Consider the following 144,179-nt stretch of genomic DNA (forward strand, 5'->3'; position numbering starts at 1 on the left):
AAACTTCTGACTTCAACTGTGTGTGTGTGTGTGTGTGTGTATATGTTATATATGTACTGTGTATATATATATATATATATATATATATATATATATATATGTACTGTATATATATATATATATATATATATATATATATATATATATATATATATACGTATATATATATATATATCAGTTGAAGTCAGAAGTTTACATACACTTTACATACAGGTTGAAGTCATTAAAACTCATTTTTTAACTACTCCACAGATTTAATATTAGCAAACTATAGTTTTGGCAAGTCGTTTAGGACATCTACTTCATGCATTTTTCCAACAACTGTTTACAGACAGATTGTTTCACTTTTAATTGACTATATTACAATTCCTGTAGGTCATAAGTTTACAGACACTAACTTAACTATGCCTTTATGCAGCTTGGAAAATTCCAGAAAATGATGTCAAGCCTTTTTGACAATTGGCTTCTGATAGGAGGTGTACTGAATTTGACGTGTACCTGTGGATGTATTTTAAGGCCTATCTTCAAACTCAGTGCCTCTTTGTTTGAAATTATGGGAAAATAAAAAAAATCAGCCCCCAAAAAAGAAAAAAATTGGACCTCCACAAGTCTAGTTCATCCTTGGGAGCAATTTCCAAACATCTGAAGGTACCACGTTCATCTGTGCAAACAATAGTATGCAAGTATAAACACCATAGGACCACACAGCCATCATACTGCTCAGGAAGGAGACGCATTCTGCTCCAAAACCACCATAAAAAAGTGTGGCACCATAATATATATATATATATAATTACTTGATTTGACTTTTATGTTACAATATTTTCTCTACTTTGGCAATAAAATCTAAATGTTCTCTGTTTGCACTGTCAATCAAACAAGTGATACCCAGTGCTGAAGCATTTTACCAATCAGAAATTAGCATAATTAATTCTGATTCAAAGTAATGGCCAGCATCGTCCAATCAATGTCAACCATGTTAATATAAAATTATACATTAAATCCATTCTGTATATACTGATTACCATTGTCCCATGTCTGCCAAACATGTTGAGTGGTGCAAACACCATCTGCAGCATGAAACGTAACTTTTGGTCAGATTTTAGGAGTGCATGCATTTGGCTGCACAGGAAAGATGATCCCTTGTTTCCTAATTAGTGAATGACTTAACATGTAGTGTGTTGTCTGACTGCACTCGTCACAGAACAGTTTAAAAGGCACCTTATGTTCATCCTAACTCCTTATACAGCCTCTGAAAGCAACATTTTCCTACTTTTGGATGCACCCATTGATTCTCAATGGTGATAACACACAGTGGATAGACCTAAAGGACTTATATGGTTAGTCTGACGAAATGTCCTCGTACAAGGTCATTGTCTTTAACAGTGATGAAACTAGAGATTTTATTCTTTTGGCACAGACAGGTTTCAGTGTAAAAACTGAATAAGGTATCTTACCAGACAGTAGTTTTTTTGGCGATTCTCTCAAAGACAAAACCTCACTGAAATCAGAGCCATGCTGTTTAGTCTCATGACTCTCTGTGGCAACATTTTAAACTATTTAGTGACAGCCTAGAGTGTCCTAAACTAAGATCAGTCAGTTTTAATGAATTTAAGTTATGCGTAGCGTATAGCAAATCCAAATCACAATGTCCTCGCATGAGGACGCAGGGTCTCACAATAAAAAACGTAACGGAAATACAGTACATTTACAGTGACAATCTTTTTAGTTGCAATATTATTATCATCATAATCATTTTATTTACAATACTTTTATTGTTTGATTACTGCAGTATGTGACCATATCAGAACAGACCTACCAGTTAAGTACCACTGGCATAAAGTATGGCCGTAGTCCAGTAATCGTCAGCAATTTTGCCAGAGCATTCATTTTATAGTGACCCTCTTTGCACTCTCAGCATTTTGATTGATGTGTCGCACTTATATGGTACATGAGAAAAGACACTGTCACTGGTGAGAGAATGCAGGCGGTGTGGATGGGAATTTTTCCAGTCATCCTGACCCTCTCGAGAGTAGCTAGGAAGATCAGGGAATGCATGTTCTTTCATATTCTGTACACTTTGTTTGACACACTTCCCATGAGGATGCCATGCTGGGGCAAGTAGGTAGTTGGGCATCAAGTCACGTCAATGTCTTTGGGAAAAAATGATGAAATGTTTTCATCTTCCTTTCTTGTGTCTCTGGGCGTAATTGAGTCAGACTGCTTAGAAACACAATATAACTTATTTCCATGTACCTAAAACATAATTTAGCTGTAGTTGTGTCTTATAGTTCATGTCACATTAGCAGGCTAATGTCATTCGCATCACTTGTTTTTTTAGGAATGGGAGGAATCGTAACACAAAATATGGCCGTTGTAGTCCCACTTTATAGTTAAAAGAGCCTATTTGATAGAGGAATTGCATCGCTCACAAGAGATTATTATTATATTTTTGTTTCTCCCCCTCACAGGGGAATTGATCATTAACAATAACTTATAAACCTTTAAATACGGGCCGACAGATTAACAATGTTGATCAATGTTATGTGCTTCAGACTGCGCTATTTCAAGATATTAAATAGCATATTTAATAGCAGAATTCATTAGGAATACATTATCAATATTGCTTAGGGAGGAAATATACAAATCAGAGAAATGCCGCCATCAGAGCGCACCAAAAGAGCTCAGCAGCGACCACCCACTTTCGTTTTTAATTTAATTGCGCCATTCACAATGCTTTATGGGATTGTAGTTCATTCCCACATTAAAGACAGTAAGTAAACAGTCTTGCACCTTTGTGATTCACCTTGGAGCTGGTTGGCTTGGGTCATGACTTATATTAAGGATTTTATGAAAATCACTCTTGGTTCCAGAAGTAATTTATGAAAATACTTCTGGAACCAAGAGTGATAAAAAATAAAATAAAAAAGTGAACCGGTACTGTAGTGCTCTATATGGCAGTTGTAGAATTGAGCATCTTGCCTTACATTTGAAAGAACCAATCATGTGTTTGTTTACTCTAGAATTGTACATTAACTAGATTAGCCTGAATAACTATTTTGTGTGCGTGCCTGTGATCAGTTAAAAAGCACAATTTATTAAATCATTGTTGTCAGATTTTATTCCTGATTTGATATATGCTATGGGGATGTAATCTTTAGCAACAGTTTTGGAGATTTTTGTCTTTCCCCATTCAAGTAGGAGTTGTACTTGCATGACTGAAAATAGCTGCCCAGAGATGTTAATAAAATAGCCGCCAAATTAGCTGACTTGCCTTAAAGGGACTTTGTAAGAGCACAGTGGTAAGACCATAATACCGCTGTTTCACATGAAAGAGCCTTTAAAGACCCAATGAAATGGCTTTAAAAGTAGAGTTTTATTTCCTGTGTTGACATTCCTATAGAAACAGGAAGTTGGGGTGGACAAATCAAGTTTGTCCTTTTTTTTTTTTTTTTAACAGCCAATAGCTTTTAGTTTATATTACAGCCATTAGACATGAAATACTACTTGCTATTGCTAGTCCGTTCCAGGTACTGTATGCGGAAGAGACATTTTCCTTACTAGAGGTTGTCAATATTGTTGGGTATGTTTTCCCAGAAGAGAAAGAAAGTACATTTTAAATGGAAAGTTGTGCGGTAAGATTGTTGTGTCAACTTTTAGGAGTACACTACATTATAACCTCAAGGCTATTAAACATGAACTAAAAGCCACAAAAACTCCAATTCTGATTTCATGGAGTCTTTAAAAACTCTCCTCGAACTCTCTCCTCCGCCTGCGTTGGCACATTGATGGCCAAAAAGGCATGTGTGCGTTGACGTCATGGTTTGACCATACTCTGCGAACTCATCAGTGCCAATTAGTTCTGCTCTGACTGGAAGCATAGATAGCAGTTATTCCCTCCCTCGCTGGAAACTGACAATCTAGATGAGGCAGGTTGATAAGGATTCGACACCGAAACCAAATGTAAAAAAAGATGTATTAACATATATCAGATACAGGGGGCAAGTTGACACAAAAGCTATATTTTGTACTAAGGTTTAGTCAAAAGTCCAAAAACACAAATGTATGTTTTCTCTAGCAGGATTTATGTGTGATGGTTCAAAACACCTAGTTCAAACCAGTCTTAAATTGGATTATTTCCACATTAATTTATTTGTAAATTCTGTACTTCAAACTGAATTTCTAATATCATATTTAAAAATATATATATTATATATATATATATATATATATATATATATATATACAGGGTTGGGGAGTAACGGAATACATGTAACAGGATTATGTATTTATAATACAAATTATTAGTTACTGTATTCCACTACAGTTACAATTTAAATTGTTGGTAATTAGAATACAGTTACATTCAAAAAGTATTTTGATTACTGAAGAGATTACTTTTATTTTATTGTCATTTGTTTCATTTAATATTTAGTCCTTTCAGATGGAAAACATTTATACATATAAATGATGCGATCCAAAGAGCATATGAAAAGCGGTGAAACACTTTCTTATGATGTGTTACATTCATACGAGCAGTATAATGTATAGGTGTTTAAATCATAATTTTCATAATCATTATAGGCCACATACACACTGCAGTCAGGATTGGGGAGTAACAAAATGCATGTAATGGCGTTACGTATTTAAAATACAAAATATGAGTATTTGTATTCCACTAGAGTTACAATTTAATTCATTGGTAATCAGAATACAGTTACTTACAAAAAGTGTTTTGGTAACTGAAGAGATTACTTTGCATTTTATTGTCAGTTGTTTCATTTTATATTTAGTCTATTCAGTTGGAAAACATTTATGCTTTTAAATGAAGCAATCTGAGGAGCGTTTGAACAGCGGAGAAATGCTTTTATGATGCGTTACATTCATACGACCGGACAGAGGGCACTCTCACACTGTTATGAGCGAAAACGTGGATCCAGATATCTTATACTTCTGAGATAACAACCTTCGTGGTTCTATCATTGAAAAGAGCGTAACGGCTGTAACGGTCAACTAGCATTTATAGTACACTGCACACATAGTTCACTCCAAAAGGATTGTTTAGTGTAAAACATGTTGAAGATTAGCGGACATGCGGTTAATTCATAAATAAATTATGAGCTGTTTCCTCACAAAAGTGGTTTATTCAGCTTTGTGAACATCTCCTCCATAGACATCCATTCAAAAAGAACGGCCTCTTGTCCCATCACCAGTGTACCGCCATAGAATGTCTATGGAACGGCAGCGTTACGCTAATCTGTGCTAACCTTGCAGGCTTCCCTGTTAGAAGGGCTTTGGTGGATCTGACGGCATTGAGGATCTATAGCAAAAAAACAACAACAACAAAAAAAACTATTTAGAAACAATCTGACAGATGAAATATAAATCCAATAAATACATGATTACACAGCTATATAGTTTGTAAATGTTTTTATGAGGTTTGGGTATTTTTTCAAGAATAAAGGATGCTTAAATGTAAAATAGCTTACTAACCAATGTAGCCTGTATCAACATTTAGAAAGCTACACATAATAGATTTTCTGCTTCATTTTATGAAAATAATCCACAAACAATCAGAAGATGTTGTTGTGCACACTCTGTGGTGTTTTGAAGTAAGTCTGGAGCATCAGAAATAAACTGTCATGTGAACATTTAGCATTATGTCAAGGTAAATGGCATTTCTAGCCATTAGATGCACCTGTTACTTGTCACAATTATATTTTATAATGAATTCTGTCAATAAAATCCACATTAGATTTTTTTTTTCTTTTTCCTTGTAAGACCCTTTTATATTAGTGCAAAGATGTACTGCCAAAATATTACTCTTAATAAGATTTTTTGTATATTTTTTCCCCCTGTAAAAAATAATAATAATAATAATAATAATAATAAATCTAATAAATCCTTAAAGGAATGGTTCACTCAAAAATGAAAATTCTCTCATTATTCACTTACCCTGATACCATCCCAGATGGTATGACTGTCTTTCTTTAGCAGAACACAAATAAAGATTTTTTGAAAATTCTTGAAGCTCTGTAGATCCTTATACTGTAATGTAAAATAAATGGGTGCCACCAGGCTGCTTGCTGTTTGACGGTCCAAAAGGCATATTAGGCAGCATAAAAGTACTCCAGTCAATCAGTTAATGTCTTCTGAAGCAAATCAATAGGTTGGTGTAAGAAACAAATTGATAATTAAAACTTTATTTACTTTTTAAAAATTTGCTTCCTGCCAGCAGTCGACGCATAAGTGACGTAAGCGCTATGGAGCGTTCTCGCGAGAATTCAGAAGCGTACACTTTGTATACAATAACGAACGTCATGTGAGAGTTAGTTCATTTCAAACAGCATCCCGGCGCTTGCCGTAAGCAATGATTTAAAGTTAAAAACATTGTAATTATTGATTCACTGTAAAAAAATATAAATAAATAAATAAATAAATTAAGCCAGCACAACAATAAATTAGTACCAATTTCCCCTGGTTTTTTCTTGTTTACTCAACTTTTTTAAATAACAGTTATACTGACTGAACAAAACACATTACAAAAATTATTTAGTTGAGGTAACTTAAGATTTTTAGTTTTCTTGAGAGGTGCAAATATACCATAACAAAACTTTTTAAGTTGAGCCAATTCAGATTTCTTTTTGTTTAGAGAAACATTTCTGAAGTTGAGTGAACAAAAAAATGCTATTGGAAATTGGTACCAGGTGTTGGGCCTCATGTATTCAGATAGAAGACAAAGGCAGGTCTAACACAGTCATAAAAACCTAACTCAAGCCCCCACGTACAAGGTCATAAATCTTACTGATAAAAATCGTGCCAAAATCAAACAAAGGGAGTCCAAAACAGACTACAATTCCCATGAAGCCTTGCTCACTAAAGGATCGAACTCTCAACTCATATTGGATGAGGCACACAACAGAACGTCCCTCAAACCATGACATCACCAGGAGTAGAAATACCTCTGAAATGCTTCCGGGATTTACTTCCAGCAACTTTGTTCATCGTGTATAGACGTAGCTCATCGCTGCTCTCAGGTGCAACCTCGTGGCACAAGGAAGTAACGTCCGACTTGAAACTATGGCCATACATTCTCCATCTCGCTGGACAAATTGAGATTACTCTGTGTTCAACTGAACACTCTGACGGATCCGAAGGAGACCGCCGAGCAATCTGCATCTTCATCCGTTTGCCTGCAGAAGTGAAAAGATTAAAGATTTCTTTTCCATCTTCAATCAAGTCGACATTTCTGAGTTCTCCACCAGCCCGCCGAGAATCAGCAGCCGTGCCCGCCAACAGAGCGAGGAAACGGCATCCAGTCATCACCCGAGCCTCAAGGAACCGGGTCGGAGTTAAAGGACGGATGAACACACATTCTACGTCCTCATACGATTCAAGTAAGAGGTTTATGTCTGGGCAGAGATAGAATATTATAGTGTGTTATTCTTGTGTTTCAAGGTTTTTGCTTGTACAGTTTACGGACCGCCATGTCTGCTCATTATTAATACTCAGGGTATTAATTATCATGAATTTGTTTTGTTGTATTGTGGTCCAACCAAATTGGACTGTTGTGCATTTTTGCCATCGCGGGTGAGACCGGCAAACTGAGTTTATCCATTAAAGCGGGATTAAACGTGGGATTTTTACGAGCCGTCCACCACGTCTCTGAGCGATAAACTAACAGCTGCTTTCTCTCCCACGATCGTGAAATCGGCTTTAGGGCCGTCACCTTATTCTCTCTCTCTCACTAACCACACACACGCGCGACCTCTCACAAAACATTCTGGCACACATTTTTGGCTCGTAGATAGCTTCGTGCTAAAGCGTACAAGCGAATACACGTGGTAACTGGTAGACGCCATTGACTGGTTTCTCTCCGCCCACATTCACGGCCATATTCCCTGGCCAGAAGTCTCGCGTGACATACTCTCCACGAGAGTCACGTCCGCCATTTTGCACGCGTCCCTACTTACACACCACACACACACACACACACACACACACTCGCTCTCACACACACACCCTCATGTGTTATAGGATTATTTTGATTTCCATATCTAATCATATCACTGTTTAGTTTGTAGTTGGAAGTTGGAAGTTTATTGATTGCATTGTATTAATTATTAATTGATATTACTGCATAAATAAACTTTGTTTATATTACAAAGAGAAGCGTTTTGGTTTGTTTTGCATATGCCTGTGTCATGCTGACGGGATGTCAGTGCTTGGATTCAAGCCTTCATTCATTGTTTTTTTCCAGAAAATCGATATTCTTCGGATGTCGATTTTCCTAAGAAAACAATCTAATATTGAGACTGTTATTCTATCTGGTTATTAGTCCCTGATTCCAGGGTGGTGCCCCATCAATGTTAATCCTTATTAATATTCTATGATTTTTGATAATTGATAATTATCTTTGATGATTGTTGAATTTGAATGATCAATAAGCTAGTGTTAATTTTAATTAATGTTTCATCGATGTTAACAATTAATGATTATCTTTGATAATTGTTGATTTAAAGGATTAGAAAAGCTAACATTGATTCTCATCAATGTTCTATTGATTTTAATAATTGATAATTGTCTTTGATAATTATTAATTATTGCTAATAACCAAACCTGCTCCTAAACATAGTGCACTACATTTACTGGAGCCCCATATGAGGTTTTAATGAGTTAGATTCAATTAATTAATTTAAATATTAATTAATAACTAAAGAAATACATTCTCAAACAACTTATTCAAAAGAATAACTCAGTCTAAAGTATTCATAAGTTTAGGAACCATACCTGCTCATCAAGTTTGTCCCGGATAAGTTTCATCGCATCTACAGTACAAGGTCTATACTCTTTGCATGATACATTTTGATGAGGGTGTTGCTATGTTCATTAAGAGATGTCATAAAGGCTGTTTTGATGTCCACACATGTAATTCTTTTGAACTCAGCACAGGCCTGAGGTAGTGAAAGAGAAATTAATTAAGTCTATAAACTTACAAGCCTATAAACATTCAGGACAAATCATATATAGATGATTCATGTAGCTTACTTGCTCCTCCAAAAAGAGGCCAGGTCACCTTTCTTTGATGACAGAGACCAAGGGCTGCTCATTGACAATTAATTTTCTCCTGAGAGAGAATGAATTTGTGTGTTTGTGTGTGTGTGTGTGGGGGGGGGTTGTCGTCGGTGTGTGTGTGTGTGTGTTCAGTATAGAATTGTTCAGCCGTGACGTAAATTTGTAGGCAAACCCGGAAGTTTAATTCACCGTGGGTTCCCTCTGGGTTTTTATAATGGGATTTTTGAACTAGTGCATGAATGAATGAATGAATGTTACATTTATATAGTGCTTTTTCAGACACTACACTCAAAGCAGTTTACACAGTGAACAGGGGACTCTCCTAAACCACCAGCAGTGTGCAGCATCCACCTGGATGATGCGACGGCAGCCATACTGTGCCAGTACTCTCACCACACACTAGCTATTGGTGGAGAGGAGAGAGTAGAGTTATAGAGCCAATTTATGGATGGGGATTATTAGGAGGTCATGATTGAGAAGGGCCAATGGGGGGAATTTGGCCAGAACACCGGGGTTACACCCCTTCTCTTTTACGAGAAGTGCCCTGGGATATTTAATGACCACGGAGAGTCAGGATCTTGGTTTAATGTCTCATCCGAAGGACGGATGTGTAAAATGTGTAAACTACTGTAAGGTCTGTGGTAAACATTACTTGATGAGACGTGGACGTTTTTATTTTAGAACATAAATTACACACTGTCATACCTTAAACATGAATTTTGAAGCTACCGTATGATTTTTTTAAAAAAGTGTGTAACTCAATACGACTTCAACATTCATGTTTGAGGTATGACGGTGTGAAATTTATTTTGTAAAACAAAACGTCAATGTATAGTCAAGTAATGTTTACCACAGACCTTATTTTACTCATAAGTTCAAAAATTATAAAAACCCAGAGGAAAATCCAGAGGAAACCCATGGTGAATTCTCTTGTCTTTTTTGGCCTACAAGCTGAACAGCTCTATTGTCAAATCCATGTTCCTTTTCTTGACTTCAAGTTCAATCTGGTCCCTTTCATGCTGCAGTGCAGCAGCATCCACACCAACAGGATGGTCTGGAACAAAACTGATTGTGTTAAAAGTGCAGACACACTCAGGGTACAGACACGGCAACGGTACATGCCAGCCTGGGTGCCAGAGCTTGAGCCTGTTGTGTCTCAGCAGCTGATTTTCACTGGGGCAGCTGTATTTACAGTACCTGCAGTACACTGAATGAAAAATGCTCTCAAGGTAGATCTTTATGAGAAAATACACAAATGTGAATGGTCAGGTTAATCAAAGGCCAAAAATTAATGAACAATAAAACAGACAATGACTTTAATTCCAAAATTCCCCTATATTATCATTGATCCTTATCTCCTCAGCCCTTTCAATAAAGCAATCCAACAATGGTTGGGTAATTCATCAAAATTCAAAATTTTATATCCACTAAAGTTTTAACTAATTAACATTTAATACTTGGCCATCAGTAGGCCACACTGTTGACCAACTGCTCTTATACAGCACTTTTTTTCGAGATCCCAATTATTATCATAAAAAGGACAAAGAAAGCATTTTTAAAACAGCTAACACATAAATTCAAGGAGTACAAAGAAAGCACTCAGTACAGTATACATATAGCGACATATAGCGCTCTCCAGCCCCTGTATCAGGACGATTCGTCTCAGCTACGCGATCCAGTTTGCCAGACACCCACCCAGGTTCAGTGGCATCTTCTCCACTTCAGGTCTCTTCGCGAACTGGTGTTCTTCCCATGGGGAAGACCCACAGAGCTGCGTGGTCGGGTCTGTGCTGTCTTTCCTACAGGAAGGGCTGGAGAGACGGCTGTCTCTCTCTACCCTGACAGTGTATGTGGCTGCTGTAGCAGCGTATCACGATACACTGGATGGGAGACCCTCATGACAGCACGACTTGATCACCAAGTTCCTCAAGGAACACCCCAACACTGACCCCCCTCACCATTCTAAACAGCACTGTGGCAGCAGTTGAGTCATTCAGGTTCCTGGGCACTACCATCTCACAGGACCTGAAGTGGGAGACCCACATTGAGGTTGTACTTCCTTTGCCAGCTGAGGAGGTTGAATCCTCCTAGACTGCGCCTGATTCCCTCTTGGGATCACTCTGTGGTCCTACCTGCCCTACAGAGAGCCCCCTTCGAGCCCCTGGAGCAGGCCGAGCTCAGCACTTTGTCACTGAAGCTGGCCCTCCTGGTGGCACTCATTTCCATCAGGAGGGTGGGGGACCTACAGGCGCACTCTGTCACCAGCGAATGCCTGGAGTCTGGGCCGGCATACCCTCATGTGATCTTGAGACCCCGGCCCGGTTACGTGCCCAAAGTTCCCACCATTCCCTTTCAGGACCAGGTGGTGAACCTGCAAGTGCTCCCTTCAGAGGAGGAAGACCCGGCCTTGTCATTGCTATGTCCAGTTCGCGCCCTGCGCATCTATCTGGACTGCACGCAGAGTTTCAGATGCTTGGAGCAGCTCTTTGTCTGCTTTGGAGGACAGCAGAAGGAAAAGTGGTCTCCAAACAGAGGCTGGCCCATTGGATTGTGGGTGCCATTCCTTGGCTTACCAGTCACAAGACCTGTTATGCCCCTTGGGAGTCCGGGTGCACTCCACTAGAGGTGTTGCGTCCTCCTGGGCACTGGCAAGACATATGCAGTGCTGCGGGTTGGGCTACACTCAATACCTTTGCGAGGTTTTACAACCTACGCATAGAACCGGTTTCGTCCCGAGTGTTATGGGGTAAGAGCAGGTAGGCCAGGCAGCCGGTTGGGTGTACCGCTTGCATTTACGCCTTTCCCCTTTCTTAAGGTGATTATGTGCGTTATTTTGTCCACAACAGTTCCCCGTAACTGGTGAACCCTGGACGCCTCTTTAAGTTTTAAGCACTGTTCGGTGACAAACTCGGCGGAGGTGTGACGCCACCAGGCCCAGTACTCAAGGTATGCCCCTATTCAGGTGAGCCCGTGAACCCATGTGACGCATTTCCACTGTTCGGATTCCCCTCGGGTGAACCCTGTGTTTCCCCTCATCAGAGCTTTGCTCTGCTTTGGCCACTATTGTTGTGTACCCTCTCCATAGATAGGGTCCTCCCGGAGGTATCATTCCATTTGTGAACTTCCCCGTTGGTAAGTCCATGTGAGGTATTCTCCACATGTTAACCTCCCTCCGGTAGGATGTGGTCTCCATAGTGCCCTCCCTCCTGGAGAGGGAAGAGCACTTCCCAGCGTTATTCCAGAAGGTGCTCGGTGGGAAATTGCTTAACAGCAAATATCAGGAAAGGCCACAGCCTGTAGCCTCCTTGGGTAAGTGCCTCCTCCCCCCTTAATGGGACTAGGGAGACGCCTTACCTAAACTTGCTGGAAGGTCACGACGTGGTCGAGTGCTCGCTGCGAGGCACACAGAAGCTTGCCCGTGTCCACTCTTCCATATCTCGTGACACGGTTCAGCACTTGCGGCTGACATGGTCGGGACTCTCTATCGGCTCCTCAGCATAAATCTGAATGAGTGGTGCATGCCATCTCCTTTTATACCCGTATGTCCGGGGCGGAGAGTGGCATGCAAATTCCACTCGCCAGTTCTCATTGGCCTTTTCTATTTTAAGCAAAGGTGATTGGGGCTCTCAAGATCGAACCCCTAGTATCACTACATCGACACAACGTCTCATTCCCTCCATCAGGGAACAGAGGTTACATTAGTAACCTAGATGTTAGGTTGAATAAATGTATTAAAAGTAGTTGTACTGACTTTTTCATGGATTTTTGCTCAACCAACACAACAAAAACAGTCATTTAAACTTTTTTCAAGTTGGGTTTTTACAGTATTTGTTTCTTACACCAAACTATATATTTGCTTCAGAATACATTAACTGATTGACTGGAGTCCTGTGGATTACTTTTATGCTGCTTAATATGCCTTTTGGACCATCAAACAGCCAGCAGCCTGATGGCACCCATTTACTTTACATTATTAGGACCTACAGAGCTTCAATATTTTTCTATAAATCCTAATTTGTGTTCTGCTAAAGAAAGACAGTCAAACACATCTGGGATGGCAAATAAGTGAATAATGAGAGAATTAAAATTTTTGGGTGAACTATTCCTTTAAAATATATTTACCTGAGAATCTACACTGCATTAGATATTTAGGCTTTTTCAGAGCATGTATTTTTATATAAGTGTTTTACTGTACTGGCAGATTGTTGTCACGTTTTTCCACTTATTTGTAGTCAGAAACAATTGAAAAAATCTGCCATGGCAGAAGAAGTAATCCAAAGTATTTAGATTACAATACTGAGGAGAAGTAATCTAATGGAATAGGTTAACAATTACATTTTACAGTATGTTTTCTGTAATCTGTAGTGGAATAAATTTTAAAAGTATTCCTCCTAACCTTGACTGCAGTTAAATTCCATGTCAGTTCAGCTTTTAGTGCTTAATCCTGTTCTGTACACACAGAGTTTGATAAAATACGGGAGTGACAACCACATTTTCAGAAATTCCACGCAGTATGTACGGCACCAAACTGAACAAGTTGTTAATGACATGATTATTGGCATCTGTGAGATGTGTCGGTCTTCTCCTGGTGTAAATCACACTTACAGAGGTGTGTGTCTTCATTCATTCATATATTCCAGTCTTTTTCTCTCTGCTGTAGTTTCTCTCATCAGCCCTACAGTCTCGGGGTTACCCGTTCATTACAGTTAAACAACAGCCGCTTAGACACGCATACATAAAACAGCGATTCTGTCGATGGCAGCTAACTAAACACTGTCAGATGATAATACATCTCTAGTGGATAATCTCTTTGCTCAAAAACAGCGAACAGAAAGCAGGTTAAGCTAGTGGCATCATGTTTCAAAGGCGGGTTGGTTGACATCGTCATGGTAACCAAGTTGTAAAATTGGCTATAACCAAGGGCGTAGATTTGGCTTGAACACTGGGGGGTTACAGTGTGAAGAATTTACATGTTTCCATTGATCATTGTATAAATATTGGGGGGATTGTACTTGATTGTTTTGATTATCGGGGGGGTACCTCTCCCCCATCCCTCCTGGAATCTACGCTCCTGGCTATAATTTGCTTATCGAGCAAACAGGTCTGTGGATGATGCAGTCAACATGGGATTGCATCATATCCTGCAACATATGGACAGACCAGGGACATATGCAAGGATCCTTTTTGAGGACTTCAGCTCGGCTTTCAACACCATCATCCCAGCTATACTTCAGAATAAATTACACCAACTCTCTGTTCCCACATCTATCTGTCAGTGGATTACCAGCTTTCTGACGGACAGGCAGCAGCTTGTGAGACAGGGGAAACTCACTACCAGCACCTGTACAATCAGCACTGGTGCCCCCCAGGGATGTGTGCTCTCCCCACTACTCTTCTCCCTCTACACCAATGACTGCATCACCAAGGACCCCTCTGTCAAGCTCCTGAAGTTTGCAGATGACACCACTGTCATCGGCCTCATCCGAGATGACGATGAGTCTGCATACAGAAGGGAGGTTAAACAGCTGGCTGTCTGGTGCAGTCAAAACAACCTCGAGCTGAACACGCTCAAAACGGTGGAGATGATTGTGGACTTTAGGAGGAACACCCCAACACTGACCCCCCTCACCATTCTAAACAGCACTGTGGCAGCAGTGGAGTCATTCAGGTTCCTGGGCACTACCATCTCACAGGACCTGAAGTGGGAGACCCACATTGAGGTTGTACTTCCTTTGCCAGCTGAGGAAATTCAACCTGCTACAGGCGCTGCTGATACAGTTCTACTCAGCAGTCATTGAGTCTGTCCTCTGCACTTCAATAACTGTCTGGTTTGGTTCAGCTACGAAATCAGACATCAGAAGTCTACAAAGGACAGTTCGGACTGCTTAGAGGATTATTGGTTGTCCCCTGCCCCCCCTTCAAGAACTATACACTTCCAGAGTGAGGAAAAAGGCTGGAAAAATCACTCTGGACCCCACTCACCCTGTCCACTACATTTTTGAACTGTAGCCTTCTGGCCATCGCTTCAGAGCTCTGAGCACCAGAACCGTCAGGCACAGGAACAGTTTTTTCCCTCAGGCTATCCATCTCATGAACAGTTAAATTGCCCCATTGAGCAATAACTATGTGCAATACACAGTTTAGTCTTTTTTATATTTATCCAACACATCCAACCTCTTCTGCCATTTCATTCCTCTGAGAAGAAAAAAAAAAAATACATTTGCACTGTACATAACAGATTTGTATTTACACTGTACATAACAGATTGTATTAGATTTGCACTACCCATGTGTATGTGTGTATGTATGTATGTGTGTGTCTGTACGTATGAGTATAATTATTTTTTATTTATTTTTTATTATTATCTATGTCTTGCTGCTGTTTTTGTATTGTTTTTGTATTGTTGTACACTGGAAGCTCCTGTCACCAAGACAAATTCCTTGTATGTGTAAGCATACTTGGCAATAAAGCTCATTCTGATTCTGATAACTTTACACAGAAAAAGTTAGTAAGCAATTTGATCAAACTAAAATCATTTTTACATGCATATCCTTTATGTCTTGTGGCCATACTTTTGAAACAGTGAGTATTTTAATGTTAAAAAATTGGCCCCCATTCTTCTCATGCTTTTTTTAAAGAAATTCATTTTTGTGGTAATCAATATTTTGCCACAGACACTGTCAGTTGAGCTTAACTTGTAGTGATCCCAGAATATTCCTTCAATTGCAGGTTCTATTGTGACAACTTAACCCATATAGTGTGACAACATGCCCCGCTAAGATAAAAATAATTCAATATTGTTAAATTATCATTTTTCCTGGGTAATAACGGTGGAAATATTGAATAGCTTTTTTTTTCTTTTTTTTTTTTGTAGTCAAGAGTTTATAGTACTGCATGTGCCTATACATAAACTGACTTTCAAACACAAACCTACCCTGATAAATAATCACTAAAGAAAAATGTGTGACAACTAGCCCCAGTCTACCCTATATTGTATAAATAATCACTATTGGAAAAAAAAAAAAAAAAAAAAAAAATCCATCCATAAACAAATGTATTTAATGCGCCCTGTTCTGACCTTTCCAGATGGAATCAGACGACTTATTGTACAGAAACAAGTGACAAATGGTTGTTAATCCCAGGCTGGGTGAAATAGCCTTTAATCAGATTTATGGTAGTCCTGTAATTTTAACATCAAGCCACACACTAAATATACAGTGGGACAATTGTGTAATTGCCACATATTTACATGCTCAGATGAAGATTATTAAAGGTGGAATGATTAACTGCTCTTGCTAACATATTAAAGTATTATCTTTATATTTTGCATCTGGCTGGGTAATAAAAGCTTATTGACAGCCAGGTGTAAACACCGCCTGAATCCCCATGGATCTCCACTGAGTGAGCAGAGGCTTGGATGTAAAGGAGTTCAGCGTAGAGTAATTGTTGCTTGGCATTCGGAAATGTCAAAATGATTGCATTTACAAATTCGGTCAGGTACCGAGAGATTGCATTTTATCATCATACAAATGAACAGCCTGTGATATTTTCATGCAATGCTCAGCTTCAGACTGGAATACTGAGTCAGACATGTGCAGGTTAGTTTCTGGTTAATCAATGAGACTGCCCTTCCATGAATGATAAGAGAAAACAGACAAACAAGAAGGGAAAGCAAGAGTGAAAAGGAGAGATTGACAGATTCAGACTGCCATCTGTTAAGTACTAAGCAGGGTTGTGCAAAACTATACTGTATATTTTCAAAATAATCTGAAAGATTAGTTGATTACTCTCTCAGTCTCTCAAAGTCGATGGGCATTTGTGTGGAGGTGGTGGAAAGGGCCCATTTGCAGCATCCGTTTGCATTACATAACAAACTTAAATTTTAAGCATGTTCAGGTGCGATCAAATAACGTGGTAGCTTAACTGATGGAATATCGCGCCTGCAATGGAAAGGACCGGGGTATGAGTCCTGAAGAGCTAGCGAGTTGACACTTGAGTAAAAGTGTCATAGAAGTAAAACAAAATGATGTGGTTGCTTCAGCAATTGTGTTTTTCATGAAATATTTGCTTTTTATTACACTATTGGTTAGGTTTAAGGTTTAGGGTAGGTAGGTTTTGTTGATTTAAAACTCGATAAGCATTAAAGGAATAGTTCACCAAAAAATGAAAATTCTCTCATTATTTACTCACCTTTATTACTCACCCATATGCCATCCCAGATGTGTATGACTTTCTTTCATCTACTGAACTCAAGTGAAGATTTATAGAACAATTTCTCAGCTCTGTAGATCCATACAATGCAAGTGAATGGTGCCAAAATTTTGAAGCTAAAAAAAACACATAAATCAGCATAAAAGTAATCCATATGACTCCAGTGATTAAATCAGTGCCTTCAGAAGTGATATTGTAGGTGTGGGTGAGAAACAGATCACTTTCACATTCTTTTTCTTGTGCTTTTGGTGATTCACAATCTTTATGCTTATTGCCCCCTACTGGGCAGGGAGAAGAATTTCAAGCAAAAAAAGAGAAATGTTGATTTGTTTCTCACCCACACCTATCATATCAATTCTGGAGACATAGATTAAAACACTGGAGTCATAAGGATTACTTTTATGATGTCTTTATGTTCTTTTTGGAGCGTCAAAATTTTGGCACCCATTCACTTACATTGTATGGACCGACAGAGCTGAAATATTCTTCTAAAAATCATAATTTGTGTTCTGCAGAACAAAGAATGTCATACACAACTGGGATGACATAAAGGTGAGTAAATGATGAGAGAATTTTCATTTTTGGGTGAACTATACCTTTAGCCTTAAAAACTTCATCTGTTCAGGAGAAAATTTAAATAGCTTTTAGCGCCAGAGCAAGGAAATAACAATAATGACATTTTGATGAAAGATAACAAAGACAAAAATAAAATAAAATAATCTTTGAAATAATGTGCTAATAGGGTCACAGACAGATACTGTATTACACAAATAATCTAAACAACTAAATATTTTTAACCATGTCAAAACTATCATAGTCCTCATAAAATAATAATAATAATAATAAACAAAAACAAAAGGAGACCACAGAATAATGCATTGCAACTGGAATATTGCTCACCGCAGGTGATTTGAAATCTGACACTTGTTACATAAGCAGTGCTTTAAGGGGATTAATCTAGAGACACAAATACTACCATGCTTATGGTATAATAGCATGCTAAAAACCCTTTTGCATCAAGTTGCATCTCCAGATTCATCACCTTTAAAGTACTGGCACTTTTTATTTATAAAAAATCATTGTGGATCTCACTTATCGACTAGTCAGTCATCTTGACCCATCCCAACTACAAAGGTCATGCTGTTCCACATGTAGAGTTACAGTAACTGTTTTAAGTACTTTAATTTGGCAAGAAAAGTGTGTGGAAACAATTATTCTACAATCAATTGTTAACACTTGATGAATGAACACAGTCTGACATATGAAAATTTAAATAGGATTGCAAGGGGTTCTGCTTGAAACGAATTAACGTAGTGTGGGTTATACTGTACTTAAAGACCATTTCTCTTTGCCACATCCCCTAATTACAAGCCCAGGTCGGCGTCATAAACAAAGCGCAACGGGTAATTGTGCCACTCACGGCCCAAGATGACATAAAAGTGAATTGTGCACACACTGCAGTCTGTACATAAGCTTTATTAGCCATAAAGCAGTGGGTCACATAATGTTTGAGGTTGCAGCAACTTATCATGTAACAAACACCTCTCCCAAACCACAAACTCTTGGCTCAGATGGATGCAGTTAAACGGACCCAAGAACATAAATCACAAATGAGTTCACTTTAAACTTGTCATTGGCTTCGAGATTAAATATTATAGGCATTTTGAGAACATGAACAGATACTTGGAAATTCATAACTAATCAAAAATATATAGTAACAGAATGTTATACAATTAAAAATATATATATTGTCAATATTGTAACACATAAGATGGATGGATGGATGGATGTAATGATTATTGGTTTGGATTGATGGGTGTTTGGATGGTTAAATTAATGGGTTGTTAGGAGGTTTGGATAGATACTGTAACAATTTTTACACTTCATTAATAAAATATGAATGGTGCTTGCCTGTTCAACAGTCGCTGCTACGATGCCAGGGTGTTGTGGATTTTTGCCAGGGTGTTGCTCTGTGGTTGCTGAGGTATTCTGGATGGTTTCTGAAGTGTTGTCAGTGGTTGCTGGGTAGTTGCTGGCCAAGTCAAAAGAACTCACCCCAAAGTCTCTAGGATATTTTAGTCTCTAGACATGGCTCTATGGTAGGGTTTGCCATCTGTCCTGTTTTAGTGGGGATGTCCCATATTTTGGCTGAAATGAGGACGTCCCATACGGTACACATATTATCCCATATTTAGGTGGCGAAACATTTGAGAGGGAACCCCCTATCCCTACCCTTACAGAGACACGTCCCATATTGAAGCGTTGAAAATACTGAAGCGTTCCGCATTAAAGTGGTGAAAAATTGGCAACCTTAATTGATGGTGAACATCGCTAGTTGGATTGCTTAGTAAAGCTATGCCTCAACTCTCCTCAATAACCTGCATGATTTGAGGTATCATTCATGTCCACAAAAGATGTAGAACAAAGTTTAAAACATAGGGTTAGGGGTTTCTTCAAATCCCTCACACTATAAGCTATAGTAATAGTGATGCTTAACTTAGGAAACACCACTAACTAAATTTAATGGAAAGCCTGAGGAAAATTGCTAGTCATGTCAAAGACTACAAACAATAAATAAGTAATTTAATTTTGAAACAGTATAACTTCACTGAATGTGTTATTTCAAAAACTCCATTTGACAAAATGGCAGAAGAGCTGGCAGCTCCCTCATGCCCACCGCTATGGCAAATCACACTCTCTTCAGGCAGTTCCTCCCATGCCAGCTGCCGCAACGCAAAGGGATAGAGAGAAATGTACCTTTCCTTGCATGGGTAGTCCTGTCGGAAAACAATTCTCTCCAAATTACCTGGCCGGGCGAGTGAATGAGGAGTGACTGATGACGAGTCATGTGACAGTTTGCCCTTCACACAGGCCGAGGAGACGTAATGACTTTGAGTTTTTCAGAGAGACAGTACATGGAAAGGAATGTGTGAGTGTGAAAGATACCGAAGAAGTGAGCATGAGAGAGATGGAATAGGTGCGAGAGAAAAGACGAGTGAGTGAGAGACTGAGAAAAGATGATAAAGTGTAAAAAAAAAATTGAGAGAAATGACAATGGCTTTGGCATTGAGAGTTGCAACTCTGTCAGAGCTGAGCACACTGTCAGTGTCTTATGGCTCTTTCACCTAGCAATTTCTCGCAAATCTCCTGTCATAAAGGTTTTTTTTTTTTTGTTTGTTTTTTTTTTTTTTTTTTTGTCTTGTTTTCTAGTAAAATATCTAAACTTCCTTAAAACAAGATTCATTTTCTTGCGAAGCATCATTGTGTATAATAATGAGACTTGTTTTCAGAGAATACATCAAATCATTTAAAAAAAGAAGAAAATATGTTAAGCTCATTCGACAGCATTTGTGGCTTGTGGCAAAATATTAATTACCACAAAAATCTATTATGACTTCTTTCTCCTTTTCTTAAAAAAAAAAAAGCAAAAAAATTTGGATTACATGGAGCCACTCAAATTGGAAGTGAATGCCCTTATAAAAAATCTATAGTTGCGGCAAACTTCGCCACTCATTATTTTCACATGCAAATGAGCTTTGCGGCAGACTCTTCATTGTAGCCAAAGGTTTGCTGCAGGTTCACCACTACTACTGGCAAATTTGCTGCAAGTTAGCAAGAACACTAGATTTTTTGTAAGGGTCAATACATAAAAGTGAAAATACTCACTTTCTCAAAAGTATAGCCACAAGATGTAAACAATATGTGTCAACAGTGTGTTGTGTGTGTGTGTGTGTGTGTGTGTGTGTGTATGTGTGTGTGTGTGTGTGTGCGTAAAGTTATATCCAATTTTACAACATTTTTTTTTTTTAAAGAAAAGGAGGGACAAGTATTTTATTTATTTATTTATTTATTTATTTATTTGTGATAATAAACATTTTGCCACAAAATGCTGTCAAGTGAGCTTAACTTGTATTGAACCCGGAATCTTCCTTGACAAATTTACTGTTGAAACAGAAAGTTTGGATGGGACACATCAAAGGGCCTCCAATTTTTATTTCATGAGCTCTTTAAAACAACAACAAATAATAATAATAATAATAATAATAATAATAATAATTACAAAACAATTTGCCAATGGGGAAAGAAACATACACTTAATTATGTTGGCTTGTCATTCAACAGGCATGGCGTAGGGTTTTTACCAATACCTAGCCCTTTCTTTATGATTAATTCATTGATTTTTATTTTTTTTTTAATTATTATTATTGCCCAATATGACCATTTAATTCGAACCAAAATGAACGCACATCAAGTCATAATTATGATTTCCAAACTCCTTGTCATGTGTATTTTGTAGATTCATGTCTTTTATTTTGAAAAGTTTAGTTCCTGTTCCCTTGTCATGTGATTTCATGTTTTCCCTCCATGTTCATTGTTTATTGTTTAATTATCTTGTTATCAGTTCTGTTTGTTCATTGGTTTATGTTCCCCCATGTCTTGTATTTAAGCCCTCATGTTTTCCATCGTCTTTTGTCAAGTATTGAATGTGAATGTTAATGTAAGGTTGGTTCATGTCAAGTCTTGACTATAAGCAAGTCATAGTCAAGTTCATGTTTATGTTTCACGTTTGTAGTTAGGGTTATAGGTTATCACGTTTGTAAATAAACCGCACTTGGGTTCTCTACACTTCGTCATCGTCTTCATCATTGCCAGCGGCACGTTACACTCCTTAGTAAGAATTTCCCAGGAGGAATTGAAGGCGACAATGTGCAGCTGAACACTTTTGTTATGCTCTGCAGTCCATGTGTCTAATTACGTTAGTGTTTGTATGATATCAAAACCACTTCGATTTCAGTCCTAAAATCCATCTGGCAGCCCAGCCCACAATACACCCCAAAACGAATATACATGCATCAATCACTGACAAATGAACATCCCATTATGCCTTACCTGGAAAAACATTTCAGAAATAGCTCCCTAATTATTCTCCTGCAAATGACCCCATAATGGCTCATGTTTTCATCAGCGAAATGGCAGAATTGGCCTTGGAGGATTTCATTCGAAAAACTAAATGTCAAGCCATCCATTATCAGTCAGAATTTTGAGTATGAATTTTTTATTTGCTACGAGCATATGGTGAAAACTGGCACTCCATATCATGACAAGTGAATCAATAAAGTCATAAAATATGACGTGGAATGAGTTTTTTTTTCTTCTAATTGTGCTATGAAGAGGAAGTAGAATTTGCTCAGAAATTTTCAGAAATGTTTAATTGCTAAATGACACTATCTCCAAGGTTACAATATAATAAATATACTGTATAGTAAATATCGTTGAAACATTTCTATTCAATGTATGAAAAATTTGACCAAATCAAAAAATTTGACCAATGTCACACCAATCTCACAAGAAACATCTAGCACAGAACAAATTCAGATATTTGCAAATATACAGTACAAGTAGTTTGAGAGTGTAGGGAGACTTGATTTTGTCATTCGCAGTACATCAATGCAGAGCTCTTTTGCCATGGTTTGTTTGCTGCAATTTTCTGATTGGTGGATGTTCCTCCCTCAGGATTATGTAGTTCTTCACCAGGAATTCCACTATTAGAAACGATTTTTAACTAATTAAGTTGAAATAACATGAACGGATGGCTTCAACAGAAGCATATACCATTGATTAACGTACAACCTTTGAGCTCATATTAAGTATTTCTTTAAAGGTTTACAAGTTATCATTAAAAATCGATCCGCCTAAGGAGAAAATAAATGGGATTTTTTAACTTCCGGAAACATATACTGTTGTGCTCTATTGTCAGTAGTCTAGAAATGCAAAACAAGTTTAATTTTTATTAATGTAATATGAAAAACAATAATTGAAATCAAGTACATTTGTTTAGCACAGCTGTAGTAATACAATATGGAAGTGTTTGTTGTACTCAATATAATTAAAGCTGGACGGACTTAAAATTGATTGTTATTTCCAATATTTGTATGTAACAAGAATTTTTACACTTACTAGACTTTTGCGCCATTCGCTTAGCAATATGCTAACATCACACTCTGTAGGAATCCATTTCTTTTCTAATCAGACACTTTTGAGAATCCATCTCTATAATAATGTTGTCTTGAGGCACGGTCACACATACCTTCTCACGGCAAAATTCTGCAAGCCAAGATGGTATGGGCAGACGTTGAACGTGCGTGAAACCAGCAAAAATATAACTGTCAAACAGCTTTTTTTATTAAATGCTGCACTATAAACTCAGTAAGACTTAAGTTAAAAAGAGTTAAGTTAAAAACTCACTGCTAAAATTATATCCTTATCCTCCATTTTGTCTGACAGGTCAGCATTTGCTTGGTAATGTCTTTCGTCTACAGCACAAAATGAGTAGCTTGTTTAAGGATAATCAGGAGCATCATATATATATATATATACTGTATATGATGCTATCTGATGCTCCGCTTCGCTTCAGGTTCCTGATCACCCTGTCGGGGTTTTTTTTTGTGATAACAACCAAATGACTGTATTATCCCGCTTATTACACGGCCCTACTAACCAAATAAATAAATACATGGACATGAAACATTGATGTGCACTGAAATTATGTAATTTGAGATCAAAGAAATTGCTGAACCGCTGAAATCAACCTCCGGTTTGTGTCGGAGTTCTGTTGATGTTTATTTTGTGAAAATGACCGCCTGACTCCTCATTATTCAGCCTATTACAAGACTGCTTGGAAAATAAATAAATGCACATGAAACATTGATTTGAGTTTAAATAATTTTATTAGCTTACTTTTAGAGATCGCACAGTGAGCCGAGAAGCAGGAGAGACAGCTCGCAGAACACATATGAGCGGTCTGATACGTCTAAATGTGCGGTTGTAACAGAGCAATATCTGGCTGCTGGGTGGTGCCATTGACCAATCAGAACTGAGTATTCCAGAGAGCCGTGTATTAAATATTTATATACCTTGTTGATTATTTCCGTGGCACTTTCCATCCATTTTCTCAGATCCTACTTATGGTAATTTCTCACTAAATCACCAATATGCTAAAATGCCAAAAAGTCTGTATTTATACTATACTAAAGAGCTCATTAGTGTGGAAATAACATTTAGAGAGCTTTATGAGAGAGTGACAAGAGGACATAAGGATTTATGTGACCTGGTAATGAAAAAGATTGCTGAAGTGTCATCCAGCCCGCAACAGCAATGATCCAATAATATGCGTCAAGTGGCCCCGCCGAGAAAGCTGCCGTTAATAGCAATGATCACACTGAAGGGCCATCATAGAGTTATCAGCCCTACATTAATTCTCATCATCACTGACAAGATTTACCGTACCATTCCAACCAGTGAGTGAGGCTTTTATGAAATCCACAACAGAGGCTGTAGCTGATTTGTACATAAAAAAAAAAAAACATTACGAGGATAGCTGGATTAGCTAGCCTATTTCGATTTGTAGTACATTGAAATGGAACTGTTTTTATGATCTTTTAATTGGCTCCATTTTAGTTTCTGATCTTAATAATGACACTGGATATTTTTTTAAAAAGGAATAATTCACCCAAAAATGTTAATGATTTATTTATAAATTATCATTATTTTCTCACCATCATGTTGTTCCATACCCATATATATATCCTTTTTGAAGCTTGACAGTCATATTCACTATGAAACCACAAAATTCTCCTTTTGTGTTCCATAGAAAAAAACAGAAAGAATTTGGAAATTGATTTAAATAATAAAAATGCTGTTAATCAAATGTTTTACTTTATTTCATCAATTTATTAATTGCTAATTGTGACATGCTGATGAATTATTCAGATCAATAAAGATTAATAGCATATATCAATATTTACTGATAAAGTCCACCAAACAAATATAATTCAATATAAATAATACAAAATAATTCAAATAATATTCATATTGAAATGTGTGGCATAATGGTGGAAGATGACTAAATAGACTACACAAAAAGTGGTTTTAAATTCAAGCTGAGATTTTGTTTTATCAAAAACAATAGAAAACCCAAAACAGTGATAAATCCAAAACGACCCATTACAACTTGAGTATTACCATATCACTGAACATAAGCCTATAGTTGACAGCGATCCATTTTGCAGTTAAGTTCATCAATCTGTCCTGTTCTCACAGGATGAGTTCTTGCATTGCATCTGCGCTATTTTTAAATATATTATCATATGAGTCAGATGGATTTTTCACTTGTTTCACTCGTCATTAACGCTGAGTTTGTAGGATGTTGTGTCAAGTTAAAAGCAGTTCAAACTATGAAAGTCATGTCTCAAGGTCCCTGTTTTCTGTTGTGCTTCGTCCAGTTGTCAAGAACGTGTCCTGTGTGACAAGTTCTCATGGACCCTTTTCACAGATTGTGATGATACATTTCCACCTTATTTAGCAGTGTACATCTAGCTAAGTTTATATATATTTGCATTTCTTAAAGGTGTAGTATGTAAGATTCAGAAAGCCTTGTTATTAATGACACCTGTGGCCATTGCTCGTATTCACGCTCGTGCACACACTCCAGAGGAATGCGAGCGAGCGAGCCAAAACAATCACATAACGTACAAAGAGACTGAACGTGATTCACCAGCATCATGCTGACAGATGAGGTAGCATAATTAACATTACACAGTTATGATTGTTTTAATACAAACTTTGAGACTAAACTAAAACTACTTATCAGCTAACATAGCATAATGATACACACATACAGCTATATACTACCGACCTATACTAGACAGTTTACTGTTGCACTGCACTGTTATGTTGCACTATTGTATGTTTTGTATATGTTGTACTACTATCAAGAAACAAGCATATTTGCTTAAATTTATCCTGTATACCTGACTTTTAGTATAAAGAGAAGATCGTTGAAATTATTTGAAAGAGGACTCGACTGGTGGTGGTGGGGTGGTGGAGGTTGCCGTGTGAGCACAACTGAAACAGCAATGTGATAGAATGTGAGCAGACTTATAAAGCAATGGCTTACATGTGATTGGCTAGGAGTTACCTAGCTAATGGTGCGATGATGTACAGCTGCTAGTCTTCCCGCTAGGACTACACTGCGCTTACATTTCTATCAGGAAGACTTGCAGACTTTAATGAAATTCAAAATGACATTTATTTGATGAATATAAAACAGAAAATGTAATGTCTCTCTTTGGCATAAGCCCCATCTGGCAGTCCGAAGAAGTTGTACTCGGAACCGTTATACCCTGCCGGAGATAGGAGGCAGGGGTGAGGAGCCTACCCCAAAAGAGAGAGAAAGTAGAATACTACCCCCAAAAGAGAAGATTCAGTCAGGTACAAACCAGGTCTTGTGTTAAGCATTCATTCTGGAGAAGAGGGGGAAAAGAGAGAGATGTGAACACCTAGATTTGACATGGTGCGTGATATCTCTGGCATGGTTGTGCAATACCTTTGCAATAGGAAAAGCCATGCATTTTTTCCTCCTTGATTTTGTCCTTGTCCTGTGTGGGTTTATTTTTAATTCTTTTTAGTTTAATTTTATCCTTGTCCTTGAGTGCGATTTTGGGCTCTCCGTTGAGGAGCTCCTGGTTGTGCAGAATCTTTGCCAAAGACGAACAATGTGGTAATGAGGCCCTATGTTAGGCCAGCGTTGTTGTGCAGTATCATTGTTGAAAGATAAACAACATTTGATTATGAAAACCCTCCGACGAGGGAAGAGTTGTTAGGATATCTTTGCCAAAAGGTGAACAGCGTAGCGTAAAGCCATACGATAATGGCGATGCTGCATGCAATCCCTTTGTTTAAAGAAAACAACATTTGATTATGAACCCTCTGGCGAGTGCGGACATTGTTTGATGGTTATCTTTGCCGAAAGTTGAGCAACATGCGTAAAGCCATACGATAATTGTGACATTACGTGCAATACCCTTCGTTGAAAGATATCCCATGAGGCTCGAGCCCTCCAACAAGGGCAGCCATTGTTTAATGGTTATCTTTGCCAAGGTGAACAGCATACATAAAGCCAAAAGATAATGGCGATGTTGTCGTGCAATAACCTGTTGAAAGATATCCCGTGATAATGTGAGCTTTCCGGTGAGGGCGAGCTGGCTTGTGCAATACCTATGCAAAGGAAACCATGCATGAGATTATGGAAGACCTGGCGAGGAGGGTAGACAGCTATGTGTTATCCTTGTGAAACGATGGACATGCTTGAATTGAATCATTGTGTAGGAAAAGATGTGATGAGAAAGAGCCACCAACCACCACCAAATAGGTATGAAAATGTATGGCTGATGGAGAGTTGAGCTTGTTTGATGATTTGGGTTAGGTCGACTATATTTCAGATAGGGTGAGGAAGACCAGCGGCCGAGCATGTTGACATTGGACTCCGGTATACCTCGAAGAGCGGCAATAGTAGCTGCTCAGATGTGAAAAGAGTACCCCGAGAAGACATGAGGGGAGAGACCACAAAGTTTTAGGATAGCGGTGAGGTGGTTTCTGAACCAGTAGTGCAACAAGGGGGCTAGGGATGGAGTGATGAATAGGGGAGGAAATTTCAGATGTCTAGTGTGAAAGCAAAAAGGAAATGAACATACACACTGGGAGATCAGAATGGAAAATAGAGGAGTACTGTGTGATTGGCAGAAGGAGGAATAGTAAGCCCAGGTGGAGTGTAGGAAGTGAGTGTGGACTGGGCAAGTCCTTTCTGCATGAGAGTTGGAGCGGAATTTAAATGGGGTAGTAAGGAAGGGCTTAATCCAGCAGGAGGTCTGAAAGGGGAAGGCAGGGAAAAACCCAAGAATGTGTCTGGCTGAGATAATAAAGTTGCAGGAAATGCTCTGCCATGTCAAACGTCTCATAAGGGAGATGAGGCTAGAGGAGGACTGGCCTTAATTGAATATAGTGACGACTGCGGAATTGTCGCAAAACTACGATGCATTTGCATGTCCAAAGGGAACCCCGTGTAATGCTGCCCATGTCAATGGGATAAATTTCAAAGAGAGCAGAAGAGGGAGCATAGGAAACTATTGAATAATTAATCTGACCATTTCCCTGTGAACCATGATCCTATAAAATATCCCCCGAATCCTACGGAGGGAGCCGTGTCTGTGAAAAGGGACATGTTGTCCGGAGATTCGTTTTTTTTTTTTTTTTTTGTGAAAATGAAATGCCATTCCAGTGATTTAATAGCCGTGACCAGAAGAGGAGGTCTGAGCGGCAGCCGTCATCGATTGATATGATGTAGGAGAGGTTGTCTACGGAATGGGCTAGTGTGAGGAGGCGGGAAACTAAGGAGCGGCCTTGAGGAATGATGTGCATTGCAAAATTGAGGTGGCCTAATAGGACAGATTGCGTTATGATACCCAAACTGACCGGAGGACGATGTGCCAATAGACCTGATCCTGTCGAGTTTATCTTTAGGCAGGGAAGCTTGCATGTTTAAAGAATCGAGTGTGATGCTGAGAAATTCGAGAGATGTGGCAGGGCCTGATTCTCCACTTGAGAGGGGAACACCCAACTTGTGAAAAAGCTCGATAGAACGTCCAAAAATAGGGGTGGGGCATCGGGGTGATCGATGAGCAGGAAATCATTGAGCAGGTATAGTACAAAGGGGAGCTTAATGTGATTGAGAAGGATCCAGTATAGGCCTTTCGATAGAGAATTAACATGTGAGGGCTACTTCTGCACCCGAAAGTGAGTCGGAGAGCAAAGTAACATTTTGACTGCCATGGAAATTTAGAGGGGCCAGTTGGCGGGGTGAATGGGCATGATTTTGAAAGCAACTTTGGTAAGGATATATATATAAAACCAGCAGACCATGACATGCAGCTCCAGTGGACTGAATTTCGGTATCTGTTGCGAGAACACCCATCCGGCACTGTGGTGTCCAGAGGAATGAATCCTACTGCCTGCTGCTGATGAGAGCTGCCATGAATATATATATATATATAGAGGTCAGAACATGTCTATTATGATTCTGAGAGGGCGCGATCCCACTGAGAATCCGGAAATTTGCAGACGTGTGTTGCGGTGAGGAGCTGCTGATCCTGGATAAAGGTAAGAAGCAGTGAATAAGTCCATGTCCATAGCTGGATGTTAGCTAGTGGAGAGGGAAATGGACTCGACATCAGACAGTGCTATAGAATGATGTTGCTGTGTTAGCACAACTGAAACAGCAATGTGATAGAATGTGAGCAGACTTATAAAGCAATGGCTTACATGCGATTGGCTAGGAGTTACCTAGCTAATGGTGCAATGATGTACAGCTGCTAGACTTCCCACTAGAACTACGCTGTGTATAGTTATTTTTCTTATTATTATTAGGGGTTCAAGCGCTTAGTGCTGAAACCCTATTGCAATTGTTACGATTTTTATTATTAGGGGTTCACGCACTTAGCGCTGAAACCGAAGGTGCAGGAACCCTATTGTATTTGTTTCGATTTTCTTATTATTTTTCTTATTATTATCAGGGGTTCAATCGCTTAGCACAGAAACCCTATTGTAATTGTTAAGAATTTTATTATTAGGGGTTCAAGCGCTTAGTGCTGAAACCCTATTGTAATTATAAAGATTTTTATTATTATTATTCCACCATAAAACTGATCGGGCAGAGCAAACCGTAAGGCCTAAAGACTTGAAACTTGGTCAGATGGTAGTAGTATTGTTCGCTACTCAGAAACACGGACTCGGCCAAATTGGTCAATGGGGGTGCTACAGTGATCAAAAACTGCTACAGCAAAACTGCTCATAACTCCTAGAACTTTTGTCGTAGACTCAAGTGATTTATACCATTGGAATCCTTGGCTCAAACCAAACAAAACGTATATTTCCGATTTCATTTCTGCCTATAAAAATGTTCCACCATCTTGGATTTTTCATAAAACCTACTTTTGCAAACTAGTCCTAGGTTTTTCGTCCGATTGGGACAAAACCAGTTCTAAACAATTATATGGAGTCTCAATATCAAAAGTTATCAAAAAAAGTTTGAACTTTCGACTCGAGCTAGCTACGGTAGGCAGAAACATCAGAAGTAGGAGTGGCCAATTTTACATAAATGGCTATAATTCTTGAAGGAAATTAGATATCTTCACCAAACTTGGCATGCTTATGTAAGGCATCAGTCTTTGGTTGCCTAGAAAAGTTGGTGTGGTTTTGCCACATGGTGGCGCAATAATACCAAAAAAAATGAATTGGCTCTAACTATAAAACCGTTAATCCTATTGACTTCCAAATTTGCGTACATTGTCTTTGTCTCAGCTGCCATCATTGTATATATGGACATTCACATATGTTGAAAAACATGGCCGCCATCGGCCAATCAAATTTCAGCAGCAGTTACGCAAGGTTAACAATGACCGTTCGGAACGAAACTTGGTGGACCTATTTGACTCTTGGTCTGAGAGGGTTGTGCAAAGTTGTGGCGCTATCACAATTTTTGTAGGTGTTAATGGTTGTATATAATGCAGTGTTGTGAAAAAAACACAAGTAATATATATCACCTGATAGCTCTTCTCATTCTAAACAACTTTGCCTCAAGAAGCATTGGTGTCTGTCATACAGTTCGGTAAATATTTCAGATAATGTTAAAAACCTACTTTTGCGAACTAGTCCTAGGTTTTTCGTCTGATCGGAAGCAAACCAGTGCAGAAATATACTCTGGAGACTGTTTATCAATAATTATAAAGAAAAGTTGACATTTCGACTCACGGTCGCTAAGGTGTGCCAAAATGTTCGAAAAGGGCAGGACATTTTTACTAAAATAGCCCGAAAGAAACTAGATATTTTCACCAAACTCTGTACACATGTGTATGAGCTCAATCTGAGGTGACAGTAAAAAAAATTGCAAGAGTTTGGCTACTTGGTGATGCTATAACAGGAAAAAAAAAACATGAAAACAGCACTAACTATGCAACTGTTAGTCTGATTGAGTTGAAAATCGGCATGCAGTGTCTTTGTCCAAGGTGACATGACTGTCTATAAGGACATTGGTGTATCTCAAAAAACATGGCCGCCATCGGCAATGCAATTTGTGCACCTATTAGACAAGGTTAACGGAGGCCATCAGCACAAAACTCGGTGGGCCTGATCGACTCCTGGCCCTAGAGGTCTGTGAGAAATGTGAAAGAAATCGGACACCCTTTACCCTTTGGTAGCTACAACAGTGTCATTTGAAAATGGGCAGGGTCAAGTGTACAAATAAGCCCATAATTCCTAAACAAAAACTCAGAACTTCACGACATTAGCTGAGCACATGCAGCATATGATTCTAAACAAGCATGAACACTTTTATGGAGATCGGACCATAGGTGGCGCTATGAGCTTTAAAAAGCTTTAAAAACCATGTATTTCCTTAGTAAATTGCCTGTATTGGCTGTAAATGGTCTATTCCATCTATGATCTATGTGGTTACATGCTTGCTATATAAAACATAATACCTTTTTACGCATATGCTTAAAGGCCTTAAACCGCTTGAACCCTGTTAATTGCTGCTCGCAGCTATATTTATTATTATTAGGTGTTCAAGCGCTTAGTGCTGATACCCTATTATAATTGTTAAGATTTTTAGGGGTTCAAGCGCTTAGCGCTGAAACCCTATTGTAATTGTTACGATTTTTATTATTATTATTATTATTATTATTATTATTATTATTATTATTCTGCCATAAAACTGATCGGGCAGAGCAAACCATAAGGCCTAGAGACTTGAAACTTGGTCAGATGGTAGTAGTATTGCTCGCTACTCAGAAACACGGACTCGGCCAAATTGGCCAATAGGGGGTGCTACAGCGATCAAAAACGCGAAACTGCTCATAACTCCTAGACCGTTTGTCGTAGACTCACGCCTGTTCGACTCCTGGCTCTAGAGGTCTGTGAGAAATTTGAAAGAAATCGGTCAATGGACGGCGCTAACGAGTTTTACGCCTCTATAATCACGTGGTGTTTCACACATACACACAATGGCTGTGTCTCAATTCAAAGGCTGCATCCTTCGAAGGACTCGGACTTCAAAGGCCACACCTTCAAAGGCCGCAAAGGTCAGACTGAGCATTGTTAATTGGGACAGTCTAGCCTACGGAGGACTGTTCTTGTCGCAACTGTGACAGCTGCCGAGTAACTGTAACATTTGTACTGGATTTTTTGAAAGTTATATTAAACTGTCTGAAAACAAAACAGGGTTCACAAACTATCTAAATATTTTCATCATGGTCCATTTCTGTATATAATAAAGAGTATAAACTATATATAATCGCATCTTAATAAGATATAAATCAACATTTGAACCACTTTAAAGTTTTTTGTTTTTTTTTTACATTTATATCATTAGATATTTGAGTAAGTTGAAACCCAATATTTACATTTAAAAGTGTAATTCGGCAATTTCTCTCTCTCAAAAAAAAAAATCCTGTCGTCACTGGCACACAATGAATTCTGGGGTATGCAAGGCCGCGAAGGATCCATCTGTTGTATCCTTCACTTCATGGGAAACGAAGAACGCATTTGGGGGCCACATTTGAAGGAGCCTTTGAATTGGGACAGCCTGTGTTGCACAGCAGTGACTCAATCGGCCTTCAAATGCGACCTTTGAAGGAAGCAGCCTCTGAATTGGGACGCAGCTATAATTCATAGCATTTGTTAGATCTCCTCATACTGAACAACTTTGCCTCAAAAACCACTGCTGTCAATCAAATTGTTCATTAAATATTTATGATTATGTAAAAAAACCTACTTTTGTGAACTAGTCCTAGGTTTTTCACTCAACCTCAATAAAACCAATACAGTACAATTCTCTGGACTCTCTAGGTCAATAATTATTTTTAAAAAAAAGTCGAACTTTACCCTTTGGTTAGCAATAATAGTGTCATTTAGAAAATGGGCATGGTCAAGTGTACAAATAAGCCCATAATTCCTAAACAAAAACTCAGAACATCACGAAATTAGGTGAGCTTTTTACGCATGTGCTTAAAGGCCTTAAACCGAATGAACCCTGTTAATTGCTGCTCGCAGCTATATTTATTATTGTTTTTTCTGCCCTAAAAGTGTCTGGGCGTCAGAGACCGTAAGTCGTAGAGATTCCAAACTTGGCAGGATGGTTCCAAATCCTTCCCCCACTCAGGCGTACAGACACACATCCTTCAGACACTAGCTGGCGCTATAGCAAACAAAACAACCAAAAATCACATTTTGGGCCATAAATCTTGAACCGTAAGGGCTAAAAACAAAATTATTTTCCCCTCAGATTCCTTGCGTCATGCTGAAGAGTTTTATTTCCTGTCAAAATTTTGCTCCGCCCCTTCATTTTCCCGATATTTTGGATTGTTTGAAAAAAAATTAAAATGAGCTAATCCTAGGCCGTTTGCCCGATCGGAACCAAACCAGTGCATAATGATTCAGCAGAGTCCCAATATGAAAAATTATCACAGGAATTTTGAAATTCTGATTTATCGTCAAACGGTACGCCAAAACATTCATAGTGGGCATGTCCATTTTACTAAAACGGTTATACATTTTCAATGGATTGAGATATTATCACCAAATTTGGTAAATGTATGTATGGGCTCATGCTGAGGTCACACAAAATATATTGCACACCTTTGCCTCTTGTTGGCACTATAATAATTATAAAATTAAAAATGGCTCTAACTATGGAACTGTTGGTCTGATCGACTTGAAATTTTGCATGCCCTGTCTTTGTCCAAGGTGCCATCAAGGTGTATGAGCACAGTCGCATATCTTTAAAAACATGTCCGCCAGCAGCCAGTAAAATGTAAGCAGCTAATAACATCAAATCTGAATGGCCGGCTATTACGAAATTTGAGATATTCATGCACAGTGTCAAAATGAGGCAAAATGAGGTGGCACTATAACAAAAATATTTAAGTTTTTGCTAATTACTCCGCATCTGAGCACATTAAAATCAAAATGCTTTTTACCTCTAAATCCTTGCGTCAAGTCCTACAAAATGTATATCTTAGTTTTATTTCATTTTATAAAATGTTTCTGCCATTCTAATTGACTGAAAACCCTACTTTTTCGAACTCCTCCTAGGGCATTAATCAGATCTTCACCAAATGTGTCCCAGGTAAGCGCTAGACCATGCAGGCAAAGAGTTATCAAAATAATTTTGATCCATTAAATCGTCTAGAAGATACAATCCGATATATTTGACTAGTGTGGACCATTATGATTAGTATCCCTATATCTTGTGTGCACAAATGCCAAACTTCACAAAACTGTGTAAATATGGAAAACAGGACATTCTGAGGAATCATACTAAATTTCATGGATTTATGATGAACTGGGGGCTAACAGCAAATTTTAAATAATCAGCCATTTATCTGACCAATGAAAGCTGTAATACTATTTTTTTTGTCCACCAGAGGGAGCCACAAGATAAGAAATCCTTTTAAGTCAAAGGCTTTCATGAGTGTATGGATGCATATAAATTTATTTGAAGAAACGTGGTACAATGACAATGTCTTCTGACTTTTATAATATTAGTTTGCAAATAGATCTGTGATTTCCAAAATGATTAAAGATAATCAAATATCACCTTAATTTTCACATATCCTAAAAATATTGAAAACATATATGTCAAGTTGCCAGACATGATTAACTGTCACATTGCTTTAGGGATATGTTTACATATGTCTGGAATTATAGTATGTGTTTATTTTTCCATTATCCCCGTTTCTGTCTCACATCATTTCTATATGGCTGTTTCCAAAAACTGTAAAATGCTGCCTTAAAACCAGCCAAAAAGTGCCCATAGGCATACTATGGCAAGGCTCTTGCCCATGGAAAACAATTGTTTCCTACTATGACAAGACAACGAAATTTGTGGGATCAGATTGCCCATTCAGAATGTCATAGAGACATAGGTGCAGGCTCATTTCACTCGGGCTACCAATCAGTCTTTAAGTATCATCTTGGAAATGGCCCTAGCATCCACCCCCATAGACTTCCATTCAAAATGGCTCAGAAGGGTATCTTCAGAACAGAATTTTGTAGACACTTGGCGATTGGATCTTTTGAGTCAGGTTAGTAATCAGCAAATAAGATTCTCTCTGGTCACTGGCTAGCCATGCCCTTGCAACCATTTAGAGCACCCTAGCAACCAGCCCTTTTGACTTCCATTCAAAAAGGCTGAGAGTGATATCTTTGGATCAGAATGTCCTAGAGAAATGACAGTTTGCTTGTTTTAATTGGGTGAGCAATCAGACTTCATGTATCCACTTGAAAGACTACTTAGCCACGCCCTAGCAACCATTTATAGCACCCTAGCAACCAAACCCCATTGACTTCCATTCAAAAAGGCTGAGAGTGATATCTTTGGATCACAATGTCCTAGAGAAATGACAGTTAGCTTGTTTTACTTGGGTGAGCACTCAGACTTCAGGTATCATCATAGAAACTGCTTAGCCATGCCCTAGAAACCATTTAGAGCACCCTAGTAACCAAACCCCATTGACTTCCATTCAAAATGCTTATATGGGAAACTCAGGATCAGAATGTCATAGAGACTTCTGGTTCCATCATTGGACTCAGGGTAGCAAGGAGCCTTTTGAGTATCACCTTGGTAACTGCCTAGCAACCAGGTGGGGTTACCCAAGCAACCAAGTAACAAATCACATATCTCTGCACCAGAACATCATAGAGACTTCCGACTTCATTCATTTGACTCGGGGTGGTAAGGAGCCTATTGAATATCACCTTGGTAACTGCCTAGCAACCATATGGGTTTATCCTAGCAACAAAGTAACAAAGTATGTATATCTGCACCAGAACATCATACAGACTTCCGGTTTCGTAATTTGTCTCAGGGTAGCAAGGAGCCTTTTCAGTATCACCTTGGTAACTGCCTAGCAACCAGGTGGGGTTACCCTAGCAACCAAGTAACAAATCACATATCTCTGCACCAGAACAGTGTAGAGACTTCCAGCTTCGTTAATTTGACTCAGGATAGCAAGGAGCCTTTTGAGTATCACCTTCAAACTGCCTAGCAACAAGATGGGGTTACCCTATCAACCATGTAACAAATCACACATCTCTGCACCAGAACATCGTAGAGACTTCCTGTTTCGTTCATTTGTCTCAGGGTAGCAAGGAGCCTTTTGATTATCACTTTGGTAACTGCCTAGCAACCAGATGGGGTTACCCTAGCAACCAAGAAACAAATCACATTTTTCCCCAATTTTCAACAAATTTAGTTTTTGGCAGGATCTATTCCGTCAATTTGTATTATTATTCACTGGATCATTTCTGTCAATTCTGATTATTTTGGTTATTTCTTCACATGTGCTTGGACCCCGATGATTGCCGCTTGAGGCTATATTTAACACGTGTATTTTGTCTTACAGTACTGGCAGAGTTTTTATAGTCAAAACAAGTGAAAAAATGTATCAGTGCTGAAAAGTAATCCAAAGTATTTAGAATAAGTTACTGACCTTGAGTAATCTAACGAAATACGTTAGAAATTACATTTTACAGCATATATTCTGTAATATGTAGTGGAATACATTTAGAAAGTAACCCTCCCAACCCTGCTGACAGGCAATGTCTGTATCTAAATTGCAGGACTTTCTTTTTGTGTGTATTATATTTGGAGTCCCACAAAAACCCTAGACCAACTCCTTCCCCTTAACCTAACCTACAAAAATGAACCATGGTTTTACTTTTTCAAATTATACTGTAACAGACATAGTTTATATATGACTAAAACCATGGTTAACTTTCATTAGGGTTTAACCCTAACACTAATCAATTAGTTATACAATTTAGAAACAACTGGTGTTGAACCGCGGGAGAAGGCCATCACTCCTTGCACCTCAGACCAGAAAGGGAGCACATGCAACCGGCACACCCCACCCCTTACTCAGAACAAACCCTTTCCTGATCCCACCGACCGTCGCCATTATAAGGATATCAAACTGCAATACTGCTTATAATAAATAAAAATTAGCATAAAGGAAATATTAAGAGTGGAGACATGAAATAGGATTGGCATAAGAATGGGACAATGGTCGGATTCAAAGTCTGAAAATAGTCACTCCGTATTTCTTTATATAATTAATTACACTAAATTAATGTGTTAAATCTTCAGTCCTGGTAAATTATGACAGATAATTTCCATTTTGGGTGAACAATTCCTTTATATTTTTCATTTTGGCTTTTCTGTACTCGTATACCCCATTAAACTACTACAGGCAGATTTCAATAACTCGCCTTACACACATGGAAGCACAAAGAAGTACAGGGAGCTTTGCCACAAATTTCCATTTGCTTCTGAAGATTAAAAATTATTCCATGCTAGCATGTAGAAAATGCACATCTGCAGTCAGATAACAATCCCTTATGGCTATCTAATGGGCCTGAAATTACAGCTTCCACTCAACAAGTACAAAGTAATGAGTCTAGCTAGCTAGCCAACAAGAGAGAAAGTGTGTGTGTGTGGAATGGTGGTGGTGGTGGGGGGGGGGTATCGAGAGAGGCCAGATCTCATCATGCATAATAGATTGTGCCAACAGCCTGCATGGAGCTCTTGAGGGCCAGTGCTTCATCATGCCTGGAACGGCAACAAAAGAGGAGACCTGGGTTACTGAGGACAAATCTGAATGAGCTTTCAATGTATTTGAGAGAGTGGAAGTGTGGAGTAACAATCACATCTGATGTTCTCTGGTCTTTTATCTTCAAGTTCATCTTTGCTGACCCTTTTTTGCTGCGGTATAATAACAAAGTCAGATCTCTTTGGTAAATAATGTTCTTAACTCATTGATGCATTGATCACAAATTTTTAATTACATCATGCCATCATTGATGTTACCTGGCGTGACGTATCCATAATTGTTTTCATCTCATGACAAGTCGTAATAATAGATTCAGATGGCAAAATCATACAAGTTGGCTTGTTCATACGATTTTTACTCCCATAGAGAAAATAAACAGACCAATGAAAGATAGTATTACAAATTTTCCAAAGTTTAACCACTAAACCAAACCTAAACCTAACCATAACCCCTTATTTAAACCCTAAACCTAACCATTATTTTTAATAGGAAAAATTGTTGTTGTGTACTATGGAAAAAAAGAGAAACATCGGGTTTTGAACGAGATGAGGGAAGCGAATTACTGGTTATTGTCATGCATCAGTCATTTTAATTACATTAAATAACTTAATTTGTTCACAGACATGACAAGTGTTTGATAGGAGGCTTGCTAAAATGTGAAAATGTGTTGATTGGTTGGTCTCTATCGGGAAAATAAGTTGTACCTTTTCATAGGAGTTGTCATGCGACTATGCTGGAATTGGCATATTTGGGTGAACTATTCTTTTATCAAGTACCGCTGAGAATACGGCCTCAAAGAAGTCCTTGTTAAGGTTGTCGTTTTGTACTTGTAATTGACGAGATGACATAAACGGAGGATCATGGCTCCTCAGATGCTGAAAAATTGCTTGCCATTTTTCATTTTTGATAGAAAAGCCCTTAAGTCAGGGCAGCGACAACTGAAGCAATTCCTTGTGATTAAAGAGTCATCAGTCATCTTTTGGATTCACATATCAAAGGAATGAATGAGAGAGAATATCACTCTAAACCTGTTAATTCTGTTTTCAAGTATCACTGGTGTTCTCCTCTTATATGTTGAGGGCCTGAACAGAGACCAAACAGCCTCGACTTAAATCAACGCATATGGGTTTGATACACACTTCTGCTCTAAATTGACAACAGTCTTGGGTAATTTTTGTCTACGTGGTCCTTGAGATGAACTCTTCCAGCAAAGTTCATGTCTGATTAGAATTTACATACATTTGCTTCATGAATATTTTCAGCTAATAATGATGTGTCCCTGTAGGTCTAACAATTCTTTACTTCACCAGTACCAATAAATCTGAAAAATGGACCAAGCGTCAGCAAAGTACAGTTTACAGTAAATACATATTTGAGGCCTACTTTTTTTTTTTTTTTACAATGTTTAATTATTATATGATGAACTGAATGGACACAAAAAATATGTAGTGGTACCATGATATCTGATGATAATAACATGATATTTTATATATATATATAATGTCACTGAAAGATTACCATATTCTTATATACCATGGTATTACAAGGTACTCTAATGTATTACCATGGAACATGATATATATATATATATAACATGGTAATGCCAAAATACTTTGATATATATACTGTATATATATACTATGATATATATGTACTGCATGATTATTTAAGGTACTTCCAAGAATGCCATAGTATTACCATGGTACATGCCCACAAACATGGTAACAATATGGCAATGCTAAAAATATGGTGAAAACACGGTATTTTGATATATATCACAGTACTGAATGATTACCATATACATATACCATTGTATATAAATGGATCTGCAAGGTAATCGCAAGAATACCATGGTATTACCATGGTACATGTCAAAAATCATGGTTATTTCACATACGTTGATATATATCATGGTACTGAATGATTTCCAAAGGTACTTCCAAGAATACAATGACAATACTATGGTCCATGTCCACAAACATGGTAATACCATGGTATTTTGATATAAATCAATTTACAGAATGATTACCATATCCATATACCTTGTAAATACATTGATCTCCAAGGGATTTACAAGATTACCACAGTTATTACCATGGTACATTTATTTAAAAAAAATAAAATAACACTGTACTTTGAAATATATCATGGTATTGAATAATTCTCAAAAGCATTCCATAGTGCATGTCCACAAACCTGGTGGTAGCCCTATTGTATTTTGATATCATACTGTAGTACTGAATAATTATTACATGATACCCTGGTGGTTTGTTGTAGCGTGTATGTAAAGGTTCTAAGAGTTGGAGGCAAGAAGGAAACGGGAGCCAGCATCGCAGTCCACGTGAGTGTCTTTTTATTCTCAGGGCTTTAACTCAAAATATGCTTTCCAGCAAGACTTTCAGTTTACACACATCAGCTTCAATGATAACAGACAACATAAACTCAAAAGGTGCTCAAGTATAAATGGCTTTTCAGCGTTCAGCTCCAGTCTGGGTATGTGCGCGTCTCGGACTCTCTCTTTCGGTCTGGTGTTCCGCCGGTCTTTTAAAGCCCGTCTCTGCCGAAACTGAAATGAGACACAGGTGTTTAGAGTCAGTAATCACCAGGTGATGGCTCTTACCGCTTCCTCTCTCCCCACTGACAGACACATGACCACATTCCCATCCCCACAGTGTAAAAAGGTGGCAGACCATTTCCTTCAAAACAAATACATCTATTTAAAAAAAAAACAACACACCTCATAGTAATTTCTTATTAAATTATTGCACATCTAACATGTTGACAAGCCAGTCCAGAGTTAGAATAAAAGTCTCAGAGGCTGCAGACAACACGGGTTACCATATTAAAGTACTTTTTTTTCACTCCTCCTACATTATATACAGTATGTATTGCAGATGCGCCTAATACAGATCCCATACAGAGACCCAGCGGAATTCCAATCCAGATTTCCAGCATGCTGCGAGCAGATCTTGGGAATAAATCCTGCCAGGGTCGCCACGTTGAGTTCTAGATGTTCCACTTGATGTTCACAACCGCATGCGTTGCAGTGCTGCATCAAACGCATATGAGATGATGAACTGCCATTGTCTACTGTGTGGCGCCTGAATATTCTAGAAAGAAACAGAACAACAGGGGGGAAAACAAAGACACATTGTTTATGTATTTGTTTCTGTGTTCTACATTCATGTTCTAATTTTAAAATGGGAACAGTCTCACTTCAGTATACAGTCAAGGATTATTCTTTTAGCTAGTGACACATTTCTACTCTTTATTTTACATCACATATCAATTATGACCAATACAATGCCAGCTGTTTAGTGGTAACAGCAACAAACACCATCAAACAATGAACATACACTCCTAAATACATAAATCCCATTTAAAAAGTATTGTAGCAGATCCATGGTACAGTAATTGGAGGGCAATACTATGGTATTTTCATGGTTTACCAAGGTACTTATACCATGGTATTTTCATGGTACTTTCTTGTTAATGATGTATATCATTATGACTCATCCATCCTAATGCCCATGGTTAAGTAAACACCACAGATTGGAGACAAAATCATCTGTATGCTTCAACAAGAGATGTCCTTTGAGGCAACATGATTTTAATCTTCATATGTACCCTGCACTAAAACTACAACTTGTAAACTACTACATTGCCTCGTATTAGAATATTTAAGGGCTTAGCATTGTATTCCATGTGGAGATGAGAAAATCTTGTCCTTCGGGAGGTCTGAAAAGTTCAGAGAAATTACGAAATGTTATTAAAATAGTTGAAGGCACATAATTATTCTATATACAGGAAGACTGGATAATTTTATTCTTTAACTCTGAAACTTTGTGAGAAATAATATATAACTATGTCCGCATATTCATGTTTTTAAAAGTCTTCAGTCGTGAGGGTCACAAATTTATTTGTGCTTTAGAAAATCTCTAGGAAAGCTATCAATGCAATGGCATTAATGTGAAAATTTTCTTGATATTGACACCACCTGAAATTTATGAAGGAAATATTTGACAAACTTTCTTTAAAAAAACCCGAAAAGACAGCTAAGCTAAGACTACTAGTACTCGCAACAGTCTTTCATCTGTGCCCTCTCAATTTGTCTTACAAAAAAGAGACACCCTGTGTACTTTGTTCATACTTCTAAATTAAGACAAAGGAAAAGTAACAGGTATGGTGAATTATGTGTACAGTTTATCTTAGAGAACAGAAGAATCTTTTTTTTTTTTTTTTGACATATGAGCGGTAAATAAAAGGATAGATGTGGGCCCTGTTCTTGATCTCAGCTGTCTTGGGGGGTTTAAAGGCTGTGATGCCATTGTGGGAGCTTCAGATCATCCAAAACGAAAGGTTTTTGTGAAGGGTACTCTACCCAAAAGGTCACTAGCTAGAGGGTTCATGTTCTTTGATGGTAATGGGTGGGGGGGTGGGATCTTACTGAGAAGGGTCCTTTGAAAAATGCAGTAAATTTTGAAAGATGTTATGAAAAGGGGAATTCCAAAAAGGAATGGAGGTGAATTGGGCACTGGGATACTGTACCAGATGTACTAATCCCAAATTTAAGAAAATAATACAAGTTAAACTGCCTCCAGAGCATTGCTGTCCACAGAAAATTATTTTGACTCGTCCCTTTGTTTGGAATTACAATGCAAGTCTAAAGGCCAGAGTATACTTTGGTTTTCCACATGTTGCAGTATATGTAACGTAAACTTCATCAACAGCACAGTAGGCACTGACTCGACCATGCACAAGATGGAATGGCACACGGACAAACAAAGTATACCCTAGTCTTCATCATCAGCACAGTATGCGTGGACTGTCCGTGTGCAGCCTATTTTTTCTAGACATGCAAAAATCTAATTTTAGTGGGACCTCAGAACACAACCTCAGAATGGTGCTCACCACTGTTTATGTGAACAAGATAACTTCCTGGTTTCCATGGGACCAGAACACAAACTGTCCATGTACATCTTCCAAAGCGCCTGCCATTGACTGTACTAAAGAATATCACAAAGCAGTCGTAGTGTGAAAGTGTAGAACGCACCCGTTTGGGCTTGTGTTCAAGAGAGTATACTTTGAAAGACTAGAGCGCTTGACTGTGCGTAAGACAAAACGGCACAGACAACCTCCAAGGCGTATTTAAACTAAGTATACCCTAGCCATCCACATGCAGCCATTTAAGCTGAAATGTCGTCTGCGGATGTGCCTGTCGTTGACTGTATTAAAGAGTATCACAAAGCAATTGTAGTGCGTATATGTTGAATGCATCCGTGTTGGCTTGTGGTCAAAAGAGTATACTTTGTAAGGCTTGAGCACTCAACTGTGTGTGAGATGTAACAGCGAATATTGAAGCAAGCAACCTCTGAGACATGGGTTCTGGCCCCATGGAAACCACAAAGTTATTGCATTCACAAACAATGTTGAGTGCAATTCTGAGGTCACATTTTCTCTCCAAATTTTCATTTTTACTCAACTGACAGATAGCTTTAGGATGTAGGGTAAATACAAAATTCATTTCAGCTGCAAATCTTTAGACCTTCAAATCTTTAGATCTTCTGTCGTCAATTTCACATTGTGACAAGTTTTATTATGCATAACCAGAAATCCACCCATCTTAGATGTCAAATGCATTACTGTAAACAAAATCTGTTTTTACAAACTGAAGGACAAGTCAAATTTATCACCTGTAGTAATTGACAGCATTTTGCAGATGTTGTCAATAAAAGCTCCACTTGTTTCGAACCCGGAACTTTGCTTTAATCATACCCTCCCAGATTAAAAATGATCTAACCTTTAAATACAGCATATGCATGAACATACTGTAATCACATCAATGTTCAAAATGTAAAATTCTCAAACCACCACACATTATCAATGGACTCACACACACACACCTCATGAGAAAACTTTTTAATAAAAGATTCAAACATACAGTGTCTGGTGGCATAAATTAACCAATGCTGTTTAACATGAATGAGATGACTAAAGCATTTTCTGTCATTAAGTTGGTGTAGTATTCTGTACAAAGCTGCATGTTCTCGCAGTTCCTGCACACTTTCAGACCTCAGATAGCATAAAGGTGTCTCATTTTCTGTATCACTGTCACACCCGGCCCCAAGGTCAACAGCAGCACCTTTTATAAATTCATTTAAAAGTTAAATCTTTTGCCACCTCAACTTTTCTTTGCAATACAGCTTGCAGACCTTCTAACAATGTTAAAACTTGGACAAAATGTTAAAAATGATCAACAAACATAAAATAAACGATTCTGTCTTGCTCAATAATATAACTCATAAACAAAACAAAACATACCGACTGGTTTTCCCCTTTGTACCATCTTCTCCTGTAGATATAGTATCGTCAATATGTAATATAAAAGTTTGATATTCCCGTTTAAAAGGAAATGACTGGAATACTGTAAATAAACGTAGGGCTGATTTGATTTGACAAATTAAAAAAAAACCTATAGACAACATTCTGTGCAACAGATTAAATTAATCAGCAGCTCAGGCCTTGTGAAAATATCCATAGAGAATAGACAAATAATAATGCTCTATAGCTTTGACAACACTGAGCCTGTAGTCTACATGAAACACATTCTTGAATAGGATGAAGGGATAACTATTGTTTCATATCTGTCATTGCTTTTATTTTACACAGTAAGTAAAGAATGAAAAGACAAATGTGAACTTGTAAAGTAAAGCAAAGCAGCAAACTCAATGTTAGCAAATAACAGACATTTCGTAATCTGCATCTTTTTTTTTTTTTTTTTTGTGGTAATAAGAATCTAAGCTTTACTGCAACGGACTCTGTGCTACATTAATGATGTATACATAATGTAGTTTGACAACGCAACATAAAAGGAACCATTAAAAAGGCCACAAAAGAGTGTAGTTTGTCAATGCTGTACCGCGATGAAGTGAATGTTTAAGATAATGAGAAATGAAATAACTGTAAAAGAAATTCTTTGAAGAGATAGTTCACTCAAAAATGAAAATTACACACACACGTCCAAAAGTTTGGAATAATGTACAGATTTTGCTCTTATGGAAAGAAATTGTTACTTTAACTCACCAAAGTGGCAACTCATCACAATGTACAGTTAGGACATTAATAACGTGAAAAATTACTATTACAATTTGAAAAAAAAAAAAAAAAAAAAAAACTACTTGAAAAAACTTAAACTACTTGAGTTCTCGTGAAAAAATCCTCCACATGCAGCAATGACAGCTTTGCAGATCCTTGGCATTCTAACTGTCAGTTTGTCCAGATACTCAGGTGACATTTCATCCCACGCTTCCTGTAGCACATGCAATACATGTGGCTGTCTTGTCGGGCACATCTCACACACCTTACAGTCTAGCTGATCCCACAAAAGCTCAATGGGGTTAAGATCCATAACACTCTTTTCCAATTATCTGTTGACCAATGTCTGTGTTTCTTTCCCCACTCTAACCTTTTCTTTTTGTTTTTCTGTTTCAAAAGTGGCTTTTTCTTTGCAATCCTTCCCATAACACCTGCACTCCTGAGTCTTCTCTTTACTGTTGTACATGGAACTGGTGTTGAGCGGGTAGAATTCAATGAAGCTGTCAGCTGAGGACATGTGAGACATCTATTTCTCAAACAAGAGGCTCTGATGTACTTATCCTCTTGTTTAGTTGTACATCTGGCCTTCCACATCTCTTTCTGTCCTTGTTAGAGCCAGTTGTCCTTTGTCTTTGAAGACTGTAATGTACACCTTTGTATGAAATATTCCATTTTCTTTTTTTTTTTTTTTTTTTTTTTGGCAATTTCAAGCATTGTATAGCCTTCATTCCTCAAAACAATGATTGACTGGCGAGTTTCTAGAGAAAGCTGTTTCTTTTTTGCCATTTTTTACCTAATATTGACCTTAAGACATGCCAGTCTATTGCATAACGTGGCAACTCAAAAACAAACACAAAGACAATGTTAAGCTTCATTTAACAAACCAAATAGCTTTCAGCAGTGTTTGATATAATGTCAAGTGATTTTCTAGTACCAAATTTGCAATTTAGCATGATTACTCAAGGATAAGGTGTTAGATTGATGGCTGCTGGAAATGGGGCCTGTCTAGATTTGATCAAAAATTACTTTTTTCAAATAGTGATGGTGCTGTTTTTTTTTTTACATCAGTAATGTCCTGACTATACTTCGTGATCAGTTGAATGCCACTTTGGTGAATTAAAGTACCAATTTCCTTCTGAAACAGCAAAATCTGTACATTATTCCAAACTTTTGGCTGCCAGTGTATATATAAACAGTTGAAGTCAGAAGTTTACATACTGTACACCTTAGCCAAATATATTTAAACTCAAATAGGATCACTACTTTATTTTAAGAATGTGAAATGTCAGAATAAACATTTATTTCATCACATTCCCAGTGGGTCAGAAGTTTACACACACTTTGTTAGTATTTGGTAGCATTGCCTTTAAATAGTTTAACTTGGGTCAAACGTTTTAGGTTGCCTTCCACAAGCTTCTGCCAATAAGTTGCTGGAATTTTGGCCCATTCCTCCTAGTGTACTAGTGTAACTGATTCAGGTTTGTAGGCCTCCTTGCTCGCACACGCTTTTTCAGTTCTGCCCACAAATTTTCTATTGGATTGAGGTCATGGTTTTGTGATGGCCACTCCAATACCTTGACTTTGTTGTCCTTAAGCCATTTTGCCACAACTTTGGAGGCATGCTTTAGATCACTGTCCATTTGGAAGACCCATTTGTGACATAGCTTTAACTTCCTGGCTGATGTCTTGAGATGTTGCTTCAATATATCCACATAATTTTCCTTCCTCATGATGCCATCTATTCTGTGAAGTGCACCAGTCCCTCCTGCAGCAAAGCACCCCCACAACATGATACTGCTACACCCATGCTTCACGGTTGGGATGGTGTTCTTCGGCTTGTAAGCCTCACCCTTTTTCCTCCAAACATAACAATGGTCATTATGGCCAAACATCTCACTTTTTGTTTCATTAGACCAGAGGACATTTCTCCAAAAAGTAAGATATTTGTCCCCATGTGCACTTGCTGGCTTTTTATGGTGGTTTTGGAGCAGTGGCTTCCTCCTTGCAGAGCAGCCTTTCAGGTTATGTCACTATAGGACTCGTTTTACTGTGGATATAGATACTTGTCTAAACTGTTTCCTCCAGCATCTGCACAAGGTCCTTTGCTGTTGTTCTGGGATTGATTTGCACTTTTTGCACCAAACTACGTTCATCTCAAGGAGACAGAATGCGTCTCTTTCCTGAGCGGTATGATGCTGCGTGGTCCTATGGGGTTTATACTTGCGTACTATTATTTGTACAGATGAACGTGGTGCCTTCAGGCATTTGGAAATTGCTCCCAAGGATGAACCAGACTTGTGGAGGTCCACAATTTCTGTGAGGTCTTGGCTGATTTCTTTTGATTTCCCCATGATGTCAAAGAGGTGCTGAGTTTCAAGGTAGGCCTTTAAATACATCCACAGGTACACCTCCAATTGTGCAAATTGCCTATCAGAAGCCAACTGGCTAATTGCCTAAAGGCTTGACATCATTTTCTGGAATTTTCCAAGCTGCCTAAAGGCACAGTTAACTAGGTGTATGTAAACTTCTTACCCACTGGAATTGTGATTTAGTCAATTAAAAAAACAGTCTGTCTGTAAACAATTGTTGGAAAAATGACTCATATACAAAGTAGATGTCCTAAACGACTTGCCAAAACTATAGTTTGCTAATATGAAATCTGTGGAGTGGTTTAAAAATTTAGGTTTAATGACTTCAACCTAAGTGTATGTAAACTTCCGACTTCAACTGTGTGTGTGTGTGTGTGTGTGTGTGTGTGTGTGTGTGTGTGTGTGTGTGTGTGTGTGTATATATATATATATATATATATATATATATATATATATATATATCGGGCAGATTCGTCTTTGTGAAGGTGATTGAAAATTAAAGTTATTCCAGCAAATACTGATTTCTGAACTCTTCCCAAGTTAAAACATTAGTACTGTGTTGTTTAAAAATGAATATAAACTTGTTTTCTTTACATTATTCGAGGTCTGAAAACACTGCATCTTTTTGTAATTTTGACCAGTTGTCATTTTCTGCAAATAAATGCTCTAAATGACACTATTCTATTTGGAATTAGGGAGAAATGTTGTCAGTACTTTGTAGAATAATAATAATAATAAAATGTTCATTTTAGTCAACCACATACCTATAAATAGCAACTCCAGAGAAACAGATAATTTTGTGGTGGTCTCTTAATTTTTTTCCAGAGCTGTGTCTCAGTATATGTAGTACCTCCTTTGCTATATTCCAAGTCAAATGATCACTTTGTGCGAGGAACAGACATTTAAGTTATAATTCACTTGTAATCTTCCCCTGAGCTGTCAGAGACAGCCCAAAACTGAACCCAAGAGCTGGACCACTCCAATTCGTGAACAAATCATTCAGAATGGTTTTGTGAACTGGATAAATCGGTTCACTAAATAGATCGGACTCAAAATAATGATTAATTCATGCATCATACAGAATCACTGCTACTCTCAAGAACATGCCGAGGAGAGCTGGGGTGGATTTTCAGTTAAAGAGTTAGTTCACTCAAAAATTTACTCACGCTCATACCATTCCAGATTTGTATGACTTTCCTTCTACAATAGAACACAAACAAAGATTTTTAGAAGACCAAAATGTAATTCCTTTTTTCACTATACATCTTGCCATTACAGTCTCTAGGTGCAATCATGATTTCAAGCTCGCTTACACTTCCTAGTGCCTGATGCATGCTCAAAGCGCTAGATAGCGCTATTGACCTGTTTCAGTGATGTCACTTTTCCCCGCAGCCGCCATATTTGTGAACATCAGTGGGAGGAAACAATGGTAGTGAATGGAAAAACATCCGAAAAATTATATCAAGAAAAACATAAAAAATTGCTTTTGATCCATGCCAAGTCCCAGGAAAAGTTCATACAGGTCTGAAGGCAGCACAAATATTGCCAAATTGAACTTTTGCGGACATTTAAAGATATTTCATCCACGTTTCATCTCCGTACGCAGGCGAGTCTGAAATGTGACCGGAGAGTACAAATGCCAACCGGTACATCACCGTAAACATCTCTCATTCAGAAGTTACAAATGTTTGTGTTGTTTTCTATTCTGATTTAGTAACAGTATTAAAAAAAAACAAACAAAAAAAACATCAGTGATGATCCCGACTGTATGAATGTAAGAGCTTCTTTTAACTCCTGGAGAAGGTTTTTGTCGCATCTCACAGTGCAGCACAATGAAGATATATGGAATATTGGTCACAAACCTGGCGGCGTGGTCATACAGTAACGTCACATGAAACAGGTCAATTGGAAGTGTAATTGAGCTTGAAATCATGATCACCAAGGAGACTGCTGTCAAGATGTACAGTAAAAAAGAATTATATTTTGGTTTGTTTTTACCTATAACCAACTGGATCACTTCAGAAGATATAGATTTAACCACTTAAGTTTGATGGATTATGTTTATGCTGACTTAATCTGCTTTTTGGAGCATCTTAGATGGCATTATGTTGAGTAAATGATGAGAGAATTTTCATTTTGGGGCGAACCAACCCTTTCAATTTGTGTCTGTTCCTAACATAAAGCTATCTTATGGCTAAAAATATACCGCGCAGTGTATACCATGGTCATATGGAGCACTTTTATGATACTTTCAAGGTGCTTCTTTGTCAGTTTGACAGCTCCAGTCCTCATTCAATTTTTTATATATATATATATATATATATATATATATATATATATATATACATACATCACATACATACATACATACATACACGGAAAAGAGTAAACAAGATATTCTTAAAAAAAATAAAAATAGGGGACCTGGGTAGCTCAGCGAGTAAAGACACTGACTACCACCCCTGGAGTCGCGAGTTCGAATCCAGGGCGTGCTGAGTGACTCCAGCCAGGTCTCCTAAGCAACCAAATTGGCCCGGTTGCTAGGGAGGGTAGAGTCACATGGGGTAACCTCCTCGTGGTCGCTATAATGTAGTTCTCGCTCTCAGTGAGGCGCGTGGCGAGTTGTGCGTGGATGCTGCGGAGAATAGCGTGAAGCCTCCACACATGCTACGTCTCCATGGTAATGCGCTCAACAAGCCACGTGTTAAGATGTGCGGATTGAAGGTCTCAGACATGGAGGCAACTGAGATTTGTCCTCTGCCACTCAGATTGAGGCAAGTCACTACGCCACCATGAGGACTTGGAGTGCATTGGGAATTGGGCATTCCAAATTGGGGAGAGAGAGAAAAAAAAACACCTATTGTGCGTTGCACGGAAGAGGATAGGTCTGGATAAGGGTGAGTAAATAATGACTAATAATGAATTTTTAATTTTGGGGGGGGGGGTGATCCTTAACTGTTTTAGGCACTTGATAAAAAGACTTTATACCTCAATCTATACCTGATTATTAGCAGGACTTTTCCACCTTCAAACCGTTGGTATGTACCTAAAAAACATATCTATCCAAACCTCAACTGGTCTGATAAATCTATATAGGGTAAATCGAAGTGTAAAAAGTGAATTACGATTACAACCCAAAAATACGTTAACAAAACCTCTTCTGAGGCAAAACAATTCAGTCATCTGATACATTCAAGGGGTTGTCATCACACAGATCTTGCAAAATATTCATACTGACCAGCCGTGACTACGCCACACCTTTATTATTGCAAATGTCACTTTCGAATTTAAAACTCAAAACATAGAACAGATGAGCATAAAAAAAATAAAAAAAATTACAAGAAGTAACTTTTTCCTGACAGCACTATCCGCCTTTGTAAAATAAGTTTAAAGCAAACTTAAAGAAACCCATCTAAGAAAAAAGACCCATGAGGAAAAGCTTTATAATGAATTGATTACTAAGACCAAGGTTTTACAAATTGCAGTACACTATATATTTACTGTTCTTAATTAAACAATTTGAGGTTGTATCAAAAACTTGTATGTAAAAAATTAGATCATGATTTATCAATCTTTTTTTTTTCTAGATTTTGTAAATTAAACCAGTTCTTCATTTTTACCCTCTTTCTTGAGCAGATCTTTCCCCAAATATATTTTTTTAAATTTTTTATTTTATTTTAATAACCATAACTATATCAAAAATAATCCTCCCTCATCTAAAACAAACGGTAAGAATTATTCTTTTTTTTTCCTCACCATATCTGATTTACACACTTTTGGACTATAAATACAGATATTTCCAAGGGCAGAATAATATGTACAGAAGACACTTGCTGCGATACCACCAAGGCAAAATATGGCATTCAACTGCAAATATTTAGTTATGACATAACATTGTGTAGAGAATGGGTCACCATTATCAAAATCTTCAGTTTTTATTTTGAATTATTTTGAGTGGATCCAAGGCATATACTCCATAATCATCACTGATGTATATGTATTAAAAAAAGAAAAAAATCAAAACATACTACAAATTGTCTGAACGTCGAGCTTGTTCTGCTCAAATCAAGTCTTTGAAACTGAGCAATTTGTCTCAGTGACTATCAGTAGCATACGTTTAAACTGGTGAAACAGTATGTGGTTCTGACTTGAGGAATTGTTAAGGATTCAATGAGCCCATCAACTTGTAAATCCAATTAAATTGAAAGATTTCTTAGCCTATGGGAAATATGATTACGTTTTATGATCAATATCAGACTCCAGCCAGTCAGGTCAAAGGTAGAATCCGCGTAGATGACACCCTCAAGAGACTACCTCTTTCTAAAAAAAAAAAAAAATTATGTGGCTGGCGAGCTCTCAAGTCATGTGTATATAAATGTAGTGAATATCTCAAGTCAGAACACACTCTATATGTCTGCGGTGAGTAAATATTTTTATTTTCATGATTGAGGGGTGGAAAATAGTTTGTTTCAGTGTAATACTTAAAAGTAAAAAATATATATTTATAATAAAAATTAATGAAGTTGATCTAGGCATAACAAACTTTTAAATATACAGTGGATTAAACAAATCTTTCGTTTTGGCTACCTCTTTATGTACTGATTTTAACTAGACATGTGAAGAACAATAAAAAAAAGAGTTTACTTTCATGTTAAAAGGCAAAACCATAATGAATCGACATCCCACAAAACTGTCTGCATGGCTGTCCAAGTCTCTCAAGGCCATTCTTTTATTCCACACCTGTTATTGAATTTCTCTATTAAACCTTTTGCACCCACAGTCAGCTTTATTGTCCACTTATATTATTCAAGATTAATGAATTCAGGAGATAGAAAGAGTGCTGTTAGGCAACAAGTTTGATTTTGAGTCTGAAGAAAAAAAAAAAAAAGATATAACAAAAAACATTAAATAAAACAATAATTAGTCGAAAAGCCCATCTAGACACAAAAGTGCCAGGATCGGAGGGTACATACCCAGCAGTTTAGCAATAACCAAAGTAGTCAGAGGCTGAGGTTGTTATTTCTGTTCTTTGCAGGCTATCCACTTCCAACCACCCCCCCCACCCCATCACTTCTTCAAGTGTCATGTTTAACAAAAACATCCCATCACATTCAAACCCCAAACCCTGATTTGCAGTGTCCCACTTCTAAAAATCCAGTAATGCAAAGAGACAATATTGGTGTGGAACTATGAAAGTTTCTGATCCTCCTGCTCCGGAGGGTTCTGCAAACATTAGGGTGGCACGTAAGGGGGTGGGGATCTGTAGGGGGTCATGTTCTTAGGGCGGGATCCTTTACCCTCCATTGGGACAGTGAAGGGTGGTGGAGGATGGTAAGGAGGGGCATTAGGATCCTCATCATGTAGAGGTGTGTACTCTCCCAAAAGGTCCTGGTTAAGAGGTGTTGTTTCTGGACTAGCCATGTTGGGATACTCTGGAGGTGGAAGAGGAGGTTTTTCCTCCTGAAGGATAAGAGGCATGCTGGAAGAAGGGGGTGGCTTGGAGTCATCAAGCTCATCTGCAAAAATGATGGGGACTCCTTTCTTGATGAAAGTTGCCTGGTCTTCGATAGTCAGCTTGCCCTTGCGTTTCTTGCGGTAGCAGATCATCGCAATTATTCCTGCTATCAGCAAAATAGCTGCCACAACCACAGCAGGTATGACTGTGTGAAGGTACACATCATCCGTGCTCTGTCTTCCGGCACCCACGGCGGGAGTAACAGGCGAAGTGGTTGCATCTGGAATCTCACCGACCGGGACAAACATGTAGTTACGGCATGTTCCTGTGCCTTTGACTGTGACATTTGAGGGCTTGAAGTCTGGTTCCATGACATATCTGAACTGTGAAGAGGGTCTACCCTCATGATCAGAGATCCTTTTGCTTAAATGCTGTATTTGTTCTTTCGGACAGGGGCTTTGCTGAAGGCTGTTGTTAGTCCATTCCACTATGATGGAGCCCTTGAGGATGTTCTTCAGCGTAACAGTGCTGCTGTTACGATCACCAAATGATTGGGCCAGTTTCTTGACAAGAAGGATCTTCTTGTGAATGTCACTGGTCACTGTACGTGCATCCCCATCAAATACGACTGTAAACAGCACTGGTGCCTTAACGTTGTTTCCCCAGCGATTGACACGGACCTCAAATGCATCAATTGCATAGAGACCTCCTTTGTCAGTTGCCTGCATGAAATACTCATGTTTTCCTTCATGTTCCTGGTCCGGTAATCCATAGAGTAACTGGCTTGTACTATTGAACTGTATCCAAGAATCATCCGCAACAACATCATTGCCCTTTCGCAGAGTTAGCCTCAACTTATCTGTAGTACCATCCTCTTTGTCGAAAAACGTATCCGATGGAACCTTCACCTCAAAGTATGTGCCAACATAGGCATTTACCTGATCAACTGGGTTACGCAACTGGGGTTTACTATTGCCATCGGGCAGGACAACTGAGGGTGTGGTGCGTCTTGGTGGCTTGGTTGTAGTGGTCTTAGGTTCTCTTGGTATAGGGGTTGTCTTTTGTTTCTTTCCAGGTCTCCTTGTTGGTTTCCTGGTGGTGGGTGTTGCTGGGGTCACAGAGGGCCCAACATAAACGGGCCTGGTAATAGTGGGCTGGATGGCAATAGTGCTGGTGGTTTCCATTATTCTCGTAGGCTGAGGTGGGCCTAAGGTTGGAGTGTAGGCAATTGGATTTTGTGTTCGAATGGTGGGTTTCACAGGTAGTGGCACAGGACCACGAACAGGTGGGGCAGAACTATCTGAGGTAGGAGCTATAGAAGGTGAGGTTGGTGTGGGAACAATACGAATGGGGGGCTCAGGGTAAGATGTTGGGGGGAGTAATGAAGGAATGGGTGTGGGGGTGTTGTTAAGCTGCCTTCGCACCCTTTTGGGCACATGGGGCTTCTTGTTAGCAATGTGCCATCCAACCACTGGATATCCTAACTGTGCAGACATGGTCCCCTCTTTTGCTGGGACCTGAACACTACTGATATCAGGAATGCTGCTTTGATCGAGACTGCAGCCAAGTTTCCAGGACAAAAGGGCACCATTTTCAACCACTTTTTTGGCATTGCCCGGTCCTGCCATGAAAGCAGACATGTCGAATAAACGGTTGTTTACCACAGGCAAAATCTTCATGTGCTGAAGCCGCATTCCAGAGAATTTTTTCATGTTGGCAAGTAGCTCCACCCTCTGCTTGGAACTCATCTTTGTGAGGTCAGCATCCAGTATAACGGTGAGTACTGTTACAGGATCCTCAATGCCACAGATAAAAGGTTGGACATAATTGCTGGCTGATTGGACTGCAAGCTGAAAAGGGTCCATATCAGCATGCTCCTCTGGGTGCACCTCAATGGAGAACACATCTGGGCTTTGTGAAACTTGGCTCTCATTGGAAACAGAAACAGATATGTAGTGAACACCCTTATCGGTCTCTAAAGGAAGGCCTTGAAGTGTGCCGCTCTCCGGATCCCAATGCAACCATGCTGGGAGCGCATCTTTGCTTGCTTCTGTGATCTGTAAAAACAGGAAGAGAAATAATTATTACTGCAACCAAATGACTCACATCACAAATATAACAGGATAAATGAGCTTACAGCGATGCCAGATATGCACTGCCAAGCTGAAATACTTTGAATCTGAAAAGTAAATCCCACTTCATAACGTGACTAATACCCAATCACATGAATCAAAGTTGTTTTTCTCAAAGGATATGCCATTTTTAGTTTTCGTATTCAGTCTTTACTAGTTGCAAGCACAAATTCAGTCTCTTAAGACAGAAGGGGGTGGGGTTGTAACTTTAATAAAAGAGTGCTCTCAGGGTGGCATAGAGCTCCCCGCGGTACAAGATACTCCACCAGCTGGGAACATTTTCAACGAGTACAAAAATAACCAATAATGAATCAACAGCACTGAGATGATTCATTAACATAAACAAGCTTATTTACATGTACAAAAATGCATCCTTTGCTTCCAGTCACTTAATTTGATTGTTAATTAACCCTGGTTCATACATTATGTAGAGCTAGTGCTTTTGGGTTGGATCATTAAAACACTAACCAGTACAAAGCAGTAAATGGAGGAAAGAGGGCATCAGCAGCTGGACTTTTTATTTCAATTGACAGGCTTCAAAGGCTTTATATGCAAAATCATCCAGCACCACACCTCTCTCTTTGCCATTCACAGTGCTGTATTTGAATGTTCTCATCAACCAGTCACAGCATGGGTGTGAATTTGATAGTGAACCTATCTGATCTCATAGAGAGATGTTAATAATTCAGGTTGGAGTCTAATTGTAGGCTGATCTTTAGTCTTGTTGATTGATAGTGTGCTTACAACACACTGCTGGACTTCGAATGGAATGTGACTTACACAGGACAGTGGTATTTTGAAGGCTTGAAGGGTTAGTTCAGCCAAGAAAGAAAATTCTATCATCATTTACTCATTGTGACGTTGTTTCAAACCCTTATGAATGTTTAATCCCTGCCACACTGAAGGAGATTTTAGATCTGATGTTAGACATGAACACTGCTCTTTTCCATTCAATTAAAGTGAATGGGGTTGGAGAGCAAAATGCACCACAAAAGTATCCCACATTTCATCCACTATATTAGTAGATATCTGTAATCATACAATAGGAAGAAACACCTCAGTGAGATTTCACCTAGGAAGTCCAATAGATCTAATGACTCAAGTGAAGGAAGCAAGAAAAGGCAGGCAATATTGTGGAACGTATGTGAACGACAATCATATTTGGAAGTTGTTTTTTTCCCTTTTATATTTCAATTGCATCATGAGGGTTCTGAATGGCACATGTAGAAGAGAAAGACCTCATTTCAAGTAATATCCTGGCATAAAAAAGAAAAGAAAAAGTTTTCTGGTCTTAAACCAACTGATCTGGCTTGTCTACCAGCCTAGACAAGCTGGTCTTCATATGGTCTAGGTGGTCTCTGGTCAAACCAGCAAACAGACCAGTCTGGCTCAGCTGGGAAACCAGCAAACCTGCATAGGCTGGTTTACGTAGTTTTCTTTCAGCAGTGATTCCTTCTCCAGATTCCAGAGCCACAAAAACAAAGGGACCATCTCTCATTTAACAAACCTTAGGACCTCTCATCTAAACAATAGGCTTGCAATATGAAAATCTAAGAAGGTCTAATGAGAATAATACCCCTCCCCCTCCTCAATGAAGGAATTACATGGATGAATTGAAACTCACTTCGCTGTGGGCTGAATAAAGCCACCCATTGTTAAAGCACATTTACAGGGGAGTCTGCAGGAAGAAAAGATTCCATTGTTGGGATATGAAGATAACATTCATAGCTCTTCAAGAAGTAGGCTCAGGCATGCATTTGTGATATTAAAGAGAGCAATGGAAACAAAAAGGGTGGTGGGGAACTGACATGGAAAATTTGAAGAGGGAAAGCTTTTTAGTTTGGCCAAGCAAATGTTTACAAGAAATTACTGTTCTAACCCATTTTCTTTGGTTAAAAATTAACACAACTCCACTCATCTTGGTCTCTGAATTCATTCACACATGCTTTTTTAAATAAAAGGGCCACACATTTTGAGAAGTGTAGCATTTGGACTTCTAATTTCGAAACAGAATGACAACAAAGAGTGATCTTTGAAAAAATCTTTCTATTCTGTTACAAATCACAATTCTTGAGCCAAATTATTTTAAAATTGTCTCCCTAATGAAAAATATTTTTTTTTTGTAAAAAAAACAACAAAATTGCTTAATGCTACAGTGATTAATAGATAAATATAGTGAGCTATATTGTGCAGAGTTCCACACTAACAGGTTTTCTGTCTGAGAAATATTGTCCATTTAATTAATTAAATTTAGTCCTTTAATGCACCGCTGCTACATTCATAAAGCACCGTTTGTTCACTGTCAGATGTCAAAAATCCTCTGCTGTGATCAATGTTTCTGTTATTATGCATAATCCAAAAGTTTATTTGAGAGGTGTTGTGGAGAGTATTTGTCAGGAGTCATTCTGCAGATTCTGTCTGACTCTGCTTTAATAAATAGTTTAGCTGTAAAAAGGCTTATCAAACTGTTCGATGCCGTAAACTACATTTTGCGTCCCCGCAATATTTATAATCTAACAGCCAGGTTATTCATGCACAGTGGCAGGTAATGTTGTACATTTACCCGACACTGTCGACAAGAAATGCCGCTAGACACAAAGATGCATGCTTGAAGAAACACAACTATTTATACTTTGAAGAAGAGACGAAAGAAATTATGGGGATGAGCGTGTCTGATTTGCTTTTTTGTTCAGAAATTAATTTGCGTTTTGGCGCCCACGCGCGCAGCACACCAGTGTCTCGCGGAACGTGCAAATGGTGAGTTAACTTTTTTCTCTCGGCCAGTCAGCTGGGAGCAGTTTGTAAGAAGTGTTGTCTATGAGAATGCTGCATAGGCTCTCAGACTATCTCAGGATGCGTAAGCAAATAACATGCAACAAAATTGGGACTACAGGTGAATTGTCATGCGTTTCAAATTCAGTACAGCCCCAGAAATGTTTCTTGAACAAATTTACACTTTAGCCTCCATTTGTATGTTGCAAAATTATTATTATGATAATAGTAATAGCCTATGCATGTTATATTTTACTGTATATTAAAAAATAACAAAATGAGTTTAAGTTAAAATGATATATTGTATATATATATATTTATTGTATACAAATGGACATAATGCAGCCTTATACATGGGTTTCTTTGCACTAACTAGTCACCTAGCTAAAATATATATATATATATATATATATATATATATATATATATATATATATATATACACACATACACACACACACACAGCCGTTCAAAAGTTTAGGGTCACTTACTCATTATTTATTTATTTTTTTTCACATTTTAGAAAGTCATCACAACTATGGAATAATAGAAATGGAAATATGGGAATTATGTTGAGACTAAAAAAAAATCCAAAATAAATCAAAACTGTGTTATATTTTAGCATCTTCAAAGTGGCCACACTTTACCTAGATTTTGCAGAAATGTACTCTTGGCATTTTCTCAACCAACTTCTTGAGGTATCACCCTGGGATGCTTTTTAAACAGTACTGAAGGAGTTCCCATCAATACTGGGCACTTATTAGCTGCTTTTCTTTATTATTCAGTCAAAGTCATCCATTTCAAAACCTTTTTTTATTTTTTTTTCCTTTTTATTATTTTTTTTTTTTTAAATAAAACTTTCGTTTTGTAATTAAATGTTTATGTTGGCACAATTATATTTTTGTCTACAAAACTAATTTCACACATTTAAGCATACACCTTCAGATCAAAAGGTCTTTAAGATCATGAGAAACTTTTCAGGCAAGTGACCCCAAACTTTTGAACGGTAGTGTATATACATACATACTGATCAGCCACAACATTAAAACCACCTGCCTAATATTGTGTAGGTCACCCTTGTTCTGCCAAAACAGTGCCAACCCGCATCTCAGAACAGCATTCTGAGTTGATATTCTTCTCACCACAATTTTACAGAGTGGTTATCCGAGTTACCGTGGATTTTGTCCGTTCAAACCAGTCTGGCCATTCTCTGTTAACCGCTCTCATCAACAAGGCATTTCCGTTCACAAAACTGCCGCTCACTGCATGAAAATCCCAGGAGATCAGCAGTTACAGAAATACTCAAACCAGCCCAACTGGTACAATCATGCCATGGTCCAAATAACTGAGATAAAAATTGTTTCCCCATTTTATTGGCTGATGTGAAAATTAACTGAAGCTCTTGACCCGTATCTGCTGATTTTATGCACTGCAATGCTGCCACACGATTGGCTGATTAGATAAATTGCATGGATATTTGTTGGTGCCAGACAGGCTGGTTTGAATATTTCTGTAACTGCTGATCTCCCGGGATTTTCACACACAAAAGTCTCTAGAATTTACTCCGAATGGTGCCAAAAAAAAAAAAAAAAAAACAACATCCAGCGAGCGGCAGTTCTGTGGAGGGGAATGCCTTGTTGATGAGAGAGGTCAACAGAGAATGGCCAGACTGGTTCGAACTGACAAAGTCTATGTACAATTGTGGTGAGGGTTGGCGCTGTTTAGGTGGCACGAGGGGGACCTACACAATATTAGGCAGGTGGTTTTAATGCTGATTGGTGGGTCACGTGACGCCATGCAAGGAGCAGACATGTGAGCGACGAGCTCTGCGCACTTTGCTGAATTTTCGATTATTTTCATGTTATAATCTGGTGATTTTTGAAATACCCAGTTACACATTTGTCCTTTGTTGCAAAGAAGTCAAAATCCTCGGGCTCTGGAGACATTAAAAGACACTTACGTGTTCAGGATGAAAGCCCCGACAGGCCTACAGACCGGGGACTCGATTTAGATGGTGCGGCGGGAGAGGAGATCCAGCGTCAGTTGTCCAACATGTCGGTGATGTTGATGAAGATTCTTGCTGACTTGGAGGATCTCGCTGTAATACGTCGATCGATTACGGCGATGGAAATAAAATTCTCTGAGTTAGGTACAAGAGTGACTGATGTTGAAAAACTAATCGATTTTCTGGAATCTTTGGAGAGGGAATTAACCGCTAATCCACCCGCGACCAAAGTTGATTTGGAACATCTTCTTGAAAAGCTCGAAGATCTTGAGAATAGAAGCCGCAGAAATAATGTTCGAATTGTTGGAATTCCTGAGCATGAGGAGGGCAGAGATATGGTGAAATTCCTAGACGAGTTTTTCCCGAGTCTGCTCGACATAACAGGCCACAAGCTGGAAATCGAGCGTGCACACAGAGTCCCAGCTCACAGATCTGCTGAGGGAGATAGGCCCCGATCGATTCTGGCCAGATTTCTGAGATCATCCGATAAAGATCTTGTGTTGCGCCATGCGAGGAGCAAAGGGAAGCTTTCTTGGAAGAACCATAATATTTTCTTGTTCCAGGACTTTGCGAGTTCGACAAGAGAGAAACACGATCGGTTCAAGGAATGCAAGAAACTCTTACATCAGAAAAAGATCTCGTTTGCTCTGATGTTTCCTGCCAAACTGAGAATAGAAACGAAGGTCAGTCGCAAAGTATTTACATGTCCAAATCAGGCAATATCTTTTATTGAATCAATGTCTGAGTAAACCATTGGATGTTTCTCATGTGAGTGGGCCTGACTTGCTGTACATACTCTTGAGAAAGCTGGGCGACATTTTGGGTTTTTTGCGTTGGCTCCACCTAGCGGCTGGAGCTTGTTTTGTGAATAACACTTTTCCTTAAAGAAACTTTTGCATTGATGAAAGATTACATTTGCATTGAAGTTTCCGGACAGATTGAGAGTGGACACTACAGATGACCGCAAAATATCTACATGCTCACACAAAGGATGTCTTTTTAAAGCTGACGGATTGTGTAAGTCATGGTATATACGTTTATGCGGCCTCCGAGTGAATTGACTTGACTATCCGGGGAACAGGGATGCCGGTTTTGTTTCTTTTTGTATTGGTTCTGCCTAGTGGCTGGAGCGTGTTCTATTGAACAACACTCCTTTGGAACAGCTGTGGATTAATCTGTTTAATGCTGCTTATTCCTCCTGCTGGCTGTAGTTTGTTTTGTTGAATTTTTTTTTTTTACGAGACATTGGAATGATTACGTCATCCGCTGAACTCATAACAACTGGCTCACTGAACATTAGTTTGTCTGTCCGAGGAATCTGAACGGTTTTATATCAGCTGGAATTTGTTTTGTGGAAGATCACATCTTTGAGACAGTTCTGTGAATGAATCTACACATTCTTTGTGTTCATTCTTCCTATTTGCAGGATTTATTTTACAAAGTATTTTCGGTTATGTAATTTGTGAGGCAAAATTGAGTAATCCGATGGCAAAGTTGTCGTGGGGGCTCGTGGGCGTTCATGGACCTTTTGAGTTTAAAGGGATTGACGCTGGTTGGTTCTGTTGTGCGTGGGGTTAATGCGCACGTTTTTCTTTTTTCTGTTTGTTTTGTTCGGGGGGATGTTCGGGGGTTGATTGTTTCACTAATGGGGAATGTGGTCTGTATAATTTTGTTTTTCACACACAATTTATTTGTTTTATTATGTCAATATGTCAGTTGTTAATATGAGTGTACTATCTCTCTCCACATGGAATGTGAATGGGTTGGGGCACCCCATAAAAAGAAGGAAGGTTATTTCTTTTCTTAAACGTAAGAAATATGATATAATGTTTCTTCAAGAAACACATCTCTCCCCGCAGGAAGCTGAAAAATTTGGGAAGATATGGGGTGGACATGTTTTTTTTAGTGCTGGCTCATGTAAGAGCAAGGGAGTCATTATATTGATTAATAAACATCTACAATTCAAATGTCTTAGACTAAGAGTCATTATTGTGTTAGTTGAAATTCAAGGGTCAAAGGTTGATTTTGGCTAATATTTACGCACCTAACGCTGATGATCAAGGCTTTTTTATAGACCTTGAAGGAATGTTGCAAGCCGCTGGCACCCCTCATGATATAATATTGGGAGGAGACTTTAATCTTTTGATGGACTTAGTCCTTGATCACAGTGAAGCAAAAGTGTGTAAGCCCCCTAGAGCAACATTGACGCTTCACAGGATGTGTAAAAATCTTGGTCTTACAGATATTTGGAGACTTTTGAACCCATCTGGTAGGGACTATACATTTTTTTCATCAGTCCATAAGATTTATTCTAGAATAGAATATCCAAATCCCTCATTTCGTCTGTTGTTGATTGCTCAATTGGAAACATTTTAGTCTCAGATCACGCCCTGGTGAGTTTAGAGGTGATGCCACATATAGAGAAAAAGAAATCATATAGTTGGCGCCTTAATGTGTCCCTTTTGCAAAATCCTGATTTCCAACAAATGTTAAAGACTGAAATCAGTGTTTATATGGAGACCAACTGGTTCTCGGTATCCTCTGTGGGCGTGGCTTGGGAGGCACTTAAGGCGGTTCTTAGGGGTCAGATCATACAGTATGCCTCATTCATCAAAAAATCCAATGCACGAGAACTTGTGGAGTTGGAAGAGAATATTAAAAGTGCAGAGGCAGAGCTGAAGCGCCATATGTCACCTCATGGCCTCAGAGAATTGACCCAATTGAAATACAGATATAATACTATTTTGTCACGGAAAGTGGAGTTTTGGTTATTCAGGGCAAGACAGTTACACTTTGAGTTGGGTGACAAAGCAGGGAAGCTTTTGGCTAGATATATAAAGCAGAGAGAGTCTCTTTCTATCATTCCCTCAGTGAAATCTGCTGGTTGTGAAATTTTTACTTCAGCCATTGATATTAATAATGCCTTTAAAGTGTTCTATATTGATCTTTATAGTTCCACATCTTCGTATACTGATGAAGATATTAGAAACTTTGTGGATCCATTAGAACTTCCTAAACTGACGATTGAGCAAAAAAACTCTCTTGATTCTGAGATAAATTTGGAGGAGCTTGATGAGGTAATTAAGTCCCTACCTACTGGCAAGGCTCTGGGGCCAGATGGTTTTGCCGCTGAATTTTTTAGATCTTATGCTTCAGAACTGGCTCCACTTTTGTTAGAAGTTTATACTGAATAATTAAAGAATGGAAAGCTTCCTCCAACCAAGACACAAGCCCAGATCTGTCTGATTCTTAAAAAGGACAAAGATCCAAGTGAGTGTAAAAGTTACCGTCCAAACTCCCTAATCCAACTAGATGTAAAAATACTGTCAAAAATTCTGGATAATCGATTAAGTTATGACACCTCTTATACATATAGATCAGGTGGGGTTTATTCGGGGCCGTAGCTCTTCTGATAACATCAGGCGTCTCATCAATATTATGTGGTCAGTGGCGAATGATCAGTCTCCGGTCGCTGCCATCTCACTTGACGCCGAAAAGGCGTTTGATATGGTAGAATGGGATTATCTTTTTAAGGTTTTGGAAATGTATGGGTTCGGAAATACTTTTATTGGATGGATTAAGTTACTTTATAAACACCCTGTAGCAGTGGTACAAACAAATGGATTCATTTCAGATTATTTTACTTTGGATAGGGGAACTCAGCAGGGCTGCCCTCTTTCCCCTTTATTGTTCTGTCTTGCCCTGGAACCATTAGCAGCCGCGATAAGAGAGGAGGATGATTTTCCAGGGGTGATTGCGGGAGGTGTAGCGCATAAACTTCTGCTTTACGCAGATGATATTTTATTATTTGTCTCTGAACCTACTAGATCTATGCCTTGCCTCCACAGAATTATTAATTCCTTTTCCAAGTTCTCAGCATACAAAGTTAATTGGTCTAAATCTGAAGCTTTGGCTCTCACAGCTTACTGTCCAGTAACGGCTTTCCAGCCGGGCGCCTTCCAATGGCCCAAACAGGGCATTAAGTATTTGGGGATTTTATTCCCAGCAAATTTGTCTGATTTAGTTAGTGTCAATCTTGACCCTTTAATAAAAAGATTTTTGAGCGATGTGGGCAGGTGGGCTTCATTACATTTATCGATGATTGGGAAGGTTAATGTTATTAAAATGAATTGTATTCCAAAATTTAACTACCTGCTACAGTTCCTACCTGTAGATGTCCCCCTCTTTATTTCAAGCAATTCAATAGCATAGCGAAGTCCTTCATTTGGAACGGTAAACGTCCCAGATTGCATTTTAATAAGTTACAAAGGCCGATTGACAAAGGTGGGCTAGGCCTACCCAAGATTTTGTTTTATTACTATGCATTCAGTCTCAGACATTTGGCTCACTGGTCACTTACACCTGAGAGAGCCCCTCCCTGGTTTGTTATTGAACAGGCAGTTCTTGCCCCTATTTCGCCATTACAAAGCATCTCTATCAAACTAATTGGAAAAGTTACACCCCGTTATTTCGCATTTACACTCGGTATGGACTAAAGTGTACAGATTGTTTAAATTGGACACTTATTTAAATGTTGCCTCGAGCATATGGCAGAACCCAAGACTATGTATTGGCAAGTCCCCTTTCTGCTGGCCAGAGTGGATTGTGAAGGGGGTTGCTACACTCGGTGACCTATATGAAAGTGGTGTGTTGAGATCGTTTGAAAACTTGGTCCAACATTTTGGGATCCCCAGACCTCAGTTTTATAGGCATTTACAATTGCGCCACCTGCTTTGTACTATTTTTGGGAGTAGCACACACCCTCCTGAGGAGGCAGATGTTTTGGGAGAGGTGATTGCGGCTTTTGGAAAAGGTCATGAGGCATCAGTGTACTAGTCCCTGTTAATTCAGAGTATGGGGGATGGAGCTTTAACTTCTATTAAGAAACTATGGGAGAGAGATTTGAATTTGGTATTGGAGGATGGAGTGTGGACTAAGAGTCTGAAAAATGTCAAGTCTGCATCTAGAGATGCAAGGGTTCGCCTTATGCAATTTAAGATTTTACAAAGATTTTATTGGACCCCCTCTAGATTATACAGGCTTGGTCTTAAAGACACACCCACATGCTGGCGATGCCAATCAGAAGTTGGAGACATAGCCCTTGTTTTTTGGGGATGCGTTAAGATCCAAGATTTTTGGTTAAAGATTCAGAATTATTTGCGTGACATTCTGGACACTCAAATTTTACTTTGCTCCAGACTTTGCATTTTGGGCGATGGGGAAGTTATAAATTCGGGTGACAAATATATAAAAAATTGGGTTCTGACTAGCGTGATGATTGGTAGACAAATTATTTTAAGGGGATGGAAGTCAGACGGAGCGCCACCATTTCCAGAGTGGTGTGCGGAGATGGGGAGGGTGGCGGCTTATGAGAGGATGATAGATGGAAGGCTGGGGCAGGAGGACTTATTTTTCAGGAAGTGGGGTAGGTATTTGGCAGTTTTGGAGGACTCTAGGGGAAGGGATGAGGAGGGAGATGTTTAGTTTTTTTAGTGCTTAGTTTAATTATGTATATTTATTATATATATTATTTTTTATTTATTTGTATTTTTTATTTTATTGTTTGTGTGTGTGAATTATTATATGTGACCACAGGGGTGTTCTTTGGGGTAGGGTCGGGTTGGTGTTTGGGGAGGGATGTTAATGAGTGTTAAAAGTTAAATGTTGATTTGGTGTGTATATGTTTTTCTCTGTTGTGCTTTCTTTTTGAATCAATAAAAAATGTTAATTACATTATAAAAAAAAATTTGTGGCTGATTGGTGTGTGTATGTATGACTATACACAGACACTAATTGCAATTTAAAAAGCCACAGGTGTGGGAAATTAACCTTTAATTGCCATTTAAACCTGTGTGTGTCACCTAGTGTGTATGTAACAAGGCAAAACATTCAAGGGAATGTAAACTTTTGATCAGGGCCATTTGGGTGATTTCTGTTATCATTATGATTTAAAAAGGAGCCAAACAACTATGTGATAATAAATGGCTTCATATGATCACTATCCTTAAATAAAATACATTTTTTTATTTTTAGGACGACCTCAAAGGGTATTTTGCACAATAGGTTATTTATGAATATCTGAGGGTCCGAATCTTTTCGTGGAAATCATGGTGGTTTTTGGTGTGAACAGGAGCCTGAGGACTTGGCTGACTCAAGATACTACAGAATTACAATGGTAAATAAAAGTGCTGTAGTTTTTTTTATAAAATTTTTTTCTCCCCTCTTCTCCCCAATTTGGCATGCCCAATTCCCACTACTTACTAGGTCCTCGTGGTGGGGCGGTTACTCACCTCAATCTGGGTGGCGGAGGACAAGTCTCAGTTGCCTCTGCACATCTTATCACGTGGCTTGCTGTGCATAACACCACGGAGACTCACAGCATGTGGAGACTCATGCTATTCTCAGCCCCACTGAGAGTGAGAACCACTAATTGCGACCACAAGGAGGTTACCCCATGTGACTCTACCCTCCCTAGCAACCAGGCCAATTTGGTTGCTTAGGAGACCTGGCTGAAGTCACTCAGCACAACCTGGATTCGAACTCGCAACTCCAGGGGTGATAGTCGGCATCAATACTCGCTGAGCTACCCAGGCCCCCACAGTGCTGTAGTTTTGAAACAACCCCAAAACAGACTATATTGTAAGGGTATCAAAAATAAGGTCTTTCAACTAAAACCTGAAACATTATTAGTGGTGTTTGCTAAGGCAAGCATAAATATCACCATTATTCATACATAGGGTTAGAGATTTGAACAAACTCCTAGTCATAAATATTAACCCCATTTGTGCAACAGACATTAATAAAATCAAATAATCTGGCTTTTGGAGAAGAGATGTTCTACTACTTTTAAGAGGTCTGACCTACCATGTTTACCTGGCATATATTAAAACAGGTGAACAAATCCCATTGAAGGGACTCAAGACACATCTAAGGACTAGAATATCAGAGTATAGAGACAAGGGTGATATAAGAAAAAATGTATAATGAAATAAATGTTTTTTTTTTTTTGTTGTTGTTTTTTTTTTTGGTCAAATGACAATATACATATATATATATATATTTTTTTTTTTAAATGGAAAGTGATTTAATAATGTCTGAATAAACAATGAATTTTTTTTTTTAGGATGTTTAAAATAATGATAGACCTGCCATGTCCATTGCAATGAAACAACTTTATTATTTCTAATAATTAGTTATCCTTTATTCTAGTTCTTTTGAGTTCTATTTCTATTTTAATATTAATATCTATGTCACACACTTGCATCTATTTGATTATTATCTAAGTGAAAAACAAGGCTTGACTTGAACAGCCCTTACAAAAAAAAGGAGAGTTCATGGCAAATTTGCCACAAACGTGCCCAAATTCACCACGGATCATTTTCACATGCAAATGAGCTTTGCAGCAAACATGCAGCAAATTGTCCATTGTTGCCAAAGGTTTGCTGCAGGTTCACCAATACCGGTGAAGAGCTGCAAACTTCTGGCAAAAATTTGTGGCGAATCACAAGTTCATTTCCATTTGAAAATGAGTTGCAAATTTGTGTAGAGTTTACGGCTAGTTTCCCAGAACTCTAGATTTTTTGTAAGTGAGATGCTGTAAGGAACCCTTGACAGCATCTGATGATATAGCTTTTTATTAACAAGCTCTTCCTCATTTTCTCGCAGATAGTGACTGGAGGCAGATGTTGTGGAAATGTTTCTTTATTTACCAGATTTTTTAAACCCTGACATTTTAAACCTAAATTTTATTATTATTAGTAGTGGTAGTGTGAGGCATTAAGTAGAACTAGTGCATCAGTTTTCATATTCACGTGTCTTCACTCTCTCGGTTTATCACCCACCCCTAATAGAGACTATATATATAGAGACATTTGGGAGTGGACTTTACTGACTTAGGCCAGTAAGCAGCAACCTAGCAACCACATGGCAAAGTCTTAGCAACTAACATCTTGTTGGTGAGTTTTTCATGAGCACTCACTACTCACATTTTCTTCAGTAAACTAGTAAGTCAAATGCTGCTGTTGCAATTTTAATTCAGGCTTGTCCTCATGCCTGTCTCTTTACTTTGTGTTCCAGTGAGTACAAAATTATTTATAGTTCGTAAAGTGGTGTCTCAAAGCAGTTAAGGTATGAGAGGGGACATTCATTGTGGGCTACTGGTCTGGACAAGTCTGAATGGTTATGAAAGGGAACAGCTGTAGCAGGCTTTAACTGTTGGGCGTTGGATTCTCTGGCACAGTTGTCAAGACAGATTTTCCAAAAGTGCACAAAGGGGCTTGCAGTTTCAACTTAAAAATGCATTTGACAGGGCAGAAATTATCCAGTGAATGTAGGATTACACAGAAGGCCTGGGAGAGCCGCCCAACATTCAGACGGGACAGAGAAACACAATGAACAGATAGGGGCAGAGGTCACTGTTTTAACAACAGTTGACGTGGTCTGGTTGGTTAAAAACAAAAAATATAGTCAACTGCCGGGTGGTCAGCAAAAGATGCCAGTTCAGGCACACATTTTGTTTTTGACCAATAGTGCATTGATTGGTTTTCAAAAAGAATAAAATGCAACCTGGTAGAAGGTAGATTGTTGGGCTATCTTTTTAGGCTACCAGAAGCCTGCTTTTGTCAAATGTGACAAATAACACCATGTCCTGACAGGCTTTTGATAAACAGACACATATATAAACGTAGGTTTATGTAGACAGAGTTGATCTAAATGGAAAGCTCTCTGCATTCATCTGCTCACAGTTCTCTAAGAGCTAGGTCCCATCATGCATGCAGACTGCGTGTTTGCCAGTAGTATTGCCTTATTACAGGGACTACCACGTTTTATGGTCCATCAGTCATAAGGAAAGCGTAGAATAAGATTTGAGCAGTGCTTGGGGCAAAGTCACATCGTCTTGCACCGGCTGATTAAATTGGCTGGGGAGTGTTGATGTGACGCTATCTGATATAGCTGAGATGAGGCATTTGTTTGCATACATTTGAAAGCACCTTTTGGAAGTAGCAAGGAGGTCTGTAATACCTAGAGAAAGCTATCTATTATCATTCCTATTCATTTCAAAATGCAGTTGTTTGCCTGGCAGAGATCCTACCTAAAAGTATACCATTTGAAATCTGCCATCTTGCTCATGGGTGCTTAGTTGTGCAGTCATGTTTTTTGAGCCAATCAACAGTGCGGTAAATGTCACTTGACTAATTACTCTGGAGCTGCCGGGAAAGGATGTCATAACATCCATTTCTGGCCTTTAAGAGCCCCTCCTAGTGATATTCTGCAGCTCGTTTACACAGCTCGTTTTGAATGGCTTTCAATGGACAAAGGTGCTTTTTGCAGCCAGATGGTGTAGTTATCTACCAGCAGGAGCTAACTGGGCCATGCTAACCAGCCAAACCTTGACCCCTTGGGAGGAAGCCAATTGCCTTGAAGGAAGAGCCTCTCACCTTTACAATGCTCTTGGAGTCCTTGGCTTTGGTGGGCACCCGCATTTGGAACACCCTGCCAACCACTGCCGAGGAGTCTGGCAAGCCATTGTGCTGTGACATTGCCGCAGCCGCTGCTTCCGACTCAAGGAGGTCTGACAGAACCGCTGACTGCATAGATGCCTCAAGTTGTCGTACGTCCCCTGGAACTTCCATTGGATTCTGGTCCCAGGATGCCTGCATTTCCGGTACCAACAGCATTATTATGGCCAGTAGCACCACAAGAGTCCTGTGCCCCAGCATGGGGCATCCCACATCCCGGAACTCTCTCGGTTTATTGCGCATGCCTGCTTTTATTTTCTATCACTCGCACAAAAGAGGACGTCCAGTTGAGGGGGCAGCATGCACCCCACTGAGTCCGAAAGAACTGATCCTCTTTTGAAAAGCTCAATCCTTTCCTTTTGTTTGCAATGCCGGCCCCTGTTCCCTCCTTTTGTGAACGTGCCCTCAGTAGTTCTGAAATTCCATAGTTAAGGGGCTGCTTCTGAAACCTGTGGTGAAAAAAAAGAAAAAGAGAAATAGGAATTCATTAGCAGGCATTTCAATAGCAAAAGGAGATACTGACATGTCTGTCCAAGGCATCCAAACAGTGACTCAACATGACATTGCCGCCAATCACTTTAGGTTAAGGGAAGACGTCTGCCTGGATTGAAAGTACTGTCATCACTTACTCCCCCTCATGTTATTCCAAACATGTATGCAGTCATTTTCTCTTTGGATGACAAACAGATTTTCTTTTTTTTTTTTTTTCTTATATATATACACACACACACAATGAAAGTTTACAGTAACCAGGGGCTGCCAAGCAACAGAAAGACTAACTACACAAAAGAATAGAAAAGCTAGAAAGTCCATACAATTTTAGAGTTCATGAGACATAGTGATGTCAGATATGTAAATGAATCGTTGTTGAGACTAATCTTTTCAGTGAATCAGTTTTGATTCACAAACCTATCTGAATGATTAATTTACAAATCAAATTCATCCGGTTCTTAAGTTCAACCCACTAACCAAAAAATAATAAAAGAAAGAGCTCAGAAACCATTTTTTTTTTTCAGTTTCTGTCAGCATCAATGTTTCGCATTGCTTGCTTTTACACTCGTGCGCACACACGCACGCACGCACGCACACACACACACACACACAGGTGGATCAAGATTAATCTGATTACCATTCACAGCTCTCTCTCTTTTCTCCTCTCACACTGTGTCTTTCATTCACTCAGTTCCTCATTCGTCACTGAACACATCAGAAAAGCACCCTGCACTGGAAGACAAACTGGCTCCATGAGTGTCGAAAGAAATGAGCTGAGAGAGGGGGTCAGTCCACAGAGACCGACCAGTTTAAACACTTCAGAGGAATGCAAGCCATCTGAATTGTCTCATGGGGAAGCTGTACACTCTAGGGGTTTGTTATTCATGCAGGACTTTCATTCAGGGAGGAAGACAAGAAAGCCTGCGGTGAAAAGAGGGTTGGGTTTAGTGCAGAGTGGGCTGCAGGTTGTATGCATTTGAAGAGGGAGCAGCTCCATACAATTTAGCCGATTTCCCCTGAGAACCGCTCTCGAGTTCTAGTGTCAACCCATGAACGAGGGAAGCAGATGCAAAAGGGGTGGGGTTGCAGGAGCGGTCTTTCATGCTCTTTTGTCTCCAGTGGGGGTTCGAGAGGAGCTTCTTCAGAAGACTGAGAAACAACACCACCTCAGGGCCAAGATGTACAGCTACCCTTCGGTGTTTCATTTTTAAAGTCATTGGGAACAATATTCTTTTAATGGTTAACAAATAATCAATGTCCATTTTCAAAGTAAGGTTTGTTTTGCGGTCTCAACTGGACTGTTCTTGACTGTTGAAGAAAGACACCAACAGGAAATCAAAGACATATGGCTGATGGAAAAACAGGATAACTACAAGGAGCAACAACATTGTGAGGTTGAGATAGAACACAAGGTTTGTTTGTGGGTTACGAACCTTACTGAGATGAGGACAAGCAGGAATTTCCGAAAATGTGCAATTAGGGCTGGGCGATATGACGATATACATCATGACGACAATATAAAATAGGGGTGTAAAGGTTCAAATTGCTCATGGTTCGGTTTGTATCATGGTTTTAGGGTCACGGTTTCGGTATGGTTCTGTATTTATTTTCAGGAAAAAAAAAAAAAAAAGATTTCTGCCAAATCCAAAGTAAAAATATTCTATTTGGTAACAGACACTTCAAGAGATTTGCCCTCACTACAAATCACCATGGTTTTACTACAGTAAGCATAGTTTAAACAATCAATTTGTAACAAAATCATAGTAACCAGAAAATTAACATGGTTCCTGTCATGGTTACAATTCTATAGTAAATTCAAGGTGGAAAAAAAAAAAAAAAAACACAATGGTTAATTATATCAAAACTATGATTTCTGCTGAGAAAACAATGGTGACAGTAGTCATAGTTACTTCATTCATGGCTACTACAATACTACTATAGTAAAACCATGGTTACTATATGACTACTTCAGTATTACTACATAAAACCATGGTTATTTCTATCAAAACCATGATTTCTGCTAAGAAAACCATGGTGACAACAGTCCTTGTTATTACAGTCATGGTTACTACAATATTACTATAGTAAAACCATGGTTAATTTTCATTAGGGTCCTTAAAAAAAATAATAATAATAATTCTTATTATCAATTCAACATTTTAACTTAATACCTGCATTATTACGCTACATGCATCAACAAAGTGCATTTCAAACTCAACTCAACATACATTCAACATTCAGAATCTGTACATCACTATAAAAGAAATAAACTTGCTATTAAAATTAATGCAAGAATGGATGTCGTAACGTGACTCGAGTATTTTAATCATATGCAGAAATCCCACATCTTCATCAACGGAGTAAGGGCAACATAACTTTGGCTACGAACACCTCAAGCACATTAGTTCTTGTTTCATGTTTGTCCGAACTAGCAATGAGTGCCTGCTTAAAGACGGAAGGGAGTGTCTGTGTGCAGTTTCGGGCTCATCTGTGGCTCTGTGCGCACTGCGCGCTATATATCCTCAGGTGATGTCAGTGTAAATACAATAGCTAATGAAATATCGATGTATTACGGCACTCACGTCGAGCAATGTCTGCAAACAGTGCCTATTTTGTAAACGTTTTTTGGACCATCGCTGTTGTAATTGACTGCATAAAAAAAAAAAAAATAAAAAAAAGTTTCTAGACCGGAGACTTAAATGACGCAGGGGCTCCTCTCTTGTGGCTTGTTTTCTCCGCTTGCCATTTTGCCAACTAACGCGTGCAGAACTGTGATGTCATCTACTGATTTAACATACTAACAGTTAATAGGACAGCTTCTCTCTTTAGAAAGTTGACCCACGTGAAACACAGGCAGAATGTGTCCATCTACAGAGCCATAAAAGTGCATTAAGGGGTTACAAATGTGCATGTCTATTTGGCGTTTTATTTTCTTCGCCAAACTGTATGATACAGATGCGTTATCAAACTAGAGATGAACCACGGAGCAAATGCTTACCGAACCATGGTTGGCAAACTGTACGGCTCCGTTTCTTACCAAGAACTGTTACTCCCCTAATATAAAGTGTCAATCGATAGAGATTTTGCTGTATCGTGTATACTGCGACATGTAGAGATTCATGTGCACAGCGTGGGCTTCTCTATCTGTGGGCAGGGCTTAACGTGAGACTGAGAGAATTGAAGAAACATGGACAGGGTTTTTCCAGCATTGAACATTTTTCAGCGGTCGCCCAAGCAAATGTAATTACCTTCATCGCATGTTTGGCGCTTCAAAAGCACTAAATATTCTTCTCATCTCACACGTGAATGTTTCGCGTGACTCTGGCGCGCGCTGTCTCTGGAGCTCTGAAGTGCGCGCGAATACAGCAGGTTGTCCGATATTTGTGCTCCAGAGACAGGAGAACTCAGAGCGGGATCACTCGCACAACTCAGATCATTATTGACCCCGGAAAACCCCAAATGGAGAAAGAAATATCCACAGATTGGGATGACTCCCAAACAGGTCAAGAAAATGAAGAGGAGCTTGTTATTAAAACAGGTGCGACATCTGTGGTGTGGGTTCACAAAAGCCAGCACAGAGCAGAAGAATTTAATCTGCGATGTGTAATACAAGCAATCTGTTTTACCACCTCAAAATGAAGCGTGCAAAAGAATATTATGAAAGCCAAAAGATGAACTCTGCAATAATTCAGTCATTTATTCTGCAAGATGTGAAATTTATTTGATATTTATTTTCTTCAACAAGTGTTTATTTTCGTTGTTTATTTTTTTACTTATGTTTTATTTATATGATCTTAAAGTTTCTTGAGGAAAGTTTATAATAATAATAATAATAATAATAATAATAATAATAATGGTCAACAACATTTCAAACTGAAATGTGGCACACTGTGAAATTTAGCATTTTGGTAAGGTTGATTTTTGAAAACAAGTTTATTTATTTTTTTTATTTACTTTGACATTTTTTGTCTTGTTCCAAATAAAGAGGAAGTAGTTTTCATTTATAAAGTATTTAATTAACTGACTGGATTTCCAAAAATAGGCATTACAATAAGGCTATTTAATATATAAATCAATTGTTATTGATTTTACAGAAAACTTTTACTATATTGTGATATATATCGTTCTCGTGATATAAGACTTTGGTCATATCGACCCACCCCTATATGCATCCAAATATTGGATTCACTCAACAGTTTCCTTGCCAAAGATCATCAGGGTCTGACAATTAGATGGGCTACTTCTTCCATAGATTTTCAAATAAAAACAAATCTTAATTCAATCCATGTACTTCAGTCAGCTATACATTTCAAGTCAATATAGACTGAATCATTTTTGGTCTGCATATGGCATGTATTAGTTTTTGACTTGATGGCTTCAAACAGGATCTTTCATTATGGAAGCTGGGAATGTATAATAGGACAGCTGATGTACCACACTGCCCCTAGCCAATAAATACATTTGCCAATAAAAAGTTAAATCAAATTTTGTGAAAAGAGAAAGAAAAAAAAAAAAAAAAAAGATTGTGATGTTTTATGTCAAAATGAAAAACAAAATTGGCCCCTATTTACTTCCTTAATCCTGTGTAGTCATAATATTTCATCAAAATAATAACTTGCTAAACCTCAGAAAAAAACAAAAAAGTTTGTCAGATTACGTCACCAAGCCCAATTATTTTTCAACCCTTCCCCTCAAACCACTGTTATACAAAAACAATTTTACAAGATCCAATCAATTTCTGATAAAGTCCAACCAAATATTTTTCTCTCATTAAATGAGTGCAAGTATACAAAAAAAAAAAAAAAAAGTTTCAAACGTAACTTCATGTTGACTTTAAAAGATTCAAGAACTGTTAATGAATATGCTATACAAGTTGACACACCTGTGCCCACAAATTCCTCTAGAGCGGCTGAATTACAGAAACATTTGCTCTTTAAACATTCCACACCTCAGACAACAGATAATCATGTTTGTTTGTAATATTGCTGAACATGTGCTCTGAACACTGCCAATCCTCCTTGTTTTAAACTTAAGTCAATCTTTTTGTCACGAGCTGTTTACGAGTCAACAACACCTCCTGCAGCAAACCCCAGTCACCTTTTGACATGGTTTTTAAAGGCTTGGATTGGAAGTCTGCAGAATGCCTTAAGTCTTATCGCACATCACTGAAGTTGACAGGTATGGCTTGAGGTACAGTCAGTGGCATGACCCTCTTCAGCTTTCTGTGCTTTTCTACTACAGCCCCACTGTTGAGCATTCATAAAGAGCTTGATGGAATTGACAGGTACATGAAAGAACTTAAACCTCATCTCAGGTTACGGATAAAGACATCCTTTCAGCTCTCAGGAATGATGGGCTACTTACAAAAAGGTGAATAAAGGGGCCTATCACAGCATTCCTCCCTTGATCAGCCTGGTACAAGAGCCTCTATTGGTCTCAGGAACCCTGCTACCAGGCTCACTGGCGGTACACTCAGACCTTTCAGCAGTCAAACGTCACCCTTTGAAATGGACCTTTCTGATTCCGCAGCTCTAGAATCTAAAAATCATTTCATCGGTGGAAAAAAAAAAAAATGAGGATCCTAAAGGCTCCTCTAATTATCCCAGCATAACTACAGAGGGCCATTGTGAATGAGCCCTGAAACAGTCCACTGGACACACCGTGAGATTAGGATTTGACAGGGATGTATGCAAGTTGGGGGAGAGGGCATGCAGTAATAGGTTTGCCGAGAACAGTTGAGTTGGCAGAGGGGGAGAGAGAGCCCTTTGCCCTGGTACCATGGTGACCTTGTCCATCACCCTCCAGGGGCCCGTGCTATTGGACAGGATTATAAAAGGCATTGAGTCATGCATTCCAGTCAGAGCAAGTCACCGTTGTTTACTCACAGCCTTCACCTCGAAAAATGAGTTAAGGTGCCTCGCAAGAAGTCATTTTTCTTTGCAAATGTCATTTTTTGTGTCATGCATCTATCAACATATGCTATTCTTTGTTATTCTATTATATTTAAAAGCATATTTTAAGTGTGCCATTATTATACCATTATACCATTATTTTTTCTAACCATACAAAATATGATAATATGACGTCATTGTGTGTTACATCAAATATTTCAAAGTAATCAATTCCTTAAAAAACATGTTCAACCTGAATAATCAGCTAAGTAGTTACCTATAAATTTAAATGAACATTTAATAATTTCATGTGATATGTACTGTATATACTAGAATAAAAAAAGACATATAGCCGATGTTACAAATAAGAAATAGAAATCATAAGTGAAATTTTTAATATTTTTTTTTTTACCCCCACATTTTAAATTTCTGGGTTATTTGTCAACTTCAGTGGCATTTTTGCCCTGAGCTCTTGTTAATTTCAGACCCTGGTTCAGACCAAACGTGTTCTTGCGCAGCTTGTTGCCCGTAGCCCTTCAGAGACGCACCGCGTCTGTCAAACACAGAGACGGTGGTATGCACGCGTCCACCTATGCTTGTGCTGCTCTTATCACAGACGTGATCGGCCGAAAAAAAATGCTTGTTCACCTAACACTGAAATTTACCAAATCGTTCACATGCATATATAGGCTACTTCATTGAAATGTCAGAATAATAGTAAGAGAGAATTATTTATTTCAGCTTTTATTTCTTTCAATCACATTCCCAGTGGGTCAGAAGTTTACATACACTTTGTTAGTATTTGGTAGCATTACTGATAAATTGTTTAACTTGGGTCAAACATTTTGTGTAGCCTTCTACAAGCTTCTCACATTAAGTTGCTGGAATTTTGGCCCATTCTTCCAGACAGAACTGGTGTAACTGTCAGGTTTTAAGGCCTCCTTGCTCGCACACACTTTTTCAGTTCTGCCCACAAAGTTTCAATTGGATTGAGGTCAGGGCTTTGTGATGGCCACTCCAATACCTTGACCTTGTTGTCCTTAAGCCATTTTGCCACAAATTTGGAGGTATGCTTGGGGTCATTGTCCATTTGGAAGACCCATTTGCGACCAAGCTTTAACTTCCTGGCTGATGTCTTGAGATGTTGCTTCAAAATATCCAAAAAATTTTCTTCCTCATGATGCCATCTATTTTGTGAAGTGCACCAGTCCCTCCTGCAGCAAAGCAACCCCACAACATAATGCTGCCACCCACATGCTTCACGGTTGGGATGGTGTTATTTGGCTTGCAAGCCTCACCCTTTCTCCTCCAAACATAACGATGATCATTATGGCCAAACAGTTAAATATTTGTTTCATAAGACCAGAGGACAATTCTCCAAAATGTAAGATCTCTGTCCCCATGTGCACTTGCAAACTGTAGTCTGGCTATTTTATAGCGGTTTTGGAGCAGTGGCTTCTTCCTTGCCGAGCAGCCTTTCAGGATATGTCCATATAGTACTCTTTTACTGTGGATATAGATACTTGTCTACCTGTTTCCTCCAGCATCTACACACGGTCCTTGGCTGTTGTTCTGGGATTGATCTGCACTTTTCGCACCAAACTACGTTCATCACTAGGAGACAGAATGTGACTCCTTCTTGAGCGGTATGATGGCTGCGTGGTCCCATGATGTTTATACTTACGTACTATTGTTTTTATAGATGAACGTGGTACCTTCAGGCATTTGGAAATTGCTCCCAAGGGTGAATCAGACTTGTGGAGGTCCACATTTTTTTTCTGAGGTCTTGGCTGATTTCTTTTAATTTTCCCAAGATGTCAATCAAAGAGGCACTGAGTTTGAAGGTAGGCCTTAAAATACATCCACTGGTACACCTCCAATTCAGTACACCTCCTATCAGAAGCTAATTGGCTAATTGTCTAAAGGCTTGACAGTTTTCTGGAATTTTCCATGCTGCTTAAAGGCACAGTTAATTTAGTGTATGTAAACTTCTGACCCACTGGAATTGTGATAAAATCAATTAAATTAGCGTACTGGGGGATAAAATGACAGTCGGCAAGTTACAGAATTGACATTTGCTGTAAAAACGTAAACTTGAACTTCTCATAGAAAGTACTCAGTACCAGAATATAGAATCATTTGAATGTATAATTATAAACCTCTTCAGATAAAGTCCAGACATCAGAAATATTTTATTCTAAATAAGTTTTCTTCCAGTTTAAATCAGGAAATGAACGTGCATTATGGACATGACTAAAATGGACATGAGGTTTTGGGAGACCACACACTTTGTAAAAACTCTGTGAATTAAACTGAACAAACCAGAAATAATACTAGCCACATAATGTATAAGGGTTGGCACTCATTTGAATATATATAATGTTTATTTTTTGTTCATTGTCATTTTCACATAACTGGGGAGAACGTTACGGACATGACATCTCTCCGTTACGGACATGACCGTAGGGAAACTGTGGGAAAACATTTAAATTGCTTAGAAAATATTAATAGTAATTACAATTAAAATAATAGTTGACAAAAGCAACCTTATACACACACTTGAACTGTAAATGAGTATATATTGTATATTAAACAGAGTGTCTTTTACAGTAGGATGTAAATAAAATGGCCATGCGAGTTAGCACCCGTATAGATTCGCCTATTTATTAATTAATCTCTCTCTCTCTTCAAATTAGTACAAGAACTCAGAATGCACTATGCAAAGAAATGTGTGTTGGAGCTTGGAGGTTAGGATCAACTTATTTGAATGAATATTGTTTGAGTGATATAAACTTAATCTCGAAAACGTTTCAGACGTGACACAGCACTGAATCATAGCGACCTAATAAATGTGGCTCTTTTAAAATAATCATAAAGCACTGTTATGACAAAAATGACTCTAGAAATTTGTTATACATCTTCATATCTTTCTGGAAAATGATTATTGTTAACATCAAGTGAAAACAAAGAGTCCTTTGACCCCTCTTTTGCAACCATGAAATATGGCTTGTTAAAAATGCTGTTTTAGAAATGGTGCAGTCCTCAGAGTTGGATAAACAATGCAATTTCCTAAAAAAAAAAAAAAAAAAAATTATAATAATTATTACACTATTATACAGTGAAATGTAGACCTAAATGAACAACTTGAAAGAGTTTTTGATAATTTGCTTAAAACTTTCTTTTTCCATTCTATGGTTGACATTTTCGTGGAAATGATGAGTTAGTACCAAGGGAGTACCCTCTATGATGTAGAAATACTTAATTTAATATTTTTTGATGTTGTGGTAATGAGAATTGGGTTGGTTAAGTGCGTGTAACTGTCATGAAAATATCACAATGTGAAAAATCTTAATGGCCCTAAAAATAGGCTTAATTTTGTATATGCAAAATATGATTTCTAATAGGTTTCTTTCGATTTTGGACCAAAATAGGACCAGGACAATTTCTAGACAAGTTTTTTTTTTTTTTTTGAGAATCCCCCATGACTTTTGAAGGCTATATTTATTTAGCTACTCATCTGTAACTTGATGACTCAAGCTTCAGCAATGTCACAATCAGCGTTTCATGTACCACTACTGTCTCTACAATGCCATGGCAACATATAGCCTATATAATTTCTTGAATCAGAATGAGCTTTATTGCCAAATATGCTTACACATACAAGGAATTTGTCTTGGTGACAGAAGCTTCCAGTGCACAAACAATACAACAAGACAGAGATTGTAATAAAAAAAAAACTGAATACAAATAAAACGTGAATAGAAAATATAAGTACAGTACTGTGCAAAAGTCTTAAGACATAAGATGCTTCACAAAAACATTTGTCTTAAGATTTATATTTTCAGCTTTAGTGTGTCAATAGGAAATATACATTTTAGACTCCCAAACATTTCTTTTGCAAATAGAATAGAATAGCAGGGAGCCCTACAACAGATGGCATGGTCCCCACAGAGCCCCCCACTGAATACTGAGTCTGTCTGGGATTACAAGAAGAGACAGAAGCAATTGAGAGCCGAAATAGATAGAAGAACTGTGGCAAATACTTATGGCATTATTTTTGAATACTCTCACTATGCAACATTTTTCCCAAGTGCCTAAATATATTACACATACACATACACATACACATACACACACACATACACACACAGTTGTGCTCAAAAGTTTGAATTGGTAATATATGTACCATTTTTAAAGAGAACATGAGTGAGTAGGCAAAACACATTTCTTTTATTTCTTATGGGATTCATTTTCAACTGTAGGTTATAACAGAATGGCACAATCATAAAATAAAACATGGAAACAAAGAAAAAAATGAAATGACCCGTTCAAAAGTCTGCATACCCTTAGTTCTTAATACTGTGTATTGCCCCCTTTAGCATCAATGACAGCATGCACTCTTTTGTAATAGTTGTCTATGAGGCCCCAAATTCTTGCAGGTGGTATAGCTGCCCATTCGTCTTGGCAAAATGCCTCCACGTCATGCAAAGTCTTTGGTCGTCTTGCGTGAACCGCATGTTTGAGATCTCCCCAGAGTGGCTCGATGATATTAAGGTCAGGAGACTGTGATGGCCACTCCAGAACCTTCACCTTTTTCTGCTGTAACCACTGGAGGGTCAACTTGGCCTTGTGCTTAGGGTCATTGCCGTGCTGGAAAGTCCAAGAGCATCCCATGTGCAGCTTTTGTGCAGAAGAATGTAAATTGTCTGCCAGTATTTTCGGACCAGATGCTGCATTCATCTTGCCATCAATTTTCACAAGATTCCCCATGCCTTTAGAGCTCACACACCCCTAAAACATCAGTGAGCCACCACCATGCTTCATAATGGGGATGGTATTCTTTTCACTATAGGCCTTGTTGACCCCTCTCCAAACATAGCGCTTATGGTTGTGACCATAAAGCTCTATTTTGGTCTCGTCACTCCAAATTACAGTGTGCCAGAAGCTGTGAGGTGTGTCAAGGTGTTGTCAGGCATATTGTAACCAGGCTTTTTTGTGGCATTGGCACAGTAAAGGCTTCTTTCTGGCAACTCGACCATGCAGCTCATTTTTGTTCAAGTATCGTCATATTGTGCTCCTTGAAACAACCACACCTTCTTTTTCCAGAGCAGCCTGTATTTCTCCTGAGGTTACTTGTGGGTTTTTCTTTGTATCCTGACCAATTCTGGCAGTTGTGGCTGAAATCTTTCTTGGTCTACCTGACCTTGGCTTGGTATCAAGATTTCCACTTCTTAGTAAGTGATTGAACATTACTGACTGACATTTTCAAGGCTTTGGATATCTTTTTATATCCTTTTCCAGCTTTATAAAGTTCCATTACCTTGTTACGCAGGTCTTTTGACAGTTCTTTTCTGCTCCCCATGGCTTAGTATCTAGCCTGCTCAGTGCATCCACGTGAGAGCTAACAAACTCATTGACTATTTATACACAGACACTAATTGCAATTTAAAAAGCCATAGGTGTGGGAAATTAACCTTTAATTGCCATTTAAACCTATGTGTGTCACCTTGTGTGTCTGTAACAAGGCCAAACATTCAAGGGTATGTAAACTTTTGATCAGGGCCATTTGGGTGATTTCTGTTATCATTATGATTTAAAAAGGAGCCAAACAACTATGTGATGATAAATGGCTTCATATGATCACTATCCTTAAATAAAAGACAGTCATATTTTCAAAATAAGTGCCAAAATGTCACAATTTCTGCCAGGGTATGCAAACTTTTGAGCACAACTATGTGTATATATATATATATATATATATATATATATACATATACATATACATATACAAAAACAAATCTGTTATATACAGATGCAAGGGAATGCATGGCTGGAGAGGTTGTTGGATAAATATAAATAGACTAAGCTGTGTACTGCACATAATTATTGCACAATGGTGCAGTTTAACTGTTCATGAGATGGATAGCCTGAGGGAAAAGAGGAAGAAGAAAAAAAAAAAAAAAAAAAAAACCTGTTCCTGGGCCTGACGGTTCTGGTGCTCAGTGCTCTGTAGCGCTGTCCAGAAGGCAAGTGTTCAAAAAGGTAGTGGGCTGGGTGAGTGGGGTCCAGAGTGATTTTTCTAGCCCTTTTTCTCACTCTTGAAGTGTACAGTTCTTGAAGGGAGCTGATTCAGCGCTGGCCGTGTACCCTCACGGCCCGGCCATGCCCTCCTCGTCACAATGATGTCACAGTATCTGTGAGCTCATCCAGATTGGTGTCTGCAGCCTCAAATACACTCCAATCAGTGCAGTCAAAGCAGGCTTGAAGTTCCAGCTCTGCTTCACTGATCCATCTCTTTACAGTCTTTACTACAGGTTTTTAGTCTCTGCCTGTAGGCTGGAAGAATATGAACCAGACAGTGATCAGAGTCCCAAAGCTGCTCTAGGGACAGAGCGACATGCATCCATGAGAATGTTATATTCCACCAAATTTGGGAGTTTGCAGTGTGAACTGACTGCATTAAGAAAAAGAAAAAAAAAAAAAAAAAAGACAGGGTACCTTTGAAATAATACAAAGACAATAAACAGACTTTTGATTGTGTTATCTTTTAGTTTGATTCAAGAATGAATTACTTGTATTAATAAATTGGTCATAAAGACTTAAAAATTCATGATTAACTGGTTCAAATATGTTTTACGAATTTCTCGTTAAATCGGTCAAGAGCAGATAAATTGTATGTTTATATTATGTACAATATAATTTGTTATTTATAGAAAAAAAAAAATACAAAAAACATTTTCCTTATCATTTTGTTTACGTACTTACAACCAGCAGGGGTAGGCTTCCCTGCTGCGGAAACAAAATTCTGTAGGAAACGCTGTTGATGCCATAAAAACACGCTTACCATAAGCAAATCTCACAGTTCTGACTCACAAGTCGAATATAAATGCACCAACAACTCCCCACCGCAACAGAGATCTGAAGAATCTGATTTAAATAAACATCACTGACTGAAAACCTAGTAACCTAATGTACGCAAGGTGGTGTCAGGTTTATTTTTTAGCATTCTAAACTCAGCAGGGCATGACAAAATACAAAATTTAGGCGAATTTCTGCAATTCTCAGAGAACGGAGAATATGACTGCAGTCAAGGTGATTTCAAAGAAGAATTTTATTAAAGCTAAATCCAGATTTATTTATTTTTACATGCAGGGAAAGTAAACTGTCTTGAAGAAAATACTGTTGAAGTGTTAGGTAGTTGTCTGTTTGTTATGTCTTATAGGTGCAAGGGAAAAGTCAAACATAAAGGGTTTTACAAACTGTAGCAAGAGACCGAGAAGAAATGAAGGTTTGCACCAGATCCCCTCCTGTTCTTTTCATTAAAACAATTCATTTCTGATTTGAGATATTAAACAGAAAGAGATCCCAAATTGAATTAGAATCTTTCAACAACAACTCTGTGAATTCACGGTGCAAATCTGTATTTTCCCTCCCACATTTATTTTTCCATTGATAGTTTTAACATGAAAGTACTCAACACCACAACATTAAGGAACAGTTCAACTAAAAATTTACGACATGAAATAAACAGAAATTATATATATATATAAAGTATTTCTTTAGAGACACTTTTAGGGTCGTAGTATAGTTCATTAGGATCCCTAATCGTTATCTTTCCCTTTATAGTGCGGCATGCACCCTCAGCAGGGTCAGAGAACTACAGTCCTCATATGGCAAGCGGGTAACGGAGAGCGGTCCTTTCCCTGAAGGGACTGACTGTGGTGATTAATGACTCCGATACATTTCCATCAATAGCTCAGTGTACATGTGAGCAGTCAGCCTGGATGTCCGCAGCGCCTGGAACACTTCCAGGAGCCAATCAGAATCCTCGGTTTTGCCTAAGCCCCGGTCAGCTCAAAACTGACCTTCTCCGCTTCACACTGTACTCCTCCCCACCCCACTCTGACATAGCTGAGCCTTCTATTAATGGCAACTGCAGGGCATAAGGGAAAGAAGATAGAAGCTGGATAAAGAAGTCATATTCATGACTGGAAAACCAAGCTAGCCCTGGCAACAGGATAAGTCTCGGATACAGTCCAGATTTTGGGCAGTTTAAATGAGCAAGGACAGTAAATGATATAAAGGACAAGATTTCAACCCCTTATTTGAAAGCATCAATTAGCACATTTACATGCACATGCTTTATACACAAATTATGCTTAATAAGCAACACCATAAACAGCTTTCCCTTATTGGTGTAAGGTCATAAACGGACAAATTTAATTAAACATTTAAATGTAAAAAAAAATTGTCAGCACATAGATGTTTGTCCATTACCTAGATTTTGCATTGCACATTAACACCTTTGCTGGCATGTTTATAGGCTTATCCAATGTGTGGAATTGCATGCCTGTTCATGTTTTGTGTAAAAAGTTGAAAATAATCTGATGATTTCAAATCAATTTTTTGCACGTTTCAATGTCTTTATTGTGAAATTAAAAAAAATAAAAAATAAAAATTGTATATATATATATATATATATATATATATATATATATATATATATATTTTATCAAAATAAAGCCTGGGAGAAGAATCTTCAAGGAGAGATAGGAAATAGGGCAACACGATGTGGGCCAAAATTAAACATGTGGATCTCCCACACTAGCATGAAAGCTAGAAGCGTCTGGAGAAGATGGACTAACTGCTGGGCTGCAGTTCCAATAACAGAGATATCTGAACAGGAAGTAAGATACTTTGGTAAGAAAGCATTCACTATGGACACTTAAGGTGCGGTCAACTTTTACCTTTGCATGACAAAATTCACGAAGAAGGCATGGGCGGATGTGAAGCGAGTGTGAAACCCGCAAATCTACTTGTCAAGCAGCATATTCTTTTATGCTGCACTTTATAATCTGGGAGGGTGAAGTTATGAAGAAACTCAACACCAAAATGATTTAATTGTCCATTGCGAATATGCCTATTTAAGGATGTACCAATATGAATTTTTTTTGGCCGATACCGATTTTGACAAACAACTATTGGCCGATTCCGATATTTGCCACTTGCTCACTTATTTTAACTTTGTCATTAGATCACTGTTTTGCTTTGGACTCGTGCTTTAAATTAGCAAAGTTCAAATACACATGCAAAAAGGTATACTAGTTAGTTTGTTTATGATTCATCAAATAATTTTCATTGAACATTGATTGAATCTGTTTAACATTCAGCAGGCCAACATTATAAGAGAGGCACAATGAAAGATAAAAAACAAAATACAAATGACAACATGACAACCTTCAGAGGTTATATTTGCAATCAAATATTTCTTATTAACAATAGAACTCATATTTGACTTATTATGATAGAACATTACACATTTATTTTATAAACTTATTAACAATTCATTCCAGTCCAGTTGCTTTACTTATCAAGTAGAACCCGACCGATATGGGATTTTTGAGACCGATATCGATACCGATTTTAGAGAGGGAAAATTCACTGATTACCAATATGGTGGCCGATATAGTTAATTTTTGAGCTGGAATGAAAACAGACCTTTTCTATGTGGATTGTGCACCGATTTTGCACCGATATGACTATGCAAAGGTACTCAGAAGGCTGTTTTCTTAAATATGTTTTATCAAAGAACATTGGACATTATTATTATTATTATACATTTTCAACAAATTCTAGAGATGAACACTGAGAAAATAAAGAAAATAAAAATACAATAAATAGATAAATAAAAATCAGTACTGTTTGGTATCAGTTAAATGCTGACCATTTAAATAAAGAATAAATTCAAATAAAATAAATAGCTAAATAAACATCAGGGGCCGGTTGCACCAGCTATGCATATGTTACAACTTAGCGTAGTTGTGGCGTAAATGGGCACCAAGTCAAAATTTACACTCTACTAAATATTTGACCGTTGCACCATCAAATTTACACTACCATTCAAAAGTTTGGGGTCACTTGCCTGAAATATTTCTCATGATCTTAACCTTTTGATCTGAAGGTGCATGCTTAAATGTTTGAAATTAGTTTTGTAGACAAAAATATAATTGTGCCAACATATTAATTTATTTAATTACAAAACTAAAATTTTATTTAAAAAAAAAAAGTTTTTGAAATTGATGACTTGGACCGAATAATTAAGAAAAGCAGCCACTAAGTGTCCAACATAGATGGGAACTCCTTCAATACTGTTTAAAAAGCATCCCAGGGTGATACCTCAAGAAGTTGGTTGAGAAAATGCAAAGAGTACATGTCAGCAAAATCTAGGCAAAGGGTGAATACTTTGAAGATGCTAAAATATAAAACAGTTTTGATTTATTTTGATTTATAATTCCCATATTTCCATTTCTATTTTTCCAAAGTTGTGATGACTTTACTATTATTCTAAAACGTGAAAAAAAAAAAAAAAAGAATGAGTAAGTGACCCTAAACTTTTGAACGGTAGTGTAGGTAGAACATAACCCTACGTATAAAGCATCCTACAGCATCCGACCAGGAGTAACTGATGGAATAAAAAAGCAGACTCACTTAATGACATCATGTTTTGGTTGACAGGCATCAGTCCTTTCGACATATATGATGATGTTGGCATTTACACTCATTCACGAGAGAGGAAAAAAAATAAAAAAAAAATTAAAAAAACGATTATTTACTTTTAATTGGCTCTTCAGCATGAAACCGTTCTAACGGTTCTGTTTTTAGGGTGCGTCACCCGGTGTCAAGTTTCAACACATTCATAATATACAGTTGTGCTCAAAAGTTTGCATACCCTGGCAGAAATTGTGACATTTTGGCACTGATTTTGAAAATATGAATGATCATGCAAAAAAAAAAAAAAAAAAAAAAAACTGTCTTTTATTTAAGGGTACCGATCATATGAAGCCATTTATTATCACATAGTTGTTTGGCTCATTTTTAATTCATAATGATAACAGAAATCACCCACATGGCCCTGATCAAAGTTTACATACCCTTGAATGTTTGGCCTTGTTACAGACACACAAGGTGACACACACAGGTTTAAATGGCAATTAAAGGTTAATTTCCCACACCTGTGGCTTTTTAAATTGCAATTAGTGCCTGTGTATAAATAGTCAATGAGTCTGTTAGCTCTCACTTGGATGCACTGAGCAGGCTAGATACTGAGCCATGGGGAGCAGAAAAGAACGGTCAAAAGACCTGCGTAACAAGGTAATGGAACTTTATAAAGCTGGAAAAGGATATAAAAAGATATCCAAAGCCTTGAAAATGCCAGTCAGTACTATTCAATCACTTATTAAGAAGAGGAAAATTCGGGGATCTCTTGATACCAAGCCAAGGTCAGGTAGACCAAGAAAGATTTCAGCCACAACTGCCAGAAGAATTGTTCGGGATACAAAGAAAAACCCACAGGTAACTTCAGGAGAAATACATGCTGCTCTGGAAAAAGACGGTGTGGTTGTTTCAAGGAGCAAAATACGACGATACTTGAACAAAAATTTGCTGCATGGTCGAGCTGCCAGAAAGAAGCCTTTACTGCGCCAATGCCACAAAAAAGTCCGGTTACAATATGCCCGACAACACCTTGACACGCCTCACAGCTTCTGGCACACTGTAATTTGGAGTGACGAGAACAAAATAGAGCTTTATGGTCACAACCATAAGCGCTATGTTTGGAAAGGGGTCAATAAGGCCTATAGTGAAAAGAATACCATCCCCACTGTGAAGCATGGTGGTGGCTCACTGATGTTTTGGGGGTGTGTGAGCTCTAAAGGCACGGGGAATCTTGTGAAAATTGATGGCAAGATGAATGCAGCATGTTATCAGAAAATACTGGCAGACAATTTGCATTCTTCTGCACGAAAGCTGCACATGGGACGCTCTTGGACTTTCCAGCACGATAGTGACCCTAAGCACAAGGCCAAGTTGACCCTCCAGTGGTTACAGCAGAAAAAGGTGAAGGTTCTGGAGTGGCCATCACAGTCTCCTGACCTTAATATCATTGAGCCACTCTGGGGAGATCTCAAACGTGCGGTTCATGCAAGACGACCAAAGACTTTGCATGACGTGGAGGCATTTTGCCAAGACAAATGGGCAGCTATACCACTTGCAAGAATTTGGGGCCTCATAAACAACTATTACAAAAGACTGCATGCTGTCATTGATGCTAAACGGGGCAATACACAGTATTAAGAACTAAGGGTATGCAGACTTTTGAACAGGGGTCATTTATTTTTATTTTTTTCTTTGTTGCCATGTTTTGTTTTATGATTGTGCCATTCTGTTATAACCTACAGTTGAAAATGAATCCCATAAGAAATAAAAGAAATGTGTTTTGCCTGCTCACTCATGTTTTCTTTAAAAAAAATGGTACACTATATTGCCAAAAGTATTCGCTCACCCATCCAAATAATTGAATTCAGGTGTTCCAATCACTTCCATGGCCACAGGTGTATAAAATGAAGCACCTAGGCATGCAGACTGCTTCTACAAACATTTGTGAAAGAATGGACAACTCTCAGGAGCTCAGTGAATTCCAGCGTGGTACTTTGATAGGATGCCACCTGTGCAACAAGTCCAGTCGTGAAACTTCCTCGCTACTAAATATTCCAGTCAACTGTCAGTGGTATTATAACACAGTGGAAGCGATTGGGAATGACAGCAACTCAGCCACGAAGTGGTAGGCCACGTAAAATGACAGAGCAGGGTCAGCGGATGCTGAGGCACATAGTGCGCAGAGGTCGCCAACTTTCTGCAGAGTCAATCGCTACAGACCTCCAAGGTTCATGTGGCCTTCAGATTAGCTCAAGAACAGTGCGTAGAGAGCTTCATGGAATGGGTTTCCATTACCGAGCAGCTGCATCCAAGCCATACATCACCAAGTGCAATGCAAAGCGTCAGATGCAGTGGTGTAAAGCACGCCGCCACTGGACTCTAGAGCAGTGGAGACGCATTCTCTGGAGTGACGAATCACGCTTCTCCATCTGGCAATCTGATGGACGAGTCTGGGTTTGGCGGTTGCCAGGAGAACGGTACTTGTCTGACTGCATTGTGCCAACTGTGAAGTCTGGTGGAGGGGGGATTATGGTGTGGGGTTGTTTTTCAGGAGCTGGGCTTGGCCCCTTAGTTCCAGTGAAAGGAACTCTGAATGCTTCAGCATACCAAGAGATTTTGGACAATTCCATGCACCCAACTTTGTGGGAACAGTTTTGGGATGGCCCCTTCCTGTTCCAACATGACTGCGCACCAGTGCACAAAGCAAGGTCCATAAAGACATGGATGAGCGAGTTTGGTGTGGAAGAACTTGACTGGCCTGCACAGAGTCCTGACCTCAACCCGATAGAGCACCTTTGGGATGAATTAGAGTGAAGACTGCGAGCCAGGCCTTCTCGTCCAACATCAGTGTCTGACCTCACAAATGCGCTTCTGGAAGAATGGTCAAAAATTCCCATAAACACGCTCCTAAACCTTGTGGAAAGCCTTCCCAGAAGAGTTGATGCTGTTATAGCTGCAAAGGGTGGGCTGACGATTAAGAATGGGATGTCACTTAAGTTCATATGCATTTAAAGGCAGATGAGCGAATACTTTTGGCAATATAGTGTACATATATTACCAATTATCCAAGGGTATGCAAACTTTTGAGCACAACTGTGTGTGATATATATATATATATATATAGGATATTAAAATGAATAAAATGTCTATTTTTCCAGCCTGTTGTATTAGTATTTATCACCCCTCATTTATTTTAGATATTTACATATTATTATTTACACAGGGCAAATATACTATTTATTACATCAACTTTTATTATGTATCGTATTTTAATGTCTGGAAAACCAGACTTTTAAATATAACATTTTATAAATGCAATGACTGGAATTGTTCGGTTGAAGGGGGAACCAAACTGTGAATCCTGAACAAAACAGTTTGGTGAATACGTTTACACGCTGACAAGGTATGAAAGTAGCTAAGTTGTTAGCTAGTTAGCTGTAAGCTAGTTGCTACGGAGAGTAAAACATGGACTTTATTTACTTTCCAGCGTTGTGTCTCACCAACTAGGTAACAGCGAAGCGTGAAAACAACACTCACCACACAAAATACACCACCGCACCATTGTCTGCTGAGCTGCAAAAAGATGCTCTGATGTTTACCTTTCAATCTGCTACATTACTTACAGCACTGACAAACTAAAGCTGGTTAACAGCAAACAGATGTGATAAACATGAGTGACATTGTTGTCAAGGAAAGGGTTAACGTTATATTAGTTATATAAAATGATGGGGTCATTTTTTATTAACTTTCCAGTATGTATTTAACAAACTAGTTAGCAATTTAACGAGACCGTTTAACTCCGCCCTGTCTGCAGAGCCACCATCAGCTCAGAGTCAGCTCTGTAAACAGTGGAGTCGGAGCGCGCTCTGCTGGACAAACTATGTAATGACACCAATTCTAAAGCATTGTTTTCTGCATTATATGTTCTGAAATAAAGTTTTCATATCAGTGCATATCGGTAAAATATACGCCAATACCGATATATCGGTGAAAGGCTAATATCGGCCGATAATATCGGTCAGGCACTAATATCAAGTATAAAGTTTGCTACTTCAGAAAAAGAAGCTTGTCTGCTTTTTCACAATGCAGTCTGTTTTTTTACTGTCCAAGACATTTGATGCAGCACTGAACAATTGTTTGCTGTCGGTGCTCATGCATGGTGCACACAAGAACATCAAATAATTTCCAATTAACATGGACTGGATCTGTTTAACACACAACAGGCCAACATTATAAGAGTGGCACAATGAAAGATAAAAATCATGCAAATATGACAACATGACAAACTTTAAAGAGGTTATTTTTGCAATGAAATTTTTTTACTTAGCAATAGAACACATTTTTAACCTATTATGATAGAACTTTACACATTTATTTTATAAACTCATGAACAATTAATTCAGTCCATTTGCTTTATATCAAGTATTAGGAGTTTGCTACTTCAGAAAAAGGGGCAAGTTTTTCTTTATAAATAGAAGCTTTTCTGCTTTTTCACTCTACAGTCTGTTTCTTTTATTGTCCAAGACATTTGATGCTGCACTGAACAATCGTTTGCTGTCAGTGCTTGTGCATGGTGCGCACAAATACTTGCATGCTGTTTGTGCGAGAGCAGGAAAGCGACCTTGATTGACATGCCAGTATTCAAGAGGATTCCCGTTTTTTTCGACTGGGATTTCTACGAGGTATGCATTCATTTGTTGCATGGCGGGGGTAACCTTAAGTTCATGTGATATATTTTCCTCCAGAACTTCGCTGAACATGTCAATCAGATTGGGTGCCTGATCATTTTCCTTGCGCACCCTTTTGGCCAGCGGGTTGTTCTCTGGGTGGTGCACGGTGTATTTTTCGCCACTTCGCATCATTGTTTACATTGTTATTTTTATTTTTTTATTATTATTATTATTTGGAAATTATTTTGTATTTATTTTATATTGTTTTGAAATTGTTTTGGACTGTTTTGGTTTATGAACAGCACAAGTTTCTCGTGTAAACAATGACACACTCCCTGACTCCTCCACGTGACGTGCTTACCAACGAGCTTAGGTCATCCCTCTCATGAGCGCACGTCACAGAGATGTACGAAAGCGAACATTTGTAGTTAAAAGTATATAAGTATTGTTTTGTTTCTCAAAATAATCAATCGTTTGGGTTCAGAAGAACTTTATTTGTCGAATGGAGTCGTGTGGATTATTTTGATGCACCCTAAATATGCATTTTGGATGTCAAAAAATGGATTACATTCACTTGCATTGTTTAGAGGAGGCGGCCTGAAATGAAATCCTAAGTCTTAAATTCTGTTTTGATGAAGAAAGAAACTCAGATACATCTTGGATGGCCTGAGGGTGAGTAAATTATAAGCAAATGTTCATTTTTGGGTGAACTATTCTTTTAAGAACTTGAAACCATTCTTCCATAATTAACATATTACTTAGTGTTATTTGTTGTGGTTTTAAAATTGGTATTGAGAATCTTGTTGAGAATGCTGGTATTGTGATAATGTATAGCCTTTATTGTACATGGTAGATCTTGCTGCAATAACATGATGAAAAAATATATCTCATTCCATAGAAGTGTGAGCACCCCTGCTATAAAAAGTGGCGATGGAGGCTTTCTTTGACTACCATATGTAACAAAATAATCATCATATGACAATAGCCTCCTCCCCTACCCAGTGCATTTACATTTCAAGTTCAAGGAAATCCACTGATAAAAAGGCAAAAAAAAAAAAAAAAAAAAAACAACATGTCAATAAATGCATGATGTTTCCAATGTCAGTGAGTAATCATGTTAAATAATCGTGATCTCAATATTGACCAAAATAATCGTGATTATGATTTTTGCCATAATCGAGCAGCCCTACCCCAGACACCAGATAAACCTTAAATACATGACAAAAAAAAAAAAATAGATAAATCTGCTTTGTGAATGATAACCTAAAAGCTATGGGAACCAAATCACTACCCAAATTAATCAGAAACGGTGATTATGCTGAAATGACCACAAAAAAAAGGAAAATATTAAATGAGATACAGCAATAAAACCTTGTTCAAGTTTCAGAATATCATTGTTGAAGCCATACAACAGCCAGATGGCCCTTCTTCACACACACTAGACTTGGCAGCAGAGGGAGGGAGTGAAACTGTAAGAATTCTGTGAATGAGCTGCAAGGTCTCCAGGTGCTGAGCTGAAGAAGTGAAATGCTGAGACTGTCACTTTCAGCACAACGATCTGGACAGCCAGGGAGGGTGGAAGGGGTGGCAGAAATGAGGAAGAGGGGAGGGACTGCTGGATCGTGGGATAGAGAGCAGCTCCCAAGGGGAAGACAATGGCATTCGGCACATACAAAAAACAGCATTTCTGTTCAGTCCGGTTAAGAATGGGACCCTTTAAAACAGTTGTTCTAAACAGGTTTTGCTTCAGGACCCCAATTTTAAAATGGACATCAAGTAGTGACCCGCTATGTCAAGACAGAATGCCAAACCTGTATTTAATGTAGTCTGAGCCATATTTTCCTTTCCATACTTTACTTTGACCATCCAGAACAGTATGTTTTCTTTAGCCGATGTAGCTAAAATGCAACACTGTGCTAAAATTTGAATCTACAATGTGAAACATACATCGCGACCGGTGTCTTGTGTAGGATAACCTCATTGGCGTCCTAACTTAAAACTTATTTAAAAGCCCACAGTTACAGTCATATTACAATATTATGTATCATAGCACTATCTGAGAATAGTGCTACCTTTACCTTTTTGATGATGGAAAAGCTTTTGGAAGACCCAGATGATGTGCTGCACTTTGACAATAAACACTGATAAATAATTACAGACTCACAAAATATAATACAAATAAAGTTTTATTTCTGCAGCCTTAAAATTAAGTGTCTCGATTTAGTTTCTTCATTTCCATCTATCTAATGTTTAATTCACTGCAGCCGTTTGCGCGTCATTGGTTGCTCAGTAACAGACATGAGAGTTGATTATTGAACTGGATGGAGTGGTTTAGGATTTCCTAACTAGAGATATAATATGATTTTGTAAGATAACAATCCTAAAATCAAGTTAGGATTTGCTTCTGTAATATGAATTTGTGAAAAATCCTAACTAAACTAATCTGATCTTAACTTAAAATTTAAGATAGAAAGTTTTCTGTAATACACCCCCTGATCTGCAACTCATTCATTTCTGGACTTCATTTCGACAAATCAGAACGAATGAGCCGGTTCTTTGGGATCTACAGTGCAAAACACAGCATGACCAGCTTATCCAGATTCCCAAACCAATGACAATGAATAACTGGTATTTTTGAATCTACACCGCAAAACATACAGCGCCTCCTCCCGAAAAATATCAGCTGGTTCTTTTAAATAATAAAATTTACTTATCCACAAATTATTCATTTCGTCATGTCCGACTTAAAATGAACCAAGAATTCAGTACTAATTACCGGATGGTTGTTATGATGATATGTAGTTAAAGATATACAGTACAATAAGTTTAGTTGTCATAGTGGTAAATTTACTAAAATTAATGAATTAAATCTTTAATAAAACATAGCAAGAATCTGTTCTGTTAAAATGAGAAATTTTGTAACAGACTGCTGAGGGCAGTAAATCCAAAAATAATTGATTTTCTAATTTTGAAATATTTCTTCCTCAAAACTAACAAATAATCATTAACGGAATTGTTAAAAGGAATCGGAATTGTTCAATTCCTTTTGATTCCCATCCGTCTGAGATCCATAGCCTTTGATGTCAATAAAACATTTGGGAGCCGTTTTCCCTATTCAAAAGTTTATAAGCCCATTTATTTTTGTATCGGAACAATTAATGATTGTAGACTGTATAGCAGGGGTTGGTAACCTATGGCAGTGGGGTAATCACTGCCACACCAGCAATGGCGAGAGAGAAGCAGACTATTGTGACGAGGAGGGGGGCATGGCCGGGCCATGAGGGTGAACGGCAGAAACTGAGTCAATTAATCAGCGGGAGAGAGAGATAAAGGGGAGCCGGAGACGCCAGTTCAAGAGAGAGAGAGAGAGAGAGAGACACATGCGGCCGTGCTGTGTGTGTCTGTTTATGTTTGTTTTAAGTTCAGTTACGTCATTAAAGTTATGTTGACTGTCCTGCCGGTTCCAGCCTCCTCCTTGCCCATCTTGAACCCGTTTTATTTAAATAAATTCCGCACCTGCATTCCAATCTACATCTTAATGTAATCCATCCTCATGATCACGCTGAATGGGAGGCTAAACAAAAAGTAAAAAAGACTGCAGTACACCAAACAGATTTGCGCAGCACATGCAAGCCATTTGCGCATCACGAGCCGGCAGCGCTGCACTTTCACTTAATCACACGAGTAAATGTGCCCAATTTGCTTCAGTCAGGCTGTGCGGATGACAGCCTACATTCCATGTTTCATTTGTTTCTATTTGCTTTCAGAACAACACATGATGTAATAAGGAAAACACCACTATTAATCCTTCAGATTTCCGACCCAGCATACAGGTACACCGTTCTTAAACCATGATCACACTCAAAATTGCATTAAACAATTAAAAGAGAAAACATAAACCCACATCGTGGGGTTCAGAAATCCGAGTCAAGAATTCAAAAATTTAAAAAATAAATTAAACCTGGAAATAAAGTTTTAGGATTTTGCAAGTGCGATACACTGAAAAGACCTCATTGTTGATCGGCTTGTGATGCGCGAATGGCTTGCACGTGAAGCGCGAGTCTCATCACCCTTTAATAGTGTTTAGTCTCCCATTCAGCTGATGATCGAACACGATCATGAGGAAGGATTACATCAAGAGTGTAGATTGGAATGCAGGTGCGAAAAACTTCATATAAATAAAATAGACTGCTCATCTCTCGCTGTTGCTTGCGTACTAGTGATTACCATCTGCAAGATTTTGAAAAATGTATGACATTATAAAAGAAATATTTAAGATTCCACACTATTTCTTGAGCAGTAATCAAATAAGCAAATTTGTGACATTAACTGTGTTAACTCATTTTGTACAAAAGGACAGGTTTTCTTTCATTACAGCACTTTCACAAGATGCTCTGTAAAAATTCACATGCAGGATCATGATTATATCACAATCATCAGGTTTTGCAAACGTTTTTCACTCAAACTGTTATGCTGATAATATCATTTGTAATTAAAAATAAACGATTAAATTAGAAAATTGCCAAATTGGGTGGGGGGTTGGGTAGGCACAGCCATTGACCAGGAAAATAGAAAATGGCACTCCATGTCAAAAAGGTTGCCGACCCCTGCTGTAAAGGCTAGTTAATCCACAACCTATCAGAACAGACCTGCAACCGAAGAAGAGATCGTCAGTGAAGATAAATGTTTGTTCAGAACAAACAACAGCGAGGTGGCATGCTAGAAACCCATTTTCACCTGATGCATCTTTGATGGTAACAAGTAATCAAAGCAAGGTCACTGTCTTTCCAAATAGTACATGGACTCAATGTGCTGAGAACAGCAAGCAGTTTTCCTAACCCAAAACTATTCAAGGGGGCAACAGATGGTCTCAGAGACAAAACTACTGAATGTGAGCAAACTTGTTTAACAGAAACACATCTGTTGAGTCTCTTGGTCCAACAACCTGTGTCAATAAACCGCTAACAGTAGACATCAACAACTCATATGTCTATTAAATGTAGATGCTGAGATATATGTGGGTTGGGGCTAGACAATAACATAACCTCTCAAGGAAAACTTCTGTTTGTTATGAATTCTAGAAGACTGTGTACCCTGCAGACACAGACACAAAACAGGGCAAATCACTGATAACACCACGTCGAGACATCTTATATCTGTGAAACTTGAGAAGACTCAACTGAGAAATCCACCTCCTTTCTTGAAGAAAACATTTCCTGGAATATAAACCACATGAATCATACATGCCGAGATATTAAAGAAACACCAAAAAGCCAAATATGAGAACAAAACTTAAAAATATGAGAGACTCTTTTTGGATGTCAACTCCAGGTGATCCAACACTATTTGTAATATGCTAAAATAACTCGCTTCAACACAATGGGGCTTAGGGCTGGGCGATATATCGAATATTAACGATGTAATCGAGATAATTTTACTGACGATGTAAAATTGACCAATATCGTGAATATCGTGATGATTTTAATGCGTTTTCTTTTGGCCATTAAGTTTCATAAAGAGCGCATCAGTACACTAATTTCACGATCCTTAAGGGCTGCACAATTAAACAAAATAACAAGTTGGTCATATGTGATTATTAATCCACAAAAGGCTGTGATTTAAGGACAGATAAACCTGGTCTGTGTTTGATTCAGAACAGATCAGTGATGCGCTGAACTGTGAAATCTGTGAAACTGCATTGTGAAATCAAAGTAAAGCATGTTCAAGCATTTGCGCAATTCAAAACATTAGTAACAGTTACAAGTTATTATACAAATCTACAAACACGGCACAGAATAGCAGAAAAGGATGAGATTACAGCGTTTCAGGAAATGCAGAACATTGTAAACTGTCAAAAACACATTGCCTTTTCTGTGTCTAAATAAAAGCTCCATGTAAAGTTGAAGTAAATACTGCAGCGCATTCGGTGTCAAAATAAAAGCCCGCAGATGAAGTAAACAGGACAAAAATATGACTTTTTTATAATGCAAATCTAATAATCAGAATAATGATAATTCAGCATCATATTATAATAATAAACCTGATGTGTCCCACGGTAATAATTTTGCATTATGCACTGTTCAACTGGGTTTTTAAAAAAAAAGTCAGTAAAGTGGCTTTGCACAGTAAAACATTTGAAGGTAAATAATGCTTTTTATTAAGCTACTATGTATCATTGTGTATGAAATATAAATATAAAGTGCATATCAATAAAAATGATTGAATTTCATTCTCCCTTGCATTTGTTTAATGAAAAACTAATTATTCAATTTTTATTGAATGTCTTTTAAAATATTTAATCTACTTGGCCACAATGGCTGTTTGGATGAAATGATGGTTCCTCTGATAAAAAACAAAACAAAACCAAAAAACAATTTTGATCCATTTTAAAGCAAATACATAATTATAGAGATATATATAGAATATCGTCAATAGGCTGAAAAATATCGAGATATGTTTTAAGACATATCGCCCAGCACTAATGGGGCTAAAAATTTGCAATCTGCAATGCGGCAAATTACTATTCCAAATGTACCAAAATACTTTTCTTGTTATAGTGCTTTCAAGGCAGCATTAATATTGAAATATTTTTCTTCTCCACAACGTTCTCTGCCATTAACCTTGATTTGCTACTTACTATGGCTTGTTGATAGCAGGTGGTACCAAACCGCAAGCCAACATTCTCATTCAAGAGAACATTGAGTCATCAAAATTTTTGGACAGTTTTACCTAAAGAGAAAGACTGTTGCCTACATTTTAAATGTGTGTCAGCTAAAAGTTTAAACTGTCAACTTTTAGGAGTAAATTTGCATCTGTAAGACCTAAAAATACATGGATATGGATCAAAATGCCCCTTAACTTTAATATAGATTTCATAAGGTCTTTAAAATATCCCATTGACAAACACATATACAGTATATTGTATAATAACTCCAAATTATGCTTCCCCATTTCTGCATAAGTTTACCAAGAACTATAACAATATTCCTTTGCTGCTTTGCAAGCACTGCTATTTCCTTCAGGATGTGCAAATCCATCCGTATTATTTGTTTTTAGTAACAAAAAAAAAAAAAAAAAATAAAATACAATAAATGACAAACACAGATTAACTGATGCAATGTATTAATACTGATTTGTGAAGATAAGTTGGCTCGAACAGTGGTTCGTTGGTAAATATTCAACAATGACATGTTTGCTAAATTTAAAAACCCTGAACTAGATCCTTGATGAAATCCTTGACTATATAAGAAAATAAATAAATGAATGCAGTGTATGAGAACAACTCTTCATCTTTTTATCTGAGGCTACATAACATGTCAAGACATAATATCATTATTCTGCTCCATCTTCATTCTAGCTCTTTCCCTTGCCTACGTTTGTTTTGTTCCGAGCCACCCACTTTCTGCATTTCATTCATGAACCAGGTAATACCCTCAAAACAATGCTGTCTTTCTTGCTTGCGGACATGCATACAAGGTGACTACCTTCCCACATTGCATTTTGCCTTGTGGCACACGGAAAATCTGAACAATGTGAATACACCCTTTCCGATGGCAAGCTTATAGACAAAATAGAAGCCACTTGCATCAAGAGTTGGGCGATGTACCAGGGTGGTTGACAAACAGACTAGTCATCCAACAACAAACTAGTCGATTAGTGGGGTCAACTACTAACGTTAATATTTTCACAATTCTCAAATAATTGAGAGAAGCAACTTCTTGGTGAGACTTTTTGCATGATGATAGCTTGCTGTGCCTAACAGTGAATAACAGTCAGCATAGTAAAACCCTCTGTATGACGTTTGGTCTCTTTCATGCTTAAGATTTAATCTTTTTTAGCAGTCAAAGTCTTTTTTGTTGATACTGTTTAAATAAATAGTTGCTGTAAAAAGGTTTCAACTGCTTGATGTCATGAACTAGGTGTGTACCCGCAATTTAATCTTAAAATTATGCGTTTCTGAACGCACATCGAGGATCACCCTCCCAAGCATTCAGGTTACTAGGGCCCTATGATTCCTGTGATGCAGAAAACACGGACCAAATCACGGAATCCAGATATAAAAACAGAATTAAATATAAAACGCAGAATGTCTCGGAATTTGATATATTTGGGATAAAATGAATTTAAATGCGCAATTAAAGTAAAATCGTGATATGCCCAAGTATAATGATTAAACCACAAATCCGGGCGATCATTCATGGATACCTTGTCATAATCAACGTACTCTGTGTGTGTAACAGATGACAAACAGCAGAGCACTCATTTACTCTAAAGCGCGCAGCACATGCAGACAATATATAAATAAATCACAGCCTTTAGCGGTTTGATAAGCATATTAAGCCATATGGTGAACCGCTTAGCCTGAAGTGTGAAACTTTCGTCATACAACAATCATACAAACTAAAAGTCCTTAATTCGGCTTGCTGCCAAAATAAAAGCTCAATATAAACAGAAGTGAGAATTTGAAGAAATTGCAAAAGAAATATATTACTACTGTATAGTAAAATGATATATACAATGTAGTATTAATAATAGTAATAATAAATCAGTAATAATAATCAACAGTATCAATATATCAATGGTAATAATTACATTATATGCAATATCCCACAAGCAAGAATGTTATTGTACTGAATAAGCATGTTCATCAGTTTTTTCGCTAATACTGTGATTTCATTGTGCAGCACTGTATTTTGACAAAATAAAAATTATGCAGAAATGTAATTGTTTTGGTGAACAATCCTTTTAATCATTTTGAATCAACTTGGCAACAATGAATAATCATTTTTTTAAACTGTTTCATAGCAATATTGAGATATATCGAATACCATCAAAAGGCAGAAACATATCAAGATTTTTTTTTACACTACCTAGCCTTACTGGAATGACAATCTCATCATAGTCTGTTGGGTCTTTGCTTACACTTGCATGCGAGGGAGTGGTTGCATGCACCAACATGAAACGCAAGATCCTGGTGGTCTCAAATAATGGGGACAATGTCCTTAATTTACTCCACAGACACCAGGTGGTGGAAGACACACAGTGGAGTTGACTTGCTAGAAATAGCACACATGCGATCTTCTGGTTCCCTGGTACCAAGGTGGTTCTGCTGTGTTTACTAGGTCAGCACTCCAAGTTAAGAACAAGTTGGAAGGTTATACTGTTTGTTAGCATCAAACACACCTGGTCTGCCCCATTTCCCCTACCTTCCTCTCTCTATGGAGATATGGAGCAGACCACATCAGAGGCCAAGATCTCGACACCAAAGGCGGTGTGAAAAGCATGCTCTACGGAGTGATGTTTGGTGTCCATGTTGTTTCATGATTTAAGGACTGTTGGGTTAGATGAGGCCAAACTAATGATTAGCTCCAACAAATATCAAATGTCACCACCTCAAAATAGGAAAATGGCTGCAATAGACATAGAAAAGGTAAACACCACTACAATGAAATAATCGATCATTTATTCATGGTGTATTCTGCACTGTGGCTTGAGATAGTACATGGTGATACTTTCACATGAGCAGACGTATTTGGTTCCGGACTTTGTAGGAGGGTGGCTGGACTGTAAAATCCACGTTAGGCACTCAGTCTAATTCCTTCAAGTGAGATTGCACAAACTGACAATTTGTGCAGAATGAGGACACCCCTTCCTCCACACCACAGTGCCATTCAAGGAAAATTTAATTGATGGATTTAAGATTCATGCGGAGTGGACAGAGCAAGGCCAGGCGCATACAGTGAATTTTAAACTCTAATCAGGCACCCTACTCAGTGCCAACACTGATTTCAATTGGCAATGAAAATGGGTAGCTAAGACAGAGGCTCGTGATAGATGTCAAAATCATATTTCTTAGAAATATCTGTTATATGGTGCTGCATAAAAGTAGAGATTTATATTGAAGGCTTTTTTTTTTCCTTTTCTTTTTTTAACAAGGAAGTTAATCTCTTTAGAGCAAACAGGAGGAGAAAAGGGAATTGACCTAGACGAGGAATAACAAACTCAGAACATAAGGATGTTAAAGGAATAATTTACCAAAATTTTAATTCTGTCATTATTTATCAATGATACAATGTTCCAAACTTGTATTACTTTATGAAAAATTTTCTTCCGCGGAAAACAAAAGATTAAATTTTAAAGCATATCCTGGTTGCTCTTTTACATGTAGCCAAATATAAGTTACAAGGGACTTGGTCTGTCACTATAAAAACAGATAAAGTAGTCCATACACTAGCATTGAGGAACAGACCAAAAAGTAATGATTTACTGAAAAACTTCCTCTTGCTGTTGCTCTCAAAATATAGTGCCTTTGACATCACAGAGTGCATTTACATGCACAATTTTACATAGAGCATGCTAAATAAGCATAGGATTACATAAAGCCCTTACATGGCTTTCGTTTTTCGGAAAAATGTCATAAGTGGTGTAAGCAAAAAAAAAATATATTAAAAAAAAAAAAAAAAAAACACTTTCCAGGAGTTGCTGGCCATTACCCTGACTTTGCGTTGCATGTAAACAGTAAACAACTTTACCTTGCATTCTTACAGACTTATCCAATGTGCCCATGTCTAAGTTTTGACATCAAGAGAGTAATCCAATTATTTAAAATCGCACGTAAACAGTTCTCTTGCATTACATTTTTTGAAAATGTTCTCAATTTTTTTTTTTTTTTTTTTTAAAGTTGGTCACCATATGACTTTTGTAATCCAATGGACTTTGGCAAATAGATTTTCACTACTTAGTCCTAAATTTGGTCTGTTTGTCACAAAAATCTACTGTATTGCTTAGAAGACTTGGAACACAGTGCATAAGTATAGGCCCATTTTAATGATTTTAAGGTACTTTTAAAGAGCGTCCAAGATATTCTAATAACAACAACAACAACGAGTGTGAGAAAATGATAGAACTGCAATCAATGCAGGGCTCCAGACTGTGACTAAAATGGTCGCAAATGCGACCAAAAATAATTTCTTGTGACTATAATTTAAAATCTAGTTGCCATTGGCGACAGTCGGGTTGTGTACATTCATATGCGGTTTTATCAGATATCATCTTCTGAGTTATTGAATACACTGGTTGTGCGCGCTCTAAAGATGTATCTCGTGCCAGTTTTCACCCGTTCTGTTTCTGACGAGCTTGCTGCACCACACGCACAACAAACCCAGTGCAAGAGAGTCGTGACCAAATGACTCTTTTGAACCGGATCTTTTTCATGAATCACCCAAAAAGAACTGAGGGTTTGAACTCGTCAGTGAGCTCACAGCTGGGAGTACAGACATTTCAAAATAAGAGTCCCATGTGCATTTTGGGCTTCTTTATAATTAAAAGTACCATATCATCATTATGTATACATATATATATTAGTGCCCGACTGATATTATCAGCCGATATTAGACTTTCACCGATATATCGGTATCGGCGTATATTTTACCGATATGAAAACTTTTTTTCAGAACATATAATGCAGAAAACAATGCTTTAGAATTGGTGTCATTACGTAGTTTGTCCAGCAGAGCGCGCTCTGACTCCACTGTTTACAGAGCTGACGGTGGCTCTGCAGACAGGGCGGAGTTAAACGGTCTCGTTAAATTGCTAACTAGTTTGTTAAATACATACTGTAAAGTTAATAAAAAATTACCCCATCATTTTATATAACTAATATAACGTTAACCCTTTCCTTGACAACAATGTCACTCATGTTTATCACATCTGTTTGCTGTTAACCAGCTTTAGTTTGTCAGTGCTGTAAGTAATGTAGCAGATTGAAAGGTAAATATCAGAGCATCTTTTTGCAGCTCAGCAGACAATGGTGCGGTGGTGGATTGTGTGTGGTGAGTGCTGATTTCACGCTTCGCTGTTACCTAGTTGGTGACACAATGCTGGAAAGTAAATAAAGTCCATCTTTTTCTCTCCGTGGCAACAAGCTTACAACTAACTAGCTAACCACATAGCTACTTTCATACCTTGTCAGTGTGTAAACATGTATTCACCAAACTGTTTTGATCAGGATTCACAGTTTGGTACCCCCTTCAACCAAACAATTCCAGTATTGCATTTATAAAATGTAATATTTAAAAATATGGTTTTCCAGACATTAAAATAGGATACATAATAAAGGTTGATGTAATAAATAGTATATTTGCCCTGTGTAAATAATAATATATAGGAACTGTATCTAAAATAAATGAGGGGTGATAAATACTAATACAACAGGCTGGAAAAATAGACATTTATTCATTTTAATATTCTATATATATATATATATATATATATATATATATATATATATATATATATACAAAAAAAAGTTTTTTTTTTTTTAAATGTGTTGAAACTTGACACTGGGCAATGCACCCAAAAAACGGACCGTTAGATCGGTTTCATGCTGAAGAGCCGTTTTTTTTTTCTCTCTCGTAAATGTAAACGAGTGTAAATGCCAACATCATCATATATGTCGAAAGGATTGAAGCCTGTCAACCAAAACATGAGCTCATTGATGTCATTAAATATCAGTCTGCTTTTTTATTCCATCAGTTACTCCTGGTCAGATGCTGCCGTATATATTTAGTTTATACGTAGGGTTATGTTCTACCTACACTACTGTTCAAAAGTTTAGGGTCACTTATTCTTTATTTTATTGTTATTATTTCTTTTTACATTTTAGAATAATAGTAAAGGCATCACAACTTTGGAATAATAGAAATGGCAATATGGGAATTATGTTGTGAAATATATCAAAATAAATCAAAACTGTGTTATATTTTAGCATCTTCAAAGTAGTCACACTTTGCCTAGATTTTGCAGAAATGTACTCTTGACATTTTCTCAACCAACTTCTTGAGGTATCACCCTGGGATGCATTTTAAACAGTACTGAAGGAGTTCCCATCTATGTTGGGCACTTATGTGCTGCTTTTCTTTATTATTTGGTCCACGTCATCAATTTCAAAAACTTTTTTTTTTCAATAAAATTTTAGTTTTGTAATTAAATAAATTAATATGTTGGCACAATTATATTTTTGTATATAAAAATAATTTCAAACATTTAAGCATGCACCTTCAGATCAAAAGATTTTTAAGATCATTAGAAACATTTCAGTCAAGTGACCCCAAACTTTTGAACGGTAGTGTAAATTTGATGGTGCAACGGTCAAATATTTAGTAGAGTGTAAATTTTGACTTAGTGCCCATTTATGCCACAACTAGGCTAAGTTGTAACATACGTATAGCTGGTGCAACCAGCCCCTGATGTTTATTTAGCTATTTGTTTTATTTATTCTTTATTTAAATGGTCAGCATTTAACTGATACCAAACAGTACTGATGTTTATTTAGCTATTTATTGTATTTTTATTTAGTCTTTATTTTCTCAGTGTTCATTTCTAGAATTTGTTGAAAATGTATAATAATAATTTCAAATATTCTTTGATAAAAATATTTAAGAAAGCAGCCTTCTGAGTACCTTTGCGTAGTCATATCGGTGCAAAATCGGTGCACAATCCACATAGAAAAGGTCTGTGTTCATTCCAGCTCAAAATTAGCTATATCGGTAATCTGTGAATTTTCCCTCTCTAAAATTGTTATCGGTTGGGCTCTAATATATTATATATATATATATATATATATATATATATATATTAGAGCCCGACCGATAACAATTTTAGAGAGGGAAGCTTTTGACACTGTGGGCAATTGAGGGACTTGTTCACAACTATTACACAAGGTGAAAACATTCATTGATGCTCAAGAAGACAACAAACTACTATATGCATACTATATTAAATGTAATTATATGTAATGTAGATACTGAAGAGCAGCACTAAATAAAAAAAAAATCTTTTATCTCTTATATTTGTATAAATTATGAAAGGGGTGTGAACATTCGAGACAAAAGGATATGCAAACGTAACTATATACTGTATCCTTTTTATTAAACCTCCGATTAATGGGTTATCAGCTGTTTTCCTTTTCTTTGGCTTTCTATCTAATTTGAGCAATTCTGTGATTTGGCGACTAATAACAGCCATTTGGCTCCTTAATGTTTCAGTTTAGGAGCCAATGGCTCCCAAGTAATTTTTTTTTAGTCTAGAGCCCTGCAAGGGCAAGCAAACACTCATAAAGGTATATCCATGAGTAAACCCAGCTAAAAGCATGACGGCGGAGAAGGGTGCTATTTTGGTATGCCAAAAAGATAACCCACTTAATGGCTAGCTAAGTGTTTTCACTCTATAGGACAATAAATACATATATTCACCAAATCCAACAACTTGGGGCAAGCAGAAGCACTAATTGACGGCTAATCTTGCGACTTGCTATGAATGTGCACTAAGGCCTAGATTTATCTTCAACCTAAATTAGCATTCAAATGCAATAAGTAGCCAAGGATGGAAAAAAACACCCAGGTCAATGTCATAAGTTTAATATATCATCATTTAAACACATTGAATTGTAAATCACTGACATATTCAAGAGAATTCAAAGCCTGCAGCCTCCTTTGTGAATGTGCAGGTACAACTCCCATTCGTGTTCACGACCAAACTCAATCTTTATGGTTTATCAGGCTAATCTGTTAAGCAACGATGGGCGATTTCTCCATCTTTGTGTCGTTGTCGTGGTAGTGGCAGCTCTGAGCTCAGTCAAGAATACTCCACAATTACCTTCCTGAGGCATTCTTGCAAAGATCGCACAGTCGCACTTCAGTAAACAGCAGGCAATTTGTGTGGGAGTCAAAGAGCAACTCAAAGCGGTGGTGCAGTAGGGGTAAACAGAGCACCTCCCTTCTTCCAAAAGGCTGCTGGACACAAATTGGTGCTTGCAAACATTAAACAGGCACAATGTTTAATTTTTTTTTCTCTCATATCTGTAGACGCAACAATCCCCAACTGTTATTGATCAGCCAGGCACAACATCAGGCATGGTAGTATGAAAACAGCATCTTTAAAAAAATCAATATTATTGCATTTAAAAAAGGAACGGTTCACCCAAACCAGAAAATTCTATGATCATTTACTTACCCTGATGTTATCCCAAGCTCCTTCGACTTTCTCACTTCTGTGGAACCCAAAAGGTGAGCTTTTGAAATATATCCTAAAAAAAATAAAAAAATACAAAAAATGTGTTGCACAGAAGAAAGTCATGGTGGTGTGGAATGACAGTTCTCATTTTTGGGTGAACTATCTCTTTAAGCAGGTAATTTAAATGTGTAAGGTTGATTTTATCTGCTCAGCTTCTCCCATCCAGAGCCGACAACATGTCTTAGTCTCCAGGCCATCGCGCTAACATCCTATGCTACATTAAACTCGCGTTCTACAGCATGCTGAGCTAGTGAATCACGCCGTCTTCTCTGTAAGACGGATCTTCCCTTCTGTTTTTGCCTCTGCTGAGACCACAAACCAGGACATCTCCATTGAGCCCATAGAAATCAACCTGAAAAACACTGCTAATGTTGCCCCTGCCACTGCAAGAACTTGGCATGTTGGCCACTGATGAAAAGCTACCATTTTTTTTTATGGCTGCTTTGTGTTTGAGATACAGGGAGGAGAAGGTCACATGATGTGCTCAAAGCCGGTTTTATTTGAAAATGTCAAGGTGCAGCTTTGGTCTAAAGGCCTCCGACATTGCAAAAAGCCTTGACCTAAGTTGTGCTGTGGTATTACAGCTACATGAAACATGTTGTGTTTCTTCCTTCCAACTATCCCCCCTCCTACTTTCTCCATGTCTTTCTCTTAAAAGACAAAATGTAAAGATGTTGTGGCTACAATCGGTTTTGCCAGTCAGAAATTATACAGCTTATTTCTGCCAATTAGCTAGATGTCTGCAGAATAACTTGTTTTGTTTTTATGTATGACTGGAATGGGGGGAAAAAAAAAAAAAAACATAAGAAATGGCTCTAAATAAAAGAAAATATAACAAATATTTCATTTTCTTGACGTGCAAATTATACCGATTTTAGGCTGTCCACACTAATGCGCATCTTTTTCCTCTACGTTTTTAGCCTTCCGTCCACACTGAGATGGCGGTTTTGACAGCGAAAACGCTCTCCCAAGTGGATTCATTTGAAAACGCTGTCTTAGCGTTGTAGTGTGCACTGGAAAAACTGAGACACTGGAAAACGATTACGTATTTGTTGTCCTGTGACGCAGCATGTAATCCATTTTTACCAAAACAATCAAGATGGCGGCACATGTTGTTCTACCGTTGTTGTGCCTGATACCCACTTTGATAGCATTGTTAAAGATAAATGTTACTTTGTAAAATCTTATGTTGCATTCCTTCAAAGGCGATGGAAAGTTTTAGACCATACATGGAACAGTGATTCTTTGCATGCGCAGTAAGTGGACTTAAGCTTTTTTATACGTTAAAGTGTGAACGAGCAACTTTTCGAAAACAGCAGTGTGGATGGAGTGTTTTGAAAAAGAAAACATGTTTTAAAATGTATCTGGATTAATGTTGACGTAGCCTCGGTAAGTGAAGTGTGTAATTTCTGCGCCACTAATGACAACTACTGGTTGGATAAAGAGATAATTCCACCCAAAAATTATACCATTGGCCGAGCCAATGTTGAGGTATCGGCAAGGCATAAGATGATGCGTTTTGCTCCCGGATTGTTCTAACTATGTGGGCTCTGCTTTGCTTCAATTCCATTCTTATAAACAACATATAGACTGAGGAGTGATCTCACGAATAAATAGACGATTAAGAAAATATATGGTTTGCATAAGCCTATATTTCCCTAGCGATCACTGGTATTTAATAGGTTTGTTGTATGAACTCTTGAAACAGTTCTGTATGTACCTTTCATTGCGTCACGCTGCATATTCAATACAACTTTTAAGGCTTTCTGCCTTATTCTATGAATGGAATCCAAATGAGATCAGTAAAAGAAGCTGTCTTATCCACTCGATGATAACTGAAAGATATATGCAGAAGATAATGTGTAATTTGTAATGTTTACATACTGCAGTCATGATGCTAATGCTAACGTGCCAACTTTGGCCATAGTATGCAACTGTTACCCTCTTTTATTGTATTTTATGATGGAATTTGTAAAAATAGTCCACATAAGATCATGAAAGTTATTTTTTATTATTATTATTATTATTATTATTATTATAAAAGAAAGACAGTTGATACTACTGCAAACGGGAAGGGAGGGTGAAGGGAGAACAATCATAACAGTCATGCTGTAAGATCGCTTCAAACACAACTTCCAGTCAAAATTAATTTTAAAGGTAAGCTCTGAATAAACAATATTTTTGAACCCCACACCTTAATTATTTTTCAGCCCTCTAAAGCTCTTACTGTGGACGGTAAAGTCTGCGAAGGGAATAGGGCATAGGAATGATCACTTCTGAATGAAACGCACCCACTGTGTTGTTGTTTCTCTTTTTCTTCTCTGCTTTATGTTATGTTTGACTTCTGGGTTAAGTACACATTGCGTGGCACCTCTGTTTTTCGGAGCATGTGCATAATGCAGAGGCCTATTTTGAACCGATGAGCGTAAACATGACAGAACTGATGAAATCAGTGTGTATTTTAAAGTTTAAGGACTGGCCCCATTCACTTCCATTGAAAGTGCCTTACTGTAATAGCAATTTTGGATTTTGAATAAACAAGGGACATAATTATTTTCTGCGGAAATCAAAATGAACAAAAAGCTGTTGATTAAGCTTAACTTGTACTGAACCCAGAACATTCATTTAAGCTTGGATAGAAGGTGGCATATTAACATTGAAAAGAAAAAAATGCATCACCTTTAAAATTACATGGACGCAGCCTAAGCAAGGGCCACATGGGCAAAGCAACGTGGCATTAACTCATAAAGCACATCTTCTCACCGGTACTGCAAGTTATTACATATTATAGATGTACAGAGTATTCGGCGAAAAATGTATTGCCTCTGTGCCAGTCAGGAACATGGATATTTCTCAGCTTTCATCTTTCCTATGCTCCACACCTCTGCTGATGATGCAAGTCTTATCACAGCATCGATCGTACGCAGACTTGCATTAGAGCCATTTCCCACTGCCTTTAAAGCCCCCTCCCTCAGAACAGAGTCTTGGGGTTATTTACAAGCAGTGCTACACAAATCTAGGTTAGGCTGCAATTGAAGTGTGAACTACTGCACACTGCAGCAGACAGTGCCTCAAAAGACTGAAGCTGCTCACTGGAAAATAAACAAGAGCAGTATGTGTGTGCGCAAATAAAAAACATGCTTGTGGCAGGAGCCGCCAGCCGCCACAGAGCAGCATAACTCGGGCTGCGGCGTCATTTCAAAACCAATCACCCTGCAAGATTACGTGTCCGATTACGAAAGCACGGGAGTTACGAGAGGTCCTGTGCATGTCTCCACACAAGCAGCACACTGTGAGTTTTGTCACGGGTGCACCTTTTCCATGCGGCCTTGCATCACGGTCAGCGAAGTTAAAGTCTTTATTTGCGCTGAGAGATTTGTGCAAAGCCCAAACAGCTACTTAACAGAACAAATCCACACATTTGTGACTCTGCTGTGCAATCGTGTACAGTAAACTTTTAGACAACTGCTGGGGGGAAAAGTGCCTCATATTTCATCTATTTTTAAATCCAAACAACACCAAAGTCACGTGCACAGGAATAAATCAATAGTCACCTACTGCAAACGTTTTCTTAGCGCTCCTCCAAAAGAGACTGCACCGTATAAGGGTGTTTTACAAGGTACACCAGAAATAAATATCTCCGTGGACTGGTTAGCTCAAACAAATTAAGGTATAAATGAACATGCAATTACAGAGGCAAGAGAGTTCTTCTCAGGGACAAACAAATCAATAACACTTGACAAGTTCAACAGTACAACAGGCCAGAACATCTTTCGCAAGACGATCAGCCCAAGGGGCACTGCTATACCTGCAATCGCAATTCAATTAAGGACACCTGAGAACATTTTTAACTAATTTAGTCTCCTACCACAGACTTTCAACTAAAGGAGTAAGAACATGAAACTGTGCAGCATTTACGTACCTCCCAGATGTTTAGAACGTGAAGTGCAATATGTAGATGTACCGTTATAGAAGTTACAAGAAAAAGAAGGGGTGGGGGGGGGGGGTTTGGGGCATGTAGGAAACTTATACCTGTACTCTTATTTTATTCCCCTTTACTCACTGGATTTTCCCTTGGGCAGGTATGAGGGGGTTGCAGAAAATAGACTCAACTACATGCCAAGACAGATATGGCCTTATTCCTAAACAACTAACTTTAAGCCCCGTTCATGAGAGTTGATACAGTGGAAGTAATGTGCTTTTTCTTTGTTATAAATCTGATTTGACATACTGAAAATGGCTAGATACTGTATCTCCAGTAGTTGTAACAGTTTGGGTTTATCATTGTTAATCTCCCTATGTTTTTATTTTTTTAATTTTATTTATTTTAGATATGCCTTGTATATTTATTACATACATTTAGCTTTTTATGGATTTGTATATTGCCATTTTTAGTTTATGTTATTTAGTTATTGTGGCACTGATAAGGAGTAGCACTTGTAACAATCTTGGTCAATAACAATACATTTTAAACTAATTTAAAGGCCACATCCAAACTAATCCATTTTCATTTGAAAACTCCATTTTCAGCTTCCTAATGTCATTGTTTTTCAAAGTATGCTGTAATTTATAAGCGTTTTCTAAGCTCTCAGTTTTCGTGGAGAAAAATTCCATTCCAGTGTAAATTAAATTCGTAATTGTTGCGAAATTGATGCATTTGTGGAATAATGTTGATTACCATAAACATTTAGACTCGTCCCTCTATTTCTTTCAAAACGACAAAAATCTGGGCTACAGTGAGGTACTTGCAATGGAAGTGAATGGGGCCAATCCGTAATGATAAAATACTTACCATTACAAAAGTATAGCCACAAGTTGTAACAATATCCGTGTTAACATAATTTTAGTGGGATAACATCACTTATTAACCTAAAGTTAGGCCTATATCCAATTTTACAACTTTGCTGCCATGACATCGTTAAGCCATAAACCTTAAAATGACTGAAAAAATCATGATTTAAAGAACTTCACAGCTCAAATAACAATTTTAACAGAATAATAATTTTAAGTGCTTTTATAAAATTATAAGCTTCCCATTTCTGACTTTAAACCCTCAGAATATTGCCCCCATTCACTTCCATTGTAAGTATCTTACAGTAACCTCAATTTTTGCTTTTTATAAAGAAAATAAGGGACGAGTTGACATTATTTTTCTTGTGGTAATCACAACATTGTCACAAAATTTGTTGACTGAGCTTAACTTGTACTAAACCCGGAATATTGCATGGCCACGCCCACACAAATCTGTTTAAGTTTGAAAAGTCAATTTTCAGTTTCCTAACGTCATCGTTTTCAAAATTATGCAGTTATAAATGGGTTTTCTAAAGTCTCTGTTTTCCGCTTCTAAGGCAAATGCGTTTCAGTGTGGATGAGATACGTAGCCTGAATGTTGCAAAACGAATGCATTTTACAACTTGCATAAATATAATGGCATATAAATAGTATTATGAATAATGCATGTTATGTTGTTGTTGGTTGATTTTTATCGTTAGGTCAAAAACAGAAACAGTTCTATATAATGGTTCTCAGATAACAATATTTGTATCCATCATAAAAATAACAATATCGGCCAACCTCTAGATTAGATGTAACTGTGGAGGCACAGAATTCAAGAGAGTTTGGTGACTATAGAGTTTTTTTTTTTTTTTTTTACTAAATTATAATCATTAAATACATGGACACAACATTGTGAGTGTAGTCTGCTTATCTCTAATGAGCTATAACAGACCTTTTCTTCCCAACCCAGTCCACAATTTCATCAATACCTTGTTTCGGAGTCAATCTAGCATCCAGTTAAACCTGATTGCATGTTACAACACTTTGAGAACATATTCTTGTTCACTGAAGTGCATAAAACGAAGAAAGCAAACATTAAAGGGTAGCATTGAAAATGTCTGGCATGCTCATGGAGGTCTTCATGTCCCTCGACAAGAAGGGGAAAAAACCCTCACACAGCTGAAAGGTTTAAAAACGTCTCCATGGAGAGTCGGACGTGATGAACATGCTAAAACGTCAAATAAGCCAATAAGCAAAAAATGATCATGGTTCATTAGTGGTACACACTGAGGTCACTTTGTTGTGTCTATATTAGGATGAAAAGGGATGAGGCCAAAACATATTGAAAACAAATGTGAGAGATTGATCTGTAGAGTTACACACTTTGACTAAGACCCAAACATAATCTTTTTGTTCTTATTCAAAAACATGTCTTTCCCAAATGTTAGACATAACAATACCACATTATTAACATCATAGCATTTGAGATAAAAGCAAAACCTGATGAGTAAACAAAAAAAATGGCACAGTGTTTGAGAAACGACACAATCTTCAAAGTGTGGGATGTTAAATAGGCGCCAAACGGCGATAAACTAAAAAGAGAAATAAATCAATGAAAACTTGATAAATAAAACCACCTTCGGAGAGCGAATTCAACACGGAAATTAACGTTGGCTGCACCATATTCGCAACAACAGATTGAATCGCTTTTCTGCCAAGACTGACACTATTGATCACTTCTGTGATCAGCGACATCAGAACTGACCCAATGATGTCCTTTAAAATGGAAATAAGCTGACTACATTAACAGGTGATAATGATGATAATGGGAGATAATTATGTTATATTAGAGATAACTTAAGTATCTTTTTTATTTATTTATTTTATTTTTTTTAAGTACATAAATTCAATGTCAAAGCAATGGTCGATTTTCAACTTAACATTGAACAATAGATCATCCTAGACCTTCGTTTAAATATTCAAAAATAACCAGCATGTCGTTTTCAAAATTTCGAACATAAGCAACATCGCTTCGAGTCTTGTTTGAATCATGTAGTGATTCGGAATCGTGCGACGACAGTTACATCTTTTATAACGGTCAATGAGGCGTAAAATAACCCATGTACACTACTAACGACGCGTTTTACGCGACGCAACAAACACTCGAACGCGTGCGAGACGCGTAGACCGCTTTGTCAATTATAACGGGAACGTTCTAATGTGTCGCGTCGGCGCTCGCTTGCAGTCTATATGGGGGTCTTACACCTTTTTGCATTTGGTTTGCAATAGGAGCGTCAGTGTCTCTGCAGCACAAACACAGCCAAGCGTAAATATAGCGCCAATAATTCACTCCAGATGCCTAAAATGCCTTCCAAATGACGTCTTACCTCCTTGGAAATAGTTCGCTGTCACATCGCAGCTATTTTGTTGTGCGGATGTCAAGTTTATAGACGTATCCGAGCCAGAGGAGAAAAAATCTCGCCCTTCTGCCTCTCTTCTCTCTCCATCAACACGAATCAATCCACACGCACACACACACTTTCACTGTCCAGCCTCAAGACCCGAGCAACAGAGCCCAGAGTCAGTTACATCAATCTGCATACTTCCCTGTGCAGCCTCGAGACTCGACCAGCCGAGCAGAGCTATCAGCTTCTTAATATTCAGTATATATACTGTATGCAGGGTTGGGGAGTAACGGAATACATGTAACGGGATTACATATTTAAAATATAAATTATAAATAACTGTATTCCACTACAGTTACAATGTAAATCATTTGTAATTAGAATACAGTTACATTCAAAAAGTATTTTGATTACTGAAGAGATTACTTTGCATTTTATTGTCATTTGTTTCATTTAATATTTAGTCCTTTCAGATGCAATAATGTCTACATATGAATGATGCGATCCAAAGTGCATTAGAACAGCAGTGAAACACTTTCTTATGATGTGTTACATTCATACGAGCAGACAGATAAGTAAGTTTGAAGTAAGTCTGGAGCAGAAGAAATAGAAATAAACCTTGTGTAAATTGTCAGCTTTATGCTAAGATAAAATGCTATTTCTAGACATTTTACATGCACGTTACCAGGCAGGATCATATATTTTTATCAAGAAAATTCACGTTGGATCATAATTTCTTTTTTTCTAGTAAAACCTTTGATATTAGGGCAAAAATCATATTCTTGATAATATTTTTTTTATTGTTTTCCTGTAAAAATATCTAAAAATCCTTTAAACAAGATCAATTTGATTAATCTTGTTTTAGAAACAACACTGCATAAGATATTTATGTTTTTCAGAGAATGTATTTTAACGTGTATTTTGTCTTACTGTACTGGCAGAGTTTTTATAGTCAAAACAAGTGAAAAAATCTACCACTGCTGAAGAAGTAATCCAAAGTATTTATAATACATTACTGACCTTGAGTAATCTAATGGAATATGTTACAAATTACATTTTACAGCATGTATTCTGTAATCTGTAGTGGAATACATTTCAAAAGTATCCCTCCCAACCCCGACTGTATGTATATGTATATATATATATATATATATATATATATATGTATGTATGTGTGTGTGTGTGTGTATATATATATATAGAGAGAGAGAGAGAGAGAGAGAGATATGCTCGATTAAAAAAAAATGCCTTTTTGATACAATTACAAATTTATATTTTATATTTATGTAATATCCGGAATATTTTGCTTGTATTTAATATATATTTGTCCTTGCTGCAGTGCCTATGGCTTGATATTTTATAATATATATATATATATATATATATATATATATACACACACACACAGTGCCCAGAGCATCTATACCTGCATTTATGTATGAAATTATTTGCTTGGATTTAATTTCAGAAAGGCCAATATATATATATATATATATATATAGACATTTATGGTATTAATTGGTGCATTACTGCTTAAATATATAGGCCTGTAGTATAATTAAGACATTTATATATATATATATATATATATATATATATAGGCATATATATACGCAATTATTTAACAATGATAAGAAATTTATAATACACTGTATAAAATGACAATTTATTATTATTTAATTCATTTGTAAATTACTTTGTAAAACGGCAATTACATATGTATATAGCCTATATATGTACTGTATATACATACACACATGCACACACACACACACACACACACACACACACACACAGATACATAATTGTAAGATTTACTCATTTTAATTTAATAACAAAATTCCGTAACAATTTATTGTGTACACTTTAATAAAATACAATTAAAAACCGTAAATGTTTTAAGTTTTGTTTAATTTGGTTAAGCATTAGCCTACACAATTCAATTTTATGGATTTTTGGGTATATCTTAAAAATAGGCAAAATTATTATTATTATTATTATTATTATTATTATTATTATTATTAAGTGCAAACGTTTTACAAATCATGGGCCTTTATAATTGAATTTATTTTTTGTTTATTTACTATTATTTGCCAATGCTGCTCAACATCTTCCTTCTATCTATAAGAACTGTTTCTGTGAGGCCTGATTTGCACTGCTTGAACAAATCAAAAACAAAACAACAAAACAAAACAAAACAAACAAACAAACAAAAAATGTGCAAAACTACATAAGCAACTTTCACTGTCCAGCATCAAGACTCGACCAGCAGACTTCGTCCTCTCGATACCAAAGACCTGAGATACAGATCAAGAAATCATTTCCCCACACCGCAAAAGAAAAGAAGACATTTACCTTTTAAACAGGTGAAGATGAACAGATTCGATTCCAAAAAGTGATTTAAAAATCCCTTTCAATGCTTCTTCGAAGAGCGAATAAAACGGGCTGTTGTTTAAAGCAAAGGTCCTTCTCGTCGTCGGTGAATAAGAGTTGCTGGTTTCTTGCTGGAGGTCAAGGCGATGTCTTCCTTGGAGTATTTATACTCTCGCTCAGATTCAGACTTTGGACGAAAAACTAGAAAGAATCAGGAAACGAGGATGAATTATTCCTGGTAAATCCACCGGACGACTGCGCGACGCTTGATTACAAGTCCTGCTTTACGACGAATAAAATCAAATTAACAAGAATGATCAAGTGAAACTATCACGAAAGTCAAGGGCGAGTGTTTCGTCCTTACTCCCCGATGAAGTGGTTGTTGACGAAACGAGGGCTCCGCTGCGTCTTTTTCTCGGAGTGTGTGCTGCTCCGCACTTGCTGTGTAACTCAAGTCAGTGTGAGAGCTTTGAAGAATATCTGCCTCTTCAGACGGAGGAGGAGACACTCCACCCCTAAACGCCTCCACCTCACTGTCACCATAAATGTAAAATATGTGAATATATAAGAATCCCTATTAAATGGCATATATATATATATATATATATACATACATACACTACCGGTCAAAAGTTTTGAAACACTTACTCCTTCTTTATTATAATTGTTTTTTTTTTTTGTTTTTTGTTTGTTTTGTTTTTTAGCATTGTAGAATAATAGTAAAGTCATCAAAACTATGGAATAACATAAATGGAACTATGGGAATTATGTTGTGACTAAACAAAATCCAAAATAAATCAAAACTGTGTTATATTTTAGCATCTTCAAAGTAGTCACCCTTTGCCTAGAATTTGCAGACATGTACTCTTGACATTTTCTCAACCAACTTCTTGAGGTATCACCCTGGGATGCTTTTTAAACAGTATTGAAGGAGTTCCCATCTATGTTGGGCACTTATTGGCTGCTTTTCTTTATTATTTGATCCAAGTCATCAATTTCAAAAACTTTTAGTTTTACATTTTAGTTTTATAATGAAATAAATTAATATGGTGGCACAATTATATTTTTGTCTACAAAACTAATTTCAAACATTTAAGCATACGCCTTCAGATCAAAAGATTTTTAAGATCATGAGAAACATTTCAGTCAAGTGTTTCAAAACTTTTTACTGGTAGTGTGTGTATATATGTATATATATTTGAATGCACATTAACTAATGATCTGTTAAGTAATGTATTTTTTGTTAATTAAATGTGTTTTGTTGTTTGTCCAGATCTATTAAGTTATTCAGAGATGCATAATGTTGTTTTTTGTTTTTGTTTTTTTTAAGTAATGTGGTGTATCCATCCAGAAACAGTCACAAAACTCAAAGTCTCATTAAAAGAGAATATTCTTGAAAAAAGAAAGGTTGGCACAAGTAGTGTGGGAAAATCTTGTATTATTATTTTCTTAAAAAAAATAAAAACGTAATATGAATGATTAAGTTGTGTGCACTCGTGTGTATTCAAGGTGCAAGAAAAGCATTTTAATACCTTTTACTTGATGGTTACACCACATGACATTATTAAAGTCGTTAAATCAGTTTTTTGAAGAAAATGTTTTTTATTTTTTTGTTTGTTTGTTTTTTTATGTATGAAACAAAACATGGATGCATTTATTACATTTCTACAAGCTTGGCACGTGCATGTTTAAAACAAGATTAAAATTACTTGGAGTAAAAATTAATTTCAGGTTCAACTTGTGCAGTTGTTGACTGCCATAACAACTCAAAGTAGTTAATGATATCAACATAACAAACCTCAGACCAAAGCTTCATAACATCTACTCGGTGAGGTGCTGTCAAAAATGGTAATCTCGACTCTGTTAAGGATTGGCACTTTAAAGCCACTTGTTTTTGAAAATGTTTACAAATTTAATACTTTAAACATCACATTACCCGCTAAGAATATATACGTCGGTGAGAGCAAAAACACTGGAGACCGGAAATTGAAAACAGGCGAATTGTGGAACACTTCCGCTTTCAGGAAAAAAGGTGGATTTGATGAAGAAGCAACGTGGAAGTAAACTATAGCAAGTACAACACATGAACAGTATGATTTTGCTATTGTCATTTGTGTGTACTACTGAAATTCTGTAAATTGTGCATCTATTAGACTCAAAAAGTGCCTGAGAAAATACATACAGTATGTGTAATTTATGTGTAGCTTATGTTTTATGTATTTTTGACAGCCAGTTGTGTCTTATAAAAATTTCAGTGTGGAAGTAATGAATCCTGTTCTAAATTTGTTGCACCATCTCTTTGATATATGAAAAATAAAACTTCAAAATATATAATATATTCTATTATTTTCTAATTGTCTTGAAAATTATTTTTAAAAAATGTTACACCATCTGGGCATTTTGTAGATCCATTTGTGATCGATATATGTGCCGGGTCACTAAAGACTCTATACAAATAAAAATGAGGTTGAGTATGTAATAATTGTTGGTAATATGCCCATGTATTTAAGGGTTAAAGTACCATTTTGCTGTAATAGGCTACAGTAAAAAATAGTATTGGGTGAAAAAGTAACATTTCTGGATGCATTACACTATTTTTTTTTTTTTTTTTTTTCAATATGGGTTGAAATGTGACTTGGGCATGATTTCACATGACATAACCATTAAATAATGTTCAACTGATCAGTAGTTAATGTACATTCTGTTATGGAAATCCAAAATACTGACTCAAGTAAAGTTGAATTCCCTAAACTAATGCTGGTTTTACAGTTTCCCAGCTGTTACGACTCAAGAGTCCACTGAGAAGTTGGCAGCCTCCTGCCCCGCAGTCGGTACTCACTCAGACCTGAGAATCTTGTATCCGGCTATTCCACGCTACCTAGGTAGGTAGGTATCTGTTTTCACACTTTCTTATCCTCTTCACCTACAGTATGTTAGGGTTCACTTAGCCTGACTTTGATTCAAAATGTCTTACTAAGATGGGTGAGATAAGGTTTCTCATTCCTAATGAGGTCTACAGGCTCCTGTACAGCTTGTGCAGGTAATCTAATCCCTTTAGATGAAGTCACAAATGTTTGTCAGTAGGTGAGATATCATCAGCAGTACACCTCTGTGGTTTCATGTGCTATAGCTATTTCGTAGTGTATCAGACAGCATTTGAGTTGGACAGTGAATACCCAGATTTGGAGGGAAAGAAGAGACCTTTGGTCCCTGGTGTTTCACTGTATTTCTGCAGAGGATAGGATTATCAACATCTCCACAGTTTCTCATTCTGCAATCAATATCCAGCCATTTCAGGATATAACAGAGGGGCATCTGAGACACAACCTGGGGTGGCTATCTCAGATCAATAAGGGCCATCTTTAATAAGGGCAAATGTCCGCAGCAGTACCGGAGACCACATTTAAAGGAAATAGTTCAAAACCATCCAGACATTTGATTGATGATATAATGCCTGGACATTTTCAAAAAGTTAAATTAGAAACAAACATGGCCAGTGAGCAACCTTATTGCAAAGTTCATTGTAGTATATCAAGTTGAAAGGTATTCGACTGGGTTTTAAAATAACACTTTACATCATTGTTCCTTTTGTTAAAGGGTTTATAAAGGGTTAATAATGACCAATAACTCAACATTAACTCAACATATATGACTAAAAAGGTGAATGCTTTGCAATACTTGCCAAATAGTAATACATTTTACCTTACATGTTATAAATGGTTAATGACACTTATTCAACATTAGTAACCATAAAAAAATACCTTAATGTACAGTGGACATATTTGAAGCATTTATTAAAGCGTTACCAACATTAGAAACCACATTTCAGTATGGTTTAGTGGAAATCAGGCTTTATTAAATGATATATGCCTTGAATGGGCATAAAGACATGAAAAGTTTTATTTTTATTTATTTATTTATTTATTTATTAGTTACTTAAGGTAACTGGGACTAGGGAAGTTGGGATATCACATGGAGTAGCACCATTCTTTTGACATCAACATGACGAGGACAGTGATAACACAAGTAAGTCAAGACATTACAGTAATTGATATTAACACAAACACTAAGTATGAATAAGTGTATTTATTAGGCATTTATAACGTCAGTTAAAATGATTAATATTCTGATGAAGTATTGCATGAAAGTCAAGTTATATTCATGTTATCATAATCAAATAAGACAATTTATAATGCATTTGTAAATGATGCATTAATCATTAATTAACTTTATAAAATGTTAACAAAGGGAACTTTAATGTAAAATGTTTATATTACAAAAAGCGTTACTGACAATTATTTGAGATCTTATTTCATCAGTGCGAATAATGTGATTTACAAACTAATAATAATAATAATAACAATAATAATTACGGCAGCATTACATTAATGAGAACTGGTCAGGAATTTTTTTTTTTATTATTATATTTCAGATGCATGATATAAATTGCTTTTATTACGGTGTAATTTAACTTCATCTACAAATTACTTCATTACAGTCAGGAAAAAGTCAAAATTTCAATTTTGGGTTTGAACCGAAATGAGGGTAAGTAAAGAAAGTACTTTTATGTTTAGGTAAACTATTCCTTTGATTCACATACAGTATGTGCACAGTTAAGTCACTAGTTACTCTTAAGGAATGGTAAATACTGTATTTCCAACACATTATAGCTCTCTGGCAATTTTTTGCAAGAACGCTAGCAGTTGCATTCCATCCTGCTAGCAGTTAAAAGAGTCACAAAAAATCATATCGCAAATGGCGTTCTCCAGTCAGAGGTACAAAAATTGCAATGGGACACAAATTCATTTTAGTCAGAGGAAAGACATTTGAGTGTGTGCAATGTAAAGTGACAAAGCATATGAAAAATTAGATAATCTCACAGACTGCCTTAGTCTTTCAAAGAATTATTTCAGCACAGGCTTTATTCATTATCTGAATCAAGTCTGACAAGATGATATCCCAGCCGCATTGAACCCTTTTTTGTTTGTTTGTTTGTTTGTTTGTTTTTCTTTAAGAAATTGATGCTTTTTTTTTTTATTTTTTAAATATAAGACCATCTCGGTTTGTTGCATTGTGGCACTGTTTTCACGACAATTAAGCACAAAAAAATTTAAATTGTTATTGAAATTGAATTATTTATACATCATGCTAGTATTTGTCGCAGAGTGTCTAATGTAATGATTTTCATTAATGCAAATAATGAGAGTAATAAACTTAAAACAACATTGGTCTGCTTAACGGTAATGAGACTTGTTGGGTAAAATGTGCTTAATTATTATGAAAATAATATTAAATGAATGCAAATAAAATATGAATGGTCCTAACTTAGGCTTTATTTCATTTATTTATGCAGATTTTTTTAAATGGACAGGAAGATTCCTATTACTGTATTACATTAACAGATATCTAAAGAGAATCATCAAGGTAAATAATAAAAATGACAAACTAAAAAAAAAAAAAAAAAAAAAAAACATTCGACCATGTTACAGAAAGGAAAATTGGTGAAGAAAATGTGCTTATTTGTCAGAAAAATGTTACTATACACTACCGGTCAAAAGTTTTGAAACACTTATTCTTTATTATTATTATTATTATTATTATTATTTTATTTTTTTCACATTTTAGAATAATAGTAAAGTCATCAAAACTATGGAATAACATAAATGGAACTATGGGAATTATGTTGTGACTAAACAAAATCCAAAATAAATCAAAACTGTTATATTTTAGCATCTTCAAAGTAGTCACTCTTTGCCTAGAATTTGCAGACATGTACTCTTGACATTTTGAAGTCTTGAGGTATCACCCTGGGATGCTTTTTAAACAGTATTGAAGGAGTTCCCATCTATGTTGGGCACTTATTGACTGCTTTTCTTTATTATTTGGTCCAAGTCATCAGTTTCAAAAACTTTTTTTTTAATTATTATTTAATTTTAGTTTTATAATGAAATAAATTAATATGGTGGCACAATTATATTTTTGTCTACAAAACTAATTTCAAACATTTAAGCATACGCCTTCATATCAAAGATTTATAAGATCATGAGAAACATTTCAGTCAAGGTAGTGTATGTGTATATATATATATAGTGGAAAGATTGTTCATTAATTAACTTTATTGAACAAACAATGATCATTATATTTTACAGTATTTACAAGTCTTGGTTGATGATAATTTAAAAATGATATCTTATAATTGTTCATTGTTAGTTCATGTTAGTTCATAATGCATTAACAAATATTAACATATATCTTTTATTTAAAAATGTATTAGTACATTTTAGGGGGCCTGTGTAGCTTAGCGAGTATTAACACTGACTACCACCCCTGGAGTTGCGAGTTTGAATCCAGGGTGTGCTGAGCCATGTCTCTAGCCAAGCCTCCTAAGCAACCAAATTGGCCCGGTTGCTAGGGAGGGTAGAGTCACATGGGGTAACCTCCTCGTGGTCGTGATTAGTGGTTCTCGCTCTCAATGGGGCACATGGTAAATTGTGCGTGGATTGTGGAGAGTAGCATGAGCCTCCACATGTGGAGTCTCCGCGGTGTCATGCGCAATGAGCCACGTGATAAGATGCATGGATTGACGGTCTCAGAAGTGGAGGCAACTGAGACTTGTCCTCCGCCACCCGGATTGAGGTGAGTAACCGCGCCACCACAAGGACCTACTAAGTAGTGGGAATTGGGCATTCCAAATTGGGAGAAAAGGGGATACAAAAAAATAATAAAAAATGTATTAATAATTTTTAAATAAACTAACTAAAATTAACTAATGTTAGCGAATAGTCAAGTAATTTTTATTTGTATAGCGCCTTTCACAACACACATCATTTCAAAGCAGCTTTACAGAAGGTCAGGCATTAACAGAAGATAAAACTGTAATATCTATAATGTCTTAGAGTCATCATTGTGTAGTTTGATAAAATACGATTGTGAATTGTGTTTAAAATAAGTAATTAAATAATAATTGTATTTAGAACCCCAGTGAGCAAGCCGAAGGTGACTGTGGCAGGAAACACAAAACTCCATAAGATATTGGTTAATGGAGAATAATAACCTTAGGAGAAACCAGACTCACTGTGGGGGCCAGTTCCCCTCTGGCTAACATCATGAATATAATGCCAATATTACTTACAGTATGTATAGTGCAAGTCATAGTTTAAAATTATTAAATTAAGTGAGTGTTAAAGGTCAGTGTTTAAAAACAGAGATTTTGTATGAACTGTAAGATTAATGACTAATGTCTTTGAAGTCCATCCTGGATTAACTGCAGAAGTTCACATAGATGCAGTTGTCCTTGTTAGTTGGCTGGTGAAGGGTTTTGTTGTCAGTTAATTGATAGCCTATGTATTCCATTTCAAGAGTGTAGTCCATCATTAGACCGAGGTGATGCAGGCAGAGATCAGTTAGGTGCATCGCAGTTCAACCTGGCCAGTAATTTCTGTGAGGTCTATCCTAAATCCAAGGTTCAGGCAATGGCATATGAAGTATTCCATGTCTTATGGTTGGAGTTCCTCTGAAGTCCATCGTAATAGACTGAAGTGATGTTTGGCTGGCACCGGCTGCTATTAGTCATCATCACACAGCGACACATAGCAGTGGAGTCCAACATGAAGCAGGAATGGAGCTGGATCCAGCTGGTTCTGGTGACCTCAGGATAGGAGTCAGGGAAACAAATAACATAATATTAGCATAGATACCATTCAATTTATTGCAGAGTTATAGATCATGATCACTGTTTCTGGTTCCGGCAGACCTAACTAAAGCAGCCTAATTGTGAGTTGAAGGATAAATTAGGAGTATTCCTGGCTAAATAGATGAGTCTTTAGTCTAGACTTAAACTGTGTGAAAAAGTGAGTGTGTCTGCATCACGAACAGTGTTAGGGAGACTATTCCATAGTTTAGGAGCCAAATATGAAAAGGACCTACCTCCTTTTGTGGATTTTGATATTCTAGGAACTATTAACAGGCCAGAATTTTGCGATCATAATGAACGTGATGGAATATAGCGTGGTAGAAGGTCATTTAGTACTACGGAGCTAGACCATTCAAAGCTTTGTATGTAGTTAACAGAATTTTAAAATTAATACGAAATTTAACAGGTAGCCAATGTAACGATGATAAAATGTGGCTAATATGATCATATTTCTTTTTTCTCGTCAGCACTCTGGCTGCTGAATTTTGAACCAATTGAAGTTTATTTATTGATCTTGCTGGACATCCTCCCAGTAATACATTACAATAATCTAGTCTTGAAGTCATGAGTGCATGAATTAGATTTTCAGCATCAGCAACAGAGAGCATGTGTCGTAATTTAGCAATATTTCTTAGGTGGAAGAATGCTTTTCTACAAACATTGGTAATTTGATTTTCAAAGGACAGATTTGTATCAAATATAACACATAAATTCATCGCTGTTGAAGATGATTTAACAGTACATCCATCGAGAGTCAAATTATATTTTATCGGCTTATTTTTAGAGATTTTTGATCCAATAATTAGTACCTCTGTTTTGTCGGAATTGAGTAGAAGGAAATTTCTGGCCATCCAATCTTTAATTTCATTGATACACTCTATTCATTTGGAGAATTGTGAAATTTCATCAGCTTTTGAAGAAACATAAAGTTGGGTATCGTCGGCATAACAGTGGAAACTTATTCCACGATTCCTGATAATATCTCCCAGGGAAAGCATATACAAGGAGAAAAGCAGAGGCCCTAAAATTGATCCCTGTGGCACTCCATACTTTACTTTTGTTTGGTTTGACAATTCCTCATTTACATAGACAAAGTGGTAGCAGTCTGCTAAATAGGACCTAAACTATGCTAATGCAACTCCACAAATGCCAACATAATTCTCTAGCCTATTCAAGAGAATGTTGTGATCTATCTTGTCGAATGCAGCACTAAGATCTAAAAGCACTAGAAGTGAAATGCAGCCGCGATCAGATGATAAGAGGAAGTCATTTGTAACTCTGATAAGTGCAGTCTCTGTACTGTGTTGAGGCCTAAATCCTGACTGAAATTGTTCATATATACTATTTCTCTGCAGAAATGAACATATTTGGGAGGATACTACATTTTCTAGTATTTTCGACATAAACGGGAGATTTGAAATCGGTCTATAATTAGCCAGTTCTCCAGAATCAAGTTGTGGCTTCTTAATAAGTGGTTTGAATACAACCTTATTGTAATGGCCCTAAAAGTAGTCTTCATATTCTTGTGCAAATGTTCAAAACATAATTTCTTTTGTTTTTTGGGTGCAATATAATTAGATGTTTTTTTTTTTTTTTTTTGAAGATTCACCTACTTCATTTCGTTATGCTTGGTTATATGGAAAATTACGGCATTTATAAATTCATAATTCTTACTAAATCTATATAATGAACAGTCAAATACTGTGAAACATTGGATTTACAATAACCAAACATAACTATTGTGATATAGCTAGCCAATTGTGGCTCATACAATTCTCTCTGTCCATTATGAACAATCAAATACTGTGAGCATCAGACTTACGACAAATCAACTCGCCCATTGTGATCTAGTTATGTGAATTGTACTGTACCATAAAACTCAGACTGGGACTCAGTTGTTCAGTTTGGCCGAATGGGATTACAAGTAGGCACAGCATTTCTACAGTGCCAAAGGACTGCATTTGTTCACAGTAGTTCTTGAAACGAGGAAGCACCAGCTTTCAACATTAGGCATCTGCTTGCCCAGGAAACAGAGTGTCATGCATTTTTAATGCAGAGGTTATGTTTACTGCTCAGGTTGTGTTAAAATGCATTGGCTAGGAAATGACATCTACATGCTTTGATGTATGAACGTTCACATATAATGCATGTGTCTGATTTCGTTTCAACTCCAGAGTTAAGCAAACACGAAGATGCAGATGGGCATGAATTCAGCATTCACTGTGTGTGTATGTGCGGCCATGGGTGCATGAATACCTGCGGCGGTGTGTTTTGTTTTCCGCCCTAGAGGCGATTAACCCAGTCACACTAGGACATCTTGGTGAACATATTGTCTTTCTGATTAATAATTTATTGCCACCATAAATGGGCTCAGAGCTGCATAAGGAGGGCTGGAAAAGACAAAGAAGATAGCTGAGTACCAAAAAACCGACATGGCTCGTCTGTAGCAACTGTTCCAATTAGGGTATTTGCGCATCCTTTATGGTCATCAGGATGCATCTGTTTGAAGAAAAAAAAAAAAGGCGTCTCTGTTGGAGAATTAAATTGTAAAGTGTCCAAAATGTCTCAGTTACAAGGTTAATATGAGTTTGCCGGTGCATGCAAGGACAGTAAGTTCCTCTGTGCCATCTGAAAAAGAAAAACAACTGCAATACGAATGCTGACATATACATTATGGCATGACCACAGTCTAAGCTGCTTCCTCTTCAACTAAAACATTCTTGTGGGTTGCATCACACAGGCAAACACAAACACATCCCGATTCATACATAAAATTATCATATCTCAGTGGGTGGACTGTTCTGACATGCAATATTTTCTCCTTGCAGTTGCAAAAATGTAACACTCTGCATCAATTACAACTCTGATAAGATCAGTAATGTGTGAAGATGAATGTAAACAACATGGCGCCAAGCGTGTTGGGATATTTTTTTACCCAACAATCACAGGTTAATGCTGCAAAGTTTATTTTTTAGCATTATTTACTCAAGTTCATGTCATTTAAAAACTGTATGCTGTTATTTTGTTCCATGAAAATTTGTGAAGTATCAAGCAGCTGTCCAAGAGACCAGTGGCTGTCAATCTCCAAAACTCTAAAAATTAATCATAAAAGTAGTCCATACTACTAATTAAAGTCAATGTTTTTATATATATATATATATATATATATATATATATATATATATATATATATATATATATAAAACAGCTATAAAAATTTCTATTAATAATATGAAACCGTCTTTTGCACTATTTTTATTTTTATTTATTTTTTAAGTTTGGTTCTCATGATGACAATGGGATTACTTAGGAGGTTATTTATTTTATTTATTATATTTATATATTATTATAGCCTACAATATGTTTGTGATAAACAAATACAGATTTATTCTGAGGCTATGTCCACATTAATCCGGATACATTTTTAATATGCTGCTCAAAAGATATACGATTCCCTGATCTCTCAAATAAACCATCTTATAACATCTTAATATTTAGATCTAATATATTAAATCTTAATATATAAATCTAAATTCATTAAGTAAATACATTTCCCTGTGAGGCGCTCTATAATTTGGAGCGAGAGATAGGGAGAGTGACTTTATTGCACCAGAGATGTCACTTTACTTACAGCTGATTGGTTCAGTATCTGTCTGTGATCTGTAATTTTTAGTTTTCTCAAACTAAACTCAAACTTACCTGGATAGCCACAGAAACCAGCTTTGTGCAACAGCCCTCTGTAGAATTCCACCAAAGATTTATTAAATAAAAATTAAAGTTATCACCATTTACCCTGTATGACTGTATGTAAAAACTATTTGTTTTTATTTTTAAGTTAACTATTCATTTAACATCAATTTATGTAACAATCATACAATTAATTGAAATGGTCTTGAAAGAACACCAAAAATTTAAGAAGGAAATTTGATTGATACAAAAGTTGACCTGACTCGTGCACTTTTATCACATGCAAAAGCATTCAGCCGAAAGAGAGAAATTTAAATGCATTAGCATATAAATTGTGTGTCAGAGGGTGAAAAATCAGTTAAATATGTAATCTATATTGTGTTATATTTCCTATTAGTTTGCATGCCTCCCACTGTTAAACAAGCTACATCATTAACTCATTTAAAACATTTAAAAACCAACGTTGATGTACAGTAGTCCATTGTTCAATTATTCAATATCACATAAAATGGAACAATGCAGATGTTACTGCATTATTGTATAATGGAGGAAAAAAAATAGATGGCATGTGGAATGATAACCATGCTGTGTAAAAACTTGTGGAGTTTTTACAAGTGAAGTGTGTAATTTCTGTTCCTGTTGCTAGCGACATCAAATGACGTTGCAAAAAGAAAGACTGTTTTCAGACAGGTTTCTCCAAATACTACTCCCATTTTTCATTGGTTGGTCTGGTAGTAGCAGATAGTCCTATCCCAAACTCACACCACTGGTTAAGCCAATGTTACTTTGTTGAGCTATTTGTGATGCTCAAACAGAGAACACTTAAACTTTAGTGGTAGAATCAGTCCATCAAAGGACTACTTATAGTTGTCTATGGTTATTAAAAAAGGATATGAGAGAAACTTTGAAAATTAATGACACATTCACACCTTTAAATTTAATCTACCAAAAATAAAAACTTTCACTTTTCATTAAAGCTATATCAGATGCAGATAGTGTGGGCTTGATTAACCTTTAATTACATATTAATTACATAACATAATTACATCTTTATTTAATCCAAGCAAATATCACATCTTCCAATTCCTCTAATTCATATTCAGATAAATGAGGTCCCTTTCATCCAATTGTGGAACATCTTTTTTTCTCATATTAAAGTTGTAAGTAAAAATATCATACTGGCAGGGAACAGTTAAACATAAAACTTTTAATCCAAGTTGCTTTTACACAGCACAGTTATCATTCCACATGCCATATACATTTTTTTCTCTCCATTTTCTCCATACAATAATGCAGTAACAACTGCATTATTCCATTTTATGTGATTTTGAATAATTGAAAAATGGGCTACTGTATGTCAGTGTTGGTCTTTAAATGTGAGTTAATGATGTAGGTTGTCTAACAGTGGGAGGCATGCAAACTAATAGGAAATATAACGCAATATAGATTACACACAGATTACATAGTTAACTGATTTCTCACCCTCTGACCCAATTTAGATGCTAATGCATTTCAATTTCTCTCTTTTGGCTGATTGCTTTTGCATGCGTTGAAAGTGCACAGGTCAGGTCAACTTTGGTATCAATCAAATGTCCTTACTTCATACATTTTTGGTGGTCTTTCAACACCATTTCACACCACAATATTTTTATTTTCTTATTACAAACATTGTAATAATCATTAAATAAAAGTTTAAAGCTGTCAGTGTCCGAGCGCTAGGTTTTTAGAACCATAGATACTTGACAAACTCTGAATCCCAAGCAGCACTTCGATGGTGGCACGCATACTGGCAGTCGCAATCACAATTGCATCTTATCTATAAAAATACATAATTTTAAACTTATTTAAATCACATAATAAGTTTGATAATATACAATCTGTCCTCCAGTGCATCTGCTGTTAAGTGTAAGGTGAATTTTTCTTTGTTTTAAATATAGCGTGCATGAAGATCTCATGCTATCTATTTATTTCTTTATTTTTCTTTTATTTTTCTTTACTGGATTATAGATCAGAGAATCCACAAAGCAAGTACACAAACCCAAAATATGTGTTATACACATGATACATGAATTTACCACTGGTAAAGGGATTTAACACTATTTCAATCATGATAACCCTCAAAATAAGTTTTACAGTGTTATAACTGATATGACATGTTGGCTGGTTGGTCTTGGTGGACTAGATCTGCCTACGCTGCTGCTACTGCTGCATAATCATCTAATGTATCTAGACGTGTGCTGGAGAGGAGGAGGGTTTCAAAGAGAAAACTCTCATATCACTCTGCAGTGAAACCGGCAATTATAATATAACATAAATATAAAATATAAAATAAATTGAGGCAATTTAAATGTTAGACAAAGAAACAGTACGCTGTTTGATTGGCTTATGTATAAATACCTATGTGGTTGCACCATGTAGAGTTTCTTGACTGAACTTAAAGTAATTTGTGTCATACTAAAGAAGATTCCTTACCCATGGTAAAATCACTGTGATGCGTGCTTAATTTAAAAATAGAAAAACTGTTTGGTTTAGTTGCAGTTTTCAGTAATGTTAAGTAAACATAAAGTAAATTAAAATTCATTAAAATTATCAAAAGTTATTTAAAATGTGATCAGAGACCATTTCTTATGAGAAGAAATGCTCATGGTAGAGTTGCATCTTTTTAAATCTGAACATGACCTTCATTTTACAATCTACTAATACATTTGCCCTTGATTTAACTTGCTGTTCACTGTAATTCTCTTTGTTAGGCAGAAAGGTGTTAATATCATTCAGTAAGTTCAAGCAGCTGGGTTGAAAGAATGCATTGGCAGACATGCATTCGAGCAGCTGAGCAAACAACAAACAAACAATGAGAACTAAGCGCTGTGATTAAGGCTGTAACGCAGACGCTTACGAGCAAAACCCACTTTCACACCCATGTTCCTCACATCATTCTTCACACTGCAACCTGAGCACACAATAGACGATGTCTGGTGGGAGTCAGCCTCAGGTAGCTGGTAGGCTCTGATATCATATGACAAGGGGCCAAGATAAAGTTCTGAGTGGGCATGTTGGCTCATAAAAAGATTGAGGTTTGGAAGAAGGATTTAAGGGGCCAGCACCTGTCTCCTTAGCTAATTAAAGACTCGTGGCTTGGAGGTACAGATGCAAACCACTAAAGCCTGGGGACATCACATAGAAAAAAACTGTAAATATAAAAATCTAAGAAGCAGGAATCTCTCTCTCCATTTAATCTCATTGCTGTCTAGAAGAAACAATTGAGATATCAAAAAGATCTCGTTTGTGATTTCTCTTTCTTATGGGATCTCTTTTGTATTACCCTGCTTAACACTACTCATTCCCATTGAAATACATCTGTACCTGTTGTACTGTAAATATTTACTGGGAGGTAACAAGATCCACCCTCACATCTCCAACCTCTTGCAATGGGAAAGTTGGTGAGAACCTAATTATCCTCCTCGTAACACCCCTCTATTTTTCTCCTTTTCCTCCCTCTAGGCATAAGGACAGGTCACTAAAGTTTCTGAGTGGGGTGACATGTAAAGCCACACCACTGATCTTTTGTTTTGGAGATCCCTTCAAAAGCCTGACCTGACACTGGTATTTTCAGCAAACCTTTGGAATTCCAACTGGCAGAGAAGCCTTTTGTGATCACCTGAGGCCTCTTCTATTGTGAGAAGCTTGTACGGCTGCAGGGCACCAGAACTCGAAGCGTCTCACCTTGCTTATCACCCGTTCTTTCATTAAGAAGCTTGTTTATCCCCAAAAATTCCCCTGCATTTAGCTAAGGGAATGCTTGCTTAGCGCCAAGAAGCCCCTTAAGAGAAACCTCAAAAACCGTGCCCTAAAGCCTTTGGGCTGTGGAGGCATTCCAATGTAATTTCAATCCCAGACAGTGTTCCAACATTTAGGGTTTGTTCCAAAACCTGGTGAGCTGCCTCACTGCCTAAAGCGGCAGCTGCCGTCTAAAGCAGTATTCTAACAGAGATCTAAAAACCATCAAAAAAAGAAAACAAACAAACATGTTTAAACTGATTTGCTGTTTGTACCTGTTTTTATTTAGTTTAAGCTGGTCTCCAATCCTGGGCAAGATTTGATTTGGAATGCTCTTTAAAGTAAACAATTCCATGAGTTTGCCGTTAGCATGATGCTAAGCTAACAATCAGCCTGTCAGATACAAAGTACAAAGATACCTTTCTGGAATTGGTGCAATGCTATAATAACCATAAAAATAACTAGCACACACAAAGACACAAATATTGGGTAAAACAGCCAATCTTTGAAGGAATATGTAGCGTGTAAGAATGGAGTGGAGGTGCTTTTTTTCATGCTGAAGGATCCAGGTTTGATTCCCACTTTTCCCCATCCTGTTTCCTGTCTCCATTCTTAATATGTCTTTTAATAATACTTATAATAATAAATAAAAAATGAAAGAAGGTTGCTTTCTTTTGCAGTTATTTGGTCACAGAGATGGTCGAGGATTTGAGAGAAAGGTTTGATCTGGGTAAAATTAACCATGGTTGTACTATAGTAATATTGTAGCAGCCATGTTTTTGGCAGAAGCCATAGTTTTATTAAAATTAACCATGGTGTTATATAGTAACCATATTTAATTTTGTGGTTACTGTGATTTTACTACAATATACCATGGTGATACTATGGTTACTGTAGTAAAACCATGGTTAACTTTTGTAAGGTGAGGTTAGGGTTAGGTTTAGGGGATGGTGTAGGGTGTCTGTGGGACTAAATAAACACACTGCTATTTAATTAGGAGTGCAAATAGTATCGGCAACTATTTGCAGTGGGGTGAAAATAGCAACTAACAATATTTGCACTTAGTAAAGAAGATGCTTTTGGTTCTTATTTACACTTAGTGCAATTAGGCTCTGAAACTATGATAATCTAAACAAAGAGTGAAAAAAGCATAAATCGCTTCTATATGTATTAATTTCTATTAATTTATCAAAAATTACATTAATTGTGCCTTCATTTCCTATACACCAATACACAATTTTATTTTATTTTATTTTATTTTTTTCAAAAGTCAGTGTACTTGTTAACCAAGTCAACAAAAGTGTTAATGAAGAGCATGCTTGAGATGAAATATTAGAAATATTAAGTGATGTTTGAAGAAAACAAATAAAAATAACATTTGTTAGCAGAATAGTTTTATTGGACGTCATTTCCAATCAATATTTAAATTTGTCAAATAATGAAAAAAGTGTGAAAATATTATTTAATTGTGTGTTTTTAGGATACATAAAATATAAGCTATGAAATTAGCCATATCAAGACAAAGTTGACCATTTTATAAAAAAAAAACTATATACAGTATATATATACAGTATGTATTTTTTATTTTCTTACTAGTATATATACACTATATAAATAGGCAAGTAACAACAACAACAAAATTGTCACAGAAAATGTTTGTCTCCATAGGCAGCTCACTACTGTTGGTTTTAGAACATAGCTTTTCTCACCTCCCTGAGATTTTCATCTGAAAGGGGTTACAGTTTTCATAGCCGCGCATCTCATTACTCATTACTCAGCCTGAAAATTACTGTCATTGTGCACTGGAGTGGGTTGCAAAAGCAAAACCCTTAACACTGTTCTCTGCCATATGATGTCACTATCTTAGTAAAGCAGAAAAAAAGGATACTCTAGGGAGGCTCTTGGTTGTTGCTGTGTGTTCAATGAGCCATAAAGTATATAGTAAGTAATTGGCTCCTTTGAATCCTTTATAGGAATTATTGGCCATAAATGCAATTTTTGAAGATTTGTAAGCAAGCCACTTTGAGAGGAGTGGCACAGATACGATCCTTTGAATACAAGTTTATGATCCATCGATTTTAGAGTAAACAAGTGCATGACCAGGCATCTTATATTGTAAATTTACATTTTGTGAAACCAACATTTGTGGCTCGACTCCTAAAACTCCAGTCCAATGCCAAGAAAATATCTGTTTCCTTGGATCTGTGCTTTCTCTCAATGACATTTCTGTGAAGCCTGGGGCTGTTTGTGTCTATCAAGTTTCTGATCAATTCCCAAATTGCAGTTCCACTCAATAGGAAAGGACTTATTACTCGCCTGTGACCGCAATAAAGCCCAGGCTTTAGATGCATCAGAGCAGTACGGATGACGCAAAGCGCTGAAATTGGCTGTCTCAGAATGTCATGTATGCCCAGAGTATGTACGTATATGTACAGTCGTGTATGTAAACAACCTGGAGATTAACTTATCTGTTTCTATAGTGATGATGTTGAAGTACAGTAATTACATTATCTCAAAATAATTTAAATGAATGAAATCAATCAAGAAATGAATGGGTAACGTGATGGTTTTTTTTTTATATTAAATCTAGCCCTGCACCAAGGAGTATTTCTTCCCGTATGCATGTACATTATGAATAATAAATATGCATTTAATTACATCATGCAAAATTACTTTAAAATTTCAACCTCATTAGCCAAGGTTCCCAAATGCCTTTTCAAGTTCTCCGAGATGTTGAATGCACACCCCTTGTTCAATACGACTCATAATACTTCTAATGTTGTTCTGGAGGGGTTCAATTGAATTTAATTGAATATATTTGGGAATGAATTTGCAATGCAAATCTTGGGGGATAGCAGCATTGCTCTAGGGTGAGAAATAGGCCTTTAGCCCTGAACATTAAGGTTAAAGCGATGGACTGTTGCTAGGCAACATATAATTTGGCTCTGTTATCTTGCATGCATGTCATAACCCAAATGATGGCTCTACATTCTAATTAAATGTTTAATTGGTGCATGCGAACACAGCGTCATATCAGTGCAAAGAAGCATGTTTTGTGAAGAGGGTCATGGAGGATGACTGCAAAAGACCGGACAATAATACGTTAAATGGAGGAAGGCGGTATGAGAGATCTGTTTGTGTAATATGTTTGTCCAGAAACCCTGAAATATGTCATTTTTATGAGATATAAATTGCACATGGCAAAAATCATTGTATTAATCCATATTTTGTCTTGTTTTCCAGTAAAATAATCGAAATATCCTTAAAACAAGATACATTTACTTGAGAAGCCAAAATGTCCAAGATGAGACTTCTTTCCAGAGAATATGTCTTGAATAAATATATATTTTCACCCTATTGGAAAAATGTTCTTCTTCTTCTTCTTCTTCTTGTTTTAAGCATAAACCACAATACATTTGTACTTAAAAAGTGGCAAATGGGGTAATAAAATTGAACATAATTCAAGATAAATTATCTGAAAAAAATAAATAAAAATAAAACGTGTATTTTATCTTATAAAACTGAGCGTCTCTGATAATATTGATTAATAATGTGAACATGTGCAATACACCAACAAATATGAAAGTTTTCTCTTTATATATCTTTTAATATTCATGTGCATTACCTCTGCTTAATTCCCATTTTGAACATGGCTAGTGAGGGAGGAAGCCTAGAAATATCTTCAAAGTACAACATAAACAACCGTGTAACTGGGAATTACAGACAAATAGGCCTATGGTATACACCAGGGGCGCTTCTAGGGTCATTGGATATTCTGGGCTTAGTCAAGACCTCTGTGGATAATATGTATGGGGTCACACTTCGATGAAATATTGGACAATGATACACTTTATAACAAAAGTAAAATTTTACATTTGTGGGGTATCATTTTTATTAAGTAAATCTTTAAATATTACTGGAACGAAAGCTAAAAGATCCCACTAATTTTTGTCTCTGCCTCAGATATGGTCAAAGATCAGAAGCTGGGTGCTTTTAACACTATGTGCTTTAAAACACAATTATAAAACAGTCTTTTTGTCCATTTCGGCTCTCCGGTCATTCAGCGCGTATTGTATACAAAGTGAACAGGATGTAAAAAAAAAAAAAAAACTAAAATATTTTGAGGAATAATAATTGCTGGATTCACCAAAGTTGGTGAGGTTCAAGACAACGTAATAATAGTAAAAAAAAAAAAAAAAGAAAAAGAAAAAAAGAAAACGCAAATAGGTCTATGATATAACGCAATTTTCTTTTTTTTCAGATCTATTTATTAATTTAAAAATACATTACAAATGCAATTCACACAGAACAAGTACTTGAATACATCTCTTCTATGATAATTTGCTTTCAATTACTGAGTTCAAAGTCATTTGTATATTTTTTCAGGGGCTTAAAGTCAAAGATTTCATGTGGTGTAAAAATAAAATAAAATAAAATAAAATAAAATAAAGTCTCAATAAAAGCTTAAATCATTGAAAATGTGTTTTTGTATGAGAAGTGCAGAATAAAAAAATAAAAAAATTTGTACTTAAAAAAAACAAAACAAAACAAAAAAAACAAAGCCACATAACAACTGTTTTAAAATTTGGATAAAAAAATACTATCACATCATAGGCTACATTTTGCAGCCAACTAATGTTAGCCAACCAAAACACAACTTTCCTAATTTGTAATAATTCTTGCCATTGTCATTTAACATTTACAATGTATGTTTGGCTTTTCACTATGGGTGGAAGGGGGGCGGGGGGGACCTCCCAAAGACGTGTAACCAGGATCTGGTGAGATCCTGATCAAACCCTGGCAATAATTACTTAAAACTTAACATTTAAAGATTGTTAAATTGTACTGATTTCCTGTAAAACACACTCAACCATTCTCCATTCATTTACTGAACTCTTTTTTCACACCCCTTAAAGGGCAAAATATTCCCTGAGATACAAACATTCTTTGTCAGAGTTTGAGAAATTTATATATTTAATTCATACATTTGTAACATGATAATTTTTAGGCAGATGCTATTTTCACCCTGGTGCAAATAATAGTATATGCTATTTACACCCCAGTGCAAATAGTGGCAGATATTAATTGCACCCCAACCCTGGTGCAAATAGTGGCAGATACTATTTGCACCCATATTTAAATACTAACATACCATATATGGGCATCACTGCAGTGTGTTTATTGTGTTTATTTAGAGTCCCACAGACATGCTACACCAACCCCTACACCTAACCTTAACCTTATCTAACAAAACATAACCTTGGTTATTTATATATTAGTGATACAGTAATGCTGTCTACACACAAGCAATGCTGAGCCGCGGGAACGAGTGAGATCGACAGACCCCGCCTCTGGATCAAACCCTTCTCTGCACTCCCCGACATTCACCGTGACCAAACCACTGCGATAAAATCAACATTTATATTCATTTTTATCTATTATTTTATATAGTATTAAAGAAAATATTAAGAGTGGAAACAGGAAATCTGTTGGGAAAAAGAGTGGGATAAAACGCTAGGTCGCTAGGACAACACTACAGATTCACACACCGTCTTTGCAACCCCCACAACTGCAGCGACACCTAATGTATTGTTTGTTGTATATTTCTGTGGTTCCACCAGACTATTGGGGTGCAAATACTGTAGCTACAATGTGTGGCAGATGCTATTTACACTGGGGTGCAAATAGACACGCCGAAATTTTTAACAATGATACAATTTCTAGCAACAGTTTAAGCAGAGTATGTCCCTCAAAATATAGTTAACTTGTAAAAGATAGCAAATTTTACCTTGAGCTCAGCATTTTTTCTCACGACATGCTACCATTTCACGTTTAGATAAAGATTGTGAGTTGATACCAGAGTTTTTGTACAAAGTCATGTGACCTCATCATTTGCAGGGACCCCCTTTTCAATAACATTAAAATAAAACACTCCTTTACCCAGCCCCTCAAATTTTTGCATCCAAAGAAAACCATTTTAGGGTTAAGAACACTTTAGTTTTATTTAGTACAGTAAACAATTTTGGCCCTGTCTTGATACACCACTTGGCCAGTTTTTGAAGCAAAATCTGGGTGATAAAACAAAACCAGTTGAGAACAACTGGTATACTTCTTTTGTCTCTAAAAGCACTATAGTGCTTCCTGCCAATCAGCCATGAGGGTTTTAAAAGCAAAGACAGGAACATATTTCTCAGAAAATAATCATTTTGCATGACTTGCCTTTGCACAATTTTCTGCCCAAGATCAAAACGCAGTGATTTCACATTGCATCCATGTAGTCATCTGAGACACATTCTGAGACTCATTCTCATGGTTGTAGTAATCCATTGACCACCTGTTCATCCCCTTCCATGGCACTGACTTCTAACCAACTCAGTCACGGCTGCTTTAAACTTATTGAACCTTGGAGGAAAGGTTAACCCCCACTGAAACCTTGCATACCATCCAGCCCAATGAATTCCTCACACTCCTACAGTCAAAATGTGGGAGTGAGGCCTTGAACAGATTGCAAAAGCCTTCAATAACAGATACAACGACATACTGTAGCAAGCTGAATTCATAACTCAAACATCTTCTTGGGTTAACATGTTGCTTTAGAGCAGTGGTTCTTAACTGGTTTTGCTTAAGGACCCAAGTTTAACATTAGACATCAAGTGGTGACCCAGCACAGTACCAAAATTGTTGATTGTGCAAAAGCAAACTAAAATGTTTGTTCAGGGTTTTTGAGAATGAGGGCATGCAACCTGTTCATCTTGGCATCTGCCTATTTTGCTACCTTCTAACAAGTAACAGATACATTTGAGCCAAAATTGAAGCATGACTCTGACGCCGACAACACAAGAAATGGGAAGTATTTTCACCTGCCTATTAAAAGTTGACATGCCTATTTATTTTGCAATCCTAACTATGTGCAAGCATGTTCTTAGTTGCATTATTTTTTTTGCATTTAGCATTGTTTTCCCCTGCATCCATGACACAACAGACCAGTTGAGAACTCTAAACCAGTCAATGAAGTTTGGCCATGCTGAAATAGATCAATGGTGATTACTCGAAGCCCTTCTTTATAATTGCAAAGTGAGAAGAGACTGGCCCAATGCCACCAGGCCATCCCTGATCCAGACAGTTATTGGGTGGTCATTGTTATTTAGATGTGCTGACAGGATTGCACTCCCCCACCCTTTCAAGCCACTGGCCTGATTGTGTTGCTTTGACCAAACATATGCACCTCTGAGCTGCAGTTCATTTTGTACAGAACAATGCCTTAAACTCTTTCTCAGCCACAATTAGTCACAAATTTAGCTACTGGTCTTAGCTTTCTTTTAAATACTAGTTGTGCACAGGTACATATGGGAGTACATTTTCACATGGATAACTGTCCTCTCAAAACGCTTTAATTCACTATGAATGACAATAGCGTATTTTTTGTTTCAACACCCGATTCACTGAAGGAATTATGCAAATCACAACATGGTCTCATAGAATCACGTTACTATACCTAGATTTTTGCAAAATAATTTTTATGTTGAACGTATCACAGCAGTGTTATGGTGAAATGAAAACTAGAGGCACTACAAGAACAACTTTTACTCCTTCTTGTACAAATCAAGAGTAAAACGGCCTGATTAACATTTGCATTACACAACCAACTACATTTACAAGCTTGTTTAAGTGTGATCAATTAGCATGGTAGCTCGACTGATAGAGCATTTGCACTGGGGTATGAGTCCTGAAGAGCCTGCGAGTCGACACATGAGCCGAAAGTGTCACAGAAGCACCACAGAATTATAGCCACAAATTGCATTAACAATGTTTTTTTTTTTTTTTTTTTTATCTGACATTTACTTTTTATGACAGAATCTGTTTAGGTTTAAGATTTAGGGTAGGGAGTTTTTATTTTTTTCATTATTAAAATTTAATTAAGCATTAAAGCATTAAGCTGTGCCACCCTGTGGTCATTTCGCCTCGGAACTACTGTGATGTGTGTTCTGAATCACGTAATATCATTTTTCAAAAAAATCACCACAATCATGTAATTTTCATGAGAAAAGGCTGGAAAGCACGATCAAAAATGTAGTGCTGAATGCAATTTGCATAATGCAATTTCTGATCAGCAGGTCAGTTTTGAGTGCTTGTTTTTCTGGTGTTGCTGGGCAAAGTGTTGTCAATATGTTATCTTATTTTGACAAGTTTAGAGAACATGTTTGGCCATCAAGGGCAAGGTTGGGCCCATTCTTGTGCTCTGAGGAAACTATGCTTTAATCATCTTGCACTCATTTTGGGATGTACTAGCATGTACAACCCAACTACTGCGGTATGAGTCAGAACATCTTGCATGGGTCTTTGAAAACAACTGCAAGAGGCACAGAAAGAGCAATCTGACCGTTATTTGCTGTCTGCTTCGATTTTGCTAGACCTTACAATGATAACCTGTATAAAAACATGGATCCCCTGACATAAAACATAAATGAGGAGGTTTTCAGACTGAGCATATAAACTGCATTTCTCTTACACCAACAAATCTGTAATCTGTCTGTGGAAATCATGGAATGTGTAAAACATGAAAACAACATGTAAACATTGATCTAAAAATTCAAGAAGCTGGCGGTGAGTCTGAAGGTAACACTTCTACTTGTGCAAAACATAACCAGGTGTAACAGATATCTGAGTCATCACGGACTTGTTTTACCAATAAAAAATACAAATAAAAAAGGAAAAGCCAACAGTATATGCATGCACAAGACTTCACAGAACATCTTCAGTATCTCTTACATCAACATGCCTTGGATATCCAAAGTTCAGTTAATATATATGCTTAATGTACTGTATATGCTTAACATATGCTCAAATGAAAAATAACCAGCTGTGGAGGTGAGGGCGTGGTCAAGCGCCCGTCTGGGGAGAGAGAAAGTGGTAAGGACATCCACCTGAGATGAATTGTTACTAATTACTGTTTCTATGTGCACAGTGAGAGTCAGGGGGAATAAAAGATGGCCCAGTCCACCAAAAGAGGAAGAGTGGCACACACCAGAGACTGCGTGTCTGTTTCATAGAGAGTGTTTACACTGAAAAGCAAGATCCTGTGTGTTTATGCTGAAAAGCGATTTTTGTTTTGTTTGTAATAAACGTGTCAGAGCATAGCCTAGTGGGCTGTGCTCATGACATGTGATGCGGATGCACTGTGGGTGGCCCGAGTTCGATTCCTAGCTTGTGAGGTCCTTTCCCAATCCCATTCCTTCTCTTCTCTGCTATCGTTTCCTGTCACCTCTCCACTGTAATCTGTCTATGAAAGCAGAAAAAGGCCCCAAAAAATTTTGTTTAAATGTTTGTAATAAACATGACTCATGTGGACTGTGGATACCCGCTCCCGCTTCCTCCTTTATCTGCTCCAAACATGAACTTTTGCCACACTGGTGCTGAAACCTGGGAGGAGGAGGAAGAGTACGCTGCTATGGAGTCATCTTCGCCACTGGAGGAAGTGTTCCAATCCCTCACCAGCATCCACCAGGCTCAACACCAGGCCCTCATGGATCTGCGGGCAGAGAAGCAACAGTGCTTCGAGGCACTCCTTTGAGGCCAAGAGGAGGATAGACGGGTGTTGCAGAGCTTGGTGCCTCAGGAGGGGGCGCACGCAGCGACCCCGGCAGCAGCAAACCCCCATGTGTTGCTCGCTAAGATGGGGGTGCAAGATGATCTGGAGGCCCAAGCTCTGGAATGAAAGAAGATACAACCTAGTTGTTAGTACCAAGGAGCCGTTGGGAAATGTTGTTCCAGGTGGCTCATCATAGTCTGATGGCAGGTCACTTGGGACAAGGGAAAATGCTAAGCCGTTTCTATTGGCCGGGCATTTGCGGGGATGTTAGCCAGTGGTGTGCGACATGCCGCTAATGTCAGCTGGTGAATCTGCCGGCCATTCCAAAAGCTCCATTGTGCCCTCTTCTGTTGATCGAGGTTCCCTTTGACAGAGTTGGCATGGACCTTGTTGGGCCATTAGAATGGTTAGCACGCGGGAATTGCTTTGTGTTGGTTCTGGTGGACTACGCAATGTGATACCCGGAAGCAGTGCCTCTTCGCAACGTCTCAGCACGTAGTGTTGTGGAGGCACTCTTCAGAATAATCTCCCGAGTGGGGATTCCAAAAGAAATCCTCACTGATCAGGGCACTACTTTCATGTCACGTACACTACGCGAGCTGTACAAATTATTAGGTATTAAATTGATTCGGACAAGAGTCTACCATCCACAAATGGACGGCTTGGTCGAACGATTTAATAAAACCTTAAAAAATATGATTCATAAGTTTGTGTACGAAGCTGCTCGGAATTGGGATAAGTGGCTCGAACCCCTGTTATTTGCAGTACGAGAGGTCCTGCAAGCCTCCGCAGGGTTTCCCCCATTTTAGTTATTATATGGGTGTAAGCCCCGTGGCGTGTTAGAAGTCATGAAGGAAAATTGGGAGGAGGGACCTTCACAAAGCAAAAATGAAATTCAATACGTTCTTGACCTGAGAGCAAAACTCCACACACTGGGGCATCTATCACAGGAGAATTTGCTACAGGTGCATGAACGGCAGTCCCGGCTGTATAACAGGGTAGCTCAGCTACGGGAGTTTGCACAGGGAGATTAAGCACTTGTATTGCTGCCCACATTGAGCTCGAAATTACTTGCGAAGTGGCAAGGGCCCATTGAGGTCACACAGCAAGTTGGGGATAGGGGTGGGGCTCGTCAAATTTACCACCTCAACCTACAAAAACCATGGAGAGAGGCGGTCCCCGTATCCTTGGCGATGGTAGTTCCGGAGAAGGAGGAGCTCAGTCTGGAGGTTAGTCTAAAAGCCAATCAGTTCACTCCGGTCCCGTGTGGAGACCACCTCTCGCCATCACAATGTACGGAGGTTGCCAGATTGCAAAAAAGTTTCTCTGACATGTTCTCGCCTCTTCCAGGCTGCACTAACCTCATAGAACACCACATCGAGACTACCCCTGGGGTAGTGGTACACAAAAAAAAGGTAGTACGGGAAGAATTAAAGGCCATGCTCGAAATGGGGGTAATAGAAGAATCCCACAGTGATTGGGCCAGCCCGGTGATTCTGGTACCTAAGAGCAATGGGTCAGTCCGGTTCTGTGTGGATTATAGAAAAGTCAACACAGTGTGATGATGCGTATCCAATGCCTTGTATTGACGAACTGCTCTATCGGTTGGGCACGGCTCGCTTTTACTCGACACTGGGCTTAACAAAGGGTTATTGTCAGATCCCCTTAACGCCGATGTCCCGTGAGAAAATGGCCTTCTCCATATTGTTTGGATTACACCAATTTGTGACTGTAACAAGGTAAATGGAAAGGAGGAGGCAAGAACCGGCTTGATGATATAAATAATATTTTAATGAGAAACTTAAACCAAAAGACAAACACACATGGGTGTCGGACAGCTGTCCGTAACTCTCTCTCTCTCTCATTGCCGTCTCCAGTCAGCCTTATCCCTCTCAGGCTTAATCAGCCTAATTAGGGGCAGGGTGTGCGGAATCACGACCCGGACGCGCCCTCCACCCTGCCACATTCCTCCCTTGTTCTCTCAGGCCAGGTAGCCCCTGGCATGACGTACATCCCCCCCTCTTTCCCTGGGGGGAGGCATGCCCTTCCGACCCCATCTGCTGGCAGATCATCCCCGCCTTCCTGGAACTGGGAGGGTGACAAGGGGAGGGAAACAACAATAAAAAAAACATGGTTCATACATGCCGTAACGGCCGATGATACCAACTTAATATAATAATATTTTAAAAAGAGAGGGAAAGGCCAATGCAGAGCAGCAGCGGGAGAGAGAGAGGAGAGAGAGAAAAAAAAACGTACTCGCCGGTTCTCTGATACGCCGTAGCCTGGTCCTCGGCCACTCCTCCAACATCTAGTGGACGACAGCCACACCTCCCCGGGTGGATTGGAGGCAGTCCTCCGGCCCCTGGTGGACGGAACGCCCCGCCGCATTTTTGGTGGACAGAAGGGGTCTCCCCCGCCCCTGGCAGCGTTTCTCCCACTCCAGACGGTCGGCCAGGAGCCCCTCCCCACTTGTGGTCAGCAGTCTCAGACCCCACCACGTTTCAGCGGCTGGTAGGGGTCTCCTCCGCTCCTGGCAGTGGCCCCGACCACTCCAGGCAGTCGGTTAGGAGCCTCTCCTCCCCTCGTGGTCGGTGGCCATTCCTCCGCTCTCAGGTGGCCGGGCTTCTCCATCCCTCGGCGGATGGCCGCGGCTTCTCTGTTGGGGTGGATGGTAGTGGCGAGGACTCTACTATGGTGCATCCCTCCTCCTTCCCGGATTTCGGCACCAGTGTAACAAAGTAAACGGAAAGGAGGTGGCAAGAACCGGCTTGACGATATAAATAATATTTTAATGAGAAACTTAAACCAAAAGACAAACACACATGGGTGTCGGACAGCTGTCCGTAACTCTCTCTCTCTCTCACTGCTGTCTCTGGTCGGCCTTATCCCTCTCAGGCTTAATCAGCCTAATTAGGGACCGGGTGTGCTGAATCATAACCCGGCCCTGCCCTCCGCCCTGCCACATTGACCCTTCCTTTCGGTTTGTTTGGAGCCCCGGCTACATTTCAGTGTCTTATGGACTGAGTCCTCAGACCGCACGCTGCGTATGCCGCTGCTTATTTGGATGATATCATTATTTACAGTAATGATTGGCAGCGGCACATGCAGCATCTGGGGGCTGTTCTGAGGTCACTGCGATGAGCTGGACTCACTGCAAACCCGAAGAAGTTTGCAGTTGGACAGATGAAGTTACGGTATCTGAGATTCCACTTGGGACATGGGCAGGTGCGACCCCAAATTGATAAAACAGAGTCCTAAGACCAAAAAGGAGGTGAGACAGTTCTTGGGGCTGGCTGGCTATTATTGAAGGTTTGTGCCTAATTATTTGGATGTCACCAGCCCTCTAACTGGTCTCACTAAAAAGGGTCCAGACCTGGTCCAGTGGACAGAGCCATGCCAACTGGCTTTCACACAGGTAAAAGCTGCACTTTGTGGCAGGCCACTTCTGCATTCTGCTTATTTCTCTCTCCCTTTAATTTGCAGACAGATGCATAGGACAGGGGGCTGGGTGCTGTTCTGTCCCAAGTGGTGGAGGGGGAGGAGCGCCCAGTGCTGTACATTAGTCGAAAGCTCCCTATGAGAGAGATGAAGTACAGCACCATAGAGAAGGAGTGTTTGGCCATCAAGTGGGCAGTCCTCACTCTCTGCTACTATTTGTTGGGATGAGCATTCACTCTCTGTTCGGACCATGCCCTGCTCCAATGGCTCCACTGCATGAAGGATGCCAATGCCCGGATCACCCGTTGGTATCTAGCACTCTAGCCATTTAAGTTTGAGGTGGTCCACAGACCAGAGGCACAGATGGCTGTCAAAGACTTCCTCTCCAGAAAAGGAGTAGGGGAGTAGGCAGTCCAGATTGTTCCCCCAGCCTGAGTTGGGCAGTGGAGGTATGTGGAGGTGAGGACGTGGTCGAGTGCCTGTCTAGGATGAGAGACAGTGGTGAGGACATCCACCTAAGATGAATTGTTACTAATTACTGTTTCTATGTGCACAGTGAGAGTCGGGGGAGATAAAAGATGGCCCAGTCCACCGAAAGAGGGAGAGTGGCACACACCAGAGACTGCGTGTCTGTTTCATAGAGAGTGTTTACGCTGAAAAGTAAGATCCTGTTTGTTTATGCTGAAAAG

At 37.7% G+C, this 144,179-nt stretch overlaps 1 protein-coding gene across 7 annotated transcripts; it reads right to left on the bottom strand.

Moving 5' to 3' along the window:
* Window positions 1–40,128: 40,128 nt before the first annotated feature.
* LOC127438684 (dystroglycan 1-like) lies at window positions 40,129–115,765 on the bottom strand. Of its 7 annotated transcripts, none has more exons than XR_007896788.1 (6): window positions 112,916–113,053; window positions 105,693–105,765; window positions 69,053–69,582; window positions 52,225–54,763; window positions 40,639–40,897; window positions 40,129–40,353 (listed from the first exon to the last, which is right to left on the bottom strand). XR_007896788.1 is itself a non-coding variant. In XM_051694444.1 (4 exons), exons 3-4 carry the CDS (start codon window positions 69,374–69,376, stop codon window positions 52,484–52,486), a joined length of 2,604 nt encoding a protein of 867 aa, XP_051550404.1. In that variant the 5' UTR covers window positions 69,377–69,582; window positions 105,693–105,765; window positions 115,289–115,765; the 3' UTR covers window positions 51,667–52,483. The 7 variants fall into 7 exon arrangements, 4 of the variants coding, with proteins under 4 accessions (XP_051550404.1, XP_051550400.1, XP_051550401.1 ...); XR_007896787.1 differs by having other exon boundaries at window positions 40,525–40,897; XR_007896786.1 differs by having other exon boundaries at window positions 40,129–40,897.
* Between the last annotated feature and the right edge of the window lie 28,414 nt (window positions 115,766–144,179).

The sequence above is a fragment of the Myxocyprinus asiaticus genome, chromosome 50 (assembly GCF_019703515.2).
Source record: "Myxocyprinus asiaticus isolate MX2 ecotype Aquarium Trade chromosome 50, UBuf_Myxa_2, whole genome shotgun sequence".
Taxonomy (NCBI): Eukaryota; Metazoa; Chordata; class Actinopteri; order Cypriniformes; family Catostomidae; genus Myxocyprinus; species Myxocyprinus asiaticus.

Excerpts from the sequence above, each read along its gene's own strand:
- LOC127438684 (XM_051694441.1), bottom strand. The coding sequence starts at position 69,376 with ATGCGCAATAAACCGAGAGAGTTCCGGGATGTGGGATGCCCCATGCTG. Across the intron at positions 54,764-69,052 it reads ACTCCAAGAGCATTGTAAAG|ATCACAGAAGCAAGCAAAGA; the intron begins GTGAGAGGCTCT and ends CTGTTTTTACAG.